Below are 118,788 nucleotides of genomic sequence, written 5' to 3'. Positions count from 1 at the left end.
GCTTGATCTACTGTTTCTATTATAACATGAAAGACCAGCTCGATCTACTGTCTCTATTATTCTATGACAGACCAGGTAGATCTACTGTATCTATTATATTATGACAGACCCGGTAGATCTACTGTCTCTATTATATTATGAAAGACCAGCTAGATCTACTGTCTCATATTATGACAGAACAGCTACATCTACTGTCTCTATTATAATATGACAGACCAGCTCGATCTACAGTCTCTATTATATTATGACAGACCAGCTAGATCTACTGTCTCTATTATAATATGACAGACCAGCTAGATCAACTGTCTTTATTATAATATGACAGACCAGCTAGATCTACTGTCTCTATTATAATGTGACAGACATGCTAGATCTACTGTCTCTATTCTATTATGGCATACCTGCTATATCTACTGTCTCTATTATATTGTGACAGACCAGCTAGATCTCCTGTCTCCATTATAATATGACAGACCAGCTAGATCAACTGTCTTTATTATAATATGACAGACCAGCTAGATCTACTGTCTCTATTATAATGTGACAGACATGCTAGATCTACTGTCTCTATTCTATTATGGCATACCTGCTATATCTACTGTCTCTATTATATTGTGACAGACCAGCTAGATCTCCTGTCTCCATTATAATATGACAGACCAGCTCGATCTACTGTCTCTAATATAATATGAAAGACGAGCTAGATCTACTGTCTCATATTATGACAGACCAGCTTGATCTACTGTTTCTATTATAACATGAAAGACCAGCTCGATCTACTGTCTCTATTATTCTATGACAGACCAGGTAGATCTACTGTATCTATTATATTATGACGGACCAGGTAGATCTACTGTCTCTATTATATTATGAAAGACCAGCTAGATCTACTGTCTCATATTATGACAGAACAGCTACATCTACTGTCTCTATTATAATATGACAGACCAGCTCGATCTACAGTCTCTATTATATTATGACAGACCAGCTAGATCTACTGTCTCTATTATAATATGAAAGACCAGCTCGATCTACTGTCTCATATTATGACAGACCAGCGAGATATACTGTTTCTATTATAACATGAAAGACCAGCTCGATCTACTGTCTCTATTATTTTATGACAGACCAGCTAGATCTACTGTCTCTATTCTATTATGACAGACTAGCTAGATCTACTGTCTCTATTATAATATGACAGACCAGCTCGATCTACTGTCTATATTATAAAATGACATTCCAGCTTGATCTACTGTCTCTATTATAATATGAAAGACCAGCTAGATCTACTGTCTCATATTATGACAGACCAGCGAGATATACTGTTTCTATTATAACATGAAAGACCAGCTCGATCAACTGTCTCATATTATGACAGAACAGCTAGATCTACTGTCTCTATTATTCTATGACAGACCAGGTAGATCTACTGTATCTATTATATTATGAAAGACCAGCTAGATCTACTGTCTCATATTATTACAGAACAGCTACATCTACTGTCTCTATTATAATATGACAGACCAGCTAGATCTACTGTCTCTATTCTATTATGACAGACCAGCTCGATCTACTGTCTCTATTCTATTATGACAGACCAGCTAGATCTACTGTCTCATATTATGACAGAACAGCTAGATCTACTGTCTCTATTCTATTATGACAGACCAGCTAGATGTACTGTCTCTATTATAAGATGACAGACCAGCTAGATCTACTGTCTCTATTATAATATGACAGACCAGCTAGATCTACTGTCTCCATTATAATATGACAGACCAGCTAGATCTACTGTCTCTATTATATTATGACAGACCAGCGACATCTACTGTCTCTATTATAATATGACAGACCAGCTAGATCTACAGTCTCTATTATATTATGACAGACCAGCTAGATCTACTGTCTCCATTATAATATGACAGACCAGCTAGATCTACTGTCTCTATTATATTATGACAGACCAGCAAGATCTACCGTCGCTATTATATTATGACAGACCAGCTTGATCAACTGTCTGTATTATAATATGACAGACCAACTAGATCTACTGTCTCTATTATAATATGACAGACCAGCTAGATCTACTGTCTCCATTATAATATGACAGAACAGCTAGATGTACTGTCTCTATTATAAAATGACAGACCAGCTAGATCTACTGTCTCTATTCTATTATGACAGACCAGCTCGATCTACTGTCTCTATTCTATTATGACAGACCAGCTAGATCTACTGTCCCCATTATAATATGACAGACCAGCTAGATCTACTGTCTCTATTCTATTATGACAGAACAGCTAGATCTACTGTCTCTATTATATTATGACAGACCAGCTTGATCTACTGTCTCTATTATAATATGACAGACCAGCTAGATCAACTGTCTTTATTATAATATGACAGACCAGCTAGATCTACTGTCTCTATTATAATGTGACAGACCAGCTAGATCTACTGTCTCTATTCTATTATGGCATACCAGCTATATCTACTGTCTCTATTATATTGTGACAGACCAGCTAGATCTCCTGTCTCCATTATAATATGACAGACCAGCTAGATCTACTGTCTCTAATATAATATGAAAGACGAGCTAGATCTACTGTCTCATATTATGACAGACCAGCTTGATCTACTGTTTCTATTATAACATGAAAGACCAGCTCGATCTACTGTCTCTATTATTCTATGACAGACCAGGTAGATCTACTGTATCTATTATATTATGACAGACCCGGTAGATCTACTGTCTCTATTATATTATGAAAGACCAGCTAGATCTACTGTCTCATATTATGACAGAACAGCTACATCTACTGTCTCTATTATAATATGACAGACCAGCTCGATCTACAGTCTCTATTATATTATGACAGACCAGCTAGATCTACTGTCTCTATTATAATATGAAAGACCAGCTCGATCTACTGTCTCATATTATGACAGACCAGCGAGATATACTGTTTCTATTATAACATGAAAGACCAGCTCGATCTACTGTCTCTATTATTTTATGACACATCAGCTAGATCTACTGTCTCTATTATAATATGACAGACCAGCTAGATCTACTGTCTCTATTCTATTATGACAGACCAGCTAGATCTACTGTCTCTATTATAATATGACAGACCAGCTCGATCTACTGTCTATATTATAAAATGACAGGCCAGCTTGATCTACTGTCTCTATTATAATATGAAAGACCAGCTAGATCTACTGTCTCATATTATGACAGACCAGCGAGATATACTGTTTCTATTATAACATGAAAGACCAGCTCGATCAACTGTCTCATATTATGACAGAACAGCTAGATCTACTGTCTCTATTATTCTATGACAGACCAGGTAGATCTACTGTCTCTATTATAATATGACAGACCAGCTAGATCTACTGTCTCTATTCTATTATGACAGACCAGCTCGATCTACTGTCTCTATTCTATTATGACAGACCAGCTAGATCTACTGTCTCTATTATAATATGACAGACCAGCTAGATCTACTGTCTCTATTATAATATGACAGACCAGCTAGATCTACTGTCTCCATTATAATATGACAGAACAGCTAGATGTACTGTCTCTATTATAAAATGACAGACCAGCTAGATCTACTGTCTCTATTCTATTATGACAGACCAGCTCGATCTACTGTCTCTATTCTATTATGACAGACCAGCTAGATCTACTGTCCCCATTATAATATGACAGACCAGCTAGATCTACTGTCTCTATTCTATTATGACAGAACAGCTAGATCTACTGTCTCTATTATATTATGACAGACCAGCTTGATCTACTGTCTCTATTATAATATGACAGACCAGCTAGATCAACTGTCTGTATTATAATATGACAGACCAGATAGATATACTGTCTCTATTATATTATGACAGACCAGCTAGATCTACTGTATCTATTATAATATGACAGACCAGCTAGATCTACTGTCTCTATTCTATTATGACAGACCAGCTAGATCTACAGTCTCTATTATATTATGACAGACCAGCTAGATCTACTGTCCCCATTATAATATGACAGACCAGCTAGATCTACTGTCTCTATTATAATATGACAGACCAGCTAGATCTACTGTCTCCATTATAATATGACAGAACAGCTAGATGTACTGTCTCTATTATAAAATGACAGACCAGCTAGATCTACTGTCTCTATTCTATTATGACAGACCAGCTCGATCTACTGTCTCTATTCTATTATGACAGACCAGCTAGATCTACTGTCCCCATTATAATATGACAGACCAGCTAGATCTACTGTCTCTATTCTATTATGACAGAACAGCTAGATCTACTGTCTCTATTATATTATGACAGACCAGCTAGATCTACTGTCTCTATTATAATGTGACAGACCAGCTAGATCTACTGTCTCTATTCTATTATGACAGACCAGATAGATATACTGTCTCTATTATATTATGACAGACCAGCTAGATCTACTGTATCTATTATAATATGACAGACCAGCTAGATCTACTGTCTCTATTCTATTATGACAGACCAGCTAGATCTACAGTCTCTATTATATTATGACAGACCAGCTAGATCTACTGTCTCTATTATAATATGACAGACCAGCTAGATATACTGTCTCTATTATAATTTGACAGACCAGCTAGATATACTGTCTCTATTATAACATGAAAGACCAGCTCGATCTACTGTCTCTATTATTTTATGACAGATCAGCTAGATCTACTGTCTCTAACATATTATGACAGACCAGCTAGATCTACTGTCTCTATTATTTTATGACAGACCAAGTAGATCTACTGTCTCTGCTATATTATGACAGACCAGCTAGATCTACTGTCTCTATTATAATTTGACAGACCAGCTAGATCTACTGTCTCTATTATATTATGAAAGACCAGCTAGATCTACAGTCTCTATTATATTATGACAGACCAGCTAGATCTACTGTCTCTATTATATTATGACAGACCAGCGAGATATACTGTTTCTATTATAACATGAAAGACCAGCTCGATCAACTGTCTCATATTATGACAGAACAGCTAGATCTACTGTCTCTATTATTCTATGACAGACCAGGTAGATCTACTGTATCTATTATATTATGAAAGACCAGCTAGATCTACTGTCTCATATTATTACAGAACAGCTACATCTACTGTCTCTATTATAATATGACAGACCAGCTAGATCTACTGTCTCTATTCTATTATGACAGACCAGCTCGATCTACTGTCTCTATTCTATTATGACAGACCAGCTAGATCTACTGTCCCCATTATAATATGACAGACCAGCTAGATCTACTGTCTCTATTATAATATGACAGACCAGCTAGATCTACTGTCTCCATTATAATATGACAGAACAGCTAGATGTACTGTCTCTATTATAAAATGACAGACCAGCTAGATCTACTGTCTCTATTCTATTATGACAGACCAGCTCGATCTACTGTCTCTATTCTATTATGACAGACCAGCTAGATCTACTGTCCCCATTATAATATGACAGACCAGCTAGATCTACTGTCTCTATTCTATTATGACAGAACAGCTAGATCTACTGTCTCTATTATATTATGACAGACCAGCTTGATCTACTGTCTCTATTATAATATGACAGACCAGCTAGATCAACTGTCTGTATTATAACATGACAGACCAGATAGATATACTGTCTCTATTATATTATGACAGACCAGCTAGATCTACTGTATCTATTATAATATGACAGACCAGCTAGATCTACTGTCTCTATTCTATTATGACAGACCAGCTAGATCTACAGTCTCTATTATATTATGACAGACCAGCTAGATCTACTGTCCCCATTATAATATGACAGACCAGCTAGATCTACTGTCTCTATTATAATATGACAGACCAGCTAGATCTACTGTCTCCATTATAATATGACAGAACAGCTAGATGTACTGTCTCTATTATAAAATGACAGACCAGCTAGATCTACTGTCTCTATTCTATTATGACAGACCAGCTCGATCTACTGTCTCTATTCTATTATGACAGACCAGCTAGATCTACTGTCCCCATTATAATATGACAGACCAGCTAGATCTACTGTCTCTATTCTATTATGACAGAACAGCTAGATCTACTGTCTCTATTATATTATGACAGACCAGCTTGATCTACTGTCTCTATTATAATATGACAGACCAGCTAGATAAACTGTCTGTATTATAATATGACAGACCAGATAGATATACTGTCTCTATTATATTATGACAGACCAGCTAGATCTACTGTATCTATTATAATATGACAGACCAGCTAGATCTACTGTCTCTATTATAATATGCACAGACCAGCTAGATATACTGTCTCTATTATAATTTGACAGACCAGCTAGATATACTGTCTCTATTATAACATGAAAGACCAGCTCGATCTACTGTCTCTATTATTTTATGACAGATCAGCTAGATCTACTGTCTCTAACATATTATGACAGACCAGCTAGATCTACTGTCTCTATTATTTTATGACAGACCAAGTAGATCTACTGTCTCTGCTATATTATGACAGACCAGCTAGATCAACTGTCTCATATTATGACAGACCAGCTTGATCTACTGTCTCTATTATAATATGACAGACCAGCTAGATCTACTGTCGCTATTCTATTATGACACACCAGCTAGATCTTCTGTCCCCATTATAATGTGACAGACCAGCTAGATCTACTGTTTCTATTATAACATGAAAGATCAGCTCGATCTACTGTCTCTATTATTTTATGACAGATCAGCTAGATCTACTGTCTCTATCATATTATGACAGACCAGCTAGATCTACTGTCTCCATTATTTTATGACAGACCAGGTAGATCTACTGTGTCTGCTATATTATGACAGACCAGCTAGATCTACTGTCTCTATTATAATATGACAGACCAGCTAGATCTACTGTCTCTATTATAATATGACAGACCAGCTAGATCTACTGTCTCCATTATAATATGACAGACCAGCTAGATCTACTGTCTCTATTATAATATGACAGACCAGCTCGATCTACTGTCTATATTATAAACTGACAGGCCAGCTTGATCTACTGTCTCTATTATAATATGACAGACCAGCTCGATCTACTGTCTATATTATAAACTGACAGGCCAGCTTGATCTACTGTCTCTATTATAATATGAAAGACCAGCTAGATCTACTGTCTCATATTATGACAGAACAGCTAGATCTACTGTCTCATATTATGACAGACCAGCTTGATCTACTGTCTCTATTATAATATGAAAGACCAGCTAGATCTACTGTCTCATATTATGACAGAACAGCTAGATCTACTGTCTCATATTATGACAGACCAGCTTGATCTACTGTCTCTATTATAACATGAAAGACCAGCTCGATCTACTGTCTCTATTATTTTATGACAGATCAGCTAGATCTACTGTCTCTAACATATTATGACAGACCAGCTAGATATACTGTCTCTATTATATTATGACAGACCAGCTAGATCAACTGTCTCTATTATAATATGACAGACCAGCTAGATCTACTGTCTCTATTATTCTATGACAGACCAGAGACAGTAGATGTAGCTGTTCTGTCATAATATGAGACAGTAGATCTAGCTGGTCTCTGGAGCCATGACCAATATGACCAATATATATTGTCCTGCTAGAAACGTTGTTTGCAGGATTCACAGCCTGCTGCGCTTGTGAAAAACAGGGGCTTGTATAGAATTTTAAATGAATTAATAATAATAATAGCTTTTTTAAAGAACTATTTTGGAGATGATTTTGTTTTCAAATAACATAAAGTGAGCGAGAAAAAGGCCATTCTTGAAAATGGGGTGAGACGTTACTAATTTGTAAATAAAGGCAGTTTGTTATTTAGAAATATTTATTTATGCTTTTAGAGGGAGAGCAATCAAAAGCCTAACATCACCTCATGGGTCTCCTGGTCGCAGCCAGCATGGGTATTGAACCAGCATCTGAAGCAACAGTTTGCACTGCAATGCAGTTTCTTAGACTGCTGCACTGTACAACGTGACTGGTCAGGAGTAGGCTACAGTACTACAGTAAGAGCAAAATAATCCTAACCTTTCCACACCTTCATTCTCATGATGCCATCTATTTTGTGAAGTGCACCAGACCCTCCTGCAGCAAAGCACCCCTACAACATGATGCTGCCACCCCCGTGCTTCATGGTTGGGATGTTGTTCTTCAGCTTGCAAAAGCCTCCCCCTTTTTCCTCCAAACATAACTATAGTGATTATGGCCAAACAGTTCTGTTTTTGTTTCATCAGACCAGAGGACATTTCTTCAAAAAGTATGATTTTGTCCCCATGTGCAGTTGCAAACCGTAGTCTGAATTTTTTTATGGCAGTTTTGGAGCAGTGGATTCTTCCTTGCTTCGCGGCATTTCAGGTTATGCCGATATAGGACTCGTTTTACTGTGGATATAGATACTTTTGTACTTGTTTCCTCCAGCATCTTCACAAGGTCCTTTGCTGTTGTTCTGGGATTGATTTGCACTTTTCACACCAAAGTACATTAACCTGTTAAGTCGACCCTCTACTTTTTCGAACATTCTGTTAAAAATCGCGCAACATTTCAGCACCCTGCTACTCAGGCCAGGAATATAGTATATGCATATGATTAGTATGTGTGGATAGAAAACACTCAGACGTTTATAAAACTGGTTAAATCACAGCTGTGACTATAACAGAACGTGCGTTTCATCGAAAAGTGCAGGAATATCTGATCACTGAAAATGGAAAAAAATATCCATCCGGGACTTCAAGGAATTGTTCAAAGTGAATCGAATTAAATGAGGCCGAGGTTGCAGTGCCTACAGCTTCCACACGTTGTCTAGAGTCTTGTCATTTGATTCGCAATTGATTCTTGGTCTAACCGAATCAAGGCAATCGATTCCCTCCGGTCTATTAAAGCAGAGCTGACCAACATTTATTGTAGGCAAGTTATTTTCACAGAAAATGTACAAATATTTTTTTTTTTACAATTACACCGATAATAATTGAATGATTCTGAACACTCTCCCAAGTCCCAACTTTGGCAGACAAGTTTCAAATTATTGCTGAAGCCACAAGCACCAACTAGCTAGCTGGGAATGGCTCATCAGAACGACTGAGTGAACCAAATCCGTTCCGTCTCTACTCGACTCTTGCTGCGTGACATATGTCATCAACTTAGGCACCAGGCGTGTCCATTTAGCCTCTTCTACACTGCCAGGTCCCTTTTTGCTTTCAAGACAACTGGGAACTCAGAAAAATCTGAGGTCAAATCATGACATCAGTGATCTTCGGGTCAGAAATTCTGATCTCTAGAAAGATGCCTGAGTTTCCGTCTTGGAATTCCGAGTTTGATGTACATTCAAAAATTAAATTCCAGTTTGGATCTTTTTTTTTCAGAGTTAACAGTTGTCTTGAATGCACTGAAGTCAGAAGTCGGAGATCCAAGTTCCCTGTTGTTTTGTACGCCGAAACAATACAATCATCAAGTTTGCGGATGACACGATGATGGTAGGCCTGATCACCGGAAACTGGGAACTTGGATCTGGGAAATCTCTGACTTACAACTTCAGTGCGTTCAAGACAACTGGGAACTCTGGGAAAAAAAACAAGCTCCGAATTGGAAAATCATTTTGAACTGTCATCCAACTCGGAATTCCAAGTCGGAAACTCTGGCATCTTTCTAGAGCTCCGACCTGAATGTCACTGACATCATGATTTTACCTTGTTTATTCCCAGAGTTCCCAGTTGTCTTGAAAGCACCATTTCTGTCTTGCATGGCCACCAGCAGGTTAGCGTATTTCGTCTGGAGGCAGCTCTGCAGAGTGGTCACTAGCCGGCACAGCCACAAAGTCATAAAATCTGATTTTTGATTTTAAACCTAAACCTGACCTTAACCACACCTTAACCACACTGCTAACCCTAATGCCTAACCTTAAACCTTAGGAACAAAAAACAATTTTGTTGTCATCATTTTTTACAATAAAGCCAAATTTGACTTTGCGGCTGGCCTATCTAAGGGGAAATGACGCAGTTCTGCCTCCAGGGCAATACCTGCTGGCCACGCAGTCGTGGGTGAACAAGCAGTACAGGATGGGACTAAGCACACCCCATTGAGCTTCATAACAACACAGGCCTACTGGTAAATGCACAAGGGGGTACTTCGGGGTTACTCTGGTATAAGCAAAATATGTAACCAAAAAAGGTTGAGACTGCTCTTCCATGGTTACTGGTTTGGCCATTATGCCTCTAATATACTTACTTACTTACTTACTGAATTTATTGTCCCCATGGGGACATTTTGTTGCAGTGTCATGTACACATTTAAAGTGGCGTTTAACTACAAAACCAAATTGACAATACAACTTTCATAACAGTTACGCACCAATACAAATAATAATAGTAAGAAATAAGAAGTAAAACATTAAATAAAAAAGAAGAAAAGACTGGCCTGTTGGCCTTACGGAGTCAATGGGAACATTTGCCCGAGCTGTTTAGGAGGGATATGACACCTGGCACAAATGATTGTCTCGTTCTATTTTTCCTGCTGAGGGGTGCCCTATACCTGCGCCCAGAGGGGAGTAATTCAAATTCCAGGTACAGGGGGTGACTTGGGTCTAAAATTATTTTGTGAGCCTTACAGAGGGCCCTGACCTTAAACATCTCATCCAGGCCTGTCTGTTTGACTCCAAGTATCCCATGTCAGGGTTCTGTTTGTTGACTTTTCTTCTGCCTTCAACACAATCCAGCCTTACATTCTGGCACAGAGACTCATTCCAGACTTCTCCTTAGATGGGGGGCTGGTTTTGTGGCTGCTGGACTTCCTGAGCCAACGCTCACAGCGAGTCAAAATAGGTCCCCATGTGTCGGATATACACAATACCAACACAGGCTCTCCCCAGGGATGTGTTTTGTCCCCACTTCTGTACATCTTGTACACTAATAGTTGCACTAGTTCCCATACTGACAGACATCTCGTTAAGTTCGCTGATGACACTGCCTTGATCAGCCTGTTGCATGATGATGAGGAACATCATGGCCCGGTCCTAGGTGACTTTGTAGAGTGGTGTGAGGAATCACACTTGGTCCTCAATACCAACAAGACCAAAGAGATGTGCATAGACTTCAGGAAGCGTACAACACCTACCTCTGCAACATCTATCAGAGGTCAGAATATAGAAATTGGAGAGGAATATAAATATATGAGTGTCCTTTTGGACAATAAGCTTCAGTGGAGTAAATGCGCCGTCCCAACCTTCGCTCTCTCTCCCCCGCTACTCTCTCCTCTTCCATCCTATCATCTCTTCCCTCTGCTCAAACTTTCTCCAACCTATCTCCTGATTCTGCCTCCTCAACCCTCCTCTCCTCCCTTACTGCATCCTTTGACTCCCTATGTCCCCTATCCTCCAGGCCGGCTCGGTCCTCCCCTCCCGCTCCGTGGCTCGACGACTCCTTGCGAGCTCACAGAACAGGGCTCCGGGCAGCCGAGCGGAAATGGAGGAAAACTTCGCCTCCCTGCGGACCTGGCATCCTTTCACTCCCTCCTCTCTACATTTTCCTCCTCTGTCTCTGCTGCTAAAGCCACTTTCTACCATTCTAAATTCCAAGCATCTGCCTCTAACCCTAGGAAGCTCTTTGCCACCTTCTCCTCCCTCCTGAATCCTCCCCCCTCCTCCCTCTCTGCAGATGACTTCGTCAACCATTTTGAAAAGAAGGTCGACGACATCCGATCCTCGTTTGCTAAGTCAAACGACACCGCTGGTTCTGCTCACACTGCCCTACCCTATGCTCTGACCTCTTTCTCCCCTCTCTCTCCAGATGAAATCTCGCGTCTTGTGACGGCCGGCCGCCCAACAACCTGCCCGCTTGACCCTATCCCCTCCTCTCTTCTCCAGACCATTTCCGGAGACCTTCTCCCTTACCTCACCTCGCTCATCAACTCATCCCTGACCGCTGGCTACGTCCCTCCCGTCTTCAAGAGAGCGAGAGTTGCACCCCTTCTGAAAAAACCTACACTCGATCCCTCCGATGTCAACAACTACAGACCAGTATCCCTTCTCTCTTTTCTCTCCAAAACTCTTGAGCGTGCCGTCCTTGGCCAGCTCTACCGCTATCTCTCTCAGAATGACCTTCTTGATCCAAATCAGTCAGGTTTCAAGACTAGTCACTCAACCGAGACTGCTCTTCTCTGTATCACGGAGGCGCTCCGCACTGCTAAAGCTAACTCTCTCTCCTCTGCTCTCATCCTTCTAGACCTATCGGCTGCCTTCGATACTGTGAACCATCAGATCCTCCTCTCCACCCTCTCCGAGTTGGGCATCTCCGGCGCGGCCCATGCTTGGATTGCGTCCTACCTGACAGGTCGCTCCTACCAGGTGGCGTGGCGAGAATCTGTCTCCTCACCACGCGCTCTCACCACTGGTGTCCCCCAGGGCTCTGTTCTAGGCCCTCTCTTATTCTCGCTATACACCAAGTCACTTGGCTCTGTCATAACCTCACATGGTCTCTCCTATCATTGCTATGCAGACGACACACAATTAATCTTCTCCTTTCCCCCTTCTGATGACCAGGTGGCGAATCGCATCTCTGCATGTCTGGCAGACATATCAGTGTGGATGACTGATCACCACCTCAAGCTGAAACTCAGCAAGACGGAGCTCCTCTTCCTCCCGGGAAGGACTGCCCGTTCCATGATCTCGCCATCACGGTTGACAACTCCATTGTGTCCTCCTCCCAGAGCGCTAAGAACCTTGGCGTGATCCTGGACAACACCCTGACGTTCTCAACTAACATCAAGGCGGTGTCCCGTTCCTGTAGGTTCATGCTCTACAACATCCGCAGAGTACGACCCTGCCTCACACAGGAAGCGGCGCAGGTCCTAATCCAGGCACTTGTCATCTCCCGTCTTGATTACTGCAACTCGCTGTTGGCTGGGCTCCCTGCCTGTGCCATTAAACCCCTACAACTCATCCAGAACGCCGCAGCCCGTCTGGTGTTCAACCTTCCCAAGTTCTCTCACGTCACCCCGCTCCTCCGCTCTCTCCACTGGCTTCCAGTTGAAGCTCGCATCCGCTACAAGACCATGGTGCTTGCCTACGGAGCTGTGAGGGGAACGGCACCTCAGTACCTCCAGGCTCTGATCAGGCCCTACACCCAAACAAGGGCACTGCGTTCATCCACCTCTGGCCTGCTCGCCTCCCTACCACTGAGGAAGTACAGTTCCCGCTCAGCCCAGTCAAAACTGTTCGCTGCTCTGGCCCCCCAATGGTGGAACAAACTCCCTCACGACGCCAGGACAGCGGAGTCAATCACCACCTTCCGGAGACACCTGAAACCCCACCTCTTCAAGGAATACCTAGGATAGGGTAAGTAAGGGTAAGTAATCCTTCTCACTGTCTGCTAAATGACTTAAATGTAAATGTAAATGTAAATGTAAATGTACAGACCTGATCTACAAAAAGAGCCAACAGAGACTGTACCATCTAAAAAAGTTGGCTTCTTTTAATATAGACTGTACTATACTGACTCTGTTTTACAAATCCTTTATTGAGAGTATTTTTACTTTTTGTATTGTTTGTTGGTTTGGCAATGCCACTGTCAGCCAGAGAAACATGCTGAGAAGGATTATTATACTTTACTATGGGGGTCTCATCTTTATGAAACCCTACAATGAATATATATTGTTTTCACTATAAATTATTGTAAGAGAATCTGGATCATGTCAGTGAAAAGCAATGGAAAAAATCTTTGAATTTAAAAGTAATACCTGTCAGTAGTAAATAAATGTCAAAGATAAACACTTTGTAGGTATCAGTCAGCAGCATACATTTCCACTAATTCCAAGTGGACATTATGATACCGTATTTTTCTATGACGTAGTAGTGGACAGACCACAGCTGATTCGATCCATTCCTTTCACTTCTCAAAAGAATGAGTTCTACAACGACAAACTCTAGCATTCATACACTGAGGGAGTGACGTCTGAGGAGGGCTGAAATTACATATGGTTATGAGAGAGGAAAGAAAAAGTAAGCCCAATCAAAAAAAATAGAACAAGCCCTTGGGGGAGTCCCTTGGGGGAGTCCCTCCCTTGAATTAGAGGTAGAGTATCTATATGCTCGGACATAAAACCCAGACGATGGTAGAGGGTTGGTAAAGATGGCGGCGCTCTCCGTGGATGGGACGTATGGACTGAATTGTGGCCGACGGAATACAGACCACGTCACTGTATTGCACGTCAAATTGACAGAGACAGCTTTCAGAGCGATAGAAAAGTACCAAACCTCTAAGGTAAAGTTGAATACATGTCTTATAGCTTACCTTCTACAACTACCGATGCTATCAAAACTGGTGAACTAACTGCCACGCACAGTCGGGTTGAGCAAACGTTGTTCAAATTACCTAGCTAGTTAACGTAATTTACTGTCAAACCAATAATGCATATGCCATGAAGTGAGTTAGCAATTTGTGGATTACAAGTCAAAGTTTGAGAGAAATTGATTTGTGTAGTCGATGTACTGTAGCCAGCTACATCTGTCAATGTAGCTAACGTTAGCTGGCTAACCAAATGTAATTTCCCCAACAACAAAAAAAGTAACCTTTTCCCCAGCCAAGTCCACTTTTTTTCTACTCAAGTCCGTACTGAAATGTGACACGAATCGCACTGTTTGGTAAAATCGATGACTATTTTGATGACAATTTCGCGTGACATCTTTACTTAACTTTAGCTAATTTACCACATGTTCTTAAGCCACGCATTGGCACTGCAGTCAGTGTTTTGGAGATGTTAGGAAATAATATATATATTTTTTAGCTAGCTAAGGTAACTATCGTAACCCTTGATCATGACCCTGTTCCATTACACATTACAGTAGCTAAGTCATTGGACGAAGGAGTCTTCTGTACGGGGAGTTTTGTTAAGAGCACCGATGCTTGGTCTGAACACTAACACGCATCAGTTGTGATAGCATGATAAGGACCTTAACTTTCATATCAACTAGAAACAATTTTCAAAAAACATAACGTTAAATGAATTACACGCCATTATAGGGTTAGTGTTCCCACACGGCCATATCCCCATGTTACAGCGCGTGTTTACGGAAGACCGCTAAAACAGCAAAATACTCCCATTTAAACGTGAAGTCGATCATCAATTGCGATATGATTCTAGAAACATAAGGCCCTTTAATTTCATATCACATCAAAATAATTTAACAAATTCAAAATACACACATACTGTACTTTTCAGTGACAACTTTTTGCCTGCCTTCCATTACACACAGGAGTTCAGAGCATGCTACATAGTAAATTAGCACTACCTCTGAAAACAAGATATAGTAAGGTCCTTGGACCTTAAAGGTGCAATATGCAGAAAACGTTGCTAAAATTATAATAGTTTGCCTAATGTCAGTTTGTGACAGAACAAGCTGCCAATGTGTGGAAAATAATTGTGCTGTCTAAACTAGAGGTCGAGTGATTATGATTTTTCAACGCCGATACTGATTATTGGAGGATCAAAAAAAGCCAATACTGAATAATCGGCTGATTTAAGTTTATTTTTTTATTTTTTTAAATGTATATAATAATGACAATTACAACAATACTGAATGAACACTTATTTTAACTTAATATATATACTTAATATAATACATCAATAAAAAATAATTTAGCCTCAAATAATGAATCATGTTCAATTTGGTTTAAATAATGCAAACACAGTGTTGGAGAAGAAAGTGAAAGTGCAATATGTGCCATGTAAAAAATCTAACGTTTAAGTTCCTTGCTCAGAACATGAGAACATATGAAAGTTCGTGGTTCCTTTTACATGAGACTTCAATATCCCAAGGTAAACGTTTTTAGATCGTAATTAATAAAGTATTTATAGGACAATTTCTCTCTATACCATTTGTATTTCATATACACTATTAGATGTTAGACTATTGGATGTTCTTATAGGAACTTTAGTATTGCCAGTGTAACAGTATAGCTTCTGTCCCTCTCCTTGCCCCTACCTGGGCTCGAACCAGGAACACATCGACAACAGCCACCCTCGAAGCAGCGTTACCCATGCAGAGCAAGGGGAACAACCTCTAAACGCTATTAGCACGTGTAACAGTATAATTTTAAACCGTCCCCTCGCCCATACCCGGGCGCGAACCAGGGACCTTCTGCGCACAACGACAACAGTCACCCTCAAAGCATCGCTCCACAAAAGCCACGGCCCTTGCAGAGCAAGGGGAACTACTACTTCAAGGTCTCAGAGCAAGTGACGTAACCGATTGAAACGCTATTTAGCGCACACCGCTAACTAAGCTAGCCGTTTCACATCCGTTACACACGCACCCTGCTAACTAGCTAGCCATTTCACATCGGTTACACCAGCCTAATCTCGGGAGTTGATAAGCTTGAAGTCCTAAACAGTGCTGTGCTTGCGAAGAGCTGCTGGAAAAACTCACAAAAGTGCTCTTTGAATGAATGCTTACGAGCCTGCTGCTGCCTACCATCGCTCAGTCAGATTGCTCTATCAAATCATAGACTTAATTATAACATAATAACAGACAGAAATACGAGCCTTTGGTCATTAATATGGTCAAAACTATCATTCCGAAAACAAAATGTTTATTATTTCAGTGAAATATGGAACTGTTACGTATTTTATCTAACGGGTGGCATCCCTAAGTCTAAATATTCCTGTTACATTGTATAACCTTCAATGTTATGTCATAATTACGTAAAATTCTGGCAAATTAGTTCGCAATGAGCCAGGCTGCCCAAACTGTTGCATATACCCTGACTCTGCGTGCAATGAACGCAAGAGAAGTGACACAATTTCACCTGGTTAATATTGCCTGCTAACCTGGATTTCCTTAAGGTAAATATGCAGGTTTAAAAAATATATACTTCTGTGTATTAATTTTAAGAAAGGCATTGGTGTTTATGGTTAGGTACAGTCGTGCTACGATTGTGCATTTTTTTTTCACAAAAGCGATTTTGTTAAATCATCCCCCTGCGTTGCATTGATTATATGCAACACAGGACACGCTAGATAAACTAGTAATATCATCAACCATGTGTAGTTAACTAGTGATTATGATTGTTTTTTATAAGATAAGTTTAATGCTAGCTAGCAACTTCCCTTGGCTTACTGCATTCGTGTAACAGGCAGGCTCTTCGTGAAGTGCAATGTAATCAGGGGGTTAGAGCATTGGACTAGTTAACCTTTAAGGTTGCAAGATTGAATCCCCAAGCAGACAAGGTAAAAATCTATCGTTTCGGCCCCTGAACAAGGCAGTTAACCCACCGTTCCTAGCCCGTCATTGAAAATAAGAATGTGTTCTTAACTGACTTGCCTAGTTAAATAAAGGTATAAAAAAAAATTGGGGCCAAATCGGTGTCCAAAAATACCGATTTCCGATTGTTATGAAAACTTGAAATCGGCCCTAATTAGTCGGCCATTCCAATTTAATCAGTCCACCTCTAATCTAAACTGCTGTGAAATATATTTTCCATAACAGAAAGTATTGTATTTTCAGTTGTTTGAAGCTGGTGTACAAAACCAAAAGCAAAAGATGCAAAACCAACATTTAAGAACAGGAAGCATAGAAATAACGCACATAGAAGAGATCTACCGCACCTGCTTTCATTGAGAATGACAGCTTTATAACTCATATTTCTATGTGAATTTGGTCGGGTCGCCCAAAACGTTGCATATTGCAGCTTTAAGGAGTAATGGTAACTGGCTCCTTAAGAAAACATATCGGTGACAAACGTCCTATAATACTGTAATAAAGGAGATGGCAATCATAAGCTGAATTTGACAATAGTCAAAATTTAGACAGCCAATCTAGCTAGTTCAGAAAGCAATTATTCTGACTAGCTAGCTTGCTAGTTAACATTAACTTGCTGGCTAGCTATACTAAAAGTTTTAGTAGATACATTAAATTGACAGTCCACTTAAATTATAAAATAATTTGGCTAATGTTCCTTTTACCTTGAAAATAGTCAACAGTGGATGTTAGTTTACTTAGCTAGCCACTGTCACCAGCTGCTACCATTAGGTCAAACCTGTTTAAGATGACTAAATGTGTAGTTTACAAATTCACACCACCATTGTCTACCAATTTTTAAAAACATTTTCTTATTTAATTTTTTTTTTTTAATACATTTGTAGCTAGCTATGTTAGCACGTTTTATGAAATTCTCACCCAAAAATCACCTTTTTATACAAAAAAAATCGAATTCACTCCGTTGTTACTACTTATCTGCATCAATACATTGGTTTCATTCCAAACTATTTTTGGAATAGCAATACACCTTATTGTAACAATGTTTTGGCTACAGACCTATCCAGCTGCTCCACACTCTGAGTTTGTCAGTGTACGTTATGTTCATGATTCAACTATGTTCATGACTAAACTCTTGACTTAAATGTGAATGTTACATTGGCAAGCTCCCCAGGCAAGAAACTTTATTGCCAATCTTTATAATAAATATATAGCATAGGCTACTTGGCCGTTTTTATATAAAATTATAGGCCTACTTAACGTTTGATTGGGTTATATGCTGTTTTCTTCAAAATACTAGTCGCTAGGGTTTTCACTCCTTTTACTTCTAATCTTGTGCTTGTTCTCTTAAAGCTACAGTAAAAGTTCATGATAGCATGAATCCTTTTAAACTAGTGCTTTTCAAGGACTTTCTGGATGGGAGAGGTTCCATTTGCACAATGATTAATATAACTACAGCTATTTTATTGTAAGAAAACATTACATATGTTTGCAAAACAGTTCGCACATTAGACCTACAAGATATTCACAGAAAAGGGCGAACAGCAATACATTTTTCTTTACATAGTTTTGCCCAAATTTAGAAAATCTGAAGCTAATATGTTTTTTCTTCTGTATTGGCCAATACATTTCCTCTGTCTAACTGACTGTCCTGGTGGGCAGTATTGTTGGTATGTGATGTGGATTTGGTCTCATTCCATGGCTTTGCATTCCAGGCTTTTCTCAGTGGCAAACACAGAATCATGACTCAGGAAAAAAATAGTTGTCACAGTTGCGCAAATCCCTATCACGTCAGCCTCTGGTGATTGTGGGCCCTTACGGACTCTTACCAAACCAATCTGTAGGGACCAAATAAAGCTACCGTGTTAATCCCATGGCCATACAACGTGTATTATCTGGAAGCACAACAGAGATGCACTTAACGGGCCTCTGGGGCCTGTGATCAACCGAGGCCAGGAGTCCTGGGAAGTTCAATGGACTGTCAACAACATTTACATAATTCCAGGAACAAGCTAGTCAGACTCTGTAGCATATTCCCAGGATGTTCAGGCCAGGGACCAATAAAAACCATTTTTTAAAATCCTAATCCAAATGATTGGAAGTTGAGAAACTGGGCCTAAAGGATTTCATTCAGGCACGGTTGGGACTTAGTGTGTTGAATCAAGAAGTTAAGATCTTGTCCTGTTAAGTAGCCTAATTCAAGTCAGTGGTAGAAAGGGTGTCAGGAGGGGATATGGGAAGGAACACTGCCTTGGCCAATAGGAGATTAGAACAAGCTGACAACAAGCCAATCGAAGTTGGAAGAAGATGGGAAGATGGCGCCGAATAACATGGCTGACGTTTTACATTCTCCCAATCAATTGTGTAATTATACATTTTTTTGTGTTTTGTGTAACTTATTTTTTAAGCTATTGTGTACATAATGTTGCTGTACTGTGTCTTATGACCGAAAATAACTTCTGGACATCAGAAAAGCGATTACTCACCGCAGACTGGAATAAACTTTTTCCTTTAACCAGTCCGACGAGGATATCCTGCTTTCACTGGAACAGATTCACATCTTTTGCATGAAGAAAAGATTCCGGAAAAGGGGACGCAGATCGGGGATCCTTCTGAGAAGCCGGAGACCTCTAAGACCTCTATCAACCAACTCTATAAAGCCATAAGCAAGGAAGAAAATGGTCACCCAGAAGCGGCGCTCCTAGTGACCGAGGACTTTAATGCAGGCAAACTTACACCAGTTTTACAATTTTTTTTACCAGCATGTGCAACCAGGGGGGATAAAAATCCTAGACCACCTTTACTCCATACATAGATGCATACAAAGCTCTCCCCTGCCCTCCATTTGGCAAATATGACCATAATTCTATCCTCCTGATTCCTGCTTACAAGCAAACTAGTGGGAAGTACCAGTGACTCGCTAAATACGGAAGTGGTTATATGATGCGGATGCTATATTGCAGGACGGTTTTGCTAGCACAGACTGGAATATGTTCCGGGATTCATCCAATGGCATTGAGGAATACACCACCTCAATCTGCTTCGTCAATAAGTGCATCGACGACGTCTTCCCCACAGTGACTGTACGTACATATCCCAACCAGAAGCAATGGATTAAAGGCAACATCCGCATCAAGCTAAAGGCTAGAGCTGCTGCTTTCAAGGAGTGGGAGACTAATCTGGACACTTATAAGAAATCCTGCTATTCCCTCAGACAAACCATCAAACAAGCAAAGCATCAATACATGATTAAGATTGAATCCTGCTCTGACGCTCGTCGGATGTGGCAGGGCTTGAAAACTATTACGGACTACAAAGGTAAACCCAGACGCGAGCTGCCCAGTGACGCAAGCCTACCAGACAAGCTAAATCCCTTTTATGCTCGTTTCGAGGCAAGCAACACTGAAGCATGCACGAGAGCACCAGTTGTTCTGGATGACTGTGTGAAGACGCTCTCGGTAGCCGATGTGAACAAAACATTTTTAAACAGGCCAACATTCACAAAGCCGCTAGGCCAGACGGATTACCAGGGCGTGTACTCAAAGCATGCGCGGACCAACTGTCAAGTGTCTTTGCTGACATTTTCAACCGCTCCCTGACCAAGTCTATAATACCTACATGATTCAAGCAGACCACCACAGTCCCTGTGCCCAAGGAAGTGAAGGTAACCTGCCTAAATGATTACCGCCCCTTGGCAGTCACGTCGGTAGCCATGAAGTACTTTGAAAGGCTGGTCATGGCTCACGTCAACAGCATCCTCCCAGACACCCTAGACCCACTCCAATTCGCATACAGCCCCAACCGATCCACAGATGACATACACCACACCGCCCTTTCTCACCTGGACAAAAGGAATACCTACGTGAGAATGCTGTTCATTGACTACAGCTCAGCGTTCAACACCATAGTGCCCACGAAGCTAAGGACTCTGGGACTAAACACCTCCCTCTGCAACTGGATCCTGGACTTCCTGGCGGGCCGCATCCAGGTGGTGAGAGTAGGCAACAACACGTCTGCCACGCTGATCCTTAACACTGGAGCCCCTCAGGGGTGTGTACTTAGTCCCCTCCTGTATTCCTTGTTCACCCATGACTGCGTTGTCAAACACGACTCCAACACCATCATTAAGTTTGCTGACGACATAACAGTGGTAGGCCTGATCACCGACCATGACGAGACCGAGTATAGGGATTTGGTCAGAGAACTAGCAGTGTGGTGCCAGGACAACAACCTCTCCCTCAGTGTGAGCAAGACCAAGGAGCTGCTCGTGGACTACAGGAAAAGGCGGGCCGAACAAGCTCCCATTAACATCGGCGGGGCTGTAGTGGAGCAGGTCGAGGGTTTCAAGTTCCTTGGGGTCCACATACATTTTTTTTCTTTGTGCAAAAGGTGTGGATCTGGGCCTTTTCCAGTGAAAGCAGGATAACTTTCTCTTCTAACTCGTTAAAGGAAAATGTTTATTCCAGTCCACGGTGAGGAAACGCCTTTCTGATGTTCAGAAGTTATTTTTGGTCATAAGAGACAGTAGCTGCAACATTATGTACACAATAAGTTGTAAAATGGCACAATTTGTTGGGAGAATGTAAAATGTCAGCCATGTTCTTCTGTGCCATCAAAGATACCGGTAGTTTCCAGCTATGTAGGCTAACTCTCCTTGCTATCTTACAGATGAAGCCAACATCAATTCACTACCCTAGTCACAAAGCTGATTGTATGGTTTTTCACTTATCTCACTGTGTGAATGACATTATTAGTTTTAAAAGAGACCACACACGCTTTTGTAAAAGATGAGATTGCTTCTTCAATGCAACTTTTGTTGATTAGTACAATAAGTCCCAAATGGAAAGGAAAAATTGTTTTTCATCTGTAGCCCCATGAAATCAGCCAAAACGAGCTCTAACTCAATGCATTTACTCTCAAATGATTACCATTAGGTTGTTTGGTAAAAACAGTCAAATTGATTGTATTAGGGATGGTGGTTAGAAATGATTTCACTATTCGAATAGTATCATGTATTTTGACTATCTGAAAGAAAGTCGTGATTTTTAACCTGAGCACTGTTGTGTGAGAGGCTGGTGCTCTATTGCTGCAGCTGCTGAGGGGCTGGTGAGATGCGAGCAGGAGTGAGATATACGATGTACCCAATGAAACTGCTACAGCCAAGGCTAGCTAACTTGTAGAATCCACAATGTTATTTATCATCCCATATAAGTGTCTGTCTTGACTGGAGTAACCTAATGAAGCTAGCAAGCTATAGCTAGTTAGGCTAATTCCCGAGGTCACATGATGTGCTTTCTCCCCAACTCCATTCAAATAAAACAGCCTACCTGTTGCTTGTTGTAGCCTACTTCTCATTTCGCTAACTTTTTTAAATTCTGTAACTTTATTCCATTTTGCATTGAGCCTCTTTGCCACTTTGATTGGCCGACATAAACAAGCTGCACACGTGAAGTCTACCGGCCTTTTTTTATGGGGCGTCATAAAAACTACATTGAAAAGTTTGTTTTATTAAATTCATTATTTGAAATGTCATGGTAAGTAACAATTATGTTAATGTAATTTAGAAAACGCTTTTTACTGTTAAAATAGCCCTGTCAATATTTTTACTCTAACAAGTATTTGAATACTAACGTCCTTTCATTCATTAATACATACATGGCTGTCTCTGAAAAATTCACATCAAACATTTAAAATGAAATGATATTGACCTCAAAAGTGGCTTTCTGTGATTTTTGGCTAATATGCCTTGTTTTGCCGTGGTATCGAGTACCCCTATTACTAGCTTGTTCAACCTCTTTTGATATCGGCTGAGATCCCTAAAGTTTTAGAAAGCTGCCGCGGTCATCACTCTCTTCAAAGGGGGAGACACCCTAGACACAAACAGTTAGACCTATATCTATCCTACCCTGCCTTTCTAAGGTCTTCGAAAAGCCAAGTTAACAAACAGTTCACCGACCATTTCAAATCCCACCGTACCTTCTCTGCTATGCAATCTGTTTTCCAAGCTGGTCATGGGTGCACCTCAGCCACGCGCAAGGTCCTAAACGATATCATAACCACCATCGATAAAAGACAATACTGTGCAGCTGTATTCATTGACAGTCGAAAGCCTTGGCCAGGTCGATCACCACATTCTTATCGGCAGACTCCACAGCCTTGGTTTCTCAAATGACTGCCTCGCCTGGTTCACCAACTACTTCTCAGAGTTCAGTGTGTCAAATCGGAGGGCCTGTTGTCCGAACCTCTGGCAGTTTCTATGGGGGTGCCACAGGGTTCTAATCTCGGGCCGACTGTTTTCTCTGTATACATCAATGATGTCGCTCTTGCTGCTGGTGATTCTCTGATCCACCTCTACACAGACGACACCATTCTGTATACTGCTGGCCCTTTGGACACTGTTAACAAACCTCCAGACGAGCTTCAATGCCATACAACTCTCTTTCCATGGCCTCCAATTGCTCCTAAATGCAAGTAAAACTAAATGCATGCTCTTCAACAGATCGCTGCCCGCCCGTCTAGCATCTCTACTCTGGACGGTTCTGACTTAGAATATGTGGACAACTACAAATACCTAGGTGTCTGGTTAGACTGTAAACTCTCTTTCCAGACTCACATCAAGCAACTCCAATCCAAAATGAAATCTAGAATCGGCTTCCTATTTCGCAACAATGCATCCTTCACTCATGCCGCCAAACATACCCTCATAAAACGGACTATCCTGCCAATCCTTGACTTCGGCGATGTCATTTATAAAATAGACCCCAACACACTACTCGGATTACATCCAATTTACTATCACAGTGCCATCTGTTTTGTCACCAAAGCCCCATATACTACCCACCACGGCGACCTGTGTGCTACCATTGGCTGGCCCTCGCTTCATATTAGTCGCCAAACCCACTGGCTCCAGGTCATCTGTAAGTCTTTGCTAGGTAAAGCCCCGCCTTATCTCAGCTCACTGGTCACCATAGCAGCACCCACCATGGCACGTGCTCCAGCAGGTATATTTCACTGATCACCATCAAAGTCAACAACTCCTTTGGCTGCCTTCGAGTTCTCTGCTGCCAATGGCTGGAAAGAACTGCAAAAATCACTAAAGCTGGAGACTTATCTCCCTCACTAGCTTTAAGCATCGGCTGTCAGAGCAGCTTACAGATCATTGCACCTGTACATAGCCCATCTGTAAATAGCCTACCCACCCAACTACCTCATCTTCATATTGTTTTTTTTTTCTTCACCTTTGCACCCCAGTATCTCTACTTGCACATTTATCTTCTGCACATCTATCACTCCAGTGTTTAAATGCTAAATTGTAATTATTTCGCAACTATGGTCTATTTATTGCTTTACCTCCCTTCATTTGCACACACTGTCTTTAGATTTTTCTATTGTGTTATTGACTACGTTTGTTTATTCCATGTGTAACTCTGTGTCTCAATGTTTTTCTTTATATTGGCCAGGTCGCAATTGTAAAATGAGAACTTGTTCTCAACTGGCCTACCTGGTTAAATAAAGGTGAAATTTAATTAATTAAAATCGTGATGGTAAACCTGGTATGTGTATTGTGACACCGCGAGCAAGTTTACTTGCACTTATTATTTTTAGTGTACACGGTAAAGGGAAATTTGCCAAAGGGAAGTTCCTGAAGTTTAAAAAAAGCCAGGGAAGAACCTATTCTGCCGTGCCAATGATTACTCATGTAGCTACCATTATACGTGACCTCTTGACGTAATCTGACTACATGTGATTCACTTTATTATGATCAGACATACAGTGCCTTTGGAAAGTATTCAGACCTGTTGACTTTTTCCACATTTTGTTACGTTACAGCCTTATTATCAAATGGATGAAATAAACAGAAATCTTCAAACCGGTTTATGTAAATATTTGCTAATGTATTACTTAAGTATCCTGTTTCCATTGGTCACCCTTGATGTTTCTACAACTTCATTGGAGTCCATCAATCTTAAATGGAAGAAGTTTGGAACCACCATTACTCTTCCCTAGACTTTCAGACCATGAGAAACAAGATTATTTGGTCTGATGAAACCAAGATTGAACTCTTTGGCCTGAATGCCAAGCTTCACTTCTGGAGGAAACCTGGCAGCATCTCTACAGTGAAGCATGGTGGTGGCAACATCATGCTTTGGGGATGCTTTTCAGCGACTGGGAGACTAGTCAGGATTGAGAGAAAGCTAAACGGAGCAAAGTACAGAAATCCTTGATAACCTGCTCAGGACCTTCCAACAGGACAATGATCCTAAGCACACAGCCAAGACAACACAGGAGTGGCTTTGGGACAAGTCTTGAGTGGCCCAGCCAGCGCCCGGACCTGAACCCGCCCGAACATCTCTGGAGAGACCTGAAAATAGCTGTGTAGCAATGCTCCCCATCCAACCTGACAGCTTGAGAGGATCTGCAGAGAAGAATGGGACGAATTCCCCAAATACAGGTGTGCCAAGCTTATACTGAGTAAATGGTCTGAATACTTACGTCATTTCTGTTTTTTATTTTATATACTAGCAAAAATGTCTCATCCTGTTTTTTGTTTTGTCGTTATGGGGTATTGTGTGTAGGGGGGCGGGAAATGTAATCAATTTTAGAATAAGGCTGTAACCTAACACAATGTGGAAAAAGTCAAGGTCTGAATACTTGCTAATTCTGAGGTAATGTTAATGTGACTATTTTGTCTGAGATGCTTATTATTTACATCGCTTTCAATATAAGAGGGAGTTTCATATTCCTACTCTTACTGTACATTTTGCTTGTTGCAAATTCATGAAACTATAAACATGCTTTTGCTAGCTTGCTTCTTTGCTAGTTGATTTGCCAGATGAAACACAATATATGCTCACCAATAGCATATGAGCTGTGACTGGTTGACAGAATGGCCTGCTTTTGTCACTTAATGAGAAACGGCTCTATTTTTCTCAACCACATTTGTGATAGTCCAGTTGTAGCTGAGTGACATTCACATTATTGTTATGATGGAACAACTTACAATCAATGCTTATATTGAAAATGTGATTAGAGTCTAATCCTGTCCTCTCTTTTTCAGAATGTAACGTCCTCGTGGCCAACAATGCAATTCAAGGGACTCCAAGGGGTAAGTATGTTCACATGTCAGATCTTCATTTTGACTTGAGAACTACAGTATTAGTTATGGGTCAACCCTGTGGGGGGTAAACTGCATGTTTAATGCAACCATTATTGAAGATTTAAGCAAACCTATCATTTGAGCGCTGGTGGTATACACATTAAATACAATTCCTACCCTAGCTGGTGTAGACCCAATGTTTTGTGTTTTCAGTGAAATATACATTTGTTAAGCTACGAGTTGTATTTAGAGGCTTGGGGCCTTACTCTTTCCACCCTTCTGAAAGCATCTGGTTAACCCCTGACTACCTGGGCTGTACACTATGAATAGTTGAACTCTCTAATGTCTATCTGTAAATACATCTTTGGCAGTCTGCAGCTGGGCCCAGAGCAGAGGGAACACACACACACACACACAACAACTCAGACCTCTAAGATCTGCTTGTGTCATTAGTCTCAGATCAGTCTATATTGACAGATTCAACACACTGAACATCACTGTAAAGGGTTAATGTTAAGAGACCTTCAGAAATTAGACCCAGTTGAGTGTTTTTTACAGATGGTTCGCTATTCGGCATGACTGACTCTGTCACATTCAAATATGAGCAAAATCTCTTCTTCTGTGCACTATAGCAGTAGAGGAAAATTAAATCCCATTTCCCTTCAGAATGATCGAGTACCTCTGTGCAATACGTCACTCCTGGCAGTTTCATGCATATAGGGAAGAGAGACGCTCCTTGTTTTCTGTGGTTGATGAATATTTTTATTAATCTCCTTTGGATGTGAACCTCACAGCGTATTAAGATCCCAAGGACTGACTCTCCAGATGGATGTCAGAACTTTGACTTCTACCTGTCCAATGTGGGCAAGGACAACCCTCAGGGAAGCTTTGAGTGCATCCAACAATATGTGTCCAGGTAAGCACCCTCTGGAATGAAACCAAGCATGTGGCAATGCTCGCTACTGAAGACCTAGTGTAAATTGTTGTAAGCTGGTTAGTTAACTGAAATAATTGTCACTCTGGTGTCATAAAATTCTGTCATTGAGCCTTGTTAATGAGTAATTGGTTGAATTGAGATGGTCCATGTTGAGAAACCCTGTGCTGTGGGACTGAAACCCCCCCCACCCCCCCCGTCCTCTCCAGTTCGGGGACCCCGCACCTGGTGTCCTTGGGGGTGGTTCAAGACAAAGTCACGTTGTGTGCCACCAACGACTCCTACCAGGTGACTCGGGAGCTTATGACGCTGGCTAAGGAGGATGGAACCAAAGTCCTCAAGCATGGAGGCCATTTCAAAGGCAAGTTCCATCCATTTTAAGCACACATTTCCTTTGTTTGCGCCTGACTAAACCCTTTGGGTCCAGCCCATTAAGGCCTGTTCACATTGGCAATTTTTTGCATGTCCGATTCTTCTTCTTATTATTATTATTATTATTTTTTCCTTGCAGTCTAAACAGCCAAAAAGCACATGGAATCAGATATTTCAAACTACATTCGTAGGTGGTTTGAAATCCGATACAAATCTGATTCCTGGCCATGTGACTTGTCTGAATGCATATAAATCGGATGTAAGTGCTTTTTAGACCTTTGGAATATCTTGTTGCTTGCTAACTACTCTGACAGTTTGACAAGAACGTTTGGTAGTTAACTAGCTTGTTAATTGTTAACAAACAAGTTAGTAAATGTGCTAGAAAGCTATCTAGGTAGCTGATTAGCTTGTTGACTGCTGTGGTTAGCCAAAAAGGACTCATTTTGAAAGCTAGTGTTAGTGCACTGACATGCTAGCTCTTCCCATAGACTTCCTATCATTGAATGACTATCCATTTAAAAGCGCGTCTCTGCAGATATGATTATGTATTTTTTGCAGCAGTGGCAACAATTCAGTAGTGTTTGGTCACCACTCCTAAATGAATATAGGGGAAACACTCACTTATGAGTATTGACACTGTATGCCACCACAGCCATATCTGGGTTAGTCGCACTCTGCAAATAGTTCTTATTTAACGACAACACTGGCCTACAGCCTAACCAATTGTCTTGCCTTTCTATTTCTAATACACTACGACTGGATTAAGGTTGGCCACGTGTAAAAGGGAAAGTAAATCTCGGGCCAATGTAATTTGGCTCTCGTCCTGTTTTGCCGGTGGAGATACGCTGCACATTCTCTCAATCTCCTTTCCCCTCGTAACAGCTCACTGTTGCTGTAACTGGCCATGCAAAATCAACCTCCACTGACCTGGGAGTGGACAGAGTTCTCCCACAGCAGAGGGCCATAAACTGAGTTTCACTGGCAGTTTTTCTTCAGGTGCCATGTAACAACAGATTTGATGTCACCCAAATGGCCCATTTGTCACCTGTTATGTTACTCTAAAAGGCAGTGTGCCCCATAGGCTTCTTTGTATGTGATTATAATTTTAGTGCCTTGTGTATTGCGCAATTATGTGACATGCCTGGATTTGAAAGGTTTATTGAAAGATTTTTCATCACTGTTCCCTTTTCATTATGCCAGATGGTCCAGCACCATCATCAGACAATTGTTTTAATTTGGGGTGTAATTCTCATTACGGGATAAGGCCTAAAATACAGGATAAAATTGTGCTATGTCACATGATTGCGCAAAACACAGCGTCTACCAGTTTGTCTGAATAGGCGTTAGTTTAGACAATCGTATAGCAATGTTCATAAAGGGGGAGATGTTCAGGGCTTGTCCAGTTTCTAATAGAAATATAGTTCCAGTTATCTACATGAATTGGTATTGTTTATTTAACATGGCATTGCATGTTTTCTCAACAGTACGCAGATTTGCGTCTTTGACTCTAGGGCTTCTCTGGAACTACATTTAATGCTGCAATATGTAAGTTATTAGGTGACCTGAACAAATTTGTAGATGTGTTTTTTGAAATGTCATTCTCAACGAAAGCAAGTCTAAGAAGTGGTAGATATGTTCTATGTATGCTATTTATATGCTTCCCATTCTCAAGTTTTGTTTTGGTGTTGTACACCAGCTTCAAACAGCTGAAAGTACAATATTTGTGCTTATGGAAAATGTATTTCACAGCAGTTTAGATGGTACAATGATTCTCTACACTACCTTGTTTATTCACAAACTTAATATGAAATCTTTGCTCTCTGTACTCTCAAACTTGAAAAGTCAGTTAAACCAACCTTTCGGTCTAGTTTCTGCCCGTGGGGATTAATTTGCATATTGTGTCCCAGATGGAAACTGAGAGGGGAGCAGAGGAAAGGGGTGGAGTTTGGGCATGTAACAGCTGGCTCAGTAGAAGCACTCCTATTAACATGTGCTAAATTAGCCCTAGCCTTCATTTATTTAATTTGTTTAGGCTTTGTCTGTTATGTATGTTGGCCTGGGACCTTATGCAATGTTTGTCTTAAATGGAAGACCCATTTACTTGATGCTATTCAGAGTTTAGTACGCCAAAGTGAAATCATAAACACACAGCAGTGCTACACGGCAGGTCTGTTGGTTTGAATGACATGCATCAAATGTTATTGGTCACATTGTTGTGAATGGTTAGATACTACTGCACTGTTGGAGCTAGGAACAAAAGCTTTTGCTACACCCGCAATAACATCTGCTAAATATGTGTATGTGACCCATCAAATTGAATTTGATGTATGTCATGGCAGAAACTAATTCTGATAGCAAGCCAACAGAGCTGCTGTGATGGGTAGCTGTGTTTTTATTATCTCCCATGTAACGTCACTAGGCTGGCCAGTGCTGAAAGCAAAGCTGATTAGCAGCTGATGCAAGCAACTCGCCTACTTCAGTCGCTCACCAGGCCTTGAGACAGCAAAAATTGATGTGTGGTTTGCGCACATAGACTGCGAGATCTCTATCAGCATTTGCCCGGAGGAGGCGGCAGACGAGGGTACACGTTTCTCTCTAACCTTTAATCTTGTAGAGCGCCTTTGAATTTCATAATCACTGGAGAGCATTATGGAGAAATGTCAAGGCATCCTGACTAATCAGACAACATGAGCTGGGGGCCAGATTCTCTGTATCCTCTTAATGACATTGACTTTTACATTGGGAACTCAGTCTCTCCAAATCAGGCTTCTATGATGTATCTTGTACTAGTAACGTACAGTCAGTTCAAATTCAGTCCACATCCAGATCCGAACGCACAGAGTAGAAACTTTGACTCTTTAGGGCAGGGTATTTGGCGCAACAAAAAATAACTCTGAGCATTTAAAAATATATATTTTTATTGTTTGTCATAAAACTGAGGAATATGACAAACTATTTCAAATATTGCTTACATTTGCATAAGATCATGTATCTCACTATTATGCATGGGAATACTTGAACAGATTTCCAAAATTAAAATCACGAGGAGATGATTCCCTGGTGTTTTTACTTCACGAAAATATAAACACAACATGTAAAGTGTTGGTTTCATGAGCTAAGATTAAAGATCCCAGAAATGTTCCATACATACAAAGGTTATTTCCCTAAAATGTTCTTCACAAATTTGTTTATCCTTGTTAGTGAGCATTTCTCCTTCACCAAGATAATCCACTTGACAGGTGTAGCATATCAAGAAGCTGATTAAACAGCATGATCATTACACAGGTGTACTTTGTGCTGGAAGCATTAATGGCCACTCTAAAATTGTGTTTCTGTTTGGGCTTTCAATTTGACCAACCATCCGCTTAAGAAAAACTCTGCCTGCTGATAATTGATTTATCCCTGCTCTAGTGTTCCAAGTGCCTGCTGGCTTTCGTACTCTTTCAGTCAGTGTTCAATAACATTATTATGATGTCATATTAATAATAAAAACCTTTGTTAGTGACTAAGCTGCTAGTTAGCGAGGAGTGCCGTTTCTGCTGTAAACTCAATTGAGGTAAGCAATACAACATTTTAAGTGTCAGAGAAACAAATGATCAAATAAATGGACTGTGGAGTTCTTAGGTTCCATAATGCCATGGTCTCAATGGATATTGGTTTTGGGCAGATTGCGTGCCATTTTTCTCAGCGTCACCTCCTTCACCCCTCTCTAACCTCAGGTAAGAAAGTCCAGATCCGCAAGCCAGCGCCGTCAGGCTCTGAACCAGTCGCGGAGCGCAAACGCTCCACCCCCATCAACCCAGCCAAGACCATCCGCAAGTGCCTTGCCAACAACCTGGTTTCCCAGCGCCCATACCGCGACCGCCTTGTCCACTTGCTGGCGTTGCGCTCCTACAAGAAGCTGGAGCTACTGGCCAGGATGCAGCGGGACGGGGTCAGTCAGAAGGACCGCAGCTCTCTTGGGAGTACCCTGCAACAAGTAAGGCTTAGGCTAGCGCCTTGCAACACGTGAGGCTAGAAGCCAATTTATGCTTGGTCCGAAAATGTAGTTGGATGCTCCGTATAGAGGGTGTGATGTAATTGCAGCACCTCCAGAGGCATGCAGAGGCCAAAATTGAGCTCCGCACTGCTGTGCGCCTTCCAAATTTTGTAAGAATGTGGAAGGGCTTGCTCCACATTGACATGATTGGTTAACGGTAGGTGGGGGTGGGAGGTCCGGTATAAATACACTCACTTCCTTCACAACTGCTCTGCGAAGCGCAAGTATGAATGCCCTGCCTTCTGCAGAGGCCGTATCGCAGTAAATGCTGTACAACACTGCAGACGCCAGATTGACCATGCAGATCCTTTGAGGCTAGTAGTACCCCTGTAATAAGTAAGACTAGCAGCCTGCAACATGTTTGGTTACAACTCTGCAACCATAATGGCTAGCATCCTGCAACAACAAGAGGGGGGGGTAGAACCCTAAAACAAGTAAGAGGGGGGAGATTAGTACTTTATTTTATTGGTTTCATATAAAAGTGTGGGGGGGAGGGGTTCCTAACTATTTATGTAAAGTATGAGTAACTGGCAGCACTGTATGAGAAGACCAATGTTCCTGTTTACCCTTAGGACTCCTCACCCTTAGGCATTAAACACCGAATGCAAATCAGTCTAGGAGACCAATTCCCTGTAGTACAATGACCTTCATTCACAATTACTGAACAAGGCAAGAACCAAGCAGCCATACATGAAAGCCATTAGACACACACACACACACACACACACACACTATATTATATTATATATATATATATATAGCAAGAACCAAGCACGCACAGATCACACAGCAAGAATCAAGCACACAGACACACTTATACTAGCTATTGCAGATGACTTACTGAACTACTCAGACTGGTTTACTTGGCAACAGCAACTGTGGTTAAGCTGACGACCCATGCTTGGTATACAGAAAACACAATACTCATACTTGTTTGGGGATTTGCCTAATGTTGTGATTGAATACAGAGATGCTGGATTTGAAATGCAGTGATTTCATACCCAGGTTGAGATGCAAGTATGGCATTTCATTAACGGAAGAAAAGTAACTCTTAAAAAAAAATTGTAATACCAGGGGTTGTATTTGAGTTGCTTTTAATGCTCCCAAATGATTGGAGAACACTTTTTTTCAAATGGAAATCTTGTTTATGGGTATATTTGTTCACAGGTGGCCAACCTGAACCCCAAAGATAACTCGTACACTCTGAAGACCTTTGTGTACCGTGAGGTGCAGAGGGACTGGCTGGGCTACTCTGAGGACGACCGCGTTCAGGTCAATGGGATTCTGGCACGGTAGGTCACAATACATTTCACCCTCTTGAACAGGCCCCTGCATTTCTTGCAAGCAGAACCTCGTGGTGACTATGTAGCAGTGGCTCACAGTTGGTTCTCCCTCTTTCAGGAAACTGGGCCTTCCCACTGAGCCGCTTTCCTCCAGCGGTCCTCCTAAAAATGGGTTCCCGGGTTCCCCACAGGTAACGCCTCAACTCTACACTCTGTTAGACACACACACACCTTCAGTATTACTTGCACAAACAAGCGTGTAAGACAAGCCAAACCTGATGATCAGGTCTCTCCAGTAAAGAGACATTTTTTTCTCAAACCTATGCAAATAAATGTTTACTAAGATCAAAAATTATCACTCATTCACAGTAGAGATGTTTTGAATTGTTTGTCTTTCAGAAGTGCCAGCCCGAGTTGCCGAGTCACTTCACTGACCCCTTGATGCCCAAGAAGCCCCGCATTTCCCATGTCACCAGCCAAGTGCCACCCACCACCCCCACCTCGTCCTCTAGAGTGCGCCGCAGCGCCACGAAGGGGGACAACAGCCACCACAGCGCCGCTCCCACCACCAAACGCTCGTCTCTCCTAGCCAGGCCCACCACGGCTGGCCCGCCCCTCAACCACCTCCCCCACCCCTCCCAGCTGCCTGTTTCTCACCTCCGTCTTATGTCTCATCACCCTGGCCTGGGCTCCAACTCCAGCTCGCCCAGCACGCCTGAGGGCCGTGGCACCCAGGACCTGCCCCTTGACCAGAGCTCAACCTGCCTGGACCCCTCCTCACCGATAGCCAGCCCCCCAAGCAGGACTGCCGACCGCTATGGCTCCGGCATGCTGCCACAGGCCAGCTCCAGCCGCCCAGCCCTCACCATCTCCTCTTCATCAACCTCTTCCTCTACCATTATCCCCCCTCCCTCGCCCAGCAGTAGCAAGAAGTCAAAGAAGCACAAAGGGAAGGACAGAGAGAAGGAGCGGTGCAGGGAGGGGCACAGCATCACATGCGATGGCGTCAGCCCCCCAGAGGTACAGGTTGAGGACGGCCAAAGGCCCAGGAAAAGACACCATGCCAACGGGGAGGAAAGACGAAGGCCAGTCATCCCCGCCAAAAGCCTATTCTGCTCAGACGAAGGTAGTCTACCTTAATGCCTTGGTTTGGCTTCATGCTTGAATGTCTTGTTAAGAAGTGAAAGGTGTGAGTGCTTGCTCATTATCATGTAAGGCCTGATTCCAATCCATGGTTTTGTAATGACAGCAATGCACAACCAGGCATTGAAAGTGCACTCATGGTGTGTGTGCTTGGAAAGGGCAAAGTGTATGCATGCTTTGAACATGATGGGCTGCTTGCGTATTGGAGTACGTTTCTCACTTGAGTTGTATGTATGTACAGTTGAAGTCGGAAATGTACATACTTAGGTTGGAGTCATTAACTCGGTTTTCAACCACTCCCCAAATTTCTTAACAAACTATAGTTTGGTAAGTCGGTTAGGACATTCTTGGACATCTACTTTGTGCATGACACAAGTAATTTTTACAACAATTGTTTACAGACCGATTATTTCACTTATAATTCACTATCACAATTCCAGTGGGTCAGAAGTTTACTGTGGCTTTTTAAAACAGCTTGGAAAATTCCAGAAAATTGTCATGGCTTTAGAAGCTTCTGGTAGGCTAATTGACATAATTTGAGTCAATTATGTCAATTGTGGACGTATTTCAAGGCCTACCTTCAAACTCAGTGCCTCTTTGCTTGACATCTTGGGAAAATGAAAATAAATCAGCCAAGACCTCAGAATTTTGTTTTTAGGCATCCACATGTCTGGTTGATCCTTGGGAGCAATTTCCAAACGTTCATCTGTACGAACAATAGTACGCAAGCATAAACACCATGGAACCACGCAGCCGTCATACCGCTTAGGAAGGAGACGCATTCTGTCTCCTAGAGATGAATGTACTTTGGTGCGAAAAGTGGAAATCAATTCCAGAACAACAGCAAAGGACCTTGCGAAGATGCTGGAGGAAAACGGGTACAAAAGGATTTATATCCAGAGTAAAACGAGTCCTATATCGACAACCTGAAAGGCCACTCAGCAAGGAAGAAGCCACTGCTCCAAAACCGCCATGGAAAAAGCCAATCTACGGTCTGCAACTGCACATGGGGCCAAAGATCGTACTTTAATTTTTTTTTTTTTTTTGTAAATGTCCTCTGCTCTAATGAAACAAAAATAGAACTGTTTTGCCTTAATGACCATCATTATGTTTGGAGGAAAAAGGGGGACGCTTGCAAGCCGAAGAACACCATCCCAAATTTGAAGCACGGGGCTGGCAGCAGCATCATGTTGTGGGGGTGTTTTGCTGCAGGAGGCACTGGTGCACTTCACTAAATAGATGGCATCACGAGGAAGGAAAATGTGGTGGATATATTGAAACAACATCTCCAGACATCAGTCAGGACTTCCAAAGTTGTGGCAAAATGGCTTAAGGACAACAAAGTCAAGGTATTGAAGTGGACATCACAAAGCCCTGATCTCAATCCTATAGAAAACGTGTAGGTGAGCAAGGAGGCCTACAAACCTGACTCGGTTACACCAGCTCTGTCAGGAGGAATGGGCCAAAATTCACCCAACGTATTGTGAGAAGCTTGCGGAATGCTACCTGAAATGTTTGCTCCAAGTTAAACAATTTAAAGCCAATGCTACCAAATACTAATTGAGTGCATGTAAACCTCTGACCCACTGGGAATGTGATGAAAGAAATAAAAGCTGAAATAAATAATTTCACATTCTCAAAATAAAGTGGTGATCCTAAAGGACCTAAGACGGGGACTTTTTACTAGGATTAAATGTCAGGAATTGTGAAACTGAGTTTAAATGTATTTGGTTAAGGTGTATGTACACTTCCGACTCCAACTGGTATGTATGATGATTGATTTAGTATGTATGTGCCAATTCTTCTACATCCAACCTTACAAACCAATTTTATTTCATCCTTTGGACTCTAGCTCAGCATTTTCTACTCTGTGTCTGTGCCCTGTAATTCGTGCCAACAAACCTTTGATCATGGAAGTTAATTTCACTGATACCTTGTCTTTATGATAAGTAAAGATTGGTCTGCCCTGAGCAGCACACTCAGAAATCTGTCCAAGGGTTCACTCTGACAACTCTTTCAAGACCAGTACTTTTGAATAGCTCGTTTTACAGTTACGTTAGTTTAGTCATTTAGCAGGAGCTCTTATCCAGAGCGACATGCAGTTCATTTTAAGATGGGTGGGACAACCACATCAGTCATAGTAAATACATGTTTCCTCATAGTAGCTTTCAGCAAATTTAGAGATAGTAAGAGGGAACCGCGTCAAGTGCGAGTATTAGTTTACAACAACAAATAATTGTGGGGAGGGGGTGCTAGTCATTATTTTAAGGCTAGTAAAGAGAGCTGTTCTGATGTCAGTTGATGTAATTGTCTGATGTGTCTTTGTTATTTCCCAGACAATAAAAAGAGGCCAGTCCACTCCACAGACTCCTCCACCACTGTTATGCCAGATTACATATGGTGAGTACTTTTATTTACTGACTTAATCCTCTTTGTTCTATGTTGAACATGAAGCTTCCATAAGAATGCCACTGCTGCCAATCAACCTTTTTTGGGATGGTACCCCCTTTTAGCCCTCTGAAATACAATTGAATGGCACGTGTGTGTGTCACTGTCCTGTGCTGCTGTCCCGTTACAGTAAGTACATGGCAGTGGTGTCCATGGACCAGAGGCAGACTTACAAGGACAACTTCAATGCAGAGTATGAGGAGTACCGCAACCTGCATGCCCGTGTGGAGAAGATCACTCGCCACTTCACCCAGCTAGACGCTCAGTGCAGGAGGCTGCCGCCTGGCACCAAAGAGTACCAGGTCAGATTATAACAAACTACACCACAGTTACAACCAGGCCAAAACACAACAATCTATGCCACATAAGTTGAGGGGTATACTACAATGCAGGTTCAATGAGTTAGCCTTTCTAATTTCATTAAAAAGCCAGAAATTACTATTGATTTTCGGGTCAATTTAAGAAAGCTGAACTTCGATACAGTGCCTGGATATCTGAGCATGTCCTTCTCCAAGCTGATGCAGTTTCTTCAGAAAGTATTCACACCCCTTGATTTATTCCACATTTTGTTGTTAGAGCCTGAATGTAAAATGGATTACATTTGTTTTTTCTAACCCAACTACATACAATGCCCCATAATGACAAAGTGAAAACATGTTTTTAGAAATGTTGTAAATGTATTGTAAATGAAATACTTTGTCACGTAGTCTGTGGACACCTGCTTGTCGAACATCTCATTCCAAAATCATGGGCCTTAAATGGAGTTGCCCCCCCCCCCTTCTTCTAAAACAGCCTCTACTCTTCTGGGAAGGCCTTCCACGAGATGTTGGAACATTGTTGCGGGGACTTGCTTCCATTCAGCCATGAGCATTAGTGAGGTCAGGCACTGACCCTGGCTCAGTCTGTGTTCCAATTCATCCCAAAGATATTCAATCTGGCTGAGGTCAGGGCTCTGTGCAGGCCAGTCAAGTTCTTCCACACTGATCTCGACAGACAATTTCTGTATGGACCTCGCTTTGTGCGCTGGGGCATTGTCATTCTGAAACAGGAAAGGGCCTTCCCCAAACTGTTGCCACAACGTTGGATGCACAGAATCGTCTAGAATGTCATTTTATGCTGTTAGTTCCAGTGAAGGGAAATCTTAACCTAAGGGGCCTAGCCCAAACCACGAAAAACAGCCCCAGACAATTATTCCTCCTCCGCCAAACTTTACAGTTGGCACTATGCATTCTGGCTGGTAGCATTCTCCTGGCATCCGCCAAACCAGATTCATCTGTCGGATGGGCAGATGTTGAAGCGTGATCATCACTCCAGAGAATGCGTTTCCACTGCTCCAGAGTCCAATGGCGGTGAGATTTACACCACTCCAACCAACACTTTGTATTGGGCATGGTGATGTTAGGCTTGTGTGGCTGCACGGCCATGGAAACTCATTTCATTATGCTTTGTCATTTTCTTGTTGGAACGTAAATCTTTGCCCCATTCACTTGCATTCTGAAGCAGGATCTCGTCAAGATCTGGTCACGTGCTGAATACAGGTGGAGACTACTGTGAAATGCTTATTTACGAGTCCATTTCCAACAATGCAGAGTTAAAAAGACAGCTTTTCCTTTTTTTTTAGTAAATATTTAACGCAATAAAATAACAATAACGAGGCTATACAACGTATCAGTACAGAGTCAATGTGCAGTGGTACGAGGTAATACAGTGTATATACATTATGTAAAAGTGACGAGGCAATCAGAATATTTAACAGAGTAGCAACAGTGTGTGGGAGTGTCAGTGTAGTATGTGTGGGTAGAGACTCGTGAGTGTGCATAGAGCCAGTGCAAGAGAGTCAGTGCCTGTATTTGGCTCCATTCATTGTTCCCGCCATCCATCCAGTCCCTGCCGCTGAAAAGCATCCCTATAGAATGATGCTGCCACCATCATGCTTCACGGTGTTTGACAGGTGATGAGCTGTGCCAGGTTTTCTCCAGACATAATGCTTTGTGTTCGACCAAAAACTTTTTACCGTCATCTTTTGCTTTTATCATCGGAGTCTTTCACTGGCCTTTTTGCGTACTCCAGTTGTGCCTTTTTCTCAGGAGTGGCTTCTGTCTGGCCACTTTTTCATAAAGCCCAGATTGGTGAAGTGCTGTAGATTGTCCTTCTGGCAGGTTCTCCCATCTCAGCCAAGGAACTCTGTAGTTCTGTCAGGGTGATCATTGTGTTCTTGGTCATCTTCCTGATCAAGGTCTTTCTTGCCTGTTTGGTCCGATAGCCAACTCTATGCGGAGTCTGTGTAGTTCCATATTTATTTATTCTTATTTCACAATGATGTAGACTACTGTACTTCAACATTCTAGAAATTGTTTTAAACATTTGCCAAGATGTATGCTTCATCACAATTCTATCTTGAAGTCCAAGGAGCTGTCCGTAGATCTCAATGGTATAGTTTTTGCTCAAACTTTTTTTTTTTTTTTTTTTTAGACTTGTTTCTTTCTAAATCATGTTTAAACAATTGAATTGGCCACAGGTGGACTCCAAGTTGTAGTGACATCTCAAGGATAATCAAAGGAAATTAAATGCACTGGAGCTCAATTTGGAGTATCATAGCAAAGGGGTGTGAATACTTATGTAAATTTGGATTTATGCATTTAATTTTCAGTTAATTGGCTAAACATTTTTTGCATGTTTTCACTTTGTCGTTATGGGGTATTATGTGTGTGTAGATCTCTGAGAGAAATAATTTGAATTTTTTTTTAATTCAAGCTGTAAAACAACGTGACATTTAAGGGGTATGAAGTCAAGGGGTATAAATTAGAGGTCTTCACAGATCCACATTTGCCTAAATACCCGAAATGGTCCGGATCCAGAATTATACATGTCACCGGTCTGGATTGGATCTAATATGATTGTCTCAGGTATGTGTAATTTGAACTGACTTGTCCGGAATGGCCCTTACAGATCCGAACAAGACTGCTGCAGTAGCGGGGGAGAGAGAAATTAGATATTTTATGTTGATGCTCTTGCTTTTTCATGAGTTGGGTCTGTAGCTTGTTGTTGGCCAATCATAAGTTATCAATCATCCTTAGCGCCTACTAACTTGATGAGACTCTCACAAATATGCAGTGGTGGAGAAAGTACCCAATTTTCATACTTGAGAAAAAGTATAGATTCGTTTTAATAGAAAGTTTCTCAAGTAAGTCAGCCAGTAAAATACTACTTGAGTAAAAATATACTTAAGTATCAAAAGTAAAAGTATGAATCACTTAAAATTCCTTATATTAAGCAAAGCAGACAGCACCATTTCCTTGTTTTTAAAATTTAAGGATAACCAGGGGCACACTCCCAACACTCAGATTATTTACAAAATATGCATTTGTGCTTAGTGAGTCCACCAAGCCAAGAGGCTTGCTCTAGGACACCCACAAGACTCGTCTGAAGGTCCCCCAGTACCAGTTGAAACCATGAATGGAAGTATATGAGACTGTTTTTAGTGCCCCAAAAAAATGGAGAGGGAGAGACTGAACAAGTTCCACAGACGTGGAATAATGTGTCCCTGAACAGGAAATCAAGTACAGAACGAGCAGTATAGCTGGTAACATTGTCATGCTGGAGGGTTATATCAGGATGAGCCTGCAGGAAGGGTACCACATGAGGGAGGAGGATGTTTTCCCGGTAACGCACAACATTGATTGCCTGCAATGACAAGCTCAGTTCGATGATGCTGTGACACAGCATGACGGACCCGCCACCTCCAAATCGATCCTGCTCCAGAGTACAGGCCTCGGTGTAACGCTGATTCCTTCGACGATAAACACAAATCCGACCATCATCCCTGGTGAGACAAAATCGTCAGTGAAGAGCACTTTTTGCCAGTCTTGTCTGGTCCAGCGATGGTGGGTTTGTGCCCATTGGTGACATTGTTGCCTGTGATGTCTAGTGAGGACCTGCCTTACAACAGGCCTACAAGCCCTCAGTCCACCCTATTGGGGACAGTCTGAGCACTGATGGAGGGATTGTGTGTTCCTGGTGTAACTCAGTTGTTGTTGCCATCCTGTACATGTCCCGCAGGTGTGATGTACCGATCCTGTGCAGGTGTTCTTACACGTGGTCTGCCAATGCGAGGACAATCCGCTGTCCGTCCTGTCTCCCTGTAGAGCTGTCTTAGGCGTCTCACAGTAAAGACATAGCATAGACATTTATTGCCCTAGCCACGTCTGCAGTCCTCATACCTCCTTGCAGCAGGCCTAATGATCATTCACGCAGATGAGCAGGGACCCTGAGCATCTTTCTTTTGGTGTTTTTCAGAGTCTGTAGAAAGGCCCCTTTTGTGTTCTAAGTTTTCATAACTGTGACCTTAATTGCCTACCATCTGTAAGCTGTTAATGTCTTAACGACCGGTCCACAGTTGCATGTTCATTAATTGTTTATGGTTCATTGAACAAGCATGAGAAACTGTGTTTAAACCCTTTACAATGAAGATCTGGGAAGTTATTTGGATTTTTACGAATTATCTTTGAAAGACAGGGTCCTGAAAGTGACTTTTTTGTGTTGAAATATATTTCACTTCTTTTCTCAGTTTTTTTTTTATATCCTAAATATAGGACAAACACTTCAAAACCTTGTTATTTTTTGACCTTTTTCTTTTTTTCAATGTTTTCTGGGCTCTAGTAGTAAAGGCCAAATTCAATATTTGACCATTTGTATTTTTTTTCCAAATATCTTTACCTAAAGTCCTGAAATTCCAAATCGAATAGTATGACTATGGATCATTTTTATTTATTTTAGTAAGTTAAGAACAAAATCTTATTTTATATGGTGGCTTAGGAACAGTGGGTTAACTGCCTGTTCAGGGGCAGAATGATAGATTTGTACCTTGCCAGCTCGAGGGTTTGAACTTGCAACTTCCTGTTACTAGTCCAACACTCTAACCACTAGGCTACCCTGTTTTACGATATAGCTATCGTAAAACAATTCCATATGTCAGCTTAGAACCCTCCCTCTCCCAATAGACTTAAGAATTCATTTTCTGACTTTTTATTTTTAACTATAGGCTGAGAATGTGCATGCACTGCAGACTCAATTAGCCTAGCTAGCTTAACTAGCTTTTCCCAGTTTGATGCAATCAAGACATAATACATAATCATATTTGATGATTAATAACCTAGCTATGGTAGCTATTAGTCTACTGTAGCGTGAGTCGGCTTGGTTGGTTGCTGTCTCTTCCACCCTGCTCCCCATGTCACTCGCTCACAGTATAGCCCTTCCCCTGCCTGCTAGAGCTGCACCGGTCTCATTCCTCTCACGCTTTATCAGCTCCTATTTTAATAAAGTAGCTTAAACTTATTCAGCTTCCCGCACTCTGATCGGAATGGGTCTAGATCCGACCAGGTCTCTGTAAAAAAAATTAAAAAAAATAATGCATATTGGGTCTGGGTGGGAAAGCCCCAGGTCCATTTCAAAATGGGTCTACATTTTTGGATCCTTGAAGACCTCTAGTATGATTTACTTTCTGAAGGCACTGTATGCATTTTTGGTCGTTGAGTCAATTATACCATGCCCATTTTCAAGCTGGTCTTTCAAAAAATATATATAATTAAATATTTACGCAAATTTAGCTGGCTACCTCATTGATCCTGCTTTGTAGTATACCCCTCAGGTCATATAACAACTAGGTCTACACCAAAGAGTACCAGGTCAGATTTAAAGTCTGGTTTCAATGGAACACATGCTCATGTAAATGAAAGCGACGTTGTTTCAACTTTTGCAGGAGGTACATGAAGACGTGATGAAAGAGTACAACAAAATGAGACTAGTAAGTAAAACAAATATTTAAATAGCAAACTTAGTCAGTGAGCTATTAGCTAGCTAATGTGTGTAAATATGAATTTGCTAGGCAAAATAGTGTTTCCTTGCGTAGTTGCGTCAAGACCCAATTTTTGGCCAAGCACTTGTTTTTGCGACGCAGCATAGCCATTTTCAGTCTTTGCATTACACGCTTAGTGCATTCGGAAGGAATTCAGACCACATGACTTTCTCCACATTTTGTTACATTATGGCCTTGTTCTAAAATTGATTAAATAAAACATTTTTGCTCATCAGTCTATACACAATACGCCATAATGACACAGAAAACAGGTTTTTATAAAATTGTACAAAAAAGGTACTGCAGTGCTAGCTGTACCACTAGAGATTCTGGGTTCGAGTCCAGGCTCTGTCATAGCCGGCCGCAACCGGGAGACCCATGGGGCGGCGCACAATTGGCCCAGCGTCGTCCGGGTTAGGGGAGGCTTTGTCCATCAGGGATGTCCTTTGGCTGGCCGGGCGCAGTGCACGCTGACACGGTCGCCAGGTGTATGGTGTTTCTTCCCGGCACATTTGTGCAGCTGGCTTCCGGGTTAAGTGGGCCTTGTGTCAAGAAGCAGTGCGGCTTGGTTGGGTGGTGTTTTGGAGAACGCACGGCTCTCGACCTTCGCCTCTCCCGAGACCGTACAGGTGTTCCAGCGACGAAGACATTAACTGTCAATTGGATTCCACGAAATTCGTGAGAAAGGGGTAAAAAAAAAAAAGAGTTTTTAAGTTCTCAGACCCTTCGCTATGAGACTCGAAATTGAGCTCCGGTGCATCCTGTTTCCATTGATCAACCTTGACATGTTTCTACAATTTGTTTGGAATCCACCTCTGGTACATTCAATTGATTTGGGCATGATTTGGAAAGGAACATCTGTCTATTTAAGGTCCCACAGTTGACCGTGCATGTCAAAGCAAAAACCAGGCCATGAGGTCAAAGGAATTGTCCGTAGAGCTCTGAGACAGGATTGTGTTGAGGCACAGATCTGGGGAAGGGTACCAACAATATTTCTGCAGCATTGAAGGTCCCCAAGAACCCAGTGGCCTCCATTCCTAAATAGAAGAGGTTTGGAACCACCAAGAATCTTCCTAGAGCTGGCCGCCCTGAAAACTAAGCAATCTGGGGAGAAGGTCCTTGGTCAGGGAGGTGACCAAGAACCCAATGGTCACTCTGACAGCGCTCCAGAGTTTCTCTGTGGAGATGGGAGAATCTTCCAGAAGGACAACCAGCTCTACAGAGCTTCACAAATCAGGCCTTTATTGTAGTGGCCAGACAGAAGCCATTCCTCAGTAAAAGGCACATGACAGCTTACTTGGAGTTTGCCAAAATGCAACTAAAGACTCTCAGACAATGAGAAACAAGATTCTCTGGTCTGAAGACCATGAGAAACAAGATTCTCTGGTCTGATTGAACGCTTGGCCTTCCCGTCTGGAAGAGTCCTGGCACCATCCCCATGTTGAAGCATGGTGGTGGCAGCAGCATGCTGTGGGGATGTTTTTCAGCGGCAGGGAATGGGAGACTAGTCCGGATCGAGAGAAAGATGAACGGAGCAAAGTACAGAGATCCTTAATGAAAACCTGCTCCAGAGCGCTCAGAACCTGACTGAGGCGAAGGTTCACCCTTCCAACAGGACAGTGAACCTAAGCACACAGGCAAGACTACGCAGGAGTGGCTTCGGGACTAGTCTCTGAATGTCCTTGAGTGGCCCAGCCAGAACCCGGACTTGAACCTGATCGAACATCTATGAAGAGACCGGAAAGTAGCTGTGCGGCGACACTCCCCATCCAACCTAAAATAGCTTGAGAGGATCTGCAGAGAAGAATGGGAGGAAGTCCCCAAATACAGGTGTGCCAAGCTTATTGCGTCATACCGAAGAAGACCGAAGGCTGTAATCGCTGCCAAAGGTGCTTCAACAAAGTACTGAGTAAAGAGTCTGAATACTTATGTAAATGTGATTTCTGTTTTTGCTTTGTTGTGTGTGTGGATTGATGGGGGAAACTTTAGAATAAGGCTGTAATGTAACAAAGTTGGAAAAAGTGAAGGAGTCTGGATACTTCCCGACTGTACATGTGGTATAAATTAGCAATGGCACTAATCGCTAGCTACTCTACCATTCAAAAGTTTGAGGTCACATAGGAAATTCCTTGTTTTAAAGAAAAGCGCAAAAAAATGTCCATTTAAAATAACATCAAATCGATCAGAAATACAGTTTAGATAATGTTGTAAATGACTATTGTAGCTTGAAACTAGTTTGACTTTTTTTTTTTTCAACGCAGATACCGATTTATTGGAGGACCAACAAAAGCCGGTACCGATTAAAAAATGTAATGATGACAATTACAACAATACTCAATGAACACTTATTTTAACTTAATATAATACATAAATAAAAATCCATTTAGCCTCAAATAAATAATGAAACATGTTCAATTTGGTTTAAATAATTCCAAAACAAAGTGTTGGCACATTGCACTTTTACTTTCTCCATGTAAGAAAGCTAACGTTTAAGTTCCTTGCTCAGAACATGAGAACATGTGAAAGCAGGTGGTTCCTTTTAAAATGAGTCGTCAATATTCCCAGGTAAGAAGTTGTAGTTATTATAGGACTATTTCTCTCTATACCATTTTGTATTTCATAAACCTTTTGACTATTGGATGTTCTTATAGGCACTTTAGTATTGCCAGTGTAACAGTATAGCTTCCGTCCCTCTCCTCGCTCGAACCAGGAACACATCGACAACAGCCACCCTCGTTACCCATGCAGAGCAAGGGGAACAACCATTCCAAGTCTCAGAGCGAGTGACGTTTGAAACGCTATTAGTGCGCACCCCGCTAATAGCTAGCCATTTCACATCGATTACACCAGCCTAATCTCGGGATTTGATAGGCTTGAAGTCATAAACAGCGCAATGCTTGAAGCATTCTGAGAAATGAAGGATATTCCACGTGTGAAATTTCCAAGAAACTGAAGATCTTTTACATTGCAGTGTACTACTCTTCAAAGAACAGAGCAAACTGGATCTAACCGGAATAGAGTGGGAGGCCCCGGTCACAACTGAGCAAGAGGACAAGTACATTAGTGTCTAGTTTGAGAAACAGACACCTCACAAGTCCTCAACTGGCAGCTTCATTAAATAGTACCCGCAAAACACCAGTCTCAACAGTGAAGAGGCGACTCCAGGATGCTGGCCTTCAAGGCAGAGTTGCAAAGAAAAAGCCATATCTCAGACTGGCCAATAAAAATAAAATATGAAGATGGGCAAAATAACAGACACTGGACAGAGGACCGCTGCCTAGAAGGCAATCATTCCGGAGTTGCCTCTTCACTGTTTACATTTAAACTAGTGTTTTTTTTGCGGGTACTATTTAATGAAGCTGCCAGTTGAGGACTTGTGAGGAGGCTGTTTCTCAAACTAGACACGCTAATGTACTTGTCGTCTTGCTCAGTTGTGCACTGGGGTCTCTCACTCTTTCCAATCTGGTTAGGGCCAGTTTGCGCTGTTCTGTGAAGGGAGTAGTACACAGCATTGTACGAGATCTTCAGTTTCTTGGCAATTTCTCACATGGAGTAGCCTTCATTTCTCAGAACAAGAATAGACTGACATTTCTGGCCATTTTGAGCCTGTAATCGAACCCACAAATGCTGGCTCTCCAGATACTCAACTAGCCTAAAGGTCAGTTGTATTGCTTCTTTAAAACCTGTTATGGATCATGCTCATTTTCGCAGCTTTTTTTTCGCGCAACATTTCAGTGTCCTGCTACTCATGCCAGGAATATAGTATATGCATATGATTAGTACGTGCGTTTCATCAAAGCGCAGGAAAATCTGATCACTGAAAACTGGAAAATATATCAATGCGCCAGTTGCCGGTATTGTTGATGGGAAAACAAATTACATGAAGCGGAGATTGCAATTCCTACAGCTTCCACACGATGTCAACAGTCTTGTCATTTGCCTAGGCTTTGTTTCTTGGTCAAACGAACAAGACAGCCCATTTCTTCCAGTCTCCGACAGGATGTTTTGGTTGAGAAATATTTGGACATGATATCAGGACGTGGAGCTATTGAATATACATCGCCCCGTGATCATTTTGATAGATTATTAACGTTTAATACCTAAAGTTGCATTACAAAAGTATTTCGAAGTGTTTTGTGAAAGTTTATCGTCGACTTAATTTTAAAAAATGACGTCTCGTTATAAAACTCCGTTTTTTCCTTGATTAGTCTTCATAGATCGATATCTAGGCTATATATGGACCGATTTTAATCGGAAAAAAAGACCCAATAGTGATGTTTATGGGACATCTAGGAGTGCCAAGAAAGAAGCTCGTCAAATGTAATGAATGTTTTATATTTTATTTCTGCGTTTTGGGTAGCGCCGGCTACCGCAAAATCTGTCGTTTTAGGTGACGTTCCAGTAATTTGGGGGTGCATGCTATCAGATAATAGCTTCTCATGCTTTCGCCGAAAAGCATTTTACAAATCTGACTTGGTGGATAGATTCACAACGAGTGTTGCTTTAATTCAGTACCTTGAATGTGTGTTTTAATGAAAGTTTGAGTTTTATCAAACTATACGCGGCGCCCTTGAAATTTACGCTGATTTGATCCCCGCAGAGGGAGCTAGTCCCTAACAAGTTAAGTACAACAGCTTATAACTGTGCTAACATAGTTGCAAAAGGGTTTTCTCATGCTCAATTTGCCTTTTTTTTTAATTATAAACTTGGATTAGCTAACACAACGTGTCATTGGAACACAGGAGGGATGGTTGCTGATAATGGGCCTCTGTATGCATACATAGATATTCCATGAAAAATCTGCAGTTTCATTTACATTTACATTACATTTAAGTCATTTAGCAGACGCTCTTATCCAGAGCGACTTACAAATTGGTGCATACACCTTATGACATCCAGTGGAACAGCCACTTACAATAGTGCATCTAAATCTTTTTAGGGGGGGGGGGTGAGAAGGATTACTTACCCTATCCTAGGTATTCCTTGAAGAGGTGGGGTTTCAGGTGTCTCCGGAAGGTGGTGATTGACTCCGCTGTCCTGGCGTCGTGAGGGAGTTTGTTCCACCATTGGGGGCCAGAGCAGCGAACAGTTTTGACTGGGCTGAGCGGGAACTGTACTTCCTCAGTGGTAGGGAGGCGAGCAGGCCAGAGGTGGATGAACGCAGTGCCCTTGTTTGGGTGTAGGGCCTGATCAGAGCCTGGAGGTACTGAGGTGCCGTTCCCCTCACAGCTCCGTAGGCAAGCACCATGGTCTTGTAGCGGATGCGAGCTTCAACTGGAAGCCAGTGGAGAGAGCGGAGGAGCGGGGTGACGTGAGAGAACTTGGGAAGGTTGAACACCAGACGGGCTGCGGCGTTCTGGATGAGTTGTAGGGGTTTAATGGCACAGGCAGGGAGCCCAGCCAACAGCGAGTTGCAGTAATCAAGACGGGAGATGACAAGTGCCTGGATTAGGACCTGCGCCGCTTCCTGTGTGAGGCAGGGTCGTACTCTGCGGATGTTGTAGAGCATGAACCTACAGGAACGGGACACCGCCTTGATGTTAGTTGAGAACGTCAGGGTGTTGTCCAGGATCACGCCAAGGTTCTTAGCGCTCTGGGAGGAGGACACAATGGAGTTGTCAACCATGATGGCGAGATCATGGAACGGGCAGTCCTTCCCCGGGAGGAAGAGGAGCTCCGTCTTGCTGAGTTTCAGCTTGAGGTGGTGATCAGTCATCCACACTGATATGTCTGCCAGACATGCAGAGATGCGATTCGCCACCTGGTCATCAGAAGGGGGAAAGGAGAAGATTAATTGTGTGTCGTCTGCATAGCAATGATAGGAGAGACCATGTGAGGTTATGACAGAGCCAAGTGACTTGGTGTATAGCGAGAATAAGAGGGCCTAGAACAGAGCCCTGGGGGACACCAGTGGTGAGAGCGCGTGGTGAGGAGACAGATTCTCGCCACGCCACCTGGTAGGAGCGACCTGTCAGGTAGGACGCAATCCAAGCGTGGGCCGCGCCGGAGATGCCCAACTCGGAGAGGGTGGAGAGGAGGATCTGATGGTTCACAGTATCGAAGGCAGCCGATAGGTCTAGAAGGATGAGAGCAGAGGAGAGAGAGTTAGCTTTAGCAGTGCGGAGCGCCTCCGTGATACAGAGAAGAGCAGTCTCAGTTGAATGACTAGTCTTGAAACCTGACTGATTTGGATCAAGAAGGTCATTCTGAGAGAGATAGCGGTAGAGCTGGCCAAGGACGGCACGCTCAAGAGTTTTGGAGAGAAAAGAGAGAAGGGATACTGGTCTGTAGTTGTTGACATCGGAGGGATCGAGTGTAGGTTTTTTCAGAAGGGGGTGCAACTCTCGCTCTCTTGAAGACGGGAGGGACGTAGCCAGCGGTCAGGGATGAGTTGATGAGCGAGGTGAGGTAAGGGAGAAGGTCTCCGGAAATGGTCTGGAGAAGAGAGGAGGGGATAGGGTCAAGCGGGCAGGTTGTTGGGCGGCCGGCCGTCACAAGACGCGAGATTTCATCTGGAGAGAGAGGGGAGAAAGAGGTCAGAGCATAGGGTAGGGCAGTGTGAGCAGAACCGGCGGTGTCGTTTGACTTAGCAAACGAGGATCGGATGTCGTCGACCTTCTTTTTCAAAATGGTTGACGAAGTCATCTGCAGAGAGGGAGGAGGAGGGGGGGGGGGAGGATTCAGGAGGGAGGAGAAGGTGACAAAGAGCTTCCTAGGGTTAGAGGCAGATGCTTGGAATTTAGAATGGTAGAAAGTAGCTTTAGCAGCAGAGACAGAGGAGGAAAATGTAGAGAGGAGGGAGTGGAAGGATGCCAGGTCCGCAGGGAGGCGAGTTTTCCTCCATTTCCGCTCGGCTGCTGTTTCCAGCTACAATAGTCATTTACAACATTAACTATGTCTACACTGTATTGCTAATCAATTTTTTTAATGGACAAAAAAGTGCTTTCAAAAACAAGGACATTCACAAGTGACCCCAAACTTTTGAACGGTAGTGTACATGCACCAGCAGGAGTGAAGTTGAAGTCTGGCTGTCTACTTGTCCTTCACGAGTCATAACCCGTTTTGGAAGGGAGACTTGAAACATGTTCCAGTCTCACTTTAAGAAGTGGACATTGTATTATAAGGATTGGATCCACCCAAATCATTTGGGATCCTGAATCCTTTCACAGCATTATTAGGCTTCGTTGAGACAATGACTTATCAATAACCCAAGTCCAACTCATTTAATCTCTACCGTTGTCATAATGCTTCAGTAAATGTACATTATCCTAGGGGTGTTGAAAGAGACAATGAAAGTAACCTAATTTAACCTAACCTAATTTATGACTAGGGGGTGATATTTTAATTTTTGGATAAAAAATGTTCCCGTTTTAAACAAGATATTTTGTCACAAAGATGCTCGACTATGCATATAATTGACAGCTTTGGATAGAAAACTGACATTTCCAAAACTGCAAAGATATTGTCTGTGAGTGCAACAGAACTGATGTTACAGACGAAACTCAGATAAAAATCCAATCAGGAAGTCCAGCATTTTTTGAAACCGCCTCATGCCAATGACTATGTGGCTGTGAATGAGCTACGAATGAGCTTACGTTTTCTACGTATTCCCCAAGGTGTCTACAGCATTGATGTCTTTTTACGCATTTCTGTTGAAGAATAGCCGTAAGGGACTACATTTAGCAAGTGGTCACATGATGTCTCCCGCAGAAAATCTTGCGTAAAATACTGAGGTAGCCATTTTTCCAATCACTTCTTATGAGAAACCAATTGCCTCGACGGATATATTATTGTGTGTGTGTGTGTGTTAAAAACACCTTGAGGATTGATTCTAAACAACGTTTGCCATGTTTCTGTCTATGGAGCTAATTTGGAATAAAGTTTGGTGTTGTAGTAATAGCATTTTCCAGTCGATTTCTCAGCCAAGCATGATGAACAAACTGGAGCTATTGCGCCTACAAAAATAATATTTTTGGAAAAAAGGAACATTTGCTATCTAACTGAGTCTCCTGAGTGAAAAACATCCCAAGTTCTTCAAAGGTAAATGATTTAATTTGATTGCTTTTCTTATTTTCGTGAAAATGTTGCCTGCTGCCAGCAGAGCCTAGCATAGCATTATGCCGTGCTAAACTTACACAAATGCTTGACTAGCGTTAGCTGTAAAGCATATTTTGAAAATCTGAGATGACAGTGTGATTAACAAAAGGCTAAGAAGTGTCTCAATATATTTCATTTGTGATTTTCATGAATAGGAATTTTCTAGGGGCATTTATTTCCGCTGCGTTATGCTAATTAGTTTGAAGCTATGATTAAGCTATGAGGCTATGAAATGCGTAAAAAGACGTCACAATGCTGTAGACACCTTGGGGAATACGTAGAAAGTGTACCTATGATAAATTACAGGCCCCATCTTTTTAAGTGGGAGAACTTGCACAATTGGTGGCTGACTAAATACTTTTTGCCCCACTGCGTGTGTGTGCGCGCGCGTGTGTGCGCGCGTGTGTGCGCGCGTGTGTGCGCGTGTGTGCGCGTGTGTGTGCGCGTGTGTGTGCGCGTGTGTGTGCGCGTGTGTGTGCGCGTGTGTGTGCGCGTGTGTGTGCGCGTGTGTGTGCGCGTGTGTGCGCGCGTGTGTGTGCGCGCGTGTGTGTGCGCGTGTGTGTGCGCGCGTGTGTGTGCGCGCGTGTGTGCGCGCGTGTGTGTGTGTGTGCGCGTGTGTGCGCGTGTGTGTGCGTGTGCGCGTGTGTGCGCGTGTGTGTGTGCGCGTGTATATATATATCTATATATATATTTATTTATATTTTTTTATATATATCTCCCAAAAATATAGACATACACTTAAAAAAAAAATATTAAAAATATATACTTTTATTCCCTGCAACTCCTCCCACCCCCCAAAAAATGGAGTAAACTAATAAACAGTAACACTTTGGCTTCTACCTTCAGATTATACATATTTTAGACATAATAGTTATATATTGGTTGTTTTTAGTCCTATTTCTGATGCGCATCCAGTTTGATTTCTATTTGTAACTGCCATTTCACAAAATTTCTGAACCTTTATACATTTTTCAAACCCTGTATGTTTTACAATGGTTATCTTGTTATAATATTTATTCCCGAGATGGCATAGCAGTTCAGACGTCTTTTGTCCTCATCGTGTCCTGTGTGTATATATATATATTTACAACTTTTTTTTTCACATACATTTTATTTTTATTTTCCATCAACTCATCTTCAAAACACTCTCCTGCAACCCGCCTCACCAATTTATATTTATAAATAAGTATTATTTACCTCAAATCGACAATCAAAAATCAAATCCAGAGTCGGCTTTCTATTCCGCAACAAAGCCTCCTTCACTCACGCTGCCAAGCTTACCCTAGTAAAACTGACTATCCTACCGATCCTCGACTTCGGCGATGTCATCTACAAAATGGCTTCCAACACTCTACTCAGCAAACTGGATGCAGTCTATCACAGTGCCATCCGTTTTGTCACTAAAGCACCTTATACCACCCACCACTGCGACTTGTATGCTCTAGTCGGCTGGCCCTCACTACATATTCGTCGCCAGACCCACTGGCTCCAGGTCATCTACAAGTCCATGCTAGGTAAAGCTCCGCCTTATCTCAGTTCACTGGTCACGATGGCAACACCCATCCGTAGCACGCGCTCCAGCAGGTGTATCTCACTGATCATCCCTAAAGCCAACACCTCATTTGGCCGCCTTTCGTTCCAGTACTCTGCTGCCTGTGACTGGAACGAATTGCAAAAATCGCTGAAGTTGGAGACTTATCTCCCTCACCAACTTCAAACATCAGCTATCCGAGCAGCTAACCGATCGCTGCAGCTGTACATAGTCTATAGGTAAATAGCTCACCCTTTTTCACCTACCTCATTCCCATACTGTTTTTATACTGTTTTTATTTATTTACTTTTCTGCTCTTTTGCACACCAATATCTCTACCTGTACATGCCCATCTGATCATTTATCACTCCAGTGTTAATCTGCAAAATTGTATTATTCGCCTACCTCCTCATGCCTTTTGCACACATTGTATATAGACTGCCCATTTTTTCTACTGTTATTGACTTGCTAATTGTTTACTCCATGTGTAACTCTGTGTTGTCTGTTCACACTGCTATGCTTTATCTTGGCCAGGTCGCAGTTGCAAATGAGAACTTGTTCTCAACTAGCCTACCTGGTTAAATAAAGGTGAAATAAAAATAAAAATAAAATAAATAAATCCTCCAAGAAGCTAGCCAGAAACTAACCAGAAGCGAGCCAGGAGCTAGCTAGAAGCTAGTTCAGAAGCTAGTTAGCTTCTTTACTGGCAAATCGTTAGTATTCAGCTAACCACGGTTTGTGGTCATAAGCTATCCTTTAGCTCAAATCTATCGCCAGTTTTTGTACGGCGCGGAACGGAACATACCGGACCAATTTCTCTCCATGTCCTTGGATTTCAACTGCTCTCTGGACATTCATTCCCGGATCTCACAGCTAGCTAGCTGCTATCCGTGTGTCTATCTGCTTTCGTCGATTCCGGAGCAAACATCAATTACTCCGGAGCTAGCCAGCTCCGTCAATCACTCCTGAGCTCCGTCAATCACTCCTGGGCTGCAGTCACCTATCTGGACCCGTTTTACTGCCTACGCGGAGCCCCACCGGGCCTTCACAACTGGACTGCCGTTGTTATCTACCCGAAGGAGATCTGGCTGGCTCCTCCGTCGCGACGTTACCTGAACGCCCATCTGCGGCCTGCTAACCGTTAGCTGTCTTACCGGCTGCTCTCAGAATAGACAAGCGGACAATTTATTTATTTTTATTATTATTATGTTTCTTCTTGGGCCTCTAACTATATGTATTGTTTTTATTTTTTTGTTGTGTGATTTGGACTAATCCCCTCTACCACACGGAACTCCACTAATCTACTGACGGAACGCAAGAGGTGGCTAACAACAGACCTCCATCCTATGCTAGCTTGCTACCGATGTCCTGGCTAGCTATCTAAATCGCCGTGACCCCCAAACCAACCACTCCACTCACTGGACTCTTTTGATCACTCGACTAAGGATGCCTCTCCTTAATGTCAATATGTCTTGTCCATTGCTGTTCTGGTTAGTGTTTATTGGCTTATTTCACTGTAGAGCCTCTAGTCCTGCTCACTATACCTTATCCAATTTATTAGTTCCACCACCCACACATGCAATGACATCTCCTGGTTTCAATGATGTTTCTAGAGACAATATCTCTCTCCATCACTCAATACCTAGGTTTACCTCCACTGTATTCACATCCTACCATACCTTTTGTCTGTACATTATACCTTGATGCTATTTTATCGCCCCCAGAAACCTCCTTTTACTCTCTGTTCTAGACGACCAATTCTTATTGCTTTTAGCCTTAACTCTTATTCTTCTCCTCCTATGTTCCTCTGGCGATATAGAGGTGAATCCAGGCCCTACAGTGCCTAGCTCCACTCCTATTCCCCAGGCGCTCTCTTTTGATGACTTCTGTAACCGTAATAGCCTTGGTTTCATGCATGTTAACATTAGAAGCCTCCTCCCTAAGTTTGTTCTATTCACTGCTTTAGCACACTCTGCCAACCCGGATGTTCTAGCTGTGTCTGAATCCTGGCTTAGGAAGACCACCAAAAATTCTGACATTTTAATTCCAAATTACAACATTTTCAGACCAGATAGAACTGTCAAAGGGGGCGGTGTTGCAATCTACTGCAAAGAGAGCCTGCAGAGTTCTGTCCTACTATCCAGGTCTGTACCCAAACAATTTGAACTTCTACTTTTAAAAATCCACCTCTCTAAAAACAAGTCTCTCACCGTTGCCGCCTGCTATAGACCACCCTCTGCCCCCAGCTGTGCTCTGGACACCATATGTGAACTGATTGCCCCCCATCTAGCTTCAGAGCTCGTGCTGCTAGGCGACCTAAACTGGAACATGCTTAACACCCCAGCCATCCTACAATCTAAACTTGATGCCCTCAATCTCACTCAAATTATCAATGAACCTACCAGGTACCTCCCCAAAGCCTTAAACCTGGGCACCCTCATAGATATCATCCTAACTAACTTCCCCTCTAAATACACCTCTGCTGCTCTCTTCAACCAAGATCTCAGCGATCACTGCCTCATTGCCTGCATCCGTAATGGGTCAGCGGTCAAACGACCTCCACTCATCACTGTAAAACGCTCCCTGAAACACTTCAGGGAGCAGGCCTTTCTAATCGACCTGGCCGGGGTATCCTGGAAGGATATTGATCTCATCCCGTCAGTAGAGGATGCCTGGATATTTTTTAAAAATGCCTTCCTAACCATCTTAAATAAACATGCCCCATTCAAGAAATTTAGAACCAGGAACAGATATAGCCCTTGGTTCTCCCCAGACCTGACTGCCCTTAACCAACACAAAAACATCCTATGGCGTTCTGCATTAGCATCGAACAGCCCCCGTGATATGCAGCTGTTCAGGGAAGCTAGAAACCGTTATACACAGGCAGTTAGAAAAGCCACGGCTAGCTTTTTCAAGCAGAAATTTGCTTCCTGCAACACTAACTCAAAAAAGTTCTGGGACACTGTAAAGTCCATGGAGAATAAGAACACCTCCCAGCTGCCCACTGCACTGAAGATAGGAAACACTGTCACCACTGATAAATCCACCATAATTGAGAATTTCAATAAGCATTTTTCTACGGCTGGCCATGCTTTCCACCTGGCTACTCCTACCCCGGTCAACAGCACTGCACCCCCAACAGCAACTCGCCCAAGCCTTCCCCATTTCTCCTTCTCCCAAATCCATTCAGCTGATGTTCTGAAAGAGCTGAAAAATCTGGACCCCTACAAATCAGCCGGGCTAGACAATCTGGACCCTTTCTAAAATGATCTACTGAAATTGTTGCTACCCCTATTACTAGCCTGTTCAACCTCTCTTTCGTGTCGTCTGAGATTCCCAAAGACTGGAAAGCAGCTGCGGTCATCCCCCTCTTCAAAGGGGGGGGGACACTCTTGACCCAAACTGCTACAGACTTATATCTATCCTACCATGCCTTTCTAAGGTCTTCGAAAGCCAAGTCAACAAACAGATTACCGACCATTTCGACTCTCACCATGCCTTCTCTGCTATGCAATCTGGTTTCAGAGCTGGTCATGGGTGCACCTCAGCCACGCTCAAGGTCCTAAACGATATCTTAACCGCCATCGATAAGAAACATTACTGTGCAGCCGTATTCATTGATCTGGCCAAGGCTTTCGACTCTGTCAATCACCACATCCTTACGGCAGACACGACAGCCTTGGTTTCTCAAATGATTGCCTCGCCTGGTTCATCAACTACTTCTCTGATAGAGTTCAGTGTGTCAAATCGGAGGGTCTGCTGTCCGGACCTCTGGCAGTCTCTATGGGGGTGCCACAGGGTTCAATTCTTGGACCGACTCTCTTCTCTGTATACATCAATGAGGTCGCTCTTGCTGCTGGTGAGTCCCTGATCCACCTCTACGGAGACGACACCATTCTGTATACTTCTGGCCCTTCTTTGGACACTGTTAACAACCCTCCAGGCAAGCTTCAATGCCATACAACTCTCCTTCCGTGGCCTCCAATTGCTCTTAAATACAAGTAAAACTAAATGCATGCTCTTCAACCGATCGCTACCTGCACCTACCCGCCTGTCCAACATCACTACTCTGGACGGCTCTGACTTAGAGTACGTGGACAACTACAAATACTTAGGTGTCTGGTTAGACTGTAAACTCTACTTCCAGACCCATATCAAACATCTCCAATCCAAAGTTAAATCTAGAATTGGCTTCCTATTTCGCAACAAATCATCCTTCACTCATGCTGCCAAACATACCCTTGTAAAACTGACCATCCTACCAATCCTCGACTTTGGCGATGTCATTTACAAAATAGCCTCCTATACCCTACTCAACAAATTGGATGCAGTCTATCACAGTGCAATCAGTTTTGTCACCAAAGCCCCATATACTACCCACCATTGCGACCTGTACGCTCTCGTTGGCTGGCCCTCGCTTCATACTCGTCGCCAAACCCACTGGCTCCATGTCATCTACAAGACCCTGCTAGGTAAAGTCCCCCCTTATCTCAGCTCGCTGGTCACCATAGCATCTCCCACCTGTAGCACACTCTCCAGCAGGTATATCTCTAGTCACCCCCAAAACCAATTCTTTCTTTGGCCGCCTCTCCTTCCAGTTCTCTGCTGCCAATGACTGGAACGAACTACAAAAATCTCTGAAACTGGAAACACTTATCTCCCTCACTAGCTTTAAGCACCAACTGTCAGAGCATCTTACAGATTACTGCACCTGTACATAGCCCACCTATAATTTAGCCCAAACAACTACCTCTTTCCCAACTGTATTTAATTTATTTATTTATTTTGCTCCTTTGCACCCCATTATTTTTATTTCTACTTTGCACATTCTTCCATTGCAAAACTACCATTCCAGTGTTTTACTTGCTATATTGTATTTACTTTGCCACCGTGGCCTTTTTGCCTTTACCTCCCTTCTCACCTAATTTGCTCACATTGTATATAGACTTGTTTATACTGTATTATTGACTGTATGTTTGTTTTACTCCATGTGTAACTCTGTGTCGTATCTGTCGAACTGCTTCGCTTCATCTTGGCCAGGTCGCAATTGTAAATGAGAACTTGTTCTTAACTTGCCTACCTGGTTAAATAAAGGTGAAATAAATAAATAAGTCCCACCCTTCTACCTTTCTATTCTCATAGCTACTACAGATTGTAAATTAAATATACATTTTTGCTAAATTAATGATCATATTACTGATCGATTGACTGACTTTTCAAATCACACAGTATTGTTATATGCAGCGTTTTGTTTTTGGTAAGTGTTGCAATTCTTCAGCCATTCCCGGACCTGTGACCAAAAACGAGCTACATATGGACAGTACCAAAATAAATGATCTAATGACTCTGCCTCCTTGCAGAAACATCTGCAGAGCTGGGAAGATTGTATCATTCTATTGGTTGCAAGAATTTTGTATAATTTAAATTTCGAAGTTTTGAATCCATTGTTTTGCGTGTCAATTCAATGTGCCATGGAATTGGTACGTCAAAAATCGCACAGTATTACATAGAGCCATGACTACATGGAACTCTACTACACATCAAGTAACTTGTGCCAGTAGTAAAATTTGATTTAAAATGAGAATACACCTTATGGAACAGCAGGGACTGTGAAGCAACACAAATGGACACATGCATACAAACGCACGATAACATACGCACTATACACAAATGTACACACAGATTTGGTGTTATAGATATGTGAGAGTAGAGGCCTGAGGGCATTTTTAAAATGTATAATTTCCTTTGTTTTGCTGGACCCCAGGAAAAGTGCCTTGGCAGCAGCTAATGGGATCCATAATAAATACAAATACAGCCAAAGGGTGGGCTGGCTGGCTAGCTAAAGTACTCATTATGCATTATATTATGGCCAGCGCTAATTACTAGCAAACTATTTAGGGATATTTTGGTAATGAGGCCATTTGATCTACTTCTCTAGAGTCCGATGAACTCATGCATAACATTTGTGTGTGTGTCCGGTATGAAGGATGTTAGAGGTAGTTTCTGGAAGCATATGGGTATCTACTAGCATGTTCGAAACTACCTAGAACTTCTTTCATACTGGATATTGAGACACAAATGGTATACAAAGTTTATCAGACTCGAGGGAAGTAGATAAAGGGCCTCATTGCCAAAATCCTGATATCCCTTTAATGACTTTAAAAATGGGCTAACCAAGGCTAAATCTTAATCATTCATTGGATTTATATAGCGCTTTTCTGTAACTTTACATGGTAGGGAGAAACTCCCCTCATCCACCACCAATGTGTAGCACCCGCCGGGGTGATACACGGCAAGCATTTTTGTCAGAACGCTCACCACACATCTGCTCTCAGGTGGAGAGAAGTGAGATGCCAATTAGGAATGACGTTAGGTTGGGAACTTATCGTATGAGTGTTGACCACAGATTCAGGGCACCCGTTTAATGTTCCATCTGAAAGACTGCACCATATGCAGGACAATGTCCCCTTCCCTTCCCTAGGGCATTGGGATATCCTTAGACCAGAGAGACTGCCCCCTACTGGCCCTCCAACACCACTTCCAGCAGCAGCTGGTCTCCCAACCAGGACCGACCCTGCTTGGCTTAAGAAGCAAGCCAGCAGTGGGATGCAGGATTGTATGCTGCTGGTGTGTTCTGTTGATGCTGTATTTATTTATTTTTCCATTTATACCTCGTAATTATTTTAATTTGTTTCTCTCTGCATTATTGGGTAAGGCCCGAAAGTAACATTAGATGATTAATTGACTTTGCTTAGCTTGGTTACAGCTGTCCAGGGAGGCAGACTAACAAAACAAGCATTCTGTACAGTTCAAGGCATTGTGTTTTATGAACCAAACAGCGCCGGAACATTGAGCGGTCAAGTAACAGTAATTCAAACCCCCCAAAAAAAAACCATTATGAATGGCTTTCTAAACACTGCATATCAGGTAACATTATGGAGTCTAATTTCTTTGTGTGTCACCCTGCAGCACAGCCCAAACTACCAGGTGGAGAAGCAGCGCTGCGAGTACCTGCACAACAAGCTGGCCCACATCAAGCGCCTCATCGCTGACTTTGACCAGCGCAGTTCCCAATCCTGGAGCTAGAGCAACAGTTTCAAGACCACACAGTTTTGAGGTGGTTTAAGGGGTGTGCAGAGCAAGGGGGTTTCAACTGGCTTTTATTTATTCAGACCCCCCTGTCTCTGCTGCCCCCCCCCCCCTTCTCGTAATGGTTTCTCCTGAAGCTCCTCTTCAATTATACAACACTGGACTAGAGGAAGGGAACTACATGCGTGTGGGGGTAGGGGGATACTTAACACTTCTAGCCTTTGAAGGACTTTATCCAAAAATTAAACTTATTTTTGAAAGCAGAGAAAATATTATACTTGTATTTAAGTTAAAAAAAAAAAAGTATTTATTTTTGACTGTTCAGGTGTGTGTGTGGTCCACACGTGATTTATTGTTTAAAAAGTTAATATTTTCCGAAAGCAATGCAGAAAACATGGGCCTTATGTGTTTGACTTTCTGAAGCCATTTTGCACACGAGAGGAGATTCCGAGTGGCTCAGTGGTCTAAGACACTGCATCTCAGTGCTAGAGGTGTCACTACAAACACTGGTTCAAATCTAGGCTGTATCGCAACTGGCCTTGATTGAGTCCCATAGGGCGGAGCACAATTGGCCCAGCGTCGTCCAGGTTTGGCCGGTGTAAGCCGTCAATGTAAATAAGAATTTGTTATTAACTGACTTGCCTAGTTAAAAAAAAGAAAATCCAACGTATCGTCCCAATTGTCAGCAGTTGCTCATCTTCCCTTCACCCTCTTCCTTCATGGTGAAGTAGATGGAGAGGAATCCACTTTAGACCATTGAGACGCAACACCAATATGGGTTATAAGGGCCATGGGGGGGTTACATTTAGGAGGATCATACTCTGATAGCAGGGGGGCGCTACCTTGCGCAACATCAGTGTTTCTGCTCTCTGTGCAAAAGGGTGCCTTAAGGTGTTAGTTTACATGGGGGAATTATAACCACCTGGCTACAGGTCTCGCACACCAGCATGAGGTGTCTGTCTGGGGGGGGTCAAAGAAGGAATACAAAGGTCAGGGAGGTGTGTGTGTGCGGCTATGTAAAATGGGGGGAGTAAGATTTGGGGGGGGGAACACGGGAGGGTGAGAAAATAGCTAGGTTTCCATCCAATTCATGACCGATTTTCATGCAAATATTATAAAATCGTCGGATAAAAGTCTGCGTGATGACGTAGTGCACATTTTAAAAAAGTTTTTGGTTTCCATCGCATTTTCAACTACTGATGGTTTTGTAAGAGAAATGTTGTGTTTTTTATAGCGACTGTGCCCACTGGCAGTGGCATGTGCGCTCCAGCCAACAGCTCCTGGTACAGTGCTAGTAGGCTACCTACATGAGAGCGTTTTTATTATTTTAATTTGTCAAATGGCAGATGCTTGGCTATCGTTATGTTACTAGAATAGACCCTCAATATTTATTGGAAAAGAGCATCAAGCTCATCACTGCACTTTCACCACCCTGTGAAGTAAATACCTTATTTAATCTGTAGCATAAACTGTATGCTTTCCCGAGGTGTAGTGGGAGGACCACATGATATGATTGTGTGACTCCCAAGTTTACATCAATGGTTATTATATCAATATTTGCGCGTAAAGGCAACTGCCATTTCTCGCAGCATTAATTTTATTGAAACAAAAAGATCCCACCTTGTCTAGTGTATTTTGTTTTGTCGACATTTGGAAAGTTGACCGACAAATCAGTTGTTGGATAGAAAACATGTTTATGAAAAAGGGGGAAAAGGCTGCTGTAGTCTGTTGTTTGACTAGCCAGAGCACTCAGGATCAACCTGGCTAAAGTTAGTGTTTTTAATTGGGGGGCTGTTCTAGTGTTTTTAATTGGGGGGCTGTTCTAGTGTTTTTAATTGGGGGGCTGTTCTAGGGTAGCCAATCTCTGGAAGGACTAGAGCATTGACTCGCCAGTTTATTTAAAGGAAAACAGGCTGTTTGATAAATTAATGCATCTATACCAGAGGACAAATCTATATTACAAAGACATGTATTCTTTTCTCCTTGATTCCAGTTTTGTCAGTGCAGCAGAACTATGGAAGAACTGCGAATAGCATTTCTGTTTTAGTTTTTGAATTCAACTCATGCTGATTTAGTTTGACAGACAGATGAATGCATGGATTAAGGATGACAATTTCATGATATCATTAATAAACAAGGTCTTGAGCTCAAGGGAAATATTATGTTTACAAACCTGTGTTAGAATGTTTGTCCCCAAAAAGTGAAATACTGTTCTGTTATATATCTACATTACTGGTTCAGCCTTTTATTTATGAGGCACTGATACTGGAGACTGGATATAAAATGTGTTCCCTGGAAGGTGACATTTCTGTTTTGGGGTAACATTCTAGTACTTATTTTAACTTTTTTCTCTCTGCTTTCCAATTGGGGGGGGGGGGCAAATCCAAAATTGTAAGTAAGAAACTGAAGATTATGCACTCTTGCTGCAGAGCCTCATCCAACGGAAGCCCCAATGATGTAAGGTCTGATAGTACTGTCATATGACTGGGGCTTCCGTTGGATGGGTCTCTGCAGCGGAGGTAGTGTCACTTTTTTTAAACAGGAAGGCCCTCTTCAGTCACAATTCAAACTTTGCAGGGACCATGAGCTCAACATGTTTTAGAGGGATTTGTATACATTAAAAATAGTTATTTGGAGATCTCTGAAGCATCTTGACACTCATGAGTCCCAGCAGACTACTACAGTACAGGGTCCACTCCCAGCAAAATGGTGACTTTGTTGGAGTTCAGCAGTCTTACTGAGAAGTTGTAAAGGGCAAACGAGTGTTTCAAAGACGTCTCAATGTTTTGGTGTGAAAGATGACTGTGAAGGAGTACTGAACCTGCCCACCTGAAAATGCATTAAATCTGTAAAATAAAAGTCAAGTTGGCTTTACATTGAAGATTGTAGACTTTCTTTTCAGTTGTAAGCCATCTGCATATTCATGTGATTATGGGCCTTGACCCCTGGTTAAGAGTTCAGTATGAATGCAACCCATGGTTATGAAGTTGTGATTGGAAGCTTTGGAATGTTTGATCATTTTGGCTACTGAGACTTCACATTTGTTCCATCATGATTAGTGTGAAAAAGCATACTGTTTTAATATACTTGTCATGGAATGAAGTTACATTTCTGGTTAGAATTGTAGACTGGAACAGCAGCAAACTGGAGTCCCTTTGGCTTAATCTGTGCAAAGGTATGCAGATACTGCACTAGTGCACGCATGGAAAGGTATTTGTTTTTAATAGTTACAAGCGACTTTGGTTGTACAGGGATTTTTGGGGGGTTGGCCTTAAAATGTCCTTAATATTTTCACATATGCAATGCATGCATGTTTGAGGGATTTCAAATTCTATGACTGAGAAAATAATTTTCCATAATATATTTCACTTAACTATTGTAACTAAGTTGGTTCAGTGAACCACAGGATGAGTAACCTTGCCTGAAGATGTGCTGGCTCCTAGAGAAAATGCCTACAGGCTTTAGCGCTACGGCCTGGCAGACTTATGACACACAACTGACCCGGGTTCAAATCCAGCCAGTCACATTGGTGCAGCGACTTTTATAGTCAGTTGATTCTGAGGTGGTCAAAGGAGGGTGAATTGTAGCAGAGGTAGTTTGGTGAACCACCCTCTTGAGTAACCAACCTTTCCTGAGATCTGAGGACTTGCGTTAGTTCCCGTAACACAGCCTTGTGCAGATGAGATGGGTTCAAACCCAGTCAGTCACACTATCAAATACAGTGTACAAAACATTATGAACACCTGCTCTTTCCATGACAGACTGACCTGGTGAATCCAGGTGAAGGCTATGATCCCTTATTGATGTCACTTAAATCATTTTCAATCTATGTAGATGAATGGGAGGAAGGTTAAAGAAGGATTTTTAAGCCTTGAGACATGGATTGTGTGTATGCCATTCAGAGGGTGAATGGGCAAGCCAAAATATTTAAGTGCCTTTGAATGGGGTATGGTGGTAGTAGGTGCCAGGTGCACCAGTTAGGATCAAGAACTGCTACGCTGCTGGGTTTTTCACACACAACAGTTTCCGATGTGTTTCAACAATGGTCCATCACCCAAAGGACATCCAGCCAACTTGACACAACTGTGGGAAGCGTTGGCGTCAACATGGGCCATGATTCCTGTGAATTGCTTTCGACACCTTGACGAAATGAGGCTGTTCTGAGTGCAAAAGGGAGGGTGGATGCAACTCGATATTTGGAAAGTGTTCTTAATGTTTTGTACAGTCTTTAAAAAAAACATTCCTTATGGCAGCAGCGGTGGCCAACCCTGCTCTAACACACACCAGGGAGTGTGCAATGCTCTCATCAAGGGAAAAGGGTGGATACTTTTTTGAACACTTTTTTTGTTTAGTTACATGATTCCCATACAGTATGTTATTTCATAATTTTGATATCTTCACTATTAATCTGCACTGTATAAAATAGTAAAAATAAAGAAAAACCCTGGAATGAGTAGGTGGGTCCAAACTTTTTACTTGTACTGTACACGCCTAACATGTAAATAGGAAGTAAATCAATCTTTCAGCATAGTGAAGCCTTATGACTGCATCTGCCTACATGAGATGTGGTTGAATGATCTATGTTTGTTTTTTTACACGGATAAAAAGAAAAGGATAACATAATTGCGATTTCAGTGTTCTACATGGATCGAAAAAAATGACAGGGTATCAAAAATAATACCACGCTGCAGTTTTAAAATGTGGGATATCCTTCGTTTATAATAAACACACCTTTTTTGACGCTATACCGAAGTTTACTGATCAATTGTTTGCCCGAGCGTTTCATATAACATTTCCAAGGCATTCGTTTTTGTCTTTAACCAACGTCAGAATGACACTGGAATTTGTGGAAACTAAATTTAGGGGAGACAAAGTTACAATATTTCTAAAAAACATTGTACGCGTATTGCGTGACTGCTAAAGAGGTCTTGTCAAAGTATGAGTTTCTTATTCAACACTCCTGGTGTGTGTTAGAGCAGGGTTGGCCACCGCTGCTGCCATAAGGAATAATGATTTTTTTTTTAAAGACTGTACAAAACATTAAGAACACTTTCCCAATATTGAGTTGCATCCACCCTCCCTTTTCCATTCAAAGCTGGGCATTTAGAATTGATTGATTATCACAGGACGGAGAGATATGAGCAGTTTACAGGACTACCTTTTTGGAGATAACTGGGGCTCAGACGGTGAGTTTCTTATTCGAGTCTTTCAATACCTTATTCATTTTTTGTTGTGTGAACAATACTGCATGCAAATTTGTATCTAGACAGTTGCGCGCGAGTTCAAATATAGATGTCGCTCATGTAACAGTAGAACTTTAGACCGTCCCCTCGCCCATACCCGGGCGCGAACCAGCGACCCTCTGCACACATCAACAACAGTCACCCACGAAGCATCGTTACCCATCGCTCCACAAAAGCCACGGCCCGAGCAAGTGATTGAAAAAGCGCGCACCACCGCTGACTAGCTAGCCGTTTCACATTGGTTACACTCAATTTAAGCTTTTTGAGAAGTGCTCTTTGGAGTTCATGACGAGCGTAATAACTCGACGTCTCCATTTTTTGCAATGTCATTTGTATTGTCGTTCCAACAATAAGCAGACAAATATTGTACATGTTAATTTTCTTGTTTGTGTTTTGATCAGCCATCTCAATGACAACGCAATCCATGAATATTGATTGGCTTGAAGCTCAAACTATTCATATTCATTTCGCTAGCCCTCATCCCTGAATTCTGAATCCGTAAAGAAGGTAGCATTTTGCTCATGCACAGCTTCACATTCACCTGACCTCAAGTGAATTGTCCTGCATGTATGGATACATTACACAGTAATTTGAAATATTGATTTCAGTCTTTTACATATCCCATCAACAATGAATAGGGCAGCGATCATCAAACACAGATGTACAGTATTATGCCGAACATGATAGATTTGTTCTAGTCCTCCTCTAAGTCTCATTTTTGGTTAATGCTGGCCAGTTGATGGACATCATGAGTATTCCGCATCTCATGAAATACTTTACATGACCTAAGAAATACTGGTTATGCTTTTGCGATTCTTAATGATATTTTGCTGTGTGTGTTTGTTGGTCCCACAGGTTTTTATCGGTGAGGAATGTGTGAGAGGGTGCAGTGATGTGGCAGAGCTGGATGAGAGTGGGAAACTGGAGGGGATGCTGCAGTCCATTGGCGCTCTGTAGTGATGCACACACACTACCCCAGGTATGTGCACAGACACACACAAAAGGGAGTGAGGAGAGGGAAGCGCAAAGGATTAATTTGTAGAGTTGGAAGGTGGGGAGAGAGTATGAGGGAGTCATTTGTCTCTTTGAGAGGCCCCCAGACTGGGTGGAGCCGAGGTGGTGCTTCAGGAGGTTGGAGACCAGAGTTCAGGACCGGGACCAGAGAACCACATCACCTGCTGGCCAAACAGGTCCTCTACAACCACCTTGAGACAACACATAGCCTAAGGCCCTAATGTAGATTTAAATAATATGTCTGTCCTTGTAGTTTACCCTTTTTGGCTCAGGATTGCCAACAGATGCAAAACTTCTGTATATTTTCTTTGTCATAAGCTTCAACCAAGGTACAGCATATGGATATTCTTCCTCAATAACTGAATAAAACATGCATGGGTTGAATTATTGGTAGCATAGGTCCAGCCCTCCCCCTTCAGAGCAAACGCAAGATTAGATTGTTTGCAATGCATGTGTCATATGCAGTATACAAGGCAGAAGGAAGTGAAGAGTGAAACAAGCTCTTTCACCTGCATCAAGGTATCCCTCAGCCTCTGTGCTTCTATGATTTTCATCTATTAGATTAAATCAAATGCATCACAACATGCATTTTCAGGATGCGCAGCCCACATAGGCTTATAAGACACTGTATTTAATGTAGCAAAATAAATATTTGTATATGCATAGAGATCCCTATGTACAGAATGTCTAATATTCACCAGTTGAGCTGTCAGTCACAACTGCTGCCATGGGCGGATTGGTCGTCTGGCAATTCTGGGCTGGTCGAAATTCACAAAAAAAGAAACATACACACACACACACACACACACACACACACACACACACACACTTGAAGTCGTAAGTTTACATACACCTTAGCCAAATACATTTGAACTCAGTTTTTCACAAATCCTGACATTTAATCCTTGTACAAATTCCTTGTCTTAAATTCCTTGTCTTAGGTCAGTTAGGATCACGCTTTTATTTCTTTCACCACATTCCCAGTGGGTCAGAAGTTAACATACACTCAATTAATATTTGGTAGCATTGCCTATAAATTGTTTAACTTGGGTCAAACGTTTCAGGTAGACTTCCACAAGCTTCCCACAATAAGTTGGGGGAATTTTGGCCCATTCCTCCAGACAGAACTGATATAACTGAGTCAGGTTTATAGGCCTAGGCCTTCTTACTCACACATGCTTTTTCAGTTCTGCCCACAAATTTTCTTTAAGATTGAGGTCAGGGCTTTGTGATGGCCACTCCAATACCTTGACTTTGCTGTCCTTAAGCCATTTTTCCACAACTTTGGAAGTATGCTTGGGTTCATTGTCCCATTTGGAAGACCCATTTGCGACCAAGCTTTAACTTCCTGACCGATATCTTGAGATGTTGCTTCAATCGTCTAAGATTCCCAAAGATTGGAAAGCTGTCGCGGTCATCCCCCTCTTCAAAGGGGGAGACACTCTAGACCCAAACTTCTGCAGACCTATATCTATCCTACCCTGCCTTTCTAAGGTCTTCGAAAGCCAAGTTAACAAACAGATTACCGACCATTTTAAATCCCACCGTACCTTCTCCCCTATGCAATCTGGTTTCAGAGCTGGTCATGGGTGCACCTCAGCCACGCTGAAGGTCCTAAATGATATCATAACCGCCATCGATAAGAGACATTACTGTGCAACCGTATTCATTGACCTGGCCAAGGCTTTCGATTCTGTCAATCACCACATTCTTATCGGCAGACTCAATAGCCTTGGTTTCGTAAATGACTGCCTCGCCTGGTTCACCAACTACTTCTCAGACAGAGTTCAGTGTGTCAAATCGGAGGGTCTGTTGGCCAGACCTCTGGCAGTCTCTATGGGGGTGCTGCAGGGTTTAATTCTCGGGTCGACTCTCTTCTCTGTATTCATCAATGATGTCACTCTTGCTGCTGGTGTTTCTCTGATCCACCTCTACGCAGACGACACCATTCTGTATACCTCTGGCCCTTCTTTGGACGCTGTGTTATCTAACCTCCAGACGAGCTACAATGCCATACAACTCTCCTTCCGTGGCCTCCAACGGCTCTTAAATGCAAGTAAAACTAAATGCATGCTCTTCAACCGATCGCTGCTCGCACCTGCCCGCCCATCCAGCATCACTACTCTGGATGGTTCTGACAACTACAAATACCTAGGTTTTTGGTTAGACTGTAAACTCTCCTTCAAGACTCACATTAAGCATCTACAATCCAAAATTAAATCTAGAATCGGCTTCCTATTTTGAAACAAAGCATTCTTCACTCATGCTGCCAAACACACCCTCGTAAAAGTCACCATCCTACCGATCCTTGACTTCGGCGATGTCATTTACAAAATAGCCTCCAACATTCTACTCAACAAATTGGATGCAGTCTATCACAGTGCCATCCGTTTTGTCACCAAAGCCCCATATACTACCCACCACTGCAACATGTATGCGCTCGTTTGCTGGCCCTCGCTTCATACTCGTCGCCAAACCCACTGGCTCCCGGTCATTTACAAGACTCCGCTTGGTAAAGCCCCGCCTTATCTCAGCTCACCATAGCAGCACCCACCCGTAGCACGCGCTCCAGCAGGTATATCTCACTGGTCACCCCCAAAGCCAATTCTTCCTTTTGCCGCCTTTCCTTCCAGTTCTCTGTTGCCAATGTCTGGAACGAACTGCAAAAATCACTGAAGCTCGAGACTCATATCTCCCTCACTAGCTTTAAGCACCTGCTGTCACAGCAGCTCACAGATCACTGCACCTGTATATAGCCCATCTGTAAATAGCCCATCCAACTACCTCATCCCCATACTGTATTTATTTATCTTGCTCTTTTGCATCCCAGTATCTCTACTTGCACATTTATCTTCTGCACATCTATCACTCCAGTGTTTAATTGCTACATTGTAATTACTTTGCCACCATGGCTTATTTATTGCTTTAACTCCCTTATCTTACCTCATTTGCACACACTGTATATTGACTTTTTCTACTGTATTATTGACTGTATGTTTATTTATTCCATGTGTTGTATGTGTCGAACTGCTTTGCTTCATCTCGGCCAGGTTGCAGTTGTAAATGAGAACTTTTCTCAACTAGCCTACCTGGTTAAATAAAGGTGAAATAAATAAAAAATATCCACATACATTTCCTACCTCATGATACCATCTCTTTTGTGAAGTGCACCAGTCCATCTTTGTCCCCATGTGCAATTGCAAACCGTAGTCTGGCTTTATTATGGCCGTTTTGGAGTAGTGGCTTCATTCAGCAGCATACCACCCTGCATACCACTGCTGGCTTGCTTCTGAAGCTAAGCAGGGTTGGTCCTGGATGGGAGACCAGATGCTGCTGGAAGTGGTGTTGGAGGGCTATCTTCACACGGTCCTTTGCTTTTGTTCTGGGATTGATTTACACTATTCACACCAAGTACGTTCATCTCTAGGACACAGAATGCTTCTCCTTCCTGAGCGATATGACAGCAGCATGGTGCTTGTACTTGCGTACTATTGTTTGTACAGATGAACGTGGTACCTTCAGGCGTTTGGAAATTGTTCCCAAGGAGGAACCAGACATGTGGATGTCTACAAATTTTTGATTTTTGTGTGATTTTGTTGTCAGCACATTCAACTATGTAAAGAAAAAAGTATTTAATAAGAATATTTCATTCATTCAGATCTAGGATGTGTTATTTTAGTGTTCTCTTTATCTTTTTGAGCAGTGTGTATATATATATATATAGTACCAGTCACGTTTGGACACACCTCATTCAAGGGTTTTTCTTTATTTTTACTATTTTCTACATAAGTGAAGACATCAAACTATGAAATAACATATGGAATCATGTAGTATCCAAAAAATTGTTAAACAAATCAAAATATTTTATATTTGAGATTCTTCAAAGTAGCCACTCTTCGCCTTGATGACAGCTTTGCACACTCTTGGCATTCTCTCACCCAGCTTCATAAGGAATACTTTTCCAACAGTCTTGAAGGAGTTCCCACACGTGCTGAACACTTGTTAGCTGCTTTTCCTTCGCTCTGCAGTCCAACTCATCCTAAACCATCTCAATTTGGTTGAGGTCGGGTGATTGTGGAGGCCAGGTCATCTGATGCAGCACTCCATCACTCTCCTTCTTGGTCAAATAGCCCTTACACAGCCTGGAGGTGTGTTGGTCATTGTCCTGTTGAAAAACAAATGATAGTCCCACTAAGCGCAAACCAGATGGGATGGCATATCGCTGCAGAATGCTGTGGTAGCCATGCTGGTTAAGTGTGCCTTAAATTTTAAATAAATCACTGACACCAGCAAAGCACCATTACACTACCTCCATGCTTCACTGTGGGAACCACACATGCGGAGATCATCTGTTTACCTACTCTGCGTCTCAAAGACACATCGGTTGGAACCACAAATCTCAAATTTGGACTCACCAGACCAAAGGACAGATTTCCACTGGTCTAATGTCCTTTGCTCATGTTTCTTGGCCCAAGCAAGTCTCTTATTTTATTTATTTAACCTTGATTTAACTAGGCAAGTCAGTTAAGAACAAATTCTTATTTACATTGACGGCCTAGCTAGGAACAGTGAGTTAACTGCCTTGTTCAGGGGCAGAACAACAGATTTTTACCTTGTCAGGTCGGGGATTCGATCTCATTATTAATACCTAGTTACTGGCACAACGCTCTAACCACTAGGCTACCTGCCACCCAAATTATTATTGGTGTCCTTTAGTAGTGGATTCATTGCAGCAATTTGACCACGAAGGCCTGATTCACACAGTCTCCTCAACATCAACTGTTCAGAGATGTCTTACTGAAATTCTGCAAAGCATTTATTTGAGCTGGTAACTCTAATGAACTCTGGGTCCTCCTTTCCTGTGGCAGTCCTCATGAGAGCCAATTTCATCATAGTGCTTGATAGTTTTTGCGATAGCACTTGAAGAAACTTTCAGTTCTAGACAATTTCCCGATTGACTGACCTTCATGTCTTAAAGTAATAATGGACTGTTTTTTTCTCTTTGCTAATTTGAGCTGTTCTTGCCATAATATGGACTTGGTATTTTACCAAGTAGGGCTATTTTCTGTATACCACCCCTACCTTGTCAAAACACAACTGATTGGCTCAAACCCATAAAAAAAAGAAAAATTCCACAAATGTATCTTTTAACAAGGCACACCTGTTAATTGAAATTCCACGTGACTACCTCATAAAGATGGTTGAGAGAATGCCAAGAGTGTGCAAAGCTGTTATCAAGGCAAAGGGTGGCTACTTTGAAGAATCTCAAATATATTTAACACTTTTGGTTACTACATGATTCCATGTGTTATTTCATAGTTTTGATGTCTTCACTATTATTCTACAATGTACTACAATGTAGTAAAAATAAAGAAAAACCCTTGAATGAGTAGGTGTCCAAACTTTTGACTGGCACTGTAATAGTAATTAACCCTTAGGATAGGGAGAGACATCTATAACTGCCCGGCATTTATATTTGCAATATAAGTAGTTAGGCTTTCTTAAGGTATGTAATCTATAAGGCAGTAGTTTCTGCTTTATCTAATGTGTTTATTCATTCACAACTACGATGTTTCTGGGCCCAGCACAAGCATTGTGGTCCCCTGGTCTTCTGGTACCATTGCTGTGGGATAGTATGCTAAGCTTAGCTGAGACAGCTCAGGGGTGAGTGCAGTGGAGGTAGGAAGAAAAGAGACACGGATGTACTGCCAGTTCCCTAATATGTTGGCTCTATATGGAAGAGCAATAAACACAGGGAGGTAAGAGGCACAGTTATGGTGGTAAGTTGTATCTCCAGTGGTGCTTTTACATGTTGTATGTGTCTTAAACATGAGCTCAATAAAAAAACGAGGAAGACTTTCACTGGTACAGTAAATGTTGAGAAACGCTGTATTATAGTGGACTGCAGCCATACTCAACGAACAGGGTCAATATAGACCGAGGGTCCCGGCTTAAAAAATGAATACTTTTAACTTGCTGCTGTTGAGAATTGTAATAGTACAATGCACAGGCATTCATTTCTAAATGAATTTGGTAGTGCGTGGGTATATTTCCTCTTATATCATTTACTGACAGAACCTAGAGCTAATTTTAACGTGTCAGCTAAGTAGTGGAACTGGACATTTCTAAGTATTGTAGTTATCATTGCCAGATTACATGCCCAGAGGCCTCAACCCCCAGGAGGCCCACATTGATTTTGTTGAGTCACTCAGGTATCCCAACACACCCAAGATATGGCAAAATGTTTAGAATTGCAGGACATTTGCTTTAAAACTCAAAGATTTTCTCTCTGCCCCATGGCAAAATGTGTAGAATTGCAAGGAATGAGCTTCAAAATGGCAACATTTCTAAAAAAGGGGTGGGAACAGTTGTGTCGCGAGGTGTTTTTTTTTCACTGAGCCAATAAATGACATATGTCCGGACATTCTCAAATAGTAGTTGAGTACCCCTGATGTACGGCCTATGTCATGTAGCAATTGCTGCCTGTGTGTGGACTACCTGGCCTGATGACTCCTTTCTGTCCCCAGTCCACCTGGCTGAGCTGCTGCTCCAGTTTCAACTGTTCTGCCTGAAGCTATGGAACCCTGACCTGCTCACCGGACGTGCTACCTGTCCCAGGCCTGCTGTTTTCAACTCTCTAGAGACACCAGAGATACTCTGAATGATTGGCTATGAACAGCCAACTGACATTTACTCCTGAGGTGCTGACCTGTTGCACCCTCAACAACCACTGTGCAATTATTATTATTTGACCCTGCTGGTCACCTATGAACATTTGAACATCTTGGCCATGTTCTGTTATAATCTCCACCCGGCACAGCCAGAAGAGGACTGGCCACCCCTCATAGCCTGGTTCCTCTCTAGGTTTCTTCCTAGGTTCTGGCCTTTCTTGGGAGTTTTTCCTAGCCACTGAGCTTCTACACCTGCATTGTTTGGGGTTTTAGGCTGGGTTTCTGTACAGCACTGAGATAGATATCAGCTGATGTAAGAAGGGCTGTATAGATACATTTGATTTGTGTGTGTGTGTGTGTAGCATGGGGGGGGTTAGAAATTGTTTCAAGTCATATTGTGTGTATGAGTTTATACAGTTTAAATTCAACAGAAGCAACTAAGCTTCAGACTAACCTTTAACACATGACATACTGTATGTGCATTATTAATGCATACTAACACACTTGTGACTGCTCAGTAAGGGATGTCTTCAGATGTACAATAACGATTCAGTAGGCGGTGTGCCAACGTGTTTTACTAAAACATGTTTTTATTCCAAGTGACTCAGGTCACAATTATCACTGTACACAACCATCCCATGACCGGATGGTCACCAAATAAAACACCTACACCCTCTAGTCTCCACATGCAGTTAGCTCCACTCCAGACTTTACAAAACACCCCCTGGTACAGGCAGTACACAGTACAAAAATAGTTTCAGCGCCATCCAATTATAATCTCATGGCAAAAAAAATACACATTTGAGGTGTGGTCAAACCAGAGGTGTTGTTTGGCTAGGGTTTCAATGAACGTGTGTGCGTGTTAAGTCTCCAGGTGCCCCAATGCTGTTAAACATGGGTGCTCTCTTTGAGGTTCTAGCATTGCAGAAGAACCCAGTAAGACAACCATGTAGGACCACTATGTACTCACAGTTATGGTGGCCTCGACCCAAATCAACTATAGCCCTAGACATTTCTTGAGGAACCATTATGGATATGAAGGAAGTGGACATTAACAAGTGTGTAGGGTGTAGTGCCATGGGGTTGATTTGGGACTGAAGGATTGTGTCCATAGATTAAATAGACATCCTCTATAGATGCGCAATCAATGGTCACGTTCATTAGACAGAACACTCCCAAACGTTTTAGATGCGTTTCAGCCTTTTCCTTTGAACGTTTCCCGTGCACATATGTTCAGTTGAGCACCGTTTTCGCTTAAATAAAAATATATGTATCGCCTGTGTGGAGATGGCAAAGATGATCACTGTCCATTCTACATGGATACACAGTTAATTTGCCTTAAAGGGTTATGGGTCTCCATGGACACAGCCATTTTTCTACCAATCTCCGGGCCATAGATGCATCCTCTATAGACAGGTTGTTTTTGCAGCTGCACATTACCTGAAGATGGCTTTACATCTCAGGAACCACAAGTATGCTATAGCAATCTTCTGAAATATGCAGCCACCGTGACTGCAAAGATAAACCTGGAATGTAGCCATTTTCTTTTTTCCACTCAAGTCTGTCATTTTGAAATTCTCCCTGATTAAATAGATCAGTCATTTTGTCCCAAAGACAGTCACGTGTTGATCTTAAAGGACCAGGGTGCGTCAGTCTTGCTTTTCACCTCCCGTTGACGTCGCCCTTTGACCTTTTCTGCTCCACACTCAACCCTCTGGGTCTTCTTTTCCCAAGCTGCCTAGCTTTTTGTTCCCCTTATTCACTGTCCAATTGAGGCAGATAGCTTAGAATTAAAGTCTGGTTTGTTTATAGCGTCTTCTCTCATTCTCTCTCAAGTCCTCCCTGCCAACCTTTTCCCCCTCTTCTTTGTCCTCTGTTTCTTGCCCCACACCTTCTCCTCTCGGTCTCTCACTATTTCTCCAGGGTGTGGCGGCGGGTGGGTGTCACATGACGAGACAGCGGGACTTCTTGAGTTTGCGTCGGCGCTGCTGATACTCGCTCAGCTCCTGCAGGTAGCCTCGGGACGGCCAGCGCAATCTCTCCACCTGTTCCCGCTCCTCCTCTGTCAACCGAGATGACAAAAACACAAGGTTGCCGTGATGATATCACCATGGCGACATGTCAACCTTTCGCTCTTGCACACAAACAGTGCCAGGATACATTTTTCTATCATTGCCTAAACAAACATTTTCAATGAAGCCATCAAGCCGCCTAAGTGTTATGCCTGATACCCCTGTGCTTACACCTGAGAACTGCACCAGTGTGAATGTGTAGGCCTACTCTAGTCTTTATCTCTTCACTTGTGCCCTTCCAGACCCATCTATTTGACCTGATATATTGTGTGCGATGACATTGTTAATGGAAATAATCCTGTTGTAGATGCTACTAAACGTGGATTGTGTGCTTATTAACCAGTGTGTGTCTTCAAAATCTGTCATAACCAGGGACCTCGTGGCTTGACAGGCATTAGGAAAGGTGAACGCCAATTTAGCGTCGTAGGTGTACAAGCCCTATTTACCAAATTGGAAGGTGTAAATGTTTTTTTACACGCTTTAGCAATCCACTATTCCACTACATCGGCAGTCATAATTATTCATCTAACTTGTAATATGTCCCCTTTCAGAATGTGTCCTCCACTTAACAATCTGTGCTATTAAAACTGACAGTATGTCTACTGAATGGGTTTACAGTTCACTTTATCATATGATAAATGATATACAAAAAGCCATTAGCTTTCACAACAGCTTGCATCAGCCATAGCTTATGGTGACTGTCATGCAGGTCCAATTGCTCAGTTGGTCGACGCATAGGGCTTGCAACACCAGTAAGTAGCTTTGACTTATTAATATTCCCTGTGATCTGCCCTATGGTTTCTCACCTGAGAGCTCCAGGAAGTCAGGCTTGTGGCTGAAGATTAGGTAGTTATTGGCTATGAAGTGGAGTAGCCATACATACAGCTGCTCTGCATTGTGGCACTGTGAGAGAGAGGGGAACAGTGACCACGTTTACATACTCATAGTATTCTTGATAGTAAGTAGCTCATATCCCGCTTCAGGTTTTATTTGGGATAAGTTTTTCACATGCACCTTTTGATTTCCCACTCACGAGTATGCCTGAATCCATGAACCGAATATTCCAAATGTTTAAATGGCTTAGTTACTGAAGTATGGACACTGACTGTAGGCTTATAACCTCTCATATGTACCGTAATATTAACTCCTGCAGAAGTATGCATTTCTTTCATTAAAATGATCAAACACATGTTAATTTTGTCTCTAACATGAGTGGATAAATTATTTATTTCAGCATCTCATGAGAAAATGCAAATGTACTGTAACTTTTGTTACATAAAGACACTTATGCAAGCAGACAGTATTTCAACCGCATAAAATATGCACACCAGACCAACTGAAATCTTATCAGAAACGTGTTAAATTGTTTTCTGGACTTTTCTTTCTCTTAAAACCAGTCAAACTGATGACATTTTGCACAGGAATCTTTTCACTGTTTGAGTTAGTGTTTTTCTCCCCAGTCCCTAAACGAAAGACAACTTTACCGTTGTTACATTGATATAATTCATTAGTAATCTAGTTAAGACAATATTCTGTGGAGCACTACTTTATGGCAACATGTTATAACAGCAGAGAAGATGCATGTATCTAACTATAGTTGACAAATAAATGGCCCACCAAATGTCGGGAATTAGAAACAGAAACGTGTCTAAATTAGGGGTGAAAGTAGCCAGTAGGCTATATGGTCCAATACGGACTATCAGCCAAATTCATTATTATGGTGGATCAAACTACTCAGGTTACTTTAAGTTATTTGTTTCACAATCAGACGAAAACATCAACACACAACATCCATGATATGCAAAACGGACTCCACAGACTGAGAAAAACAGTAAAACGGGCTAAAATGTTTACATGCCATAGTATCAAGTCTAAAATCGGCATAACCCAGGCTTCTTATCCAGGTTTCTCATAACCGAGATTAACAAAATGATGTTTATATGCATCAACTCAAAAACAGAATACTCGAGTATCCCGAATAACAATGGGTCATTGGTGCGCATGTACATGTGGTACGTGTCAGCTGTTTGAGGAAATATGTACTGTCACTAAAAAGAGGGATATGGAGGTGGTAAGTCAGCTATGTTGTAGCTTTTAAAATAGAAACTGCAAGACAGAATACAACAATGACTTCCACATGGAAAATGTCATTTTCCAACCCTGTGAAGTGTGTGTGCATGCATATGCTCTCCTTGCCTCAAGCTTTTTTAACCAATGACCTGAAAGCTGGATAGGTGACAGACAGCACAATGGTAGAAACGCTTCACAGCTTAGGATACAAGTGGCTTTCACCAACCACATCCTCTCATGTTTGTGCTAAGGATTGTAAAAAATAAAAATTACTAGCATTATTTAATAATTTCTCTCTTTATTGGCACAGAGTTATAAACCTTGTTGAAACCTCAAGGGGTGCATCTCAATAGTCTGAAGTGTTTTCTCCTTGTCTCATCTCTCTGGAAACCACTGTGGAGGATGCTGCTGGAGAAGTTTGTCAGTGCAGATAAGGAACGAATACAAGCAGAGGAATATTATTTAGAACCATGGTCAGATGATAGACCCATGGTCTTCGTCAGGTTGTGAAGGAAAGGAGACCATTGAGAATTGTGGGAGCTAGCCACATACACAGAAGAGAGAACACATACACACTCTCTTGCTGAATAGCAAATCCTTCCTCAAGGAAAGGGCAGTTCAATTCTGGTCCTGGAGGGCCAAAACACGTCTGGTTTTCATGCCCTCCTTCAAACCAGGGACTGATATTCAGACCTGGGACACCAGGTGAGTGCAATTAACTACCAGTTAAAAACATGAACCAGAAGTGATTTGGCCCACCATGACCGGACTTGAACAGCCCTGCTCTAGGCACTCCTGTATATCTGAATATGATTTTATGGTTGTGAGAATCTTCACCATATTGCTTCCACCAATCCAATGTTTTAAATATATAGGAGTGTGGAGAGGTTAAGGAGTAGGGGTCGATTTGGAATGGAGTAGGAAGTTCACACACTTAGGTTGGAGGTCATTAAAACTCGTTTTACAACCACTCCACAAATTTCTTGTTAACAAACTATAGTTTTGGAAAGTCGGTTAGGACATCTACTTTGTGCATGACAAGTATTTTTTTCCAACAATTGTTTACAGACAGATTATTTCACTGTATCACAATTCCAGTGGATCAGAAGTTTACATGCACTAAGTTGACTGCCTTTAAACAGCTTGGAATCCAGAAAAAGTATGTCATAGCTTTAGAAGCTCCTGGTAGGCTAATTGACATAATTTGAGTCAATTGGAGTTGTACCTGTGGATGTATTTCAAGGCCTACCTTCAAACTCACTGCCTCTTTGCTTGTCATCATGGGAAAATCAAAGGAAATCAGCCAAGACCTCAGAAAAAAATTGTAGACATCCACAAGTCTGGTTCATCCTTGGGAGAAATTTCCAAATGTCTGAAGGTACCACGTTCATCTGTACAAACAATAGTACACAAGTATAAACACCATGGGACCACGCAGCCGGCATACCGCTCAGGAAGGAGACGCGTTCTGGAGCTGCATTCAGGAAGGAGATTCGTACTTTGGTGCGAATAGTGCAAATCAATCCCAGAACAGCAGCAAAGGATCTTGTGAAGATGCTGGAGGAAACAGGTACAACAGTATCTATATCCACAGTAAAACAAGTCCTATATCGACATAACCTGAAAGGCCGCTCAGCAAGGAAAAAGCCACTGCTCCAAAACCGCCATAAAAAAGCCAGACTACTGTCTGCAATTGCACATGGGGACAAAGATCGTACTTTTTGGAGAAATGTCCTCTGGTCTGATGAAACAGAAATATAACTGTTTGGCCATAATGACCATCATTATGTTTAGAGGAAAAAGGGGGATGCTTGCAAGATGAAGAACACCATCCCAACCGTGAAGCACAGAGGTGGCAGCATCATGTTGTGGTCGTGCTTTGCTGCAGGAGGGACTGATGCACTTCACAAAATAGATGTCATCATGAGGTTGGAAAATTATGTGGATATATGGAAGCAACATCTCAAGACACGATACCACTTGTTGACTTCATTTCCGGTCACAACTTGCAGACTTGTTTTCGAGTTGCTGTGCGTTTTGTTGCCAACCTATTTTGGTACCTGACAACTTTACGGTTTTTACTTTTTAATTACCGGACGCTTTATCTGGACACGATTCGTCGTCAGGACCTCCAACAGCCGAAGCTAAGTAGTAACATTAACATGATGCCTTCTAATTGCAGTCGCTGTACTCGCCTTGCGGCGAGGATAGCTTTGCTACAAGCCCAGCTTCAGACGCAATCGTTAGGCAAGGGTAATTTCAGTGTAGGAAAGGATGAAACAGCGTCTGTGCCACCAGTAAGCACAGATAGTAGTATAAATCCCCTGGCACAGTCCCCGCAGCCGGACACCTTTCTCTGGGAGGAAATGCTGTAGGAACGCTCAACCGGTGTCGCTCATTCGGGCGACAGAAACTTTCAACCGGTTTTCCCCATTAAGCAGCGAGTTGGAGTCAGAGGCAGAGTCTTCTCTGGTCTCTACTCCTCTCGTTACGGGGTCTGAGACGCCGAAGCTTCCCACCATTAGCTCTGACAAATTGAAAACTCTAGTCATTGGCGACTCCATTACCCGCAGTATTAGACTTAAAACGAATCATCCAGCGATCATACACTGTTTACCAGGGGGCAGTGCTACCGACATTAAGGCTAATCTAAAGATGGTGCTGGCTAAAGCTAAAACTGGCGAGTGTAGAGAGTATAGAGATATTGTTATCCACGTCGGCACCAACGATGTTAGGATGAAACAGTCAGAGATCACCAAGCGCAACATAGCTTCTGCGTGTAAATCAGCTAGAAAGATGTGTCGGCATCGAGTAATTGTCTCTGGCCCCCTCCCAGTTAGGGGGAGTGATGAGCTCTACAGCAGAGTCTCACAACTCAATCGCTGGTTGAAAACTGTTTTCTGCCCCTCCCAAAAGATGGAATTTGTAGATAATTGGCCCTCTTTCTGGGACTCGCCCACAAACAGGACCAAGCCTGACCTGCTGAGGAGTGACGGACTCCATCCTAGCTGGAGGGGTGCTCTCATCTTATCTACCAACATAGACAGGGCTCTAACTCCTCTAGCTCCACAATGAAATAGGGTGCAGGCCAGGCAGCAGGCTGTTAGCCAGCCTGCCAGCTTAGTGGAGTCTGCCACTAGCACAGTCAGTGTAGTCAGCTCAGCTATCACCATTGAGACAGTGTCTGTGCCTCGACCTAGGTTGGGCAAAACTAAACATGGCGGTGTTCGCCTTAGTAATCTCACTAGCATAAAGACCACCTCCATTCCTGTCATTATTGAAAGAGATCATGATACCTCACATCTCAAAATAGGGCTACTTAATGTTAGATCCCTTACTTCAAAGGCAATTATAGTCAATGAACTAATCACTGATCATAATCTTGATGTGATTGGCCTGACTGAAACATGGCTTAAGCCTGATGAATTTACTGTGTTAAATGAGGCCTCACCTCCTGGCTACACTAGTGACCATATCCCCCGTGCATCCCGCAAAGGCGGAGGTGTTGCTAACATTTACGATAGCAAATTTCAATTTACAAAAAAAAAAAAGACGTTTTCGTCTTTTGAGCTTCTAGTCATGAAATCTATGCAGCCTACTCAATCACTTTTTATAGCTACTGTTTACAGGCCTCCTGGGCCATATACAGCGTTCCTCACTGAGTTCCCTGAATTCCTATCGGACCTTGTAGTCATAGCAGATAATATTATAATCTTTGGTGACTTTAATATTCACATGGAAAAGTCCACAGACCCACTCCAAAAGGCTTTTGGAGCCATCATCGACTCAGTGGGTATTGTCCAACATGTCTCTGGACCCACTCACTGTCACAGTCATACGCTGGACCTAGTTTTGTCCCATGGAATAAATGTTGTGGATCTTAATGTTTTTCCTCTTAATCCTGGACTATCGGACCACTATTTTATTACGTTTGCAATTGCAACAAATAATCTGCTCATACCCCAACCAAGGAACATCAAAAGCCGTGCTATAAATTCACAGACAACACAAAGATTCCTTGATGTCCTTCCAGATTCCCTCTGTCTACCCAAGGACGCCAGAGGACAAAAATCAGTTAACCACCTAACTGAGGAACTCAATTTAACCTTGCGCAATACCCTAGATGCAGTTGCACCCCTAAAAACTAAAAAAAAATTCTCATAAGAAACTAGCTCCCTGGTACACAGAAAATACCCGAGCTCTGAAGCAAGCTTCCAGAAAATTGGAACGGAAATGACGCGACACCAAACTGGAAGTCTTCCGACTAGCTTGGAAAGACAGTACCGTGCAGTACCGAAGAGCCCTTACTGCTGCTCGATCATCCTATTTTTCTAACTTAATTGAGGAAAATAAGAACAATCCGAAATTCCTTTTTGATACTGTCGCAAAGCTAACTAAAAAGCAGCATTCCCCAAGAGAGGATGACTTTCACTTTAGCAGTGATAAGGCTGGGTTTCTGTACAGCACTTTGAGATATCAGCTGATGTACGAAGGGCTATATAAATACATTTGATTTGATTTGATTTGATAAATCCATGAACTTCTTTGAGGAAAAGATTATGATTATTAGAAAGCAAATGACAGACTCCTCTTTAAATCTGCATATTCCTTCAAAGCTCAGTTGTCCTGAGTCTGCACAACTCTCCCAGGACCTAGGATCAAGAGAGACGCTCAAGTGTTTTAGTACTATATCTCTTGACACAATGATGAAAATAATCATGGCCTCTAAATCTTCAAGCTGCATACTGGACCCTATTCCAACTAAACTACTGAAAGAGCTGCTTCCTGTGCTTGGCCCTCCTATGTTGAACATAATAAACGGCTCTCTATCCACCGGATGTGTACCAAACTCACTAAAAGTGGCAGTAATAAAGCCTCTCTTGAAAAAGCCAAACCTTGACCCAGAAAATATAAAAAACTATTGACCTATATCGAATCTTCCATTCCTCTCAAAACTTTTAGAAAAGGCTGTTGTGCAGCAACTTACTGCCTTCCTGAAGACAAACAATGTATACGAAATGCTTCAGTCTGGTTTTAGACCCCATCATAGCACTGAGACGGCACTTGTGAAGGTGGTAAATGACATTTTAATGGCATCGGACCGAGGCTCTGCATCTGTCCTCATGTTCCTAGACCTTAGTGCTGCTTTTGATACCATCGATCACCACATTCTTTTGGAGAGATTGGAAACCCAAATTGGTCTACACAGACAAGTTCTGGCCTGGTTTAGATCATTTCTGTCGGAAAGATATCAGTTTGTCTCTGTGAATGGATTGTCCTCTGACAAATCAACTGTAAATTTCGGTGTTCCTCAAGGTTCCGTTTTAGGACCACTATTGTTTTCACTATATATTTTACCTCTTGGGGATTTTATTCGAAAACATAATGTTAACTTTCACTGCTATGCGGATGACACACAGCTGTACATGTCAATGAAACATGGTGAAGCCCCAAAATTGCCCTTGCTAGAAGCATGTGTTTCAGACATAAGGAAGTGGATGGCTGCAAACTTTTTACTTTTAAACTCGGACAAAACAGAGATGCTTGTTCTAGGTCCCAAGAAACAAAGAGATCTTCTGTTGAATCTGACAATTAATCTTAATGGTTGTACAGTCGTCTCAAATAAAACTGTGAAGGACCTCGGCGTTACTCTGGACCCTGATCTCTCTTTTGAAGAACATATCAAGACCATTTCAAGGACAGCTTTTTTCCATCTACGTAACATTGCAAAAATCAGAAACTTTCTGTCCAAAAATGATGCAGAAAAATTAATCCATGCTTTTGTCACTTCTAGGTTAGACTACTGCAATGCTCTACTTTCCGGCTACCCGGATACAGCACAAAATAAACTTCAGTTAGTGCTAAATACAGCTGCTAGAATCCTGACGAGAACCCAAAAATTTGATCATATTACTCCAGTGCTAGCCTCTCTACACTGGCTTCCTGTCAAAGCAAGGGCTGATTTCAAGGTTTTACTGCTAACCTACAAAGCAATACAAGGGCTTGCTCCTACCTATCTCTCTGATTTGGTCCTGCCGTACATACCTGCACGTACGCTACGGTCACAAGACGCAGGCCTCCTAATTGTCCCTAGAATTTCTAAGCAAACAGCTGGAGGCAGGGCTTTCTCCTATAGAGCTCCATTTTTATGGAACAGTCTGCCTACCCATGTCAGAGACGCAAACTCGGTCTCAACCTTTAAGTCTTTACTGAAGACTCATCTCTTCAGTGGGTCATATGATTGAGTGTAGTCTGGCCCAGGAGTGGGAAGGTCAACGGAAAGGCTCTGGAGCAACGAACCGCCCTTGCTGTCTCTGCGTGGCCGGTTCCCCTCTTTCCACTGGGATTCTCTGCCTCTAACCCTATTACAGGGGCTGAGTCACTGGCTTACTGGGGCTCTCTCATGCCGTCCCTGGAAGGGGTGCGTCACCTGAGTGGGTTGATTCACTGATGTGGTCATCCTGTCTGGGTGGGTTATGTCATGGCGGAGATCTTTGTGGGCTATACTCAGCCTTGTCTCAGGATGGTAAGTTGGTGGTTGAAGATGTCCCTCTAGTGGTGTGGGGGCTGTGCTTTGGCAAAGTGGGTGGGGTTATATCCTTCCTGTTTGGCCCTGTCTGGGGGTGTCCTCGGATGGGGCCAGTGTCTCCTGACCCCTCCTGTCTCAGCCTCCAGTATTTATGCTGCAGTAGTTTGTGTCGGGGGGCTAGGGTCCGTTTGTTATATCTGGAGTACTTCTCCTGTCCTATTCGGTGTCCTGTGTGAATCTAAGTGTGCGTTCTCTAATTCTCTCCTTCTCTCTTTCTTTCTCTCTCTCGGAGGACCTGAGCCCTAGGACCATGCCCCAGGACTACCTGACATGATGACTCCTTGCTGTCCCCAGTCCACCTGACAGTGCTGCTACTCCAGTTTCAACTGTTCTGCCTTATTATTATTCGACCATGCTGGTCATTTATTAACATTTGAACATCTTGGCCATGTTCTGTTATAATCTCCACCCGGCACAGCCAGAAGAGGACTGGCCACCCCACATAGCCTGGTTCCTCTCTAGGTTTCTTCCTAGGTTTTGGCCTTTCTAGGGAGATTTTCCTAGCCACCGTGCTTCTACACCTGCATTGCTTTCTGTTTGGGGTTTTAGGCTGGGTTTCTGTACAGCACTTTGAGATATCAGCTGATGTACGAAGGGCTATATAAATAAATTTGATTTGATCAGTCAGGAAGATAAAGCTTGGTCGCAAATGGGTCTTCCAAATGGACAATGACCCCAAGAATACCTCCAAAGTTGTGGCAAAATGGCTTAAGGACAACAAAGTCAAGGTATTGGCGCGGCCATCACAAAGCCCTGACCTCAATCCTATAACACATTTGTGGGCAGAACCTATATAGCGTGTGCGAGCATTGAGGCCTACAAACCTGACTCAGTTACACCAGCTCTGTCAGAAGGAATGGGCCAAAATTCACCCAACTTATTGTGGGAAGCTTGTGGAAGGCTACCTGAAACATTTGACCCAAGTTAAACTATTTTAAGGCAATGGTACCAAATACTAATTGAGTGTATGTAAACTTCTGACCCTCTGGGAATGTGATGAAAGAAATAAAAGCTGAAATAAATCATTCTCTACTATTATTCTGACATTTCATTTTCTTAAAATAAAGTGGTGATCCTAACTGACCTAAAATGGGATTTTTACTAGGATTAAATGTCAGGAATTGTGAAACTGAGTTTAAATGTATTTGGCTAAACTTCCAACTTCAACTGTATATCTCACACACACGCACAAACCTTAGCTCTGCGGAGAAGGCGGATCACACTGATGCCGGTTGATGCCAGCTCTCGGCTAGGCATGCTCTGGAGGTAGGCGCATACACACACCTCACACAGGTGCTGCAGACGCTTCACCTGGTACATCTCTGCACAGACCAGCACGGCCATGGCCTGCAATACACTGGCTGGACACACACACACACACACACACACACAGTCAAACATAGTGGAACCTCGTTTAGAAAATGTTCATACTCATGCACAAATTTGATTGTAAATTGTGGTTGAAATGCACACTTCTGATTTATAACACACACACGCCGCTGTACTGTCATATCACATTAACCAACTGGGAAACATATCAACCCCAAGATAACATCACAAACACACAAAATCCCTCCCCCTTCAAACAAATTGGCCTACATTACTATCCATCATATCGTAGTGTCACGGTGTCCACTCCAATTGCTCTTGATCTTCCCCCAGCCTGTCAATCATTTTGGGGGAGCTGTCAGTCAAATCCCTCTGGGGCTTATGAGATACTGTTAGTTCCATCTGAGAGTGCAAATCCACCGCCATTAATTTTCCCAGCCTGTACTGAGCAGCACTGAGGACCTGGGGCATGTTCACTGACAGGTTGCAGATAGAAATACATCTTTATCTTAAGTTTAGGATTCTGTTCTCCTGGGTTTGTAAGCTTTTTCTCCTGCCCTGCTGAATCACACCTGCTTCTAGAGAATCAACTGCTCATAATAATGACCTTAATTTTCTGAATCCAAGTGTTGGTTAGAGCAGGGTTTCCCAAACTTGGTCTTGCGTCCCCTCCTGGGTGCACGTTTAATTGTTTTGCCCTAATACTACACAGCTGATTCAAATAACCAACTCATCAAGCTTGAAACACTGAGTGAGAGTAAGGCTGCAGCAAAAGCCTGCATACTCCGTAGCTGTCCAGGAGGAGGGTAAGCCACCCCTGGGCTGTGTGCGAAAAATTCTTGCTTCATCCGTCCTTGTTTCCTCAATTACTCACACTCCCCTCATAGCACATTGGTGAAGAGGATCCACAGTCCCTCCCCCGGACCTCCCCTTCCAATGAAATTGGAAGTGAGGCGAGAAATTGAGGAAACAAGGGCGGAGGAAGAAAGAATTTGACAGCTACCGGTAGTAGCGTTTTCATACACAGCAGTCTAAAGTGGGTGGGCCCCGGCCTATAATGAGCCTGTTTTTGTTCCTGCACTGCAGTGGACCCACCAGGACAGCAGGTGTCAGTGTAAAGGTACTCCAGGAAGGAGAGGAAGGTGTCAGAGGAGACTCCGTGGATGGGCACCACCCGACTCCGTGCCTCCGCATACTTCCCGCTGAACATAGCCGCCATGACATCACAGCGGGCCACCAGGACCGCCCGGTGAGCCGGTAACACACTCCCTGAAACACAGTCTGTTTTTAAGTGTAATCCTTATTTTGACAAACTTACTGAGAATTAGAATCCATTATCCTTTATACAGTCTCCTTCACAGCAAGACCTCGGGGAGAAGTTGCTGGAGGAGAGAGGTTGAATGGCGGTTTTCGGTAACATGTTGCTAATTGTTTCCCTGACATACCCCAGTTGTAAGAGGGAAGGTTTTCACGATACCGCTGAGGATAACAGCTACAGCTATTGTTGGTTTCTTGTACTTTTCTGACAAGCTTCCACATTACAGCTTCACATCAGCCAATCATATCTACTGAATGATCTTCTCATACACAGTCTAGGTGCAAGGTGAATTGAATCTAAAACTGTCATAGTTATGAATTGATGCCTTTCAGGAATGGGTCATTTTAATTAACCCAGACCTTATGACCGCTATAGAGCATGACATAATGGTTGTCTTGAAGTATTTTCCATCTAATGACAGGCATTGTTACACTCATGAAAGTACTCTCTATAGTTGGATGCAGCGCAGGTGAAGCAAATTTGACATTTTGAAGTGTCAGGAGCAGAATGAAAATGCATTTCATTATATGGGTTATTGTAAATGATTGCTAACGCACTTGGAGCTTGGCGTCACCATGCAATAGTTTCTCATTGTTAAAAAGAAAAATGTACAGTTGCTGCATCAAAGGCATTAAAAATGTGCACACACATCTGTAACATAATATCAGGAGATTTTTAACATTACTGAGTGTTTATACCCCCAAAAAGATACAATAATTGCACAAAAAATACATGATTTGTACATACATTTCTAAAGGACCTTCTAGCACTGTGGTTATTGTATAGCAAGTGCATGTCATACGAAGTACCCTGAATTATGTTGACGGCATTTTCTCTATTCGGTGCAATAATATGAAATTGACTGACTCCCTGAGAGCCCCAATGAAGGAATCAGCTAATCATGTTTAATAAAAAAAGGTGACCTGGCACTACATGTAATTGTCTGGGATGTGTGAACTTGCCTTGCACCATAAAAATTACATCAGAGTAGAGAGGAGAATTGAAGAGGTTGACCAGAGACTGAGGACCAAGCTGGGCGGCCCGGGCGTTGGGCGTGTCCCTGGGACCCTACAAACATGCACAGGAACATGTGTGCACAAACACAAACCGACACACACACACACAGCGTGGGTTAAGTCTGAGAATTCCGCCACTGTAGGTGTTTACAAGCATAAGTGCCATTTCATTCAGAGCTTCCATATCCAGCTCCCCAGTGGCATCAAAATAGCCTGTCTAACAGCCTGCCTCAGCAGCTGGTAACTCCACTGTCTCTGGCCTCACTGCCAAGACCGCCTCAATGGAGCTGGCTAATGCTGAAACAGACTGGCAGGCAGGCTCGCTTCCAGAGCAGTCTGCATATCAAACTCATGGCTTCATTATGCTGCATTTTGTTATAACATCGCATGGATCATTGATTTTCAGCTGCTTAGTAAATTCCACTGATGGTTTGAAACCAAACATATGAAATGCTCCTTGATAAGAACTAGTGCAAAAGTGACACTTCGTTTTTGATGGAATTGAAAAAGAATGAACTCAACCCTCATCACCAGATCTAATTATTACCCTGCATGTCACGTCTCCTGATGTTAAGTTCCACATCACATTCCCTTGGCTCAATCTGAGAGTTTAACCTATCCCAAATGAATCATTTAGTGCACTGCTTTTGACCAGAGCCACATATTGTGTTATATCGGGGTTAGGGTGCGTGCGTGCATTTGTATCTGTTCAAGCTTCTAGGTCACCTTGTCTCTGCCCAGGAAGGAGCGGATGCGGTCCATGAGTTGAGCCACGGCCAGAGAGTTGTTAAGCTTCTCCCCCATGGCCTCCTGGAGGTGCTCCCACTCCCACGCCCCTGGATCACACCAGAACCACAGACACACAAACACTCATATATACCACAGAAACAGACAGACATATATAAAAATAAATATATAAATATATTCTTTAAAAAACAAGGACATTTTCTAAGTGACCCCAAACGTGTGTGTGTATAAATTTGGGGTCACTTAGAAAATGTCCTTGTTATTTAAAGAAAAGCAAATTTTTTTGTCCATTAAAATAACATCAAATTTATCAGAAATATAGTATACAGAAATATAGTAGACATTGTAAATGACTATTGTAGCTGGAAACGGCAGATTTTCCTACATAAGCGTAGAGGCCCATTATCAGCAACAATCCCTCCTGTCTTTCAATGGAAAGTTGTGTTAGCTAATCCAAGTTGACCATTTTAAAAGGCTAATTGATCATTAGAAAACTATTTTGCAATTATGTTAGCATATGTTAGCAGAAAATGGTTGTTTTGATTAAAGAAGAAATAAAACTGGCCTTCTTTAGACTAGTTGATTATCTGGAGCATCATCATTTGTGGGTTTGATTATAGGCTCAAAATGGCCAGAAACAAAGGACTCTCTTCCGAAACTCGTCAGTCTATACTTGTTCTGAAAAATTAAGGCTATTCCATGCAAGAAATTGCCAAGAAACTGAAGATCTCGTACAACACTGTACTACTCCCTTCACAGAACAGCACAAACTGGCTCTAACCAGAATAGAAAGAGGAGTGGGAGGCCCTGGTGCACAACTGAGCAAGAGGACAAGTACATTAGTGTCTAGTTTGAGAAAAAGACGCCTCACAAGTTCTCAACTGACAGCTTCATTAAATAGTACCCGCAAAACACCAGTCTCAACTTCAACAGTGAAGAGGCGACTCCGGGATGCTGGCCTTCTAAGCAGAGTTCCTCTGTCCAGTGTGTGTTCTTTTACCCATCTTAATCTTTTATTTTTATTGGCCAGTCTGAGATATGTCTTTTTCTTTGCAACTCTGCCTAGAAGGCCAGCATCCCGGAGTCGCCTCTTCACTGTTGACGTTGAGACTGATGTTTTGCGGGTAGTTATTCAATTCCATTCTGTTTCTCAAATATCCCCACTTTCTCTCACACACAGGCGTGCATGTGAGCGCACACATAAGCAATTCACAGAGATGCCATTTAGACAAATACATTTAGCTGCAGACACACATACACACACACACACACACACACACCGTATGCTCAGACAGTCACTCTTCCTTACATGTATGTAAAGGCATGAATCAGCCAGGTCCCAGCTTGCCAACTTGAGCACTACAGTAATCGCTTTCCATAATGAATGAGAAAAGCCACAGCCAACACACACACACAAATACACACAACTTCTCCCTCAACGTCAGCACGACAAAGAAGCTGATCGTGGACTACAGGAAACAGAGGGCTGAGCACACCCTCATTCACATCGACATGGATTAAGTTGAGACGGTCGAGAGCTTCAAGTTCCTCGGTGTCCACATCACTAAGGACCTGTCATGATCCAAACACACCAACACAGTCGTGAAGAGGGCACGACAACACATCTTCCCCCTAAGGAGGCTGAAAAGATTTGGCATGAGCCCTCAGTTCTACAGCTGCAACATTGAGAGCATCTTGACTGGCTGTATCACCACTTGATGTGGTAACTTCTCAGCATCGGACCGCAAGGTACTACAGAGGGTAGTATGTACGGTCCAGTATATCACTGGGGCCGAGCTCCCTGTCACCCAAGACCTCTATACCAGGCAGTGTCAGAGGAAGGGCTTAACATTTTTCAAAAATTCCAGCCACCCAAGTCAAAGCCTGTTCTCTCTGTCACCACACAGCAAGCTGTACCGAAGCGCAAAGTCTGGGATCAAAAGGCTCCTGAACAGCTTCAACCCCAAGCCATCAAACTACTGAGCAATTAAGTAAATGGCTACTCAGACTTTCAGTTTTCCACTCCTATCTACAGGATCAAAAGTATGTGGACAGCTGCTCGTCGAACATCTCATTACAAAATCATGGGCATTAGTATGGAGTTGATACTCCCTTTGCTGCTATAACAGCCTCCTCTCTTCTGGGAAGGCTTTCCACTAGATATTGCTGCGAGGATTTGCTTCCATTTAGCCACAAGGACATTAGTGAGGTTGGGCGATTAGACCTGGCTCACAGTCTGCGTTCCAATTCATCCCAAAGGTGTTCGATGGGGCCAAGGTCAAGACCTTGCTTTGTGCACGAGGGCATTGACATGCTGAAACAGGAAAGGGCCTTCCCCAAACTGTTGCCACAAAGTTGGAAGCACAGAATCGTCTAGAATATCATTGTATGCTGTAGCGTTAAGATTTTCCTTCACTAAAACTAAGCCTAGCCTGAACCATCAAAAACAGCCCCATACCATCATTCCTCCTCTACCAAACTTTACAGTTGACATCCAGGCAGGTAGAGTTCTCCTGGCATCCTGCCAAACCCAGATCAGTACGATGATACGATGGTGAAGCGTGATGCATCACTTCAGAGAACGGGTGTTCAATGATCCAGAGTCCAATGGCGGCTAAATTTACACCACTCCAGCAGATGCCTGGCATTGCACATGGTGATCTTAGGCTTGTGTGCGGCTGCTTGGCCATGGAAACCCATCGAACAGGTCTTGTGCTGACGTTGCTGCCAGAGGAAGTTTGGAACTCAGTAGTGAGTGATGCAACTGAGGACAGACCATTTTTACACGCTATGTGCTCCAGCACTCCCATCCTGTGAGCTTGTGCAGCCTATCACTTTGTGGCTGAGCCGTTGTTGCTCCTAGACTTTTCCACTTCACAATAACAGCACTTACAGTTGACTGGGGCAGCTCTAACAGGCCATAAATTTGACAAACTGACCAGTCGGAATAGTACCATTCCATTCTATGACGGTACTATGTTGAAAGTCACTGAGCTCTTCAGTAAGGCCATTCTACTAACCATGTTTGTCTATGGAGATTGCATGGCTGTGTGCTCAAGTTTATACACCTGTCAGCAACAGGTGTGGCTGAAATAGCCAACTCCACTAATTTGAAGAGGTGTCCACGTACTTTTGTATATATAGTGTACATGTACATTGATTAAAGTAAATCACCTAATCTAACCTAAATGTACATACTACCTCAATCATTCACCCAACTACCTTGTACCCCAGTACACTGACTCGGTACCAGTGCTCCTTGTATACAGCCTGTATATAGCCTCGTTATTGTTATTTTATTGTGTATTTTGTTATTTTCTTTTTATCTATTTGATCATTTTATTTCTAACTGCATTGTTGGGAAAGTATACACTTGTTGTATTCGGCACGTGACAAATACAATTAGTTTAGAAACACACAGAATGGAGACTGCAGATAGTCGTAGCAGTAGATTTCATACAGTGATGGTAAATTATCCATGATAAAAGAAGACAACATTATCTCACTTCGCTACAGCCTCGCTCTCTATCTCTGCTCCACGTGCTTATAGCGAACAGCACTTGAACCAGTAGTTTACCTCGGTAGAGGAACATGAGCGTCTCCCACAGGCACAGGCACAGCAGCGGGTCCTTTACCACCAGGCGTGATAGCCGTCCAGCCAGATGCCCATCAGGGCGCAACCCATCCTCTTTGCCCAGACCCCCATCCCAGGTGGAGAGCAGTGATGGGGGTCCCCCGTCTCCCCGGCCGTCCCCCCGGCAAACGCAACGCGAGATGGGCCTCTCCCTGGCCTTGGGCCCCAGCAACAGCTGTCTGAAGTAGGGGCTGACAGCACAGAGGACGGCGGCGTGCCCCCAGCCCAGCTCCTTCCCAGAGTCCCCAGCGTAGAAGGCTACATCGGCAAACTGGACGCCGCGCTCCAACAGCCACTGTAGGTCCTGAGAGAAGCTGGACTCCTCCACTCGGATGGGGGGAAGACGTGCTGGATGGATGGAGAGAGGGAGAGAAAGAGAGAGATTAGAGAGTTGGGCGAGGGGATGAGGGAAAAGCAGAGTATTAGGTGGAAGGTAAACAGAGACAGTGTTAAGGTAAATCAATGTCCTTATAATCCTATTTATGCTTAATCCACGCTGCACCCCTGTGCACCTCATCACTTTTTTATTGACACTCAGTTTTGGCCTGGTTTACAGGAAAGCTTCTCCAGGAATCAATGCACTTCATATTTAATGGATGTTGCACGACAGAGCGAGAGAGAGTTAAGTAGAGTTGGACGGGCCCCAGGCAAGCCAACCCATCCACCCACCTACTTTGGCAGTGCTGCCCTTCGCTGTCAATCACCAAGTCAAAGTTCATCAGACATAGTGGCTAAATGGCAAGGCTGCTATATTTAGTAAGTTTACTGTAGCTTAGCCGTGTGCTCTGTACATGAACACAGATGGGTGTAGTATGTGTACTACACATTCACAGGAATAAACAAACAAAGAATGAACACTATAGGGTGAGGGGCTGACTAACAGATCATTCTAAACTTTGATAAAGCAGTGAAAATGTGTGTCTATATTGAGAAAAGGAAGCAAATGTACACTCAGTTTGCTACAACCAAAATGTGATCATCTACTGAAGCTTAAAATACAGCGGCAAAGTTTCAACCAACATGATATGATCTTGGTCAGGTCACCTGTATAATGATGTATTTTCACTAACCTTCAGTCGAAGATCCCATTTGGGCAGGAAACTCCCCAATTATTTATTCAGCTCCTCTGGCATGTTTGGATATGCGCAATTACTCTCTTTTCATAATTCCTAATTAATCCCATGAGCTAAAATAGTCCTGATATTCTCATCTCAGATCTCACAGACCTTGAATCTATGCAAAATAAATCCCCCAAAAGTAAGGTATCTATTAGATTGGTCCAGCTGTAGAAATGTTGTAGTTTGACTATTCTGTGTCTACTATACATTTGGTTAAAACACCCAACTGTGTAAGTGATTGGTTACAATGTAGTCACATACAGTCGGGTGAATATCAGAAGAAAAAATAGATGTATAATTCAAAACATCTCGTAGCATGTTTATAACAACAGTAGCATGTGCAGGGAGAACAAGAACAGGTTGAGAATTAAACCCAGAGGAACATAACAAGTAAAGTTGATATAATAGAAAGGGTTGAGAATTATACCCTGAGGAACATAACAAGTAAAGTTGATATAATAGAACGGGTTGAGAATTATACCCTGAGGAACATAACAAGTAAAGTTGATATAATAGAACGGGTTGAGAATTATACCCTGAGGAACACCACAAGTAAAGTTTATATAATATACGCATAGAACTGATTTAAAGGTGCCCTATTCTAGTATTACAGTCTCTCTCTCACCTGGTTGTTCCAGATGAGGGGGGCGGGGCTCATTCAGCTTGTTGCCTCGCCTCTTTTCTGGACGGTCGTTGGCCTTCTGCTTCAAACATTGAATCATGAAGTACTCCAGCTGAATACAAATACAAACACACCCTAGTTAGCATAAACATACACACCAAAATAAAATGGTGACACAGTTAATTTTATAATCACACTGCATCCAGTCCCATTTTTATCTCCACTATGGCCAATAACATAATACTCTGCCATCTACATCAGGGATGAGCAAATTCAGTCCTCGGGGGCCGGAGTGGTGTGACACTGTTTCCCGACCCCTAGCAAACACAGCTAATTGCATTCTATACTGAAGATCATATGATTAGTTGATTAATGGGGTTAGGGGCGGCAGCGTAGCCTAGTGGTTAGAGCGTTGGACTAGTAACCGGAAGGTTGCGAGTTCAAACCCCCGAGCTGACAAGGTACAAATCTGTCATTCTGCCCCTGAACAGGCAGTTAACCCACTGTTCCCAGGCCGTCATTGAAAATAAGAATATGTTCTTAACTGACTTGCCTGGTTAAATAAAGGTAAAAAGAAAAAAAGAAAAAAGAAAAAAGAAAATTGAGTTAGCTGGGGCTGGGGCGAAGGTTTGACACCAATCAGGCCCGTGAGGCCTGGCATTGCATCCCTGCTCTTCATCATCAATGATGAATGATAACATTGATCACACACCAGTCATAAATCACACAATGATAATTTCATAACTGGCAGATGCCGACACTCACCACGCTGCCAAAGTAGCGGCTCACAAAGACATGGTTGAGGGAGGGTAGCTCCAGATAAGTGGCCCCCAGGTCCCTAGAGAGCTGCAGGCCCTCGCTGTGTGGGACACAGCTGCTCCAGTCTGATGCACATAGGGGGCATGTGCAGGGGGGCCCCTCATCTAGACAGTGAGAGGACGGGAGAGGTGAGACAGGATGAGATGTACCTGCTCTAAATGTCCACCACATGAGGCTGCTGAGGGGAGAACAGCTCATAATAATGGCCGGAACAAAGTGAATGGAATGACATCGAACACATGGAAACTATGTGACATTTGATAGCATTTCACAAATTCCGCTCCAGCCATTACCACAAGCCCGTCCTCCCCAATTAAGGTACCACCAACTTCCTGTGATGTACACAGTGCTCAAAAACACGGTACCACCCACAAAACTTCCAGCAGAAAATCTCACGATTATATTTTATCCATCATAGATAAGCACATACTGACATTCAGATGGATTTACAATGCATGCATAGGCATACCCTGCATATGCATAATTCAGCCTACATGCGGAGAGACAAAGTCAGAGAGCGAGAATATAAAGAAAAAATTACACATCTATCAGCATCCTAAATGTGTACTTGTAAGCACAGCAGTGTTCTAGAATATTGGACCGTTCATACTTTTCAAATTCTCAGTGGGGTTTAGCAATTTCTCCAACAGTCACCCCATTCAAATTAATAGAGGACACGTACGCAGAGCCGCGTTGGTTGGGATTTTTGGGGAGGTGTGCGTTTTGGGCTTTTGAGTCCCTTGCGGATGGTGGACTCAGAGCCATGCAGCTATGTCACAATGGGAAGCCGGATTATCACATCTCTGCGTCTGTGGACTCTGGATTACATTTAAGAGGGAAATGTAGGGAGAAGTAAAAAGATGTGATGAAGGAGCCAGAGAGCGAGACATAGTGGGGCGGTCTGCTCAGTGCCAAATGCAAGGAATAAATCACTCTGCTAATAAAACTGCAGGCATAGAGTGAAAGGTAGACACTGTCTGTTGTGTGTGTGTGTGTGTGTGTGTGTGTGTGTGTGTGTGTGTGTGTGTGTGTGTGTGTGTGTGTGTGTGTGTGTGTGTGTGTGTGTGTGTGTGTGTGTGTGTGTGTGTGTGTGTGTGTGTGTGTGTGTGTGTGTGTGTGTGTGTGTGTGTGTGTGTGTGTGTGTGTGTGTGTGTGTCAATGATTTTGCCCTAAGTCACCTAACCAAGGCAACAGGAAACAACTGCACGCAGCTGTCATCCGCCACATTCTTTTGGGGATAGCTTTAGCACAGACAATAAAGCAGCGAAAAAACAATACAAAAACACGGTGTCAGATCCACCACCATCCCACAAGACCCCTCTCTCACCACCAAAGAGTTATCAAATACTATTATCATCTTGCAATGAAGCTCTGGCAAGATCTTAAAGCATCTCACCAAGCTAAAAATAACCCATCATGAATGTGGTGTATTCGTTTACACCACTGAAATAAAAAAGATGGGGACACAGAAGCATAGACATTAAAGTGGGCATGATGGTTAATACTTTGCTAGTTTAACACCACTGACCTGGGTAATACCAGGTGTCACTGTACCACTCAATGTGTGTGTGGGTGTCAGGGTTTGGACTTTGCCTACTTCTTTCTTGCACCAGATTATGCTTGGTTTGTTTGCTGTTTAAACCACGAAGACACATTACTTAGATGCAAAAGCCTGGGGCCTGTTTGAGATTTAATCATAAAATGAGAATCATCCTCTTAACTGAAAAGACAAATCCACTCCTTCAGCCATTTCCTCTGCTCCTACCATATGTAATGTAGCCATATTTTCAAAAGACACAAAATGCTATAGATTATATTTTTGGATGATATTAGTTTAGTTTCAGTTTATTGCATCGTAACAGAGTTATGTCAGATGGCATTAACATGGTTGGAAGCAATAACCTATTATGACTGGTGTGAGAGGCCTCAAATCCAGTCAATGTCGTGTTTCTAAAAGTGCTGTGATGGAACCATTGACTGAAATGGATTGTAAGACTGCTGAACAAAACTTCCCCATTCACTCATTATACAAAATGTAATCTTTATTTAACCAGGCAGGTTAATAAAGACAATGGCAACCTGGCATGTGGTAAGTCTGCTAAATGACTTAAATGTAAATGTAATGTAAATGTAAGTACATGGCAGTGGAGGATCCTCAGATGAGGAAGGGGAGGACCATCCTCCTCAGTGAATTTAATAAAAATAAACATTTTAAAACATTTAAAAACTTTTTAGATAAAACCATACTAAATATAATCACGTCACTAAATAATAGATTAAAACACACTATTTTCCAAATAAGGTCTGCAGTAGCCTCAACAGCCCTCTACAGGGTAGCGCCATGCTGTAGCCGGAGGACAGATAGCTTCTGTCCTCCTCTGAGTACATTGACTTCAATACAAAACCTAGGATGCTCACGGTTCTCACACCCTGCCATGGACTTACACTGTAATTATGATAACTTCCGGAGGACGTCCTCCAACCTATCAGAGCTCTTGCAGCATGAACTGACATGTTGTCCACTCAATCAAAGGTTCAGGGAATTAATCTAGTACTGAAAGCATAAACTACAGCCAACTAGCACTGCAGTGCATTAAATGTGATGAGTAGTTGACTCAAGGGGAGAGAAAGAAAGTAGTTGTGCAGTTTTTAACATGAATTTATTCCTAAATGAAGGAGAAGCAAGCGAGAGAGAGTGTGTAATTTTTTTTCAGTTTCACTCCCAAAAGATAGAATTTGTAGATAATTTACCCTCTTTCTGGGACTCACCCATAAACAGGACCAAACCTGGCCTGCTGAAGAGTGACGGACTCCATCCTAGCTGGAGGGGTGCTCTCATCTTATCTACCAACATAGACAGGGCTCTAACTCCTCTAATGCAGCTAGCTAGTTTAGCCTACAAAAACACCCTGCTCAAACAGAGGGATGTTATGTTAGCTAGCTGGCTATGACTATCCAACACAACACTGGAACTGTTCCAAGTCAAGGTAAGCTTTTGGTTTAACTAATTTATTGCCACCAGGGCCTACCGGTGTAACTGCTTGCTGACTGTATACTGTAACATTACTGCATGATTGTAGTGAGTTCACGAACGCGTTAGTTCTATTAGCTATGCTGACTATGACGTTACTTTAGCTAATATGGTGACAACGACAACTTGCAGACTTGTTTACGTGTTGCTGTGCGTTTTGTTGCCAACCTTACTTTGCTACCTGACAACTTTACGGTTTTTACTTTTTAATTCCCGTTTATATTTTGGGTTTTTCCCTCAACTCAACTTTTTTTCATTCAACTTTTTCACTCCGGACGCTTTATCTGGATGCGGTTCGTCAGGACCTCCAACAGCCGAAGCTAAGTAGTAACATTAACATGATGCCTTCTAATTGCAGTCGCTGTACTCATAATATACAGGAGAACGATCGCCTTATGGCGAGGATAGCTGTGTTGCAAGCCCAGCTTCAGACGCAATCGTTAGGCAAGGGTAATTTCAGTGTAGGAAAGGATGAAACAGCGTCTGTGCCACCAGTAAGTACAGATAGTAACGTTAGTATAACTCCCATCGCACGGTCCCCGCGGCCAGACAACTTTCTCATGGTTTCTGGAGAGAAATGCTGTAGGAATGCTCAACCGATGTCGCTCATTCGGCCGACAGAAACTTTCAACCGGTTTTCCCCATTAAGCAGCGAGTCGGAGTCTGAGGCCGATCCTTCTCTTGTCTCTGCTCCTCCCGTTACGGGGTCTGAGACGCCGAAGCTTCCCACCATTAGCTCTGACAAATTGAAAACCCTTGTCATTGATGACTCCATTACCCCCAGTATTAGACTTAAAACAAATCATCCAGCGATCATACTGTTTACCCGGTTGGCAGGGCTACCGACGTTAAGGCTAATCTGAAGATGGTGCTGGCTAAAGCTAAAACTGCAGAGTATAGAGATATTGTTATCCACGTCGGCACCAACGATGTTAGGATGAAACAGTCAGAGGTCACCAAGTGCAAAATAGCTTCAGCGTGTAAAATCAGCTAGAAAGATGTGTCGGCATCGAGTAATTGTCTCTGGACCTCTCCCAGTTAGGGGGAGTGATGAGCTCTACAGCATAGTCTCACAACTCAATCGCTGGTTGAAAAATGTTGTCTGCCCCTCCCAAAAGATTTGTAGATAATTGGCCCTCTTTCTGGGACTCACCCACAAACAGGACCAAGCCTGGCCTGCTGAGAAGTGATGGACTCCATCCTAGCTGGAGGGGTGCTCTCATCTTATCTACCAACATAGACAGGGCTCTAACTCCACTAGCTCCACAATGAAATAGGGTGCAGGCCAGGCAGCAGGCTGTTAGCCAGCCTGCCAGCTTAGTGGAGTCTGCCACTAGCACAGTCAGTGTAGTCAGCTCAGCTATCCCCATTGAGACCGTGTCTGTGCCTCGACCTGGGTTGGGCAAAACTAAACATGGTGGTGTTTGCCTTAGCAATCTCACTAGGATAAAGACCTCCATTCCTGTCATTATTTAAAGAGACCATGATACCTCACATCTCAAAATAGGGCTACTTAATGTTAGATCCCTTACTTCAAAGACAATTATAGACAATGAACTAATCACTGATCATAATCTTGATGTGATTGGCCTGACTGAAACATGGCTTAAGCCTGATTAATTTACTGTGTTAAATGAGGCCTCACCTCCTGGTTACACTAGTGACCATATCCCCCGTGCATCCCGCAAAGGCAGAGGTGTTGCTAACATTTACGATAGCAAATTTCAATTTACAAAACAAAAATCCCGTTTTCGTCTTTTGAGCTTCTAGTCATGAAATCTATGCGGCCTGCTCAATCACTTTTTTATAGCTACTGTTTACAGGCCTCCTGGACCATATACAGCTTTCCTCATTGAGTTCCCTGAATTCCTATCAGACCTTGTAGTCATAGCAGATAATATTCAAATTTTTTGGTGACTTTAATATTCACATGGAAAAATCCACAGACCCACTCCAAAAGGCTTTCGGAGCCATCATCGACTCAGTGGGTATTGACCAAAATGTCTCTGGACCTACTCACTGTCACAGTCATACTCTGGACCTAGATTTGACCCATGGAATAAATGTTGTGGATCTTAATGTTTTTCCTCATAATCCTGGACTATCGGACCTATCGGACATTTTATTACATTTGCAATTGCAACAAATAATATGCTCAGACCCCAACCAAGGAGCCTCAAAAGTCATGCTATAAATTCAGACAACACAAAGATTCCTTGATGCCCTTCCAGACTCCCTCTGCCTACCCAAGGACGTCAGAGGACAAAAATCAGTTAACCACCTAACTGAGGAATTCAATTTAATCTTGTGCAATACCCTAGATGCAGATGCACCCCTAAAAATTAAAAGCATTTCTCATAAGAAACTAGCTCCCTGGTATACAGAAAATACCCAAGCTCTGAAGCAAGCTTCCAGAAAATTGGAAAGGAAATGGTGCCACACCAATCTGGAAGTCTTCCGACTAGCTTGGAAAGACAGTACCGTGCAGTATCGAAGAGCCCTTACTGCTGCTCGATCATCCTATTTTCCAACTTAATTGAGGAAAATAAGAACAATCCAAAATGTATTTGTGATACTGTCGCAAAGCTAACTAAAATGCAGCATTCCCAAGTGAGGATGGCTTTCACTTCAGCAGTAATAAATTCATGAACTTCTTTGAGGAAAAGTTCATGATTATTAGAAAGCAAATTACGGACTCCTCTTTAAATCTGCGTATTCCTTCAAAGCTCAGTTGTCCTGAGTCTACACAACTCTGCCAGGACCTAGGATCAAGAGATACACTCAAGTGTTTTAGTACTATATCTCTTGACACAATGATGAAAATAATCATGGCCTCTAAATCTTCAAGCTGCATACTGGACCCTATTCCAACTAAACTACTGAAAGAGCTGCGTCCTGTGCTTGGCCCTCCTATGTTGAACATAATAAACGGCTCTCTATCCACCGGATGTGTACCAAACTCACTAAAAGTGGCAGTAATAAAGCCTCTCTTGAAAAAGCCTAAACTTGACCCAGAAAATATAGAAAACTATCGGCCTATATCGAATCTTCCATTCCTCTCAACATTTTTAGAAAAGGCTGTTGCGCAGCAACTCACTGCCTTCCTGAAGACAAACAATGTATACAAAATGCTTCAGTCTGGTTTTAGACCCCATCATAGCACTGAGACTTGTGAAGGTGGTAAAATACCTTTTAATGGCATTAGACTGAGGCGCTGCATCTGTCCTCGTGCTCCTAGACCTTAGTGCTGCTTTTGATACCATCGATTACCACATTCTTTTGAAGAGATTGGAAACCCAAATTGGTCTACACGGAAAAGTTCTGGCCTGGTTTAGATCTTATATGTCGGAATGATATCAGTTTGTCTCTGTGAATGGTTTGTCCTCTGACAAACCAACTGTAGATTTCGGTGTTCCTCAAGGTTACGTTTTAGGACCACTATTGTTTTCAATATATATTTTACCTCTTGGGGATGTCATTCGAAAACATAATGTTAACTTTCACTGCTATGCGGATGACACACAGCTGTACATTTCAATGAAACATGGTGAAGCCCCAAAATTGTCCTTGCTTGAAGTCTGTGTTTCAGACATAAGGAAGTGGATGGCTGCAAACTTCCTATTTCTAAACTCGGACAAAACAGAGATGCTTGTTCTAGGTCCCAAGAAACAAAGAGATCTTCTGTTGAATCTGACAATTAATCTTAATGGTTGTACAGTCGTCTTAAATAAAACTGTGAAGGACCTCGGCGTTACTCTGGACCCTGATCTCTCTTTTGACGAACATATCAAGACCATTTCAAGGACAGCTTTTTTCCATCTATGTAACATTGCAAAAATCAGAAACTTTCTGTCCAAACATTATGCAGAAAAATGTATCCATGCTTTTGTTACTTCTAGGTTAGACTACTGCAATGCTCTACTTTCCGGCTACTCGGATAAAGCACTAAATAAACTTCAGTTAGTGCTAAATACGGCTGCAAGAATCCTGACTAGAGCCAAAAAAATTTATCATATTACTCCAGTGCTAGCCTCCCTACACTGGCTTCCTGTCAAGGCAAGGGCTGATTTCAAGGTTTTACTGCTAACCTACAAATCATTACATGGGCTTGCTCCTACCTATCTCTCTGATTTGGTTCTTGCTGTACATACCTACACATACGCTACGGTCACAAGATGCAGGCCTCCTAATTGTCCCTAGAATTTCTAAGCAAACAGCTGGAGGCAGGGCTTTCTCCTATAGAGCTCCATTTTTATGGAATGGTCTGCCTACCCATGTGAGAGATGCAAACTCGGTCTCAACCTTTAAGTCTTTACTGAAGACTCATCTCTTCAGTGGGTCATATGATTGCGTGTAGTCTGGTCCAGGAGTGTGAAGGTGAACGGAAAGGCTCTGGAGCAACGAACCACCCTTGCCGTCTCTGCCTGGCCGGTTCCCGGGATTCTGGGATTCTCTGCCTCTAACCCTATTACAGGGGCTGAGTCACTGACTTACTGGTGCTCTTTCATGCGGTCCCTAGGAGGGGTACGTCACTTGAGTGGGTTGAGTCACTGATGTGATCTTCCTGTCTGGGTTGGCGCCCCCCCCTTGGGTTGTGCCGTGGCAGAGATCTTTGTGGGCTATACTCGACCTTGTCTCAGGATGGTAAGTTGGTGGTTGAAGATATCCCTCTAGTGGTGTGGGGGCTGTGCTTTGGCAAAGTGGATGGGGTTATATCCTTCCTGTTTGGCCACAGTGTCTCCTGACCCCTCCTGTCTCAGCCTCCAGTATTTATGCTGCAGTAGTTTGTGTCGGGGGTCTAGGGTCAATTTGTTATATCTGGAGTACTTCTCTTGTCTTATCTTGTGTCCTGTGTGAATTTAAGTAAGCTCTCTCTAATTCTCACTTTCTTTTTCTCTCTCGGAGGACCTGAGCCCTAGGACCATGCCTCAGGACTACCTGGCATGATGACTCCTTGCTGTCCCCAGTCCACCTGGCAGTGTTGCTGCTCCAGTTTCAACTGTTCTGCCTGCAGCTATGGAATCCTGACCTGTTCACCGGACATGCTACCTGTCCCAGACCTATTATTTAACCATGCTGGCCATTTATGAACATTTGAACATCTTGGCCATGTTCTGTTATAATCTCCACCCGGCACAGCCAGAAGAGGACTGGCCACCCCTCATAGCCTGGTTCCTCTCTAGGTTTCTTCCTAGGTTTTGGCCTTTCTATGGAGTTTTTCCTAGCCAACGTGCTTCAACACCTGCATTGCTTGCTGTTTGGTTTTTTTTGGCTGGGTTTCTGTACAGCACTTTGAGATATCAGCTCATGTACGAAGGGCTATATAAATACATTTTATTTGATCTAGGCTGTGTGTAGCAGGTTTTGCTTGGAAAGATTTTTTCGCCTGGTCCCATAAAGCTGATGTGTTGTGCACTGAAGTCCACAGGAGATGGAAAGAGGTGAAAGGAGGAGAATGCATAATGTAGACGCAAGAATGGATACAATGTGGATTCTATGAAACTGAACTGTGTGTGCGTGTGATCAGGGGTGTATTCATTCTGCCAATTCTGTTGAAAAACGTTTCTTCAGCAGAAGCAAACGGCACAAAACGGGGATGAACATACCTGAATTTCTCCAATAGAAACTCTTGTTTGCAACTGTAGGGCTAATGATTACACCCTAGATTAGCTAGATGAAGGCAAGAGTGTGCAAGGCGGTATTGAATGTCACTGTCTGTCCATGTTTCACTGTTTGTTACCTCAAATGTGTCTCTCAACCTGTGTGCAACTACGTTGAAAACTTTCATTCATAGGCTAGGTTGTAGCAACCTCATGATGGGTATAGGGAATATTTGATGTAGTGTAGTAGCCTAAACCTATCGCTGGCTGTTACATTTAACTGGGTGAATGGAATATGAATGACAGTCATCCAATATGCTGTAATAGACAAAAGGCCATGATCATAAAAAATTTAAAAATCCTCCCTCATCTGAAACGGCACTGACCGTCACTGGTACACGGCAATACAAAATATAGCACAAGAACACAACAGGACAAAATGGTGTTGTGGTCGAAGATAGACCAATGTTATCTCACCGTTTAGGCGGGCGCCCACAGCAACCAGAATAACAGGCATGCCCCAGTGGTGTAGGAGGGGGCGAAGTCTAGGGGCGTATCCGTTGCGCACTTGCTGGAAGGCCAGCTTGTCGTTGACCGAGTACTTGATAACCAGGATGTCAGCCTGTTCTAGAACACTCCGCACGCCGGCCCAGTCACTGTCCAACGGATCCTGTCCACACACACACCAACTCATTAGTAATGCATGAACATTATAGGGGCCATTTCCCGGACCCAGATTAAGCCTCATCCTGGACTAAAAAGAAATGCAAATTGAGACTTGCAATCAGTCTCCATCAGACCTGGGTTCAAATATTTTGGAAATAATTTCAGTTTCCTTATTTGTGCTTGATTCAGCTTGCCTGTCTTAAAGGAACCAATAGAGTAGCCTCGAAAAGTTATACCCCACCCATGTGATACTCCAGGCAGGCTAAAGCCAACACCCACATATTTAAGAGATTTCAAATAGAATTTGAACCCAGGTCTGGCCTAAACCAAACAGGCCCCAAAGGTTTTATACCGGAAAAAGATTGAAAATAGTAACAGTAGCTGTGGTATGCTTAATTACATGCTATCTCATCTAAGCCCTCAGAGAAGAAGTGGTTAGATTTGTTCCGCTGCCTCTGCTAAAAACGGTTTTGGAATTCAAAATGCGGTTACATCTCAAGAGCACGCGTCACAATCAAGCCAGCCGGGTAAACAAACATCAACAGTGGCTGGCAGAGTGACTCACTAACTCCTTTATGATGACAATGGTCTTGTGATAAAACAAAGGCCTTTCTTCCCTGCCTGCTTATTGGACTGGCTTGGCTTGGCCCCTGACAACCTCCGTCTGTCTCCACTAATCAAATCTATCCTGAAAGGGAAAAGATTAGCCACCGTTGTGGAAGACAAAGCTCTGCCTATTTCCAGCCATTCTACACATTTTGTCATGGGATGCAGAGAAAATGTTGCAGTTTTAAAACATTTTCTTGCAATTCTACACATTTTACCATGTCTAATGTGTACTCATGTGATATTTGAGTGACTTGAACATCACTACAAAATATATGGGCTAAAAAACCTAGCTACAAAACGTAGCTGACAATGCCTAGTTGATCTGGACATTTTTGACAAGTTATAAATAGCTCTCTAAGGTTCTTCATTCTATAGCTAGAGGACTCCTGATATCTCTAGGATACATCTCCAGGAGTGATAAGTATATTTTTTGTCTTTATCTGTTGTTGTTTAGTACTGTCTTTTTGTTTGCAAGGGCCAACTACTTTAAGTGCTGCCTGACTTCACAGTAGCCTACTTGGTGTGTGAACTGCTGACCGCTCATAACATCAACCAGGAATAAGGTGCAGGGCAATTTGTGACTTGTTTTGGTAATCAGTTGCTGTATTGGAGGGGGAGTGGTTTCTCCTCTCCTAGGCAATCATCAATTAATACTGGGAGCTTTGCTCTTCACCTCTGCTAGATAATTAGCAATTAGTCTTAGTACTTCAGTCTCCCCTGGTTGCTCAACAGCAGCTGTAAGTGGCGGTCTCATTGAAAATACTAAGACCGTCTGAAAAACAAAGACTGCTCTGTGAAGTTATTCAAGGAAGGAAAGAGAGGAAGGCTCCACACCACTCTCTCACTGATCTTGCCTACTACCTAGTTACACTACATGACAAAAAGTATGTGGAAACCTGCTCGTCAAACATCTCATTCCAAAATCATGGGCCTTAATATGGATTTGGTCCCCCCCTTTGCTGCTATAACAGCCTCCACTCTTCTGGGAAGGCTTTCCACTAGATGTTGGAACATTCCTGTGGGGACTTGCTTCCATTCAGCACAAGAGCATTAGTAAGGTCGGGCACTGATGTTGGGCGATTAGGCCTGGCTTCCAATTCATCCCAAAGGTGTTTCATCGGGTTGAGGTCAGGGCTCTGTGCAGGCCAGTCAAGTTCTTGCCAGGTGCACAGTGTTTCCTCCGACACATTGGTGTGGCTGGCTTCCGGGTTGGATGCGTGCTGTGTTAAGAAGCAGTGCGGCTTGGTTAGGTTGTGTATCGGAGGACGCATGACTTTCAACCATCGTCTCTCCCGAGCCCGTACGGGAATTGTAGCGATGAGACAAGATAGTAGCTACTATTGGATACCACGAAATTGGGGAGAGAAAAAAAGGGGGTAAAAGGGCAGCAACCTTAAAGAAGAAAGGGTATAAACCATCTGACCCAGATGGATTTTTGGGGTCAAGTTTAAGGATCTCCTTTAGCACCTCGGACTCAGTGACTGCCTGCAGGGAGAAACTTTGTAGCAGGGCAGGGGAAAAAGAGGGAGACGCATCGGTGATAGTCGCATTAGAAGGGGTGGGAGATGAGGAAATGTTGGACAGGCAAGGAGGCAGGGCTGAGTCAAATAGGAATCCTGACTTAATGAAGTGGTGATTAAAGAGCTCAGCCATATGCTTTTTGTCAGTAACAACCACATCATCAACATTAAGGGACATGGGCAGCTGTGAGGAGGAGGGTTTATTATCCAGGTCATTAACTGTTTTCCAGAACTTCTTGGGGTTAGACTCACAGAGAGAGAACTGCTCCTTCAAGTAACTAACTTTGGCCTTCCGTATAGCCTGAGTGCACTTATTTCTAATTTGCCTGAACGATAGTCAGTCAGCCTGAGTATGCATGCACCGAACCTTTCACCAAATGCAATTCTTGAAGTGGAGAACTCTGCAAAATCACGGTTGAACTAGTTTTTAATTCTCATTTTCTTTATGGTGGCGTGTTTGTTAACAATACCACTGAAAATATCAAATGCTATTGTCAGTAACAACCTCTCTACTGCCAATGTTTGTCTATGGAGATTGCATTGCTGTGTGCTCAACTTTATACCCATCAGCATTGTTTGTGGCTGAAATAGTTGAATCCACTAATTTGAAGGGTGTCCAAATACTTTTGTATATATAGTGTATTTTCTGATGATTTCCTTTGGTTCTTTTGTAGCTTTGTCAACTGTATGTGTTTTCTCTATACCCTGTTTGCTCCTCTCCCTGCAGGCTATACAGACACTCCCCAGCCCTTGGCTGCAACCCTTCAATACTGAAAAAATATATAAATGCAACATGCAACAATTTTACTGAGTTACAGTTCATTGAGGAAATCAGTCAATTGAAATCAATTCATTAGGACCTAAACTATGAATATGGGGCTCAGGATCACATCACTGTATTTCTGTGCATTCAAATTGCCATCGATAAAATGCAATTGTGTTCGTTGTCCTTAGATTAGGCCTGCCCATACCATAACCCCACCGCCACCATGGGGCACTCTGTTCACAGCGTTGACATCAGCACACCGCTCACCCCCACACAACGCCATACACGCGGTCTGCGGTTGTGAGCCAAGTTGGATGTACTGACAAATTCTCTAAAACAACATTGGAGGCGGCTTATGGTAGAGAAAATTACATTAATTTCACTGGCAACAGCTCTGGTGGACATTCCTGCAGTCAGCATGCCAATTGCACACTCCCTCAAAACATCTGTGGCATTGTGTTGTGTGACAAAACTGCACATTTTGTGCACCTGTGTAATGATCATTCTGTTTAATCAGCTTCTTGATATGCCACACCTGTCAGGTGGATAGATTATCTTGGCAAAGGAGAAATGCTCACTAACAAGGATGTAAACAAATGTATGCACAACCTATGAGAGAAATAAGCTTTTTGTGCATATGGGACATTTCTGGGGTCTTTTATTTCACCTCATGAAACATGGGACCAACACTTTACATGTTGCGTTTATATTTTTGTTCAGTGTCATTTAGTGTATCCTATGCGCACAACCCATGTGAAATTCCAGGTCTCTGGACGTATTTGGAACTGCCGATCTGAAGTCAAGAACACAGAGTTAATCTCAGCCTATGCTACCTAGTGCCTTGACTTTTTTGCCCTGACAGATCACCCCAGAGAACACTGCTACTCCAGCTGCTCTCTCTTCATCTGACTACGTTTTCTCTCATAGACCAAGAGCATCTGGTCATCGCAGTGGTGGCACAGGGCTACTAATTTGTCCTAAGTGGAGATTGTCTTTTCTTCCTCTTTTACCTGTCAATCTACTCATTTGAATTCCATACTGTCACTTGTCTACTCAAGCATAACATTGTTATCATCTATCGCCCACCAGGTGCCCTTGGAGAGTCCCTCAATGAGCTTGACACCTTGATAAGCTAATTTCCTGACGATGGCTCACCACTCTTCGTACTTGGATACTTCAACCTCCTGACATTTCCAGATCTCTCTATTCCCCTCCTTACCTCTTTTGTCCTCACCCTTTCCCAGTCCCCTCCAATTCACAAGGCAGGCAATACACTTGACCTCATCTTTACTAGAGTCTGTTCTCCTACTAATGTCACTGCAACCCCCTTCCAGGTCTCTGATCACTACTTTCTTTCCATTTCTGTCTCCCTTTCTCCAACCCTAGCCACTCAGCCTCTACCCAGATGGTCATGCGCCGTCGTAATCTTCGCTCTCCATCTCCCACTACTCTCTACTCTTCTATCCTATCATCTCTCCCTTCTGCTAAATCCTTCTCCCTCCTTTCTCCAGATTCTGTCTCTTCAACCCTACTCTCCTCCCTTTCTGCATCCAATGACTGACTCGCACTGCCCCCTTTCCTCAAGGCCGGCTCGGCCCTCCCCTCCTGCTCCATGGCGGAGTGACTCATTGCGAACTTACAGAACAAGGCTGCGGGCATCTGAGCGAAAATGGAGGTAAACTAAACTTCCGGAGGACCTATCATCTTTTCACTCCCTCCTCTCTACCTTCTCTTCCTCTGTATCTGCTGCTAAAGCCACTTTCTATCACTCTAAATATCAAGGTTCTTCCTCTAACCCTAGAAAACTATTTTCCACCTTCTCAACCCTTCTTAATCCTCCACCCCCCCTTCCTCCCTCTCTGCGGACGACTTTATCAACCACTTTGAAAAAAAGGTTGACGACATCTGCTCCTCATTCACTCAGCCTATTGAGTCCACTTGTCCCACTGACACAGAACTACCGTACGCCTTGACTTCTTTCTGCCCTCTCTCTCCAGACAAAATCCTATGACTAGTGAGGTCTGGCCGCCCAACAACCTGCCAGATTGACCCCATCCCCTCCTCCCTTCTCCAAACCATCTCTGGAGATCTTCTCACTTCCCTCATCAACTCATCCCTGACCACTGGCTGCATCCCCCCTCATTTCAAAATGGATCATGTCTCTCTCCTCTTCAAGGAACCAACACTCGACTCATCTGACGTCAGAAACTATAGACCTGTATCCCTTATTTATTTTTTTACTTTATTTTATTGAATAACTGAAACATACAATATACGTTACTTCCGGCGCCGACAGAGATGGCCGCCTCGCTTCGCGTTCCTAGGAAACTATGCAGTTTTTTGTTTTTTTTTACGTGTTATTTCTTACATTAGTACCCCAGGTCATCTTAGGTTTCATTACATACAGTCGAGAAGAACTACCGAATATAAGATCAGCGTCAACTCACCATCAGTATGACCAAGAATATGTTTTCCGCGACGCGGGTCCTGTGTTCTGCCTTACAAACAGGACAACGGAATGGATCGCATGGAGCAACCCAAGAAAACGACTCCGAAAAAGAGGGAAACAAGGCGGTCTTCTGGTCAGACTCAGGACACGGGCACATCGCGCACCACTCCCCAGCATTCTTCTTGCCAATGTCCAGTCTCTTCACAACAAGGTTGACGAAATCCGAGCAAGGGTGGCATTCCAGAGGGACATCAGAGACTGCAACGTTCTCTGCTTCACGGAAACATGGCTCACTGGAGAGACGCTATCCGATGCGGTGCAGCCAACGGGTTTCTCCACGCATCGCGCCGACAGAAACAAACATCTTTCTGGTAAGAAGAGTGGCGGGGGCGTATGCCTCATGACTAATGAGACATGGTGTGATGAAGGAAACATACAGGAACTCAAATCCTTCTGTTCACCTGATTTAGAATTCCTCACAATCAAATGTAGACCGCATTATCTTCCAAGAGAATTCTCTTCGAATATAATCACAGCCGTATATATTCCCCCCCAAGCAGACACATCGATGGCTCTGAACGAACTTTATTTAACTCTTTGCAAACTGGAAACCATTTATCCGGAGGCTGCATTCATTGTAGCTGGGGATTTTAACAAAGCTAATCTGAAAACAAGACTCCCTAAATTTTATCAGCATATCGATTGCGCAACCAGGGGTGGTAAAACCTTGGATCATTGTTACTCTAACTTCCGCGACGCATATAAGGCCCTGCCCCGCCCCTTTCGGAAAAGCTGACCACGACTCCATTTTGCTGATCCCTGCCTACAGGCAGAAACTAAAACAAGAGGCTCCCACGCTGAGGTCTGTCCAACGCTGGTCAGACCAAGCTGACTCCACACTCCAAGACTGCTTCCATCACGTGGACTGGGACATGTTTCGTATTGCGTCAGATAAAAATATTGACGAATACGCTGATTCGGTGTGCGAGTTCATTAGAACGTGCGTCGAAGATGTCGTTCCCATAGCAACGATAAAAACATTCCCTAACCAGAAACCGTGGATTGATGGCAGCATTCGCGTGAAACTGAAAGCGCGAACCACTGCTTTTAATCAGGGCAAGGTGTCTGGTAACATGTCCGAATATAAACAATGCAGCTATTCCCTCCGCAAGGCTATTAAACAAGCTAAGCGTCAGTACAGAGACAAAGTGGAATCTCAATTCAATGGCTCAGACACAAGAGGCATGTGGCAGGGTCTACAGTCAATCACGGACTACAAGAAGAAACCCAGCCCAGTCACGGACCAGGATGTCTTGCTCCCAGGCAGACTAAATAACTTTTTTGCCCGCTTTGAGGACAATACAGTGCCACTGACATGGCCTGCAACGAAAACATGCGGTCTCTCCTTCACTGCAGCCGAGGTGAGTAAGACATTTAAACGTGTTAACCCTCGCAAGGCTGCAGGCCCAGACGGCATCCCCAGCCGCACCCTCAGAGCATGCGCAGACCAGCTGGCCAGTGTGTTTACGGACATATTCAATCAATCCCTATACCAGTCTGCTGTTCCCACATGCTTCAAGAGGGCGACCATTGTTCCTGTTCCCAAGAAAGCTAAGGTAACTGAGATAAACGACTACCGCCCCGTAGCACTCACTTCCGTCATCATGAAGTGCTTTGAGAGACTAGTCAAGGACCATATCACCTCCACCCTACCTGACACCCTAGACCCACTCCAATTTGCTTACCGCCCAAATAGGTCCACAGACGATGCAATCTCAACCACACTGCACACTGCCCTAACCCACCTGGACAAGAGGAATACCTATGTGAGAATGCTGTTCATCGACTACAGCTTGGCATTCAACACCATAGTACCCTCCAAGCTCGTCATCAAGCTCGAGACCCTGGGTCTCGACCCCGCCCTGTGCAACTGGGTACTGGACTTCCTGACGGGCCGCCCCCAGGTGGTGAGGGTAGGCAACAACATCTCCTCCCCGCTGATCCTCAACACGGGGCCCCACAAGGGTGCGTTCTGAGCCCTCTCCTGTACTCCCTGTTCACCCACGACTGCGTGGCCACGCACGCCTCCAACTCAATCATCAAGTTTGCGGACGACACAACAGTGGTAGGCTTGATTACCAACAACGACGAGACGGCCTACAGGGAGGAGGTGAGGGCCCTCGGAGTGTGGTGTCAGGAAAATAACCTCACACTCAACGTCAACAAAACTAAGGAGATGATTGTGGACTTCAGGAAACAGCAGAGGGAACACCCCCCTATCCACATCGATGGAACAGTAGTGGAGAAGGTAGCAAGTTTTAAGTTCCTCGGCATACACATCACAGACAAACTGAATTGGTCCACTCACACTGACAGCGTCGTGAAGAAGGCGCAGCAGCGCCTCTTCAACCTCAGGAGGCTGAAGAAATTCTGCTTGTCACCAAAAGCACTCACAAACTTCTACAGATGCACAATCGAGAGCATCCTGGCGGGCTGTATCACCGCCTGGTACGGCAACTGCTCCGCCCTCAACCGTAAGGCTCTCCAGAGGGTAGTGAGGTCTGCACAACGCATCACCGGGGGGGAAACTACCTGCCCTCCAGGACACCTACACCACCCGATGTTACAGGAAGGCCATAAAGATCATCAAGGACATCAACCACCCGAACCACTGCCTGTTCACCCCGCTATCATCCAGAAGGCGAGGTCAGTACAGGTGCATCAAAGCTGGGACCGAGAGACTGAAAAACAGCTTCTATCTCAAGGCCATCAGACTGTTAAACAGCCACCACTAACATTGAGTGGCTGCTGCCAACACACTGTCATTGACACTGACCCAACTCCAGCCACTTTAATAATGGGAATTGATGTAAATATATCACTAGCCACTTTAAACAATGCTACCTTATATAATGTTACTTACCCTACATTATTCATCTCATATGCATATGTATATACTGTACTCTACATCATCGACTGCATCCTTATGTAATACATGTATCACTAGCCACTTTAACTATGCCACTTTGTTTACTTTGTCTACATACTCATCTCATATGTATATACTGTACTCGATACCATCTACTGTATGCTGCTCTGTACCATCACTCATTCATATATCCTTATGTACATATTCTTTATCCCCTTACACTGTGTATAAGACAGTAGTTTTGGAATTGTTAGTTAGATTACTTGTTGGTTATTACTGCATTGTCGGAACTAGAAGCACAAGCATTTCGCTACACTCGCATTAACATCTGTTAACCATGTGTATGTGACAAATCAAATTTGATTTGATTTGATTTTGATTTTATTTGATTTACTTGCAGTGAAGCCACTCAACAACTACACCACAGCAGTCATCCAACTGACTCCCATTTAGAGTGACAAACAGAAGCATCCAGGGTCAATGCCCTGCTCAAGGGCACATTGACAGTTCTCCCACCAGGCCACAAAACTTGAACCCAAACCCTCCAAGATCCCCCACAGTTCCCCAATAGCTGTCCCTCAACCTTCCGAGACCCCTCCCAGTCCCCCCCAAGAAGAGAATAAATAAATAAAATGTCAAATTAATTCCATTCCCCAACCCAAGAACCCCTCAATGCACCAACAACCAAGAAAATTAACCAAAGAGAGAAAAGAAAATGGCAGAAGAAAAACAGCAATCAACAATATGCAAAAACATAAAAATAAACAAAGGACATCAAGGACAACTAAAATCATAACAGCGATGCCAACTGTATATGTTTGAATGCATGTCTGGCACTATTACATGTGTGTGTGTTCGTGTATGTGTGTATTTGAATGAGAGTGTGTGTATATGCATGTGTACAAACACCTGCACGGCATCAGCCTCAGGCACACCGGCATTAGCTGTAAAAACACTGCCCCTCAATGTCATTCAAGCTTACTTTTTACTATGTTTTATTTTGACTTTATTTTTTACTTTTATCTTTGACCATCATTCACAGCAACTCCACTCCCACTTGTCTCCAATTCCACCCACATCCCAACCCTCAGCCCATCCCACCTCTCTGCTGGCCACCCTCTTTGGATTTCTACGGAACATATCTTCCAACTGTGCTGTGATGTTTCACGTACAATTTCAATCTAATTTAATAGAATCCACAGAGTTGTTGAAGATAAATACTTTCACTAAGAGTATTAGTATATTAGTAATTGACTGACCCAGTCTCTCCAGATCTCCTAACAGTACTATTTCTAGGGTCAATTTTAGATCAATGCTATGCATTTTCAGCCATTCCTGAACCTGAGACCAGAAACAGGCTACTTGAGGGCAATACCAACGTAAATGGTCTATTGATTCTGTATTCTCAAAACAAAATCTGCAGAGCTTCGATGATTTCATGCCCCAAATATTCAACATTTTGTTGGTGGCAAGAATTCTATATAATAATTTTAGCTGAAAAGCATGAAGTCTTAAATCTTGTGTCGTTTTATATATCAACTCATACACCCTGTACCATAGAATCGGTACATCAAAAATCTCTTCCCAACTACTTTGCGATTGGTATTGCACAGTTATCAACATCCTGGTCATCAAATGAAACTTGTATACTTTCCTATTTATGCCATTTTTATTCCTTCGCCAGTTTTGATCCTTTATATATTGGGCAGACAAACCAGTTCCCTACCTCCTCCTGCCTCCTCCATTTTGGGGGTAATGCTATAATCAATTGGTTGTACTCTTGGATTGAGCAGACCTTCCCATACAATTCTGATAACTCCATGAAGGACATAACTCTACCATTCCAATATACAATATTATTTAAGAACAAAATACCTTTTCAAACATCTTTCTCATAAATTCAGGTATTTTATCAACCAGCACATTTGAGTTCAGCTATAATATTTGTTGTAATATTTGTTCTATCTTTTCAGGGGGATGAAATTGAAATTGTTGCCAGCTCTGCAATGCTTGTTTGAAAAAGAGAAAATGAGACATGGTAATCTGCAAAGGCAATTTTTAAACAATGGATTAACTTTTCTTAGTAATCTACTTGAGAACCATTTAGGGTTCAAGTAAAACATTTGAATAAGTGAAGCTTATAGAGAGAGGTGTAGTGCTTTTCTATATATATATATATATATATATTAACCTTTATTTAACTAGGCAAGTCAGTTAAGAACAAATTCTTATTTTCAATGACGGCCTAGGAACAGTGGGTTAACTGCCTGTTCAGGGGCAGAATGACAGATTTGTACCTTGTCAGCTGGGGGGTTTGAACTTGCAACCTTCCGGTTACTAGTCCAACGCTCTAACCACTAGGTAGCCTAATCATCTCAACCCACCCAATTCCTATTCATTATATAGATAGGCATGCTTTATCCTGTATCCCTTCTTTTTTTTCTTCCCAAAACACTTGAGCGTGCTGTCTCTGATCAACACTCTCATTATCTCTCTCAGAATGATCTTCTTGAACCTAACCAGTCAGGCTTCAAGACGGGTCACTCAACCGAGACTGGTCGATTCTGTGTCACGGAGGCTCTCCACACTGCCAAAGCTGACTCTCTCTCTTCTTTTCTCATCCTCCTAGATCTATCCACTGCCTTCGAGAACCATGAACCATCAGATCCTCCTCTCCACCCTCTCAGTGCTGGGCGTCTCAGGCTCTGCACACTCTTCGATTGCATCCTACCTGGCAGGCCACTCCTACCAGGTGATGTGGAGAGGATCTATGTCTGCACCACGTATTCTCATTACTGGTGTCCCCCATGGCTCAGTTCTATGCCCTCTTCTTTTTATACACCAAGTCACTCTGCTTTGTCATATCTTCACATGGTCTCTCCTATCATTGCTATGCGGATGACACTCAAATACTCCCCCCGACACCCGGGTGGCAACATGCATCTCTGCATGCCTGGCAGGTATCTCAGCTTGGGTGTCAGCCCACCACCTCAAGCTCAACCTTCACGAAAACCAAGCATCTTTTCCTCCCAGGGAAGGCCTGCCCGCTCAAAGACCTCTCATCACGGTTGACAACTCCCCAGTGTCGCCCTCCCAGAGTGCAAAGAACCTTGGCGTTACCCTGGACAACACCCTGTAATTCTCTGCAAACATCAAAGCAGTGACTCGCTCCTGCAGGTTCATGCTCTCCAACATCTGTAGAGTACGACACTACCTCACACAGGAAGCGGTGCAGGTCCTAATCCAGGTACTTGTCATCTCCAGTCTGGACTTCTGCCAACTCACTGTTGGCTGGGCTCCCCGCTTGTGCATCAAACCCCTGAAATTTATCCAGAACACAGCAGCCTGCCTGCTTTTCAACCTTCCCAAGTTCTCCCATGTCACCCTGCTCCTCCGCACACTCCACTGGCTACCTGTCGAAGCTCACATCCAATACAAGACTATGGTGTTTGCCTACGGAGCAGCCAGAGAAACTGCTCCTACACCCTCAAACTCAATATCCCAACCCAAGCAACACGTTCTGCGACCTCTGGTCTCTTGGCCCTCCCACCCCTACGGGAGGGCAGCTCCCACTCAGCCCAGTCCAAGCTCTTCTCTATCCTGGCACCCCAATGGTGGAACCAGCTTCCCCCTGAAGCTAGGACAGCAGATTCCCATCTTCCAAAAGCACCTGAAACCCTAACTCTTCAAAGAGTTTCTTAAATAATGAATCCCCTTTCTCACCTCAACCACCCTCGCTTATTTTTTTTCCCTAAACCAACACTTGCACTTCACTCTACCCCCACATTCTAGCTGGGATTTGTGGTTGTCCCACCTAGCTATTTTAAGATTAATGCACTAAATGTAAGTCGCTCTGGATAAGAGCGTCTGCTAAATGACTAAAATGCTAAATGCAAATGACAAGAGAAAAACTGATGATACACCATCCAATTTCGAAATTGCACCTTGTGCATTCTACTATTACAACTTTCAAGAGTAAGATAACTGAGTTAATTTACTAAACAAATAAAACACTCCCATAGGGGACGACGCTGAAGGGGACAACATTTATTAGGATGTCATTGTCTTCCTGCTTGTCTGTTTTAACTCTCAATCATTTCTTATCACCTTACAGAACTGTGCAAGTAATTTGGTCTCTCACTTGTAACACTCTCTAACCCCATTTCTTGTACTCCCCCTTTTCCAGCCCCCCTTCCCTTTACTCTATCACAGCCCCCCACACAATCACCCACCCTAACAGCTCCAGGGCCAAACCTACATAACAACCCTCTGACTCACCACACACACACACACACACACACACACACACACACACACACACACACACACACACACACACACACACACACACACACACACACACACACACACACACACACACCCAGCTAGGGCAGTCCTGCACCACCACAGTGACGTCTCCAAACACGCGGGATGTGTACTCCATGAAGGCCGAGTTGGACAGACTGCTCTCCTCAGGTCCTCCAGCCACAGCTCCATGGCCCAAGTAGCTCCACAGCAGGCCCCCCTGGAGCTGGCCCTGACCCATGGCCTCTTCCCCGGGCCTCGCTCCCCCGGGGCACTCGCTCCCCAGCGCAACAATATGAATGGACCTGTAAGCAAAGCACACCAGCGGGGGACACAGTGAAAGTCGAAACCTGGTACACCATGGGGGTGAATGTGATGTGTCTCTCAAATACATTGTTGAATGCAGCAAAGGAGGGGATGTAATTTAAGGGGAAAGTGTGGTGAACATGTCTCGAATGCTGTTCCTGTGAGGGATGCAGCAAGGAGGGAATTAAGAAGTGCATTTTTCTCTTATTATACATGTCAATCACGGAGACAATGCATCACGTTGTGTCATTGAGCGAATGACACTTGACAGGCGATACTCAGTCTGATTTTTTTTTATGAGAAAATAATTGGAGGAGAATTGCATTATTATTATTATTATAAATATTATTATCATTGAGCAATTGCCTAATCCTATAACCTATTTTTGGCGAAACATGTGTGGTGCAAGAACATTACATTCAAGGGGAGGTACAGAGAGCAACTTACATGGTCACCACGGTTTTCCGCTGGTCAATGCCTCTTAAACACGTTCTCCCCCGATGCGTTTTCACATGAGTCCGCAGTGAAAGGCTTTTCCGCAATGAGTCTCTGGTACAATTACGCTAATCCCTCATATCCGTGGCTCGCTCACCGCGATCACGTTTGGATTGTTGTATTTCCTTCTCGTTGTTCATTCATAAAGCACAACCTCCTACAGTTTACGGTAATGTCCTGTCCGCATAGAGACGCTGCGTCCAGGCTTGCAAGAATGTAAACACCGCTTGGATCTAGCCGGCGACATGGACTACCAATGCGCTAAAAAAAGAAACCATTTGTAAATCAGTAAGAAAAAAATGAAAATAAAAAAACTAGGCGGAGAAAGCAGAACCTGAGGCTCGTGTCACGGCTCGTATCCAATGAAAATGGACGTCACCTTATAAAACAAAGTCCCCTGGGCAAAGGAAGAAAAGTGGGGAGATAATATACAGAGAGAGAGAGAGGGAGAGGGAGAAGGGGGACGGACTGGAAAAGAGCAAAAGAGCAAAAGACCTTCTGGAGCGTGGACTCGCCTGACTCAGCAACAAAGACACACACTTACAGTACATACACGCCAACAGCAGCACACGTCCACAAATGACGCGCAGCCCAAATTGCATTGTAATGTCCACTCTTTACGTGGCCCTCTCAACACACCCACTGCTTTCTCCATAGTATGTATAAAAAAAACTCGCCCGTTCGTTGACCTAATCTTATTTATTCTTATTATTCCAGCAGATAATAATGAATGCAAGTGATTGGGTTTGACAACATGGTCTTTGATTTGCATTATTCGGTGGCTATGAACACAAATAAATCCAACAACAGAAGCGAAATTAGGAGGGATTATCGTCAAAACATGTCACTGCGACAAAGTGACAAACACCGGACCGCTCTATTCTCACTATAATAATATAGTGATTGCATGATAATTGTCTATTCCAACATTGCGCCTCTCAGCAATCTATGATCATGTATAATGAATGAGGCTCATTTACTCTCTCAATCAATGTATGTAATTGACTTGCAATTCTTGAAGTCCTGACATGATCGCCAATAGGGCCTACACACCAAGACACTGTGCCTTATGCAATGATAATGGCATGATAATTGTATGGTAATTGGAAGATAACGGTGTGATAATGTCGTGATAATGAAGCAGTGTTGAAGCTGGCATATATGCTAATTAAGCTTGAGCCGATGGAATAATTGGTGTTAATTGATTGATGCAGTGTGATACTGTAGTATTTGTATTTATTACAGATCCCCATTGGCAGCAGCTACTCTTCCTGGGGTCCAGCAAAATGAAAGCGGTTTATACCATTTTTAAAAACATTACAATACATTCACAGGTTTCACAACACAATGTGTGCCCTCAGGCCCCTACTCCACCACTACCACATATCTACAATACAAAGTCCATGTGTACGTGTGTATAGTGTGCATGTTAAAGTGTGTGTGTATGCATGTGGCTGTGCCTATGTTTGTGTAGCTCCACCGTCCCCACTGTTCCATAAGGTGTATTTTTATCTGTTTTTTAAATTTAATTTTTGTGCTTGCATCAGTTACTTGATGTGGAATAGAGTTCCATGTACTCATGGCTCTATGAAGTACTGTGCCCATCCCATAGTGTGTTCTGGACTTGGGGACTGTGAAGAGACCTCTTGTAGCATGTCTTGTAGGGTATGCATGGGTGTACGAGCTGGGTGCCAGTAGTTCAAACAGACAGCTCGGTGCACTTAACATGTCAATTCCTCTCACTTTTAATGAGTTATGTGCAGTAGGTAGGGACTCTGTAGGCTCTACCTACTGCAGTAGGCTCTACCTACTGCACATAACTCACTAAAAGTGAGAGGAATTGATATGTTAAGTGCACCGAGCTGTCTGTCACTTTTAATGAGTTATGTGCCGTAGGTAGAGTCCCCTTTGGACAAACCTCAGGATCTTAATGGGGTTGTTCCCTCAAGGGGACAGACATGAAGACAAATAAAATCAATTTTGTGCTGTGAAATGCTTACAAGCCATTAACCAACAATGCAGTTCAAGAAATATAGTTAAGAAAATATTTACTAAATAAACTAAAGTAAAAAATTTAATAAAAAGTAACACAATAGAATAACAGTAACGAGGCTATATTCAGGGGTACCAAAGTCATTGTGCGAGGGTACAGGTTAGTCTAGGTAATTTGTACGTGTAGATGGAGGTAAAGTAACTATGCATAGATAATAAACAGCAAGTAGCAGCAGTTTAATGTAAATAGTCTGGGTGGCCATTTGATTAATTGCTCAGCAGTCTAATGGCTTGGGGGTAGCCATTCGGCCTATATTTAGCAGGGGTTGTTCGGTGAACCACACTCATGTGAAGAGTATCTTGCTTAAGTGAGACCTGAAGATTTGCGTTGACTCCCAGAGCAAATGCCCTTGCACCTTAGCTCAGCGGGCTAACACTGTCCGAACCCAGGGTCACATTGGTGTTCTGACTTGGATGGATCTCTGCAAGGAACAAGAGGTCAACGCGGGGGGTGAAGTGCAATGCAGGTGTTTCAGCTTGTGCGATGAGTAGCCTTTAGCTTAGTAGGCTAACACAGTCTTCTGCATAGAAGAACAGGGTTCAAACAGAGTTGGTGAACTCAGACCTGCACTATGACTGACAAATTATGTTTTCTAT

General features: G+C 42.9%; 2 protein-coding genes across 9 annotated transcripts; one reads left to right on the top strand and one right to left on the bottom strand.

Moving 5' to 3' along the window:
* The first annotated feature begins 13,988 nt into the window (after positions 1–13,988).
* On the top strand, positions 13,989–62,082 carry ell2 (elongation factor for RNA polymerase II 2). 5 transcript variants are annotated; one of them, XM_035797512.2, is made up of 13 exons: positions 13,989–14,321; positions 26,373–26,420; positions 27,206–27,327; positions 27,555–27,706; positions 31,437–31,696; positions 32,924–33,048; positions 33,158–33,230; positions 33,439–34,165; positions 36,519–36,582; positions 36,761–36,932; positions 42,389–42,433; positions 58,569–58,739; positions 59,082–62,082. In XM_035797512.2, exons 1-13 carry the CDS (start codon positions 14,190–14,192, stop codon positions 59,196–59,198), a joined length of 2,208 nt encoding a protein of 735 aa, XP_035653405.1. In that variant the 5' UTR covers positions 13,989–14,189; the 3' UTR covers positions 59,199–62,082. The 5 variants fall into 5 exon arrangements, with proteins under 5 accessions (XP_035653405.1, XP_035653404.1, XP_052329822.1 ...); XM_035797511.2 differs by having other exon boundaries at positions 13,990–14,321; positions 58,594–58,739; XM_052473862.1 differs by lacking the exons at positions 58,569–58,739; positions 59,082–62,082 and adding an exon at positions 44,746–45,332 and having other exon boundaries at positions 13,992–14,321.
* Positions 62,083–69,241: 7,159 nt separating this feature from the next.
* Positions 69,242–116,745, bottom strand: rhobtb3 (Rho related BTB domain containing 3). Of its 4 annotated transcripts, none has more exons than XM_052473863.1 (12): positions 116,092–116,740; positions 115,415–115,643; positions 102,572–102,764; positions 93,410–93,567; positions 92,648–92,756; positions 90,848–91,252; positions 87,250–87,392; positions 86,466–86,575; positions 85,285–85,454; positions 84,055–84,221; positions 75,008–75,104; positions 72,702–74,191 (listed from the first exon to the last, which is right to left on the bottom strand). In XM_052473863.1, coding segments are annotated over exons 1-12 (1,902 nt in total). In that variant the 5' UTR covers positions 116,094–116,740; the 3' UTR covers positions 72,702–74,072. The 4 variants fall into 4 exon arrangements, with proteins under 4 accessions (XP_052329825.1, XP_052329823.1, XP_052329824.1 ...); XM_052473864.1 differs by having other exon boundaries at positions 87,250–87,359; positions 116,092–116,737; XM_052473865.1 differs by lacking the exons at positions 72,702–74,191; positions 75,008–75,104 and adding an exon at positions 69,242–69,623 and having other exon boundaries at positions 116,092–116,745.
* Between the last annotated feature and the right edge of the window lie 2,043 nt (positions 116,746–118,788).

The sequence above is a fragment of the Oncorhynchus keta genome, chromosome 21, assembly GCF_023373465.1.
Source record: "Oncorhynchus keta strain PuntledgeMale-10-30-2019 chromosome 21, Oket_V2, whole genome shotgun sequence".
Taxonomy (NCBI): Eukaryota; Metazoa; Chordata; class Actinopteri; order Salmoniformes; family Salmonidae; genus Oncorhynchus; species Oncorhynchus keta.
Note: the sequence above shows the minus strand (reverse complement) of the source record. Positions and strands in the feature narration are given on the sequence as shown.

Excerpts from the sequence above, each read along its gene's own strand:
- ell2 (XM_035797511.2), top strand. The coding sequence starts at position 14,190 with ATGGCGGCGCTCTCCGTGGATGGGACGTATGGACTGAATTGTGGCCGA. Across the intron at positions 27,707-31,436 it reads GCATGGAGGCCATTTCAAAG|GTAAGAAAGTCCAGATCCGC; the intron begins GCAAGTTCCATC and ends CTCTAACCTCAG. Across the intron at positions 36,583-36,760 it reads GTTATGCCAGATTACATATG|TAAGTACATGGCAGTGGTGT; the intron begins GTGAGTACTTTT and ends GTCCCGTTACAG.
- rhobtb3 (XM_052473863.1), bottom strand. Across the intron at positions 93,568-102,571 it reads TGTGGGCGCCCGCCTAAACG|ATGAGGGGCCCCCCTGCACA; the intron begins GTGAGATAACAT and ends CTCACTGTCTAG. Across the intron at positions 85,455-86,465 it reads ATTTTTATGGTGCAAGGCAA|TGTGTTACCGGCTCACCGGG; the intron begins GTTCACACATCC and ends TGTTTCAGGGAG.